We start from the raw sequence: 109,602 nt of genomic DNA on the forward strand, positions 1-109,602 counted from the left end.
CAGCCCAAAATGTCCCAGGTCTCGGAGCGCTGTTTGAGGGTCCGCCTGTGCCAACGGCAGCGCCGTACGGACTGAGTTCATGCAATACCCTTTGTTTCTCCAGTTCCCTGATATTAGGATTCCGTGCTGAAGAGTCGCACAGCGTCCCTGGCGGCCCGCGAACGGTGTCGATGCGCACGGCGCTGCAACCGGGGTGGCACAAGCACGACACGGCGCCGAACTGCATTCAGTTTCACAGCACGCCCGCTGCACTGGAGCATCCCCAACAGCTTTTTAGACAGCAGAAACCGGGTTGATGGGATTGTTTACGATTACTGCTAGAATGGGACACGGACTCAGTCTGTAGCTGAACCCGTGCGTTCGCGGAGCTGGCAATGCTCCAGCAGCGAGCTCGTAGCTGTGTCGATATGCGCCCGCGCCGCGCCCGCACGCCAACCGACGGAAGCCGGTCCCGCACAGTCACCTCGACGCTCGCAGACAGGAAACGCGCAGACAGACCGCTGTTGCCACTTCCACTTGGGCACTCTGCGGCCGCCTTTCTCTTGGCGACAGCACCGCAGGCAAAAGATATAGATGTATCGGCGTGGATGCAGAAAGTATCTGACCATCGCGGTCCTACGAATTGCGTGGCCGCCTGCACTGAACACGAACGCTAGCTCGTTCAGCAACGCGGGAGAGGTGAAGACACACTCATCCGGCCTCCCGAATGCGTCTGCACGGCTGAATTGAAGTACGGTTAGTTTCAAAGGAAGTAACCATGAGTGACCGAGAATTCTGGTGCGAAGTGCGTTCAAGCCGCTTGGCACCACGAATTAGGAATCCATGGATTTGAATTCGAACGTCGCGTACCATGCATTCGGTCAGGGACTAGCTACCACCGAAAAAGGACAGACTCAACGACCGCACTCACCACTCGTATAGGCTTTGTGGGCTGACCCACATAAAGTGCGACGGCACATTGAAAGTCTGGGCCAGCTAGCAGGGTTCCTCTCCGAATTCAGTCCTTGCCGGCACTGTCTCTTCCGAACAAGCCCCAGGTCACTTCCTCGACTCCCTTCGCTGACCGAACAGTGACAACGCGGTATACTGTCAACCTTGGCACTCCACCGGTGGGCCGTGGTACTTTGACGGCCCACCGGTGGAATACCGTCTTCCCCTGACGAAACTCTGGGCGTCGGTGATGTGTAAAGGACTACACGCGCACATCGTATGCCTAGTTCGCCCTTCACTGCCCTCCATAAACGTGGCAGCGACGCGCGGAGGATACGAGGTCTCCACGGGGTGAGTCAGCACCTGGAACATCTTATTGAGCATCTGTGCCGCTGCGTGAAAGAGCGTGTTTGAGCGGGTCGCTGCATGTTGCGGTGGGCCTTCCTTTTTCCTACGGTAGTTGACTACTCCAGCTACTTCGGAACCCACGCCGGCCACCGACAGGGCCGACGCATGGCGTGTCTAGCGCCGCGCAGTACACTTCGTGCCCGATGCTTGCCGCGATGAAACGCTGTGCAATACCTTTGTCCATGAATACAGCAGCTAGACAGCTACGATTAGCGGTGCCACGAAAAACGATTGGGACGGTCTCACGGTACCGCCTGAGGCTGCGAGCCTTCCCCAGGACTCCCAAGCCTGCGTCGTCCACACAGCCGCCCACAACCTACGAGTCTCGACAGGCTGTCGCATCAAACCGTCCTGTTAACGATGAACGTGCCGAGCGCAGGAAAAGCAAGGGAGTTCTTCCGACACAATATATGCTGCCCTCGTCAGTGCAAGTTCGCTTCCCTGTTCATGCGCCGCTGACCAAAACAAGGCTTGAACCGTGTCTGTATTCACCAAACCCGCGTTCGAGCAGCCCAGCTCGCTCAATATACAGCAGACCCCTTCGGTGCATTGGGACGGCACGCCTTGACAAGCACATCAGGTCTGTATAAATACCGCTTTCTTGGTGCAGGAGGCATGTCTGCTTCAGAACAACAGAGGGAAAAACTTACACCAGGCAGAGGTTTTGCATGCCCGGTTGCCTCCTTGCCGGGCCTGCTGCACACAAGACGAGTGAAGCTCTGACGAGCTGGTACCAACTGCCTGCAGCACCCGCTAGGGGTGCAGAAGAGACTTATCTGCATGTCCGAATGGTTGCGCAGGCTTGTTCTTCCAATTTTGCTCCATTAAGGATTTTACTTCATTGTCTATTCGCCGGGAGGCCTACACATCTGCGCGGTAGCTTGCTGTGGCGTCGCATTCTGCACGTCCAAAGGGCCATAGATGGAGTGAAGGTCCAGTGAACAGCGTAGAGTCCGCTCGTGGATTGCGACAGACATGGAGACCAGCGCCATGTTTGCGTGCTCCCCACAGCACCGACGATTTGGGATACAGACGAAGCCAATATGGTTTGTAGCTGTGTAACGTATGTACTATATTCAGATAAATTGTCGCGAAGGCCGAAGACAAGGTGGTGTTGTGTGCAGCCTCTTTGAGGGTAACTCATATCCGCCGAGCAATACGCGAGCGGGAGGAAGGCTCGTATTGCGACTGAGTCACCGCGTACCTTTGTGTGCGTTTTTGCCCGTTGTAGGAGCTCTGGCCGTCGGTGACAGGGAGTACGACGGATGGCAGAAATGGCACGAGGAGGCGGGTGGGAAGTTCCTCTTTTTGTCGTCTCTCTTCTGTTGCACAGCTGCGGAAGTGGCCCTCGTGTGTATATCCTTCCTTCCACCGCTTTAAGTCTGACTTCAGCGCGTTTGACGTCTTTTCCAAGGCCGCAAGAGGATTTCACCGACGACGCGGGTGTTTCCGGTACTGCTGACGATATATCAGACGTGGGCTCGTGCGAGGGAGGGAAGAATGCCACACCACAGTGTTCGCTGTTCCCTGGACAGCTTGTTCTGCCAGATTTCTGTGCGTCACACAGTTCAAACGAGGGGCTCGAAGGGAGACGACGTGATCTTTCACCAAGTAGTGTCATTCCTTCCTCAGACCAAGACACTTTGGATGACCTCTCTCTGAACGCCATCGGGTCGTGGTCGACGACTACGGGTGACTTTCTCTCCAAAAGCTGTAGAAGGTGTGGCGGCAGCAGTGTGAGCAGGCAGGTGAAGATGGCAATCTTCTCAGGGATGAAAGCCATGATTGCTCTTATACGCAAATGGATTGTCGATGCAGCGGTTTTCTTTCGCCAACAACCCGCAAGTGGGGACCCTGTGAACGAACTAGATATTTGACGGGTGCGCGGCAGTCGCGTTATACGGAACTCTAGGGTTCGATGATTTGGACACGTTTTCACGCGAGCAGCAGCGTCCTAGGCGTGTAATGTAGACTGGAATGGCTCCTAAGAATAGGAAGGAGAGGTGTGCCAGACGTAGTGAGTACAGCTTTTTCTTCTGTCTTCCCTGCAGGTCTCCGCCCCATGTGAGTTCTCTGTCATGCTTTAAGTAACCGTGCAGACGAGTCAGCCGTGCAGCCAGAGTAGTCACAAACGAAGGATTGAGGTGCGACTTCACTTCGCTCAATAATCTTCTGCATGGAGAGCGGCACGCCACCGCGGTTCCGTCAGGGTCCACGGATAGGCTTAGGAGAGCGATGCGACGGGGCACCGTATCGCGGGGATACATGCGTTACAGTGTTACCGTACCACGGTGTGTGTATCCGTACACGTAATCCCGTGGAAATCTTTGTACCCATTGCAGGCGGATCTTGCGTGAGTGTGCACTATCCGTATGTTCGTATGCTTCATGGAGAAACTATGGTTAGTGAAAGATGGCGATGTTTCTTACTGTCGAGAAGTCTCGAGCCGCTGTTTCCAGCTAGATTGGGGATGCAGCCGATCCCTGAGCGTAACAAACTCTGAGCGTCCGTGGGCCGTACGGATTTCCAGCATGTGACGAATTCACTCTGTAAATACAGCCGCGACAGAACTAGGTGCCTGTTTAAAGCTGTCAACGTAGGGCGGTCTACCGACTCGGTTGTCCGGGACGCTCGTTCGTCTTGCGGCGCACCCCAGCTGAAAACCGTGTCCATTTTCAAGCCGCATGGCGCCGTACGCGTGCGGTATGTTGACCCTGCGGCAATCTCCACGCGTCAGTGTGCCAGTTCCCGTATCATCCATACTGTGAATAAACAATCTTTATCAAGAGAATTGCCGGAGCGGCACACTAGCGCAGGCGACACAGTCGGTAACACTTGATTCTCACGCTGGGCCGCCGGTGACCGAGTCGGCAAGAACATTCAAACTCTCAAGTTCCAGCCGGTGAATGGGACAGGACGTCGACACAGCGGTCCATGTGTCTTCCGCCCTTCGCGTCTGCGTCCGCTCCCGCGGGAGACTCACTCTTCCCTTGCAGACACGCGACACATGCTAGACTGAAGAGGGGCTCGACCACACCTCGAAAGAAGCACCTACGTGCAGAAGGCAGACCCCCCCTCGCAAAGTTTACCCGACTACGCCCGTAGAACTCGCTCTACGAGGAGTAGACTACCCCAGAAGACGAGAGAGGAGGATGCGAAGGGAACTGGGTGAACCGGACAGGCTGTGCCACACCAGCGGAACCCGGCATGACCGGGCGTGGCGCCGAGCCGGTGATCAACAAGGGCACCTGCGTGTCTCGGCTCTGCATCGGCTGCCCGAGACGCTGGAACCACATTTTGATGGCCTCCGATGTGTTCGTTCCAGCTCCGGGGATCAGAAGAAGCGCCAGAAGAAGAAGCTGAACGACACATACACACACACTGCATCTAGCCCGCTGATTTCGCTGTTTTCACTGACAACCGTATCGCAACGGAGTCATTTCACATTTATATATTATGTATGAAAGAGGGGGGTAGGGGTGGAGCAACGTCATATTGAACTTCGGTCGATACAGCCCGCGAGCGCCAGCCTCCGCAGGATCTCGTGAATCTGTTTAAGGATGTGGCGTGCTATCCCATGCGATCTAGCGTGCGCCGCATACTGACAACTAAGTTGGCTTAGTGAGCTACGAGGGAACGCACAGAGGGCGCCACCGCTATAATTGATGGGAAAGAGACAACGCCAACGACGGAGGACCGGCTGACATTTTCGTCAGAAACGGACAGAAGCACAGCTTGCTCATATGTCAAACAGATGCCGTCCAACCAGTCATTACGGCGTGTACTGAAATACGTCTAAGGCCTCAACAATGGCAAGGACAGCACCCTTCATGAGCTCGCAACGTACACCCGTGCCGAGCTATCATTGGAAGCTGATCAATTCTGCATGCCTCCTGCACACAGTAAACCATGAGTTCAACTGTACCTTCAGGCCGATTTCGAGGAGCGCGAAGAAGGTCACAAGAACGTGCAAGCCTTCGGTGTCACTGGACAGCGCGAGCCAATCGTGGGCGAACCACCTGATAGCTGCACAGCAAAGACACAAAACTAGCAGAGCACAATCTAATAACATTAGCTTGTCCGAGCTCAGTAGCCTCGTCTCGCAAAACCCGAATTCCAGTCCTCGGCCGACAGGAGACGCATTTCATTTCCACGCTGTCCAGGCGAGAGGGGTCGCTTGGACGACTGGCCCTTGAAGCCTTCTGGGCAGCCGAACGAGAAGCGGCTGCAAGCCGCAGGAGCAAGGCAGAGAAGCAAGCAGCTCATGGAGATATATAGGACTGTCGTCGAACGGAGGTACACAGATAGCAAATGGCAGCAGTGGAGCTCCTGAAGGACGGTCTTCGGGTTGTCAGGGTGTTCGCATGACTCTGCTTACGCCAGTAAAGAATGTAGAAGATGTCCTGGACAATGGAAAGGAAGATGAAGGCCACCATAAAGCGCTGCTGGACCTAAAAACGGAGCGCACAGCGGATTTTCAACAAAACATCGAGGAGCACATGATGACGCTACACGCCTGGTCCTCTGCAGTTGAAACAACAGTCGTACATATCCGTCGACCGAACACATATCCAGAACGGAGTTGGTGAGGGTACTTTAGGAAGATATTTATGAGTTACGGACACACCATCAATTTGCATATATCTCGACATGAAAATTGTGTTATCTCTCTGTGCTGAAAGGATCACTCGCACATCCTCAGACTTGCAGGTGGATGGACACCCGTTTCAGCAAACACCGGTTGCTGGACAGCATCCTTGCAGTCGGAGGGTGTCGAGAGGTCCTCAAAAGAAAGACGCCACACTATTGTCTGAGATTCTCCACACAAAACAAGTGAGATAGGATGTGTACGTCTGGATGTCCGGACAACCAGAAGAGATGTTGATAAAGCACCCTACCACCACCACAACGAAAAGAATCATAGAATTCAGTGCTAACATGCAGGAACATAACTAATCCACCCGGAAGAATAGGCAGAGTGAAGATTAGTATGAGAACAGTAAACACGATAGCCCAGATGTATCGAATCCGGATCCTGGCACCAGCCTTGCAACCCATGCAAACGCAACTGCCAAGGAAATTAATTGACCTTCCGATGAAATAAGCTACCCGGTTGTTGATGTTCCATTAACATGTTGAAAAATGCTGCCAGAGCACGAGCAATGTGATGACCGGAATCCTGGAGTCAAACCCGACTTGATGAAGTGTGGTGAGATTGTCGTGCAAAAGGGAATCCTACGCGTACACGCTTGTTGGTATAGCATGGCGTACCTTCCTCTCCTCCGGAACGTAGAAAAAAGTCCACCACAGATAGACAAAGAGAGGGAAGTTGCAGTCTGGCCTGCTCAGCGACGAAAGAGCGCCTAAGGCTGCGATGGTGAGCATGAGGAACTCAGCCACTTCTCGTACGTTCGCCATTTTCCCTCTGGTGTGGATCGAGGCAAGAAAAGCTGGAATCCGCGCGAGGAGCTAGCCCAAACGGTAGCGGTGATGCTCAAGCGAATGGCTGTCTTTCCCCACTGCGGTTGTACGCAGGATGGAGAAGACACAAGTGATGGCGCCCTGGAGAGGCAAGAAACGCATGTGAATCCCTGATTAGACGGTATACCCCTCTGTGGACGACGAGGCCTATCCTGTTTCCTCCTTGAAGCCCGTTCAGTATCATGTCCAATGAGCACTACTAGAGGATGAAGATCGAGATAACCAAAGGAGACACTGGAAAGGGCGTCACAAGACGAAAACGAAACACAGAGAATATGCCACGTCCGTCACGCGCTTGTCAGACGCAGCCAGCACGAAATAGGCACTTCGGGACCTGAGGACCCCCTGCTCAGCAAAACAATTGTGCATCCAGCTCTACAGACTGCCGGCTGATGCGACAGGGTTCAGAGAATCTGACAAGGGATGAGTTAAGAGACACACTCGTCGACCGCGTATGCGCATTGAGTGGGGGTGATAGAGGCCTCGCGGGGAGCTGCCACGGGATGAGCTCACCTTGCAGCAGTAGGAGGCCCTGCTGAGAAAAGCAACACCAGTTGAAGGAAACGTCTGCCTTTCCAGACAATACGCAGATGAAAAAACGTCACGCTTCAGTTTCCATAGGGCATGCAAGAAAGGCTTCAAGACGTGCGACCGGAGCCCTCTTGTTGTCGAGGCACTGCCGCGGAGGACAAGCTACTCGAAAGAGTGCGGACAGAGACGATATACTGGGAATGGGGGCGGAGTCCAAAAACGCATTCTAAAAAAGCCCTCGAAGGTGGTGGAACGGTTGAAGCGTTGATAGTCTAGTTCCTGCTGGAATAATATCCAGCCGCCAGGGCCGCGGGAAAGACGCAGGCGCGTGCCAGCTGCTTGGTCAAGTCGCACAAGACACACTCCTCGCGGCGTTGGCAACGCCTGCTGACCCGCGCACTGCTTGCGTCTTGGCGACAGCGTCGCAGATTAGCACTAAACTGTGCCGGTAACTGCCTCTGTGCAGGATCCCTGAGATAATTTTTCATGGGGATTACACGAAAGTCAGGTAAAGATGCCAACATTTCTGTCGTCCCCCCCTGCGAGAACACGAACCGTCTGGGTTATCGGCATGCTGCCTGCGCAGTGTAGTGTGACAAGTGGAAACTCGATGCGGCAGTCTGTGTGTTCTGAGCCCCCTAGCAACGGCGAAGCCCGTTTATGCTTTGCCCTCTCTAGTTTTCCTTGATGGGACGTCCGCTCTCCTCGAAAACCCCCCCGCTCTATATACTCTGTGTCAATGTGTAACGTGGTCACCCGTGAGATGCTTCAGATGGGACAGCTGCAACACTCAGGGTAGTTGCGAGCAGAACGGTTCCCGCAAAAACCTGGTTCCGATCAGGCATTTGCTCAGATTGCTCTTTCTTTTTTGCTGTGCTTACCTAAACAGTCAGTATGATACGGGTTTCCTCCTTACCGCTGGCTGCTAACTACACTTTGATCCGGTACAACGGAGGTACCGCCATGCCGAGCCGTTTCAGCGGTGAAAACCACGCAAAACGGACAGTCGACGAAGTCGAGGAGAAAAGGATGCACACAGTTCTTCGGTACGAAAGGACTGCCGAGTTATACGGGGAGCCAGGTGCAGGCAATGGCTCACGCTGGTGGCTGAACAGCCCACAAGTTCCTGCATATGCGCTGATAACTAGACTTGTGCAAGAGAGAATGGACGAAAAAAAGGGGGCTGTGATGCTAGAGAATCACGACAATTTGAATGCAAGGACTATCGAGTGAGTACCCTAGAAACGGGCAAGATTGTTGTACACTGTGCAGACCCTGGGAATGCAGGCAAGCTGGTAGGAGAACACTATTTCTTGCAACATTATTTGTAAACAAAGAGTATTTCTAGTGTTGCTGGATGAGTGTTGTTTATCTAAAGATATCACCATCGTATCCGCTTCCCTGTATTTCATGCATCTCGCAGACATCTACCACCCCCACCGCTAGCGGAGCGTCGTACGGGATTCGCGCCAGCACCTGCATGGATTACATGCATCCAGGAAATGTGGAACGGAAAGACTAGTTTATCTAGTCCTTATGCAGTGTTTTCGTAGAGCCCAGTAAACGATTGATTCCCACAGTGCCCGTGGAAAGCCCTACTTCCGAGAGTACCCTTACCCGGCACGGGCGGCTGGTGGTTTATAGAGTGATAGAGAGAAGCGGCCGCTCTCGGCGCTAAACCTCATCACGAAGCGATTTATTTCTTTCCTGGCCAAAAAATTGAAGCGGCGGACGCCGTACAGGCTTCAGCCGCTCTCGCGGCGGCAACATAGCTACCAGCCCCAGTTCGACTGCAACATAATAGGAGTGGAGCAAACATTTCCAGTTCAAACACCAATTGATATTGATAAAACAGATGAGAATGAAGTGCATTAAGAGGTTGCACTTGGTCCTTCATTCAATAACCTCCTCCTCCAACGAGAGCGGCCGCGGTCCTGTCGACTTGCAGGCGACGCCGTGAATGAGCGAGCAGCGCGCCTATAGTTACTGAATCCCATCGTCACCTTGGCTAAGCTCATGCGAAAGCCCAGGTTGATTTTTGAGTGGACAACGCACGGAAATGCGATATTTATCTGAGGGAGAGTTACCTGTTGTAGCAGCCAACCCCAGCGGGACTACCGTGTGTCTAGCTGTTCGCTGTGGTGATGCATGGCTGTGCGCTAGACCGGCTGTCTTAACGGGCGGGGCCCATACCGTTCATCAGCCGGAGATTCTGGAGCGGAAAACGACTTTCTTGGTGAGGCCTGCGTTGAACTACTTCTCGACCATACTCTCGAATGGAATGGACATGAATAAGAAAAGGTTACCTGCAGTTGGACGAAGGACCACTCAAGGTGGTGTCTTGCGTGCCCGGAGTGGCATCTGCGTTGGCGTCGCTCCCGGCTCTGTGCGTGTAAAAGAATAATTTTTTCGTCCACTTGCCTGTATGTATTTTCTTGAACCCTGTCTGATTTATGTAGCTATCATATTGCCAGGCTTGTCCTTTCTGCAGCTCAGCAAGCGGCTTCTCGAATCTGTTTCCCGTCCGACTCTTCGTCCCAGGCTTCGGTCGGGGAGTTGCCCGTGGTCACCACTGGCCGAAGCCCTGTGTTTGTTAGGGAACCATGGGCAGAAATGTTGCTATGCTGCATGTACTTCGGCTGACCTATTAGAGCGAATGAAAAATCTCTTTTCAGGGCAAACGACGTCTGCCTGATTGTATCGGTCTCTTAGACCTACGCCTACAGTAGCCAGCCGCATCGGAATCAGCAGCCGCACGCGACATCACGAGAAAATGGGACAGCTAACTGGGACTCTTCCAGTTTTCCTTTTACTGGGCTTGTTCGGTATCTCTGAAAAACTTTCTCATTCTGCTAGTGGCCTTCAACTGCGGCTCCATTCTTCTGCTCTGTGGCACGACCGAGGGTATCCTCCTGTGGGTTCGGATGCGGAGGAGGCATTGAGCTCGAGTGCGTGGGTCGACCTGTCGTCTGGGGAAAATGAGGACGCGGATAAACAGCAAAGAGGTGGGGCTGCAGGAACTTCAGGAGGAAATGCTCTCGGTGCCGCCCCAGCATCGCCCGCCTCCACTGACGCGCAGGCAGTCAACCCATCCAGCCCTGCGGAGCCAGGTGAATCACCGGTTAATGCCACGAATGATGCAGGAGATGAATCCGCAGACCTATCCTCTGACATCCCGACTCTTCCGGAGAATAGTGACGCTGGAGACGAGTCACTGGGTGACCAAAAAGACAACCCAAGCACTGACGATAATGACACTGTGGCCGTAACTCAAGCCTCGGATGCCAATGCAGAACAAGTAGACACAGATCCTTCTGATGCAGCCCAGCCTTCGCCTGCGGAGGCTGGTGCTTCTTCAGCAGCCCCGACAGCCTCGTCAGAGACAGGTGAATCAGTGGCCGATGGTGGCACGTTAACAGATGCGGAGGAGTCTGTGTCACCTGCGGGCGATGACTTAGCGCCCACAGCGACAGGCGCTGCAGCTGCAGACACATCATTGAGTGAATCTGCCGTCACTTCAGATGCAAACAGTTTGCAGGAAAGCGAGGAGGTGAGTGGATCAGGACAACCAGAGGGCACACCGCTGAACGTCAACCCTGGCGACCCAACGAGCGACATCGGGAATGGAAACAGCATTGGCGATGGCGTCTCAGAAATGGGTTCGGCAACGAGCTCTGATGGACCACAAGAATTTCAAGAGATGGAATCGCCAGATGCAGCGCAGGATCAGGCAGCCGACACTTCACCAAGCGGGACAGAAGCTGCGGGCGTGCCGTTTGAGACGTCAGGACCCGAGGCTCAGCCATCGGGGGGCGCATCGTCAACGCAAGGAGCACCGTTAGCCTTATTGAAGCACGAGGAGGACGTCCCGGTAGTACCTTCCGCGTCTGCAGGCAGCCCTCGATTTCGCCAGTGGACGAGCCAGTTCCTGGGCACAGGGAAGGAGCAGTTCCAGCTGATGCAGAGAACGAACGTCGCGGAGGCAGCGGGAAAAGGGGCTAAGAATCTACGCGCGTCCATGGAAATACTGCATAACACAACGTCTTTCTTCAGCGCGTTGCGCGCTCAACAGCATGCCAGAAAGGCGGCCAGCCCCCAACAACAGGATTCTGGTTCACCGATCCCGAATCAGTTACACGAGTCAGGTGCAGTGCCTCTCTCGGAGCCTGCTTCCCCCCGTCAACAAGAAGGCGCGGTAGAAGATACGGAACCAGAGGCTGGTGTATCTGCGTCCACTGAAACACCGGATAGCTCGGAAGAAGCAGGACTAGAGAATGTATAAGATGCAGTACGTCTACTGTGGGACTGTGCGCTGTAGTGGGACGATCTAGTTCTGGCCCCTTCTACAGTGGTTGGTCGTTCGCGCTCGCAAGCAGAGGCACGCGGATTCTGGCATGCAACCACAGGAAACGACGCAACCGGTTGTGAAAAAGCCATGACTCTCCATAGCGCGAGCTCGGATGATCGTGCAGTTCTAGCTTGCAGACAAGACAGGAGGATGCGCCTGTTTGGTAAAACTCGTCATGCAGCGGTGTCTCAACAGGAATGAGGGAGCATATCCGAGAGGATCGAGACGACTCGAGCTCCACTGCACCTGTTTCTCGCGCATTCGCACCATGCATCTGTTTCCATGTCTGCAGTGCCATCTTCTGGCATTCGTGCGGTCCCTGCTTACAATAAATGGAGCGTGACCCACTGGGGCACCTTCTTGTTTCGTTTCTCTCCCTATCAGTGCTTGACAGCAAAATGTTACGAGACGGAGCAAGCGAAGGCCTTCAGTGACAAGCTCGGCGACCTATGGGGGGAAAGGTGTGCTGCCCCATACGACGCAGTGGCGAGCATTACTGTTTTCGAATTTTCTTTTGTGCCTCTGAAGCATAAATCATTCTGTAAATGATGGAGAACTGGTGTCCACTCATATTGACACAGGCTGCGTATTGTCTCGTTCTGGTCCAGTTGCCGAAGCGCCTCTCATGGCGCTGGAGGACATTCCATTGATATACGTCGCCATCAGTCCCACTTGCTGACGGTATCGCGTACTGTATGTGGGAAAATGCTCAAGAAGTAGATTCAGATTAGTTACCTAGTTATTAGCCGATCTGTCGGATAATATGTAAGATACTGTGGGACATAGCCAGTTTTTTGCTGAGTAGATTTATACTATTTCCACTGTACAGACCCATTCATCCTGTAAGGGAAGGGATTTGCATAATAGGAGGAATACTGCGTGTGCCTGAACCACCACGCTAGCCGGAGACCAAATTTACCAACAGGAGAGGCACTGTCACGGCAAACTCTTCCTTTAAGCTAACATAGGGGGCGTCTTCTACCAGAGCCGAGTGGAGAAGGCATATCCAGCAGCTGAATTGATACGTCAACCACGCATTCGCCTGGCTCATGTCCTTTCATTGGAATGCCCTGCGTGACGGGGGCTGACCGAGCCACGATGATCTCGGGGCTTCCCACTGAGTTGTCAGATGGCAGGATAAAAACGTAAACTAGCGTGCTCATCTAAGCGGTAATCGGTGTTATTGACATGCATCACTTTGAGGACTGCGCCGTGTCACTTGCTTTTGCTAATCCGCTTTTCTCCAGCTGCAGTTCTTGAGCGTGGCTTGTCTCTTCGAACGTGACACCATCCACCGTGCAGAGTGCGCGAGGTTCCTTATTGCGTCATTACAGTAGTACGTTCTCGAGGCTGTCGTGACGAAGTTGACTTGATCTCTGAAAGCACTGTCGGTGGTATACGGGGGAACTCTGTCGACCCAGAGCTATGTATCGCACTGCCGCCCGAGGCTTTCATCAATTTCAACAGACGACATCCGGCACTTCGCTGAAGACGTGCGAACTAACTACCCAGACGGGCAAACGGAGGCGTGTACTGTGTTTCGCATGCGAGGAAGCAGAATACTTGCCCTTACGCAGGAAAAGGCAAAACGCCAAGCCGTGGAGCGCCTTTCCGTAATCACTGACCCGCATGCCATGAGCAGTGCGGCTCTGATCCCTAAATCCACTGCGGCGCGGGTGGTTTTTTGGTAGGCTTGTCTAGTGTGACTTGATTGCGAATAGCTCGTTTCGCTAGTTCTGGGATTTCCAGTTTGCTTCCTTTTTCGGGACCCCTAGTCGGAAGGGTCGCGCGGGCATTCTGGTCGGTTTGGCTGTTATCACGGGTCGATCCTACTGGAAACGTGTTTCTTGGGTGTGCTTGCTAAGCGTGCACGTTTATTCACTGAATGGCGCAGCGGCAGTAGTTCTACCTGCTTGCCCCTCTTAGGTTCGCGAAAAAACTCGATACCACTGAGCAGCTGACCCCCATAAATCTACACGGTGGTACCGCCGAAATGCTTTAGTGTAGTTCCTCTCTGTCACCCCGTCACCACAAGAGAAGAACTGCGTTGTTCAGTTCCCCAAGATCCAAAGCGCCCAATGGTTCTATGTCGTGGTTGTAATGCCAGACGTCCACGGTCTCGCTGTATCTGTGAGGCTTGACCGCGTGCGCCATCACACAGCCAAAATCTAGCGGAGCGCGGAGCCGGTTTTCTACAGTTGAAGCGCTCGTAAAACCGTACTACCACGTTGTCATCTTGTCCTCCCTTTTACACGTACTACGTTTTTGTCAATCGACTGCTCATGTGACAATATCAGCACCCCGAATAGCAGCTCTTCTGGGAACCTTCAGAGCTGTCGACGGGTTTGCCATCCCTATAGACGTGCACGCACGCCGCTGCTCTTGTCCGTGGCAGACATTACACTCCTGATCTGTCTCTCGTACAAAATGAATGTAATCCCCCCACCTACGTTCTCGCCTCCCTCGGAGGAGAAGGAGAACATTCTTGGGCCTCCCGAGGCACTTGCACCTTTGCCGGGCCACGAGACTCATTTGCACCCGAGTCTCGTTGCTGGAGTCCCGGTCGCTTCCTGGAATTTCTTTCGTTTGTTACTGGCGGGAGACAGTCATGCAGCCCGTCGCGGCGTGCAGAGAGTTGCTCTCGAGAATCTGGAGCTCTTCACTCCGCGGTTCAACGTTCCTCTCGCGACGCAGCGCGACCTTGCTCTGAAGCGCCTTAAAAAACTATGCGGCGCTGGACTGTTCTCTGTGGTACGCATACGACTCGTTATCCGCACTTCCTGACATGTGAGGTGGTTCCAGCTACACGAGTCAGAAGGAATTTGCATGGAACTCCCTGCACAGACCGCGCGAGCTACTGTGTGCACGAGAGACTGCACGCGATGCCCGCCTAGACATCCTCATTTTAGCCGGGTGGTACACATATCCAAAACACGAACGTCTCTAGAGCCTGCACTCTGAACTTGTGCGTGTCTCTTTCAGTATGATTTCGATAGAGCCCCCCGCCGTCTCCTGACTATGCACGAATGCTGTGGCATGCTGGATGCTTCGTTGGCTACAAAGTTTACCGTCCAATTCAACCTTTTTGGGGGAACTCTCTTGCGCCTGGGCTCGAAAGAAAATCATGTCCAACGCGAAGTCCTCACCAAGATCGACAGTCTTCAAGAGGTACGGTCGCGGAAGTGTTTCGCCGGTATTGCGTTGAAGCCGCTCCCCGAGGTGGCTTGTATCCTCAAGCGGTTGCCCATAGCACTACGAAGACTGGACAGTAGCCATATTTGTTGAAATGCAGCCCAGGCAAGAACATTTGCATGTAGACCTAAGTCCACAGATGCAAGATTATGCAGTTACTGAGGTCACGGGCCAGTCCTTTCTGGGGCAATCTTGGGCTTTTCTCTCCTAAGCGCCTACGTCATACACACTTCAGTACGCTCGCGGCGCAGGACCATACGTGTGGCGTCTTTTTTGTAGATTGGATGCTTCGCGCTGACGGAACTGGGTTATGGCAACAATGCTGTGTGCCTGGAGACTACCGCTACATATGACCCTAAGAGGGAGGAGTTCCTTATCAACTGTCCAACAACACTGTCACAGAAATACTGGTGAGAAACGGAAGAGTAAAATACGCTTTTGATCTTCATGGGGTGCTGCGGAAGACGGGACAGCCCGGTCTGGTCGACTTCACTCGCCGCACGGCATGGGTGCTATTCAGCAGCGCAGCAGCATTTCCAAACGGGTGCGATCCATCTTTGGCCTACTCCGGTACCTATCCGGTGGCCCGCGTTCTTCCTCGTTGACTCTGCGGGATGGAAGTTTTCTTACTTACCCGCTTAGTAACAGGTGCCACAGCCACGCAAAAGGCACTGTAAGAGCCAGTTAAAAAGTACTTGAACGCATAAGAATAGGTGCGAGTGCATTGACGCATCTGTATGCGTGAATACATAAACATGTTGCTATTGGGCTATCTCACCTATCAGCATTTATATGTAGACACGCATCTCTATATGATATGCTGTATACACGATTACGTGGATGTGGCCCGTTTCTCCAATATGCAGCTATCTACGGGCACATACGTATGCAAGGCGATGTCGCTGGGTTTTCAGGTCTTCGTGTTGCTGTGTTATACTTTCTGAGTAAACAGGATCACCAATGGTGCCCTGCATGCTTCCTGGGCGATCGTCTTCGCACAGCTGATCATTCGAGGGGCCAGTCACGGTGTTCACGCTTTCCTTGTGCGGATCCGGCAGCGATCTGGAATCTTAGGTAATTCGAAACCAGGAACTCAGTGTGATGCGACAAAACTTCAAGATGTTCCCCTATTTCCGCTAGCCCTTCTCTCCACGCCAGTGCACGAGTTCCATTCGGTTTCGGGTTTTTGTCAGCGTGCACGACGATGTGTGCAAATACCGAAACATTTTTTTTTGCGTCCTCTTGCCGTTTGATCTCAGGCAGTGATGGCGAGCTCCGCGTTTGCCCAGGGGTGAAGATAGAAGATATGGGCCACAGGATAGGATGCAACGGTGTTGACAATGCGAAAATTACGTAAGCACTACGCACAGGGAAGTATCAGCCCGTTCAGCACCTTGTATATATATAAATGTGCAGGACAGATATTTGTGTATATACTCGCGCAGCTCGTACTGTGTTTAGTGGCATGTCTAGTTCGGTCGCGGTTGCAACTTCTGAGTGCGAACGCCAATAGACACTTGCGCTCACCTGCGTATAGCCGTCATTCACATAGATTGTTCACTGATGTCAAACGCGTGTTTCTGGGCGTTTCAGCTTCACAAACGTGAGAGTCCCTCGGTCGCATTTGCTCGACAGCATCACGAAGGTCGAGCCGGATGGCAGCTTGTTTTCTGTCGTAGAGGACCCGGATTCCCACTCGCCCGACTTACAGCAATTCTTAAAGAATCACAAACACTCGACGGCAACGGCGGAAAATACCTCGAAAGAAATCAGCTCTGTTTCCAGTTCAGCTGGTGACGCAAGAAAGGCAAACATGACAGACCGGAAACCTCGGCGCGGCATCCGGGAGCATGCGTCGTCACACGAAGAGATGCGGAGCGCCGGCATGGCGGGGACGGGCAGCAGACAACGCGAAATCTCGAGGTCAAAAGGTCACGAGAAGGAAGCGGGAGGGCGAGCGGCGCCGGGGGGGGCAGGAGAGCAGAGGCAAGGGCCAGTCGTGAGCTCCGTATCGACCGCGCGAAACCGCTTTCTTCTCCAAACCGAACAGCTGCTGTCTGGGCGCCTCTGCATCGCCTCCATGATGATGGGTGGGATAAAAATTGTGCTCACCAACACCTTCCACTATTCTTCCTCCCGCCTCTCGACAGGTCCCTCGGGGCTTTCGGACACGCCGATTCTGTCCTTCGCGGTACAGAAGCAGACGCTGGTGCCGCTCCTCGCTCAGGCCCTGGTGCTGATGGCGTGGACTAACGAGGTGAAGGCACTCTACGAACGCTTTTCGAGGATTATTACCCAGACTGCTTCTGTCAGGCAGGCCTTTCTGATGGAGAAAATTGCACTCTTCGCAGCGCGCACGCAGCAGTCGCAGCTCGCGAACGAGGAGGGCCTTCCTGCGGGAAGCGCTGAATCACGCACATCATCGTCGCGCTGGGGGTCGGCGGAGGACCGCGGAACGCGTGCAGAGGAACGGGATGAGAATATACGCAACAGAAACAGACATAAACAAGCACAAAAACCTCAGTTCCCATTCCTCATTGGGTCGATGCCTGTGAGAGGGCTGCTGGAAGCGCACGCGAGCGCACATTTCGAAGTTCTGCTTCACTGCTGCGCGCTCAAGCCGACCGTCGCCTGGTGTGCCGAGCGAATCGCCACCGAAGGCAGAGAAAGATGTGGCGGCGGCGGATTCTTGAGTGCCAACCTCTTTGGAGAATTCATCGGCGCTGCGCATGCAGGGCTCACTGCAGAGGGCGACAATCGCGTGTAGGAACCACAGAGAAACTTTGGGATGAACTTGCAAGAGCAGAAAGGGGATTTCAATAACGGAAGGAGTGGCGGGGAGATTCTTCTGGAAGGAAGACCCTGACGAACATGTAGATGGTGAAGTTGAAGTGAATTTACAGATACTGAACGGTCCCACTGCCCACTGCGCGCATTGGTAGAATTCTACCCCTATGTATGTGTCTGTATGTACGCCTGCGTTCACGTGAATGTAAACCCACACGCGCTGGTGGATTTACATGGGAGCTTACTTTGAACCGCCCCTAGATAGAGATTTCGGCAGCGAGTTCCAAAGGTTGCACGTATCTATGCACGTACGTTGGGTTGGCAAGGACGTGTACACACGCAATTACACACGTGTTCTCAACTCTGTTTGCTTACCCATGACAGCTAGCACCTTCAACTGCATACTCATATGGCTACGTTTGTGCGAATTCCGCATCGAGAAGTATGAGCTGGGCTAGTAGGCACTCTGTCGTCCTCATGCGACGTCTTTGGGAAACGGGTTTCCTGGCTTGCTTATCAGGCTGTACGCGAAAGTGAGCAAGGAGATTTTCACGCGCTCTCTCCAGCACAATTCGCCAGCGTGGCTTCGGGCCTTGACAGAGCCTCTGCCAACTTGGTTCCACTCCGCGTTTGCAGCACGGAGGAGCGCACAACCCTCCTCTGCTGAAGGACAAAGAAACCAATCGGCGCGGTCTCCGTCGTTTTCCCCATTATTTTCCGTGCACCTCGACACGCACTTACCCATCCTTCCGCCGCCGACAGAACCCTCGTTTCCTCCGCCGCTCGAGTGTGGCCCGGGAGGCGGATCGACTTCAGGAAGCAGCAGCTATCCGCCGCCTCTCTACGGCCCCGAGGGGGAGCTTCTAACTCACGTGCACGTCCTGCTTCGCCACAGGATTACTCGAAAGATTCAGAGGCTGAAAGAGCTTCTCCAGAGGAAACAAATGAAGAAAATGTGTCAGCACGGCGCCCCAGGCATGCAAGCGAGAGTCAACGAGAATGACGGACCCGCATCAAAGCGCGGGTCTTGTTCCAGTGCACATACAGCCAAGATGGACTCACGTATGCAGAAGAAAAAAGTCGTTTACGACCTATGGATGGCCGACCTGGACACACACGACCTCATTTACTCGTCCAGTCCCGCATCCATCGCCAAATGCTTCGCTGACTTGGCGGCTTTTGAGGTAAACTGTTAACAGCAAAGCTAAGAACACACGAACACCCCAGATGTATGCGAACCCGGGCTCCTGGAGAACCTCAGTGTCGCCGCCTTCCCTCTTCACACGGAGGGGACGCTCAATATTTCTAATAAAAAATTATTTTTTATATGAAGGAAATACTTTAAATTTTATATGAACTTGTAGTTTATTTACTCTAAATAAATAGAAAGTGCAAGTGCAGAGAAACGACTTATTGCTTGGCTCTACGTCCGTCGTCCGCTTCGTCCTCACATACACTCACAAGTGTGACGCTTCACAAACCAGGCGATACAGTGAAATAAGAATACGTGTTCCACGCTAGATTCGATTTCAGGGAAACGTGGGGCAGCTTTCGTTTGACGCGACACTCTCGATGAGAGAAAATAAGCAGTACAATCGTGTACCGATGAGAGTTTTGTCTGCGCTTTCATCACTATGGGTGTTTCTCGGTTATGGCATGCGACAGGCGTATTTGAGACTTTTGGGGCACATGATGCAGCACGAGCACGAGCTCTGCGCCCAGGCTCTGGAAGCACCGCTGTGCCTTTTCGGCTTGTCGTGTTTGGAGAATGACCTCGGATTCTTCGTGAGTTTTGCCCAACTCTGAAAAAAGCGCATTTATAACGATATGCCTCTTTGGAATCCAGGTCTATAATTGCACATCCGTAGGAACAATACGTACAGATGTCGACTAGTATATATATGTATGTATCAATGTATATACTGCATGATTTCGCTCCGCTTTGTCGGAGCTATCATCCTTGCTCGGAGTGAGTCGGCGTGAGCGCCGAGCTTTGCTAGCCCGTCATGCGCGCTTATGCAAGGCAATTTTGTGAGTTAATAGCAATATCTGGACCACCTGAGAAAACCTGCTGTCGCTATGCGACAGGTCTATTTGGAGAGTGACCCCTGTTTCTCTCTGCGCAAGCAATTTGCCGCGTTCTGCGCTGCTTTGCAATACCCCTAGTGCACTTGGGTGCCTCAGCTTCGAGATCAACACCCTCCTCGCGATTCTGCAGCCATCCTGCCGCGTCGCGTACAATAATTTGAACTTGCGGTTGCATATCTGTGCACGGGAGCATGCTTATGTATATCGCTTTCATGTGTTTTTACGCCGGTATTTCGTGTTTCCGCACCGTGTTCTACTTTTCAGGTGGGTGAAGAGTTCATCAAACCTCAGGAAGTGCCCTTGCTTCACCGTGCCAAAAACGACTGCGTCGAGAGAGTGGCGGAGATCTCCATGGAGCTGATTAGATGCTTTGGCATCCCTGATAAGGTAGCTTTCCAGCAAGAGAGTAGCTTGCCTGCTGGTTATCTGCGCTTCGTACTGCTCCTGGAAACAGTGTCCGTAACGCGTACACCATGCATTTTCCTTCGAGGGAATGGCACATCTGCTGCCGACATGAGCTGTCTGTCTGTAGGCCGTCTGTCTACCTTTATTCCCGCCGACGCGCGGTTGTCTCTCGATATCACCTTTCAGAATTTCCTGTGTTTTTCTCTGAGGAGCCGAAAAATGTAGGGCACTACAGGACGCTTAGATAAGCCGAAAAGACTGCGCTATTGGATGGCGAGCATGCCGACATATCAATGCGCATGTGAACGCTCATGTCTTCTGATGAAGAGCGACCTTGACCTTGCCTGTCATCCTGTTTTCGCAGCTGCTCTTTGCGCCCATTGCCGGAGACTGGGCCGCGTACAACAACATATGCGAACCGAAACACGGAGAGCTCTTGCCCTGGGGTGACAGGCGATAGCTCGTACGTCTGTAATTCTTTATTCATGCCCAACGGAAAATTCCGACTCTATTTCCGCATACGACCGTAGCCAAGGGGACAACTTGTCCCAAGCGTGGAACAGCTGCTGGATTACTACTGGATATTGACTCCAATCGTTGTGTAGAAAATATGCACTTTGCGCCGTTAAGGCGGGTTTTCACAATACCTCCCCCTGGATGTGTCAAGCAACGGGTAGTGTGCACAACTAGAGGACTTCCCGTATCTGTTGACACGCAAAAACGCCTGACAACCCAAACCCTCGCCTCACGCGTGCGGGTCGCCTCCACACGTGCGCGTCTCCCTTAGGGGACTGCGTGCGCATAAAGGTCCTTGTCTCTCTACGAACTCTCACACGCTTGATGGCCTGTAATCGTCTGCATGCTCTTGCGGCTGAGCCTCTCTAGTCTCTCCTTGCCACGAGATACACCCATGCCGAAACAGAGCGCGTTGCTCACCAGCACTGTGAAGCCTTTCTCTTCACGCAATCCGTATCCTTTATTCTGTGGAGCGCCACCGGGCTGAAGCCTAGTATGAAAGCTTCCTCACGCCATTGGAAACGCTGAAAACCCCCCTCTTGGCTGCGCTTTTTCGTGTAGAGCGCGTCACACCTCTCCTGAGGGCGTTTCATCACGTGGAGTTTACCTAGATAGACGCTTGGGCGAGCATCACCGATCAAACACAGACCAGTGTAGCACCATGCCGGCTCTGCGTCGAGCTTTTTTCCAGTCGGTGCTGCATACGTGAGCTTCGAGGCGAGCCATGGTGTTTACACTAGAGGAAAACGCTTCATTTGTGAGCCCGGGGTCAATCGACTGGGCAACAAGGCGGCCCACTCGCATCCGGTCTTTGTCGATAATTGGTACTGACCAGTCTTTTAGTGGAAACAACGGAAGCACGACTCCCTTGTCCTCGCTCCGGGACTAAGCCTGATTTCCGTTGCCAGTGACTGCCGTCGCGTAATTTGCTCCACAGCCCGACCACGCCTGGGCGCGCCGATAATGCGGAACATTGAGCTGCGACTTCGGCAGTGAAGTTCATCACAGACCAAAGGTAAACAATGAACCGAAGGCGTGCGCGAACCGGCACGCTGACCCTCAGGCAATCTTTTACCGACAGACACCGCTCATTTTCCACGAAAGATACAGTTTTGCCGTTCGATGTCTCTCCTTCGTATTGCCTCCGTTATGTTACAGCGGTGCTTAGCAATGCAGCTCGATGCACTTTCTATTCCATATATGAGAGCGCGGAAGGATAATGTGGATAAGCGAAGACAGACGGAAAAATGAAACTGGTGTCTCCGGAAAACTTCGCAAAGAGCGGAGAAAGCCAGATATGCTGGGCCTTGCTGTTTGCGGAGTATAGGCCGAACCAGAATGTCTTGCCATGGCTTTCTATTTCATAGTCAATCGCCCTGTTCGACCTGCGCGCGTTGCGGGCTACGTCCTTGCTCGAGCCTTGAGGGCAACTCTGATCCAGGAAAGTGACCCATCTTCGCGGATAAACCCGATAGGAGGCCCTACAAAGCAAGAAAAAATGATCGTGTCTTGTTTCCGTGCTTTTTTCAATACTTGTTGTCTCTCCAGAACAGTGTCTGCTGACACTCGGGTAGCTACGGAGAGCTAGCTATGCGCCTCTACGAGACACCCTGGGAACCCTGGCCAACGACGGAGTTTGTTTTTTTTTCACGCCCGGAAACACTCAAAATACGTCTGCACCAAGAGTTTTCGCGGTGCCGCCTAGTCGACAAGTGCTAAATTTTTAGCGGAGATCGCCGGTTTTTGGTCGGCTACGCCTGCGGCGACCCGCTGCTTTCTAGACCCCGCGGCAGGCGCGGCGATACTATCTCTGGATGCTACATCAGTAGATCTGTATTCTTCCGCCCGTACGCGCATTTATGTCTGTACAACTGCTTTTTTCGTTATTCGTCACTATGTGTCGTCACCGTCCTATCGTTCACTCTCCTCTCTGGCCCCACCTGGCCTAGTTGGTGGAGCGCAACCCCAGTTTTTCTCCCCGACAGCCATTCCAGTTCGTCCCACCTCCCGTATTCACCTTCGCGACATTCTCCCCAGACCGACGGGCCTCTGCCGCTCCCACGGTCTGTCTTTCCCAGCTGCACTACGGAAACAGCTCCGCCGCTCGCCATCGTGGGACATGTAGGCGTCAGATAGCCTTGTGCGGAGCGCCAGCTAGCGTGCGCCTGGCGATGCGAGGCATGCTTCTCTCTGCGACTTTCAGCACATACACGGAGGGAGAAGCGAGGGACTGCCAGGAGACTACGCCGACCGAGGCGCGAAGAGAGAGCCGGCGAAGAGGAGAAGGCGTGAGACAACGCCGAGAGACCGCTGGGGACGAACAAGAGAGAGAAAACAGGGAGGCAGAGAAGAGGACAGAGGGGAAGGAGCACTCGCAGATCACGGAGGGAGAGGAAGAAACGAGCTTACGCTGAGGGAGAGGGAGAGAGGAAGCCGCATCAGCGCGATCGAGGAAGGGAGGGGCGTGCACGCGGGAAAACCGCGGACGGAAGACGAGGAGGAAGGGACTGAGGCAGGATAATGCCACCTAGTCCGAAAAAATGCAGAGCCTCGATCACAATGGAGTGGTGACAAGTGGAAGACGTTAAGGAAGAAAATGTCCGGGCCCGGATCAAAAAATGACATTCCAGTGGCCGCCGCCTCGAGGGAGATCCCGAGGAGCCAAAGGGACTGCAAGGCGAACAGAAGGGTGTGAGCGAGAGAGAAGATACTCTCAACAAAAAGAATCTCTCTTCCCTAGAAGCAGGCGCCCTTCTCAGCGGCGAGCAGAGCTTCCACAAGCTCGCTTGTGGTGGAGCTCTCCACGACCCTCGCTCCTCTGTGCGCGATCGTCTCCCCTCCCTCGTCACCATTCTCCTCATTTCTGTGTTTTTGACTCTCAGTCTAGCTCTTCCCTCTCGTCTTCTCCGACAGGTACTCTGCCTTCATCCCCGGCGTCTTGGGGCTCTCCTGCAGATACCCATGAGACTTCTTGCTCTTCACCTGACACTCTTCTCTCTGCTCACGCGTCATTCTCGCCAGCTTCTTCGCCGCTCTCACCTCTGCCTGCTCCCTCGACGTGTTCAGCGCAGTTTATACTTGGTGCAGAGGACAAACGTTTCTCTCATTTCCATCGCAGAAAAAAACGGGGACGTCATGCGGCGGCTCGGAACGAGAGGCCTTTATCGGCTTCTTGCTTCGAAATCCAACAGCGGCCTTCTGGCGGTCGTTGCCGCCGCGTCTCAGTTTTCTTTCTTTTGCTGTCAGCATGTCTGTCCCTTTCGCTCTTGGTCTCGTGCCCGATAAGCGGCGAGGCTGTTCGATCCCCGACTGCGGTCTTTCTACAAGGTGCCGCACGCCGCGCCACAGGCAGCCTGTCTGCGCCATCTTCTTCTAGTGAGCCAGATTTCATTGCTTTGCTTTCGCAGGACAGAGAGTCTTTCTTCTCGAGGCTCGGGAGGGAGCACCCAGTCAGGCCCTCTATAGCTTCGCGCTCACAGAGCTCACCGTCTCTCGGCTCACGCGCGTCCCTGTTGACGCATGTTGGGCAAGGCACAGAAGACGCCTCTGCCTTTTCTTCTGAAGAGGCTTCGCCCGCGGCTGCTCCAGGGGGAGCCCAGACTCCGATTTCTTTCGTTTCATTAGCAAGTCCTCTTGGAGGAACCGCAGTCTTTTCCGGAGAGCCTCTGGGACTCACAGGCTCCAGAGGGTTTTCACACTCCTCCCTGAGTGTAGGAGACGTGCGGGCGCCGGCCTCTGCGCACAGGCGGCTTTCAGAGGCCCCCCAGCGACGCGGGAACGCAGCAGACCTGTCTTCTCCGGACCCTGGCGCGGCGAGTAGATCTTACGCCGCGTCGGGCGCGCCTGCACCGCCCCCCCTTCCCGCGGACCGACCGGCGACTTTTATCGAACGAGGCAGTGCCTCGGCCGAGAGGAACGGCGCTGATTCTTCCCAGACTGTGTTTACCAAATCGAGCTTGGAGAAGTTGCCAGACGCTTCGTCCTCGCCTGGGCGCAGGCGCTTTCGAGGCGCTGCGCGAGCAGCCAGGAGCGGCGAGGCAGAACCGATGCCCCAGGGCGCGCCAGCGAGCGCGGTCAACGCGGCGCACGGAGGTTTTCAGACAGAGGGGCCGTGGAGAAACCTTGTCGTGAGGCGAGAGCGCTCAGGCGCTTGGCCAGCGGGAAAGCCAGACGCAGCCCAGCTAGCGGAAAGGAGCGTGCAGGAAGAGGAGGAAGGGGAGGGAGCAAACAGCCTCGTCACTGCAGACGACGAAGCGCCGCGGAGCGAGACGCACGCCACGGAGGAGACGACGTTTCTGCGCAACGTGCTGCCACAGGCATCGCCGTCGTTCTTGGAGGTCGGACGAGGCTCGGATCGTGATGACGAGAGCGACGACGACGAGGAGGAGCACTCGCATAGGCGGCGGGGAGACGACGATGATCGAGCCAGCGACCGCGATCACGACGACGACAGAGACGACGATAGCCACTCGCGGAGAGACAGAGACGACGATCGCCGCTCGCGGAGAGACAGAGACGACGATCGCCACTCGCGGAGAGACAGAGACGACGATCGCCACTCGCGGAGAGACAGAGACGACGATCGCCACTCGCGACGGCATGACCGGTACGAAGACGACGATGACGGCGACCACGGGGACCACGGGAAAGACGACGAAGATCGCAGCCCTCCTCGCGGCCGCCGCGGGGGGCGTCGCCACAGGAGAGACGACGAGGAGAGCGAGGAAGGCCGGGAAGAGCGCCGAGAAAGAGAAGAGGAAAAAAACGAAGAGCGCCGCGAGCGGGAAGACGAGAGCCGAGAGGACCGGGCGGAGCGCGAGGCGGAAAAGCGGGAGAAGAAGCGAGACAGAGAAGAGGAGCGAAAGCATGAAACAACAGAACAAGTGCGAGAGCGGCTCGCCGAAAGTGCAGCCGCACCGGGCAAGAGACTCTTGGGGACCTTGCCAACCCTCATTCCCTTGAAGGGACCCAACTTGGTCCCGGCGTGGGCTTCAAATCCGGCCGCCGGTCAAGCGTAAGCGCTTGACGCCTCGCGTCCGGGGGGGGATGTGGAATTCGAAGACTTTGTCACGCTTCGTTTGGTCTCTCCTCTGTTCATTTTTGTGCTCTCTCGACTGTGGGGCAGAGCCCGCTCTGCAGTGGCCCTGAGAAGCTTCGGTCTGTCACGCGGCGACTGGTGCGCGGCTGTGCTGCCTCCGGGGCGACTCGGCAACGTACAGCGTGTTTCGGACTTTAGCGCCGCGGCAGCCGTCTCAGAGTTGTGACCGTGTACTTTGCAGGCACCCTAGTTTGTTGGCTGGCTCCAGATCGCTTGTCGGCAACTTGCTAAGCTGCAATCGCAGAGCGTCGCATACGAGCCCATGCCCTTACGTGCGTGCGTGTGTGGCTTCGGTTTGTTCTCAGCCAAGCCGCAACGCCCGACGCACAGAAAGCGCCGCAAGCCGCCCTGCAAGAAGGATCTCTAAAGGGCGAACGGAAGCATCAGAAGCACAAAAAAGACGACGATGACGACGATGACGACGACGATGACGACGATGACGATGACGATGATCACAAAGGCAAAAAGGGGGGGAAGGAACATGCAGTCCACAAACACGATCACAACGAAGCTACCGCCTCGGTTGCTGCCGCGAAGAAGGAGCAGGCGCCAGCCACGCCTTCCATCGTGGCCGCCGCGACGCCTGTCGCCACCGCGACGCCTCCTGGTGCGAATATCACCGAGGCGCAAAGACTTCTCATGCTTCAGCAGGCTCCCACCGCAGGGACTCCTGCAGCCGCCCCCGGCGTGGCTCCGGGTGCAGTGCCTGCAGGCGTCGCGGTCCCCCTCGCCGCGGCGCCGGCCGGGCTCCTGGCAGCGGCAGGCCTCTACGGCGCGGCTCCTACTCCGCAGGCTGCAGCGGCGGGCGCTTCTCCGGGTACCCCTGCTTCCCCCGGGACTCCTGCTTCCCCCGGGACTCCTGCTTCCCCCGGGACTCCTGCTTCCCCCGGGACTCCTGCTGCCTCCGGGACTCCTACTGCCTCCGGGACTCCTACTGCCTCCGGGACTCCTGCTGCCTCCGGGACTCCTGCTGCCCCCGGGACTCCTGCTGCCCCGGGACTCCTGCTGCCTCCGGGACTCCTGCTTCCCCCGGGACTCCTGCTGCCTCCGGGACTTCTGCTTCCCCCGGGACTCCTGCTGCCTCCGGGACTTCTGCTGCCTCCGGGACTCCTGCTGCCTCCGGGACTTCTGCTGCCTCCGGGACTCCTGCTGCCTCCGGGACTTCTGCTGCCTCCGGGACTCCTGCGGAAGCCGCCGCTGCCGCCGCGGGAGCAGCCGCCCCAGGCAGCCCAGCTGCGCCTGGGGCTCCGGGGGTCGCGGTGCCCGCCAGTCCCGGGGTAGTGGTCCCACTGGGGACCACTCCTGAGCAAGCGCTTTTGAGCGCAGTAGTCGCCGAAGAGAAGGCTCGAGAACAGCAGGTGGCTGCCGCTGCGGCGGCTCAAGGCGTTGCCGCTGCTGCTGCTGCAGAGGGCGGCAGCAAGCGGGGGTGGAAGGGCTGGAGTTTGGGGCTGTTAATTTTTGTGGTGATTCTCTGTTTTTCGTGTTGCGGCGGGTGCGGGTACATCTGCAATAACAAACTTGGCCGCAGCCTGCGCAGAATGAAGCGGAAGTACAAGGAGGCTCTTCAGAGGCGAAAGCTCTCCGAAATCGAGAAGGAGCGCGCGAAGGGGAAGTCCAGCAGCGGGGAAGAAGGCAGCGGGGAAGAAGGCAGCGGCGACAACGGCAAGAAAAAACACCGCGGAAGCAAAGACAAGTCGTCGTCGGGGGGCGAGCGCAACGACTCGAAGCGAGGCCAGAAGACACTCAAACTCCGAGGAAATCACTAGAGTAGTTGTAGTTGAAGGCTCTCGCGGGGAGCAGCGGAGGCAGGCCTGAGCTCGCTACAAATTGTGAGCCCGTGCGGCCTCTTCCAAGGTGCAGGGAGCCGCGCGGGATGACCCCCAAAACAAAGGCAAGAAGACGCGGGTTCACCGGGAGAGGCAACGGAGATTGGCAAAAAAGTCGCCTTCCGCTGTTATCTCCCATAGAATAGAATACGCTGCCGTCATTGAAGCGTCAAGCCCATGCGTGCCTGCGTGTGGGCATGCATGCGTATGTGTCGGTGTTGCTTCCTATCCACAAGCGCCCCCGAGTTCAGGCTTTTTCAGAGAGTGTTGGAGGCGGCGTAGCCGTTAGCAGGAATGGAACGTGACCTCGAGGACCTCATCCTTGTGGATCAAAGGGAGAGAGAGGCCTCTTCATCTTCCGAGGTTCGCGGAGAGCTGAAGTGATTCTAGCCTGCGCAGTTGTTTTCTTTCGTTGGCTGCTCGCCGCAGCTTCGTGCGCGAGCAGGTTGGTTTCTAAATTATTTTTTCTCCAACATGAAGGAGACCAACCTCGGGCGTTATGGGTTATACGCCTGAACACCGCACAGTCTACGTCTACGGAGCCGTCTGCCGCGTACATCGTTTGTTGCACCGCGCGCGTAAACAGACGTGTTACTATATATTTCTATAAACCTTGAATCTCTGTGTATATGTATATGTGGTTTCCGTGGCTCTGCAAACACTATGCCCGTCTTTCGTGTTTGCAGGGCAGTGCCTTATTGGAGGAAATTACTAGGTTACTCCACGGAAACCAAAGGAATATGCTTTTTTTCTGGCGTAACGATGACGCTATGTCCCACCCCCCCTCGTCTCTGTCATAAAGGGCTGTGGCTTGGCTGCAGGACTCCGTACCGAGGCAGGAGAGCGCCTACAGAGAGTCTACGCGGAGTTTCGATTCTCCACGACATCTCTGCAGAGGAACGCAGTTAATCGACGCAGGAGCTAGCCAGCCTGTCGCGCGCATGTCGGTATTCGTACGCACGTACCGTTAGATCCGCATGCATATGTATATATTTATATATTTACCACATAGTTTATATTCAGAGTCGCACACTGAAGATAGCTAGTCCTCTGATCCCTCCAGACTCGTGGTAAACACGCACTCATCACTGTCACCAAGGCGCGAGCGGTTGGACCGTGAGAGGTGCCTTGTGGTGATGCTGAAGGGCGTGAAGAGACGATTCGGAGAATCTCGTGTTGTCTTCACCTTTACGCTCTACACTAGGATCACCTGCCCCCAAATCCCTCCCCTGTCGCCAAACAGTCTAGTGTAAGGCGCGCGCGTCAAGGCTTCGTTTTTTCCCGAAGTTTCGTCGCCTCTAGCACGCAACAGACGACACCTTCATGTGTTCACGTATAGACCAAGGCACTCGCGCGTTGACAGAGTGCTTCGCCAACAGACTGCTCCATCTCCGGAGATTTCTCGTAAGGGAGATGCCAGGCCGAAGCCTCGGGGACGTTTAGTGCCAGTTCGTTGTGGAGATTGAACGTCTTTTTTCGGAAACGAGGGCAGCTTTGTCGAGGCTGTACGCGTCTGCACGCATGCAGGCCGTTCACGCGTACATGCAGCAGACTCAACAGGACTGAATGCATGCGAGGCCGGCTCGCCAGGAATCGTCGTGAAAAAAAACCAGCACTCTAAAAATGTATCCACTTCCTTTCTCTCGCTTTTCACTCTTCTCCTTTTAATCTTTTTCTGCGCTCGCTGGTTCGCGGCGAACTTCGAGGGTACGTCTCTTAGAGCTTTGTGCGCACCGATCGGCTGCCGCCATCGAAGCCAATTATAATGGAGCGTCGTGCGTGTCTCCTTGGTCTGCAAAGCGGACTTCCAGCGGCTTGTTGATCTGTTAGATGATCTTTCCGCTTTGTCGCCTTTGACTTCTCTAAAAAGATGGAGCCGCTCCGACTGGCTGCCTGTCAGCGGCCGCAGCCTGGCGCAGTGCGCTCTTGGTGCCGGCGGCAGGTGTTCCCGTCTGTTCTCCACGCTGTCTCCGTGCCCTCGTCTCCTGGCGTCCCCTGCTCTTCGCTTCTCGATGCTTCCGCGCGCCGTGCTCTCTCCTTTTCTGCCTCCCCACCTGTTTGTTCTCCGTCGTTTTCTTTCTTTTCTTCCCCCGCACGGCCCTTTCCTTGTCCCTGCGCCTTTTCTCCTCGCGTTTCTCGTGTGAGTCCAGCCCGCGCCGCCTCCTCGTCCGCCTCCCTCCCATATCTCCGCCGTCATCGGGTGGCTGGCGCTTTTGCGTCGAGAACTCCTACGGCTGAGGCGCGAGAACGCAGCCACTCCCCTTCCTCTGTTTTCCCTCTTCGTCGCCGCACGTCGCCTCGCCGCACCACACACAGGTCTGAGGCGCCTGGGCCTCTCTCTTGGTCGTCGCCTCGGGCGCCGAGCCTGGAAGCGGCGTCCTCAGTTTCTCGCTCCTCGTGGAGGCGGGTGTCTCCTGCTCCGTCGCCGTCCGCCTTCTCATCAGTACCGCGGGAGACCGCGGTCGAGTCAGGCGCCGGCAGCTCCACGCGCTTTCCGCGGCTGTTCAGCACGATTCGAGAAGAGGCTTTTGAAGCTGCAGAGGCGAGAGATGAAGCCACGCTCACAGAAAATGGTGCAGAATCGAGAAGCGCGGCCGAACCTGAAGGGCTTGCAGCTGCGCGTGCCGAAGGGTGGCGAGAAGACAACGCGGCACGCGTCGGCGAGCCTCAGGCTCCCCACGCCTCAGAGCGCGCGGCAGGAGAAAACGAAGACGTCATGGCGCGGGCGTGGCATAGCCTGACGCAGGGGAAGGCCCTCGGGGAGGACAAGCTCCTCTTGTGCGCTGCGGAGATCGAGCGGCGGACGAAAAATATCGTTGCCTCCTTCTCAGGCTTTTTTGAGGAAGCGCAGCAGGCTCAGGCGGAGCGAAGAGATGAGCAGGACTCAGGCCGAGAAGACACAGTGGCAGGCCGCCGAGCCAGTCAAGAACTTTCTACAGACGGCGAAGAGAAGGGACGCCACGAAGAAGATTCAAAGAAGAACGAGGAAATCCGGAGATGCATGCAGGTAGGACTGCGCTCAGTCCGCCAGCGCCGGAGCGAGCGTCCCTCGCCGCCGCGCACGGACGCACACGCGCGTGTTCGCTTTCTGAGAAGTTTACGGCCAGGAAGACTGGCCTGAGCATGCACTCTTCACAGGGCGAGATCCGCCGTGTGGAACCACTGCACTGCTGGGTGAAGCAGACCTTCAGAGTCCCATTCAGGCGGGTTGGGGGTGGTCCGCGTTCTCTGTTCTTGTTTGCAGCGGTTTCGGTTCTGTAAAGGGTCCGCTCGACAGCGCGCGGCTCGGGTCTCTTCTCAGCTTCGGAGCGGAGGGCTTTCGCGGCGTCCGCGCGCTGCCGCTGCCTCTCTTCACTTGGAAAAGAAGCTTACGTCTTCTTTGCCGTCGGCTGCACGCGGTAGTTGCCTCTCGCTTCCCTCTATGCTGCTTTCAGGATCTGGCGTCATTCTTTTTTCTGTCGTCGGCGCTCAAGTTGACGTCGCTGAATCTGCGGGAGTGTCTGTACACTGCGGCATCGCTGGCGGCGTCGCTCGCGCGTCTGTCTGCTCCTTCTGCCTCGTCTCCCTCCGCCAGACGCCGCAGAGAGCGAAGGCTCAGCTCCTCTCAGGTCATCTCGCGCGAGACCGAAACACCGTCATCCCTTGCGTCAGGTTTTTCTTCATCTTCCGCTTTGGAGTCGCTGCGTGCGGCTCCGCCTTGTGCGGCCGACTCGCCTTCCCTGTCGCCACCTGAGTCGCGACCGCCCTCGTCTTCCTCCTCCAGTTCATCGTCTGAGCCCACGTCTTCTCCTTCTTCGTCTCGGGTGCCGAGTATCTCTTTGGGGTGGCGGGTGGCGGCTGACGACGCGGCGTTGCTGCTGCGGTGCATCGGCAGCGAAGGCCGCGGCGGGACGCATACGGTTCCATATGTCTCTGCCCTCATTTCGAGGGCTTTGAAGACTCCTACGAGTTGCACAATCGCGCAGAGGAAGTCGTCTGCGTCGCCGCCCTCCTCGTCCGACGCTCTCGCGTCTGCCACATCTGTCGAATCTTCGAGTGCTCTGTCGCCTCTTGCCGGCGCTTCGCTGAGCGAGGCCGGGGCTGAGGGCGAGCAGGGGAGAAGACGCCCGCGCGCTGGTAGGCTATGTCTGCATGTAGAAATCGTTTCCCTCACAGCAGGGCGGAGACTTGCTGCGCCTCGTCCCTCGTGTTTGCAGGCCTCTCGAGCGCAGCGACAGCCCCGACGTGCCGTGTCTGTTGGCGCAGAGAAGACAGAAAAAAGCTCGCATACCTTCTCGGTGAAAACAGCGAACCCAGCGGCGCGCAGGCACCGCGACGTAGCGTTGCGCGTTTACTGCAACCCTAAACGGTCGCTTCGCGAAGCGAGTCCGCCTTGACCGAGTCTGTCGCGCCACGCGTTTCGTGGGTGTTCAGAAATCAATGAGAAAGAGATCTTGGACGCGTTGGTGGAGGCGCTGGTCGGCTGGACCCGCGCCTCGATGATGACTGCGCCCGCTCTCACAAATGCCCTTCAGGGCTACGCGTGGAACGCCGTTCGACGAGGTAAACGGTCTCTGCTCATCCAACCCACTGATGCACAGAACGAGATACATAAACAGATTTATACATATACGTATGCACATGTAATTTCGCGCGCACCCCCCCATATGCATATCAAGACCAATGCATCAACATACACATATATATATATATATATATCTAAATGAATGTGTGCAGCTAGACATGCCGGCCGAGAGGCGTATAAAGGAGAACGGAAACGTGTGATCCGTATACCTGGCACGTAGACAAGAGGCGTATCTTGTGCATTTCTGTAGTTAATTCTTCGCCTCTATGTATGTATGGGGCATCTTCTCGGAAGCCGGTGACTCGTTACATTTTCTGCTTTTTTCTGGGTGCTTGGTTCGGGTGACTCAGGTGCGTGTAGGGTGGAGCCTCACAAGGTTCGCACTTTTCTGCGGCCGCTGGAGCAGGGCGGCTCAGTTTTCTTCTCTCCGCAGCAGCTCTCCGAGGTGCTCGAGGCCTTGCTCCTCCTCAACTGCCGGGCGCTCCCGCGGGTGAGTGCTTCGCCTGCGTTAGAAACCCTAAACCCTTGTCTGCTCCCCTGCACTCGTAGGCCTCTGCTCTCTTCTCGTTATCTGCGTTCCATGTCTCTGCCTGCATGCGCAATCTGGGGCTTTGTCGTATCGAGCTCCTTCGGGTTCCTCGGGGGGGCGTTCACCATTTAAACACAATAATTGCCGTAGCCGTGCTAGAGTGCTGAATCTAGAGTATCTCCCCTTCGATGCGCGCCGGCAAGTCGCAGACCCCCTGACGCCGTGGAAATGGAGATAAAAGCGCGCACTGAGGGCACTCTGCCTCAGAAACGTCTCGCACGGCCCCCGCTGTACGAATACAATAGTCTATAGTAATATCCAGTACGCCCGTCTTCGCGGCGAAATGCCGTTATCCACTTCCATATATATGTATATACATACATATGTATGCGTCTGTGAGCGTTATAGTAGGCCCGCATGTGCGTTCGTCGTGCTTTCCAACGCTGCTTCGTCAGCTGTCGACTTCCTTGCCGCGTGCGCAGGTCAGCGATGTCGTCGAGTCTCTCACGGTTGAGCTGCTTCGGACGAACCAGAGTTCGACGTCGCTGACTGCGGCGCGAGAGGCGGACTCAAGAGCGCGCGGCGGCCTGGCGAAGAGGGGCGTCTTCCTCCCTTCCTGTTCGCTCTCGCCGCAGCAGCTTGTGCTTTGGCTCGTCGTGCTCACAAAGTATCGAGTCGAAAGCGACGTAAGCGAAGAGGAAGTCTCTCTCGTGTTTTTGACCGTGTGAGCGTTGCTTTCCGGCGTCGCTTTTTGTTTTGCTTCTCACGCGTATATGCGGCCTTGCTCGCGCAACTGCGTATGTGCATCCACACACCCTGGCATGGGATCGTCGCCTCTTTGGCCGCCTCTTGTGCGGAGTTTAGCGCCGACAGACTGTCTCTCCCTGCTGCCTTTTCACTGCGTCGCTTGTCTCCCTTTAACTGCCTCTCTTGTTGTCCTTTAACTGCCAATCGTGTTTCTCTTTAGCTGCCTCGTTGTTTTCCTTCAGGAGGCCTTCGAAGTGGTCGCTGAGGTCCTGCAGCAGCCAGACGTAGTTCGGACTCAGTTCTCGCCGGCGCTCATTGCAGGGCTCGCGTACGCGTTTGGAAAGTTTCTCGGTGCTTCGCAGCAGGTTGCGCTCGAGACGCTTGCCGCCGCGGCCAGACAAAAACTCCATCTTTTTTCACTGGGCGACTTGAGTCAGGTGAGTGCACTTTCTGCGGTTTTACCGCGTTCCTTGTTTCGATGACATTAGCAGGCGCCCGCTAACAGGACGGCACGTCTAAGCAGTGAGGGCGAATCTACGTTAAGAAACCACTGGGAAGGGAGACCAACCGGACTGCGATTGGCGCGCCAAGAGCCGCACTAGAAAAACACATATAGGGGCAGATAGGCGGATTAAGTATCTGTGGTTGTCTTGTGTAGACGTAGAAACAGACCGGGAGATAGAAAACTTTTTTTTGCGATGGGGGGGGGGGGGGGGGGGGGAGGGGGACATGTGGTTGCCACTTGTGCGTGGCCCGAGATAGCTCGACCCAGATCTCGACTCTTCTCTGTAGAGTCATCGAGTTGCGCTCGCGTTATTATCGCGCATCGTCCATCTTGTCGAGTATACTCCCCAGGAAAAGGTAGTGTACTTGAACCTAGAATCTTCATTTCAGTAAGCGCAACAGGGCGTCTAGCTTCAGCATCGCGCGCAGTGTTCGCTCCTGCGCGAGGTCAAACCTTTGCGTTGGCGCTTGACGCCCCCCACTTCTGTTTTTTTTTCCTCAGCTCCTGGTGTCGCTCACTCGAGCTGGCATTGTGGAAAGGGTCCTGTTCGCTCGCAGCGCCGTTCTTGTTCGGCGCTCGCTGTCGCTGTCTGCGTCTACGCCTGCATTGCCGTCGGTCGCGCCGCCATCTGGACCGCCGAAGTCCGCGAGAGACTCTCGCGCCGCGACCCCGTGTCTGTCCGGATGTGCGGACGCTTCGCGTAAGTCGGTCTCACGTCGACAGATGCCTTAGCGAAAGCACAGATTTTCGCGGCTCGAAGGGCTGCGACCCGCAGCAAGAGGCCGTGTGAGCAGGAGATGCACTCGAGCGCGTTTGGAAAGCGACACATATGTGTGTCGCAAGGCGCGTATGCGGGTGATGTGGACATATATATGCGCAGGCAGCCGCCTGCATGCATGCATGTCTGTACTGGCTGGATAGGGGGTCGATATTATTCGCCTACTGGCAGAGAGATATGTAGTCCTACGAAGACACCTAAGCATCCTGTAGCCGCGAGACAGGCAGACAGAGAGGCAAGCATCCGAGAGGCGGCGCGCGCAAGTGGCTAGTGCGTTGAGAGCTCCGCAGCGTGTCCCCATCGCTTGCCGTCAACAGACGGGAGCCTGGGATCAGATACGCTTTTGTCGACGCATTGCGTACGCGGCACAAGTCCGGTGTTTTCGGTTTTCATGTGTTTGCGACGTCTTTCCTGCCTCTCCGCATGTTAGCCGAACAGGTCGTCAACCTCTGCGTCATGTTCGCGAGGCAGAAACTCGGCGACGAGCGGCTTTTCAGGAGTCTAGGCGAGCTCATGTTTTCGCAGCCGCCTTCGTGGATGATCTCGACGCTGCTGAACGAAAACCCGTAAGGACAAAACGCTGCGTGTCATCTGAGGGGGTCCCGCGGTCGCGTTCCCGGCTCAAAAGCGACGAGGTCTCCGGCGCTTTCCAGCTTATCTTCTCTCACCTAACCTGCGGCTCGCGACGGCCTCTCGCTACGCAGTAGCACAGAGCTCTGCGTTCAAGGAGTAGCAAACTCAAGCTTCGGGATGCGAATGCGAAGTAAATCAGAGCTTGTGTCTTCTGTTGTCTGTCGTGTGCCGCATCTAACCAACAGCAGGCCGATCGGTTCCCTCGCTCTGTCGTGTGGTGTCGTTCTTGACCCTGATCCCTAAATTCTAATGCGTTGTCGTCACAAAGGGATCTCTGCAGTCAATCTTGGTAGATGGCGCACCTGTTGCTTTAGTGTCTTCCCCTCTTTCCGGCACCTCTTTTTCTAGGGTATAGTTTTTTGGCAAGACGCTTCGGGTTTCGACCGTGAGCGCATGCCGCGAGCCTCTGTGTCGCGCTTGTGTTTTTCCCTGCTTTCTTGTGTCCGTCTGTGCGTGTTCTTTGTTTCTTCCGATGTCTCCTCTGCTTCCACGCTCGAGCGGAATTTCTCCTCTTGCTGCAAGAATCGCGGGGTGTGCGCTTCCGTGTCGCCTTCTGCGCAGAGATGCGCATCTCCCCGAGACGCGTTTGGAGTGCCTGAACGCCGCGGACATCGTTTCGCTCGTTGTGGCCTTCGCGCAAGTTCGCAGCGTCCACAGGGCTCTCTTTGAGGTAAGCTTTGGAAGCTTCTTCGTTCATGATTGCTTGGCAGCCGCCACGAGTCGCAGTCTATGGGCGTTCAGAGCGTGTCCTTTTTTTTTCGATCTCTACGCGTGACAGATGTTGTAGATGACATTTGTCCGCGCTCCCTGCTCTGTCGGGTCTTCCGCTCTTCTGGATTCGTTTTAGAATGCTTGCTTTGTCCCTCCCGAATAGGCCCCAACGAACAACACTGTGGAGTAGTGTGCGGTGGGTGAACTGCAGGCTGCCGATGAGCTGCTGCTGAGTCGAGTTCAACAAGAGAACGGGCTTTCTCCCCTCTTGACGCTTCGATTGCTCCAGGCGCACGCCAAGGTAGGAAAGCAAGTTGGCTCTACGAATGATCCGCGATGCAGAAATGTATAACTCAAATAGAATGAAGTCTTTACCGTATAGTTTCTTGATTAATGGAAAGGAGTCTGGTTAGGAGATACAGACAACCGAGTTCGTGATGACAGCACCGCTGCGTTCTCGCCACCGTGTAGGCAACCTTCGAGTCTGCTGTCTTCCAGGCTTGCAATTGACAAGGCCTTATGTTTGAAACGAACGCGAAACCGAGACTGTTCTACATACCGAAAAATATATTCATGCGCGCGAGTGTCTGCGAGCATGCGTCTGCAGCGTTGTCACAATAACTCGTATGCGTAATCGGAACTATTTTTCTACAAGCTTGAAGAAGGCTTGCCGCAGCCTTCTCTTCCTGCGACGTCGGACCCCTCCGAAGACAAAAGAGGTGGCCATCCACATTCATTTTTTGTCTGGCATGCGGAGGTAGTCTGCGGCTCTGATGCACATCTTAGTTCCTTTTCCTTTTTTTTGATGCCTAGGCTCCCCTCCCTCTTTCCTCAACTTGTTTTCGCTAGATTGCTCGACAGATCCCAGACGTGTCTGCTTCTCGCAGGCCGTGTGCCTTCTGCCAGTCTTTTCCCTCATAGAAGGGGCCGGTCGGCGGACTTGTACCCTTGTTTCCATCTTTACTGGGTGTCGTGTGTCTTGTTTGCAGCTGGGCTACCGGTCGCTCGACCTTCAGCACTGTCTTCTTCTCTCACTGGCGATACACGTCACTGCGTCCTCGACGCGGCTCTCCGTCGCTGAGCTCCTGCAGCTCGTGGAGGCGACCGACGCTCTCGGCCTTACCCTGCCGCCGCGTCTCCGCGAGTCTGTGAACCGTGAGCTGCCCCCGGAGGTAAGCTCACTCGCTGGCGTCACGTATGTGTGCAAACATACGTGGCGAGCGCGGCGAGTCTTCACTGTCCGTCAGTGTATCCGCATATCGATGCACAAGCAGATGAATGTGTATGCGTATACATGTGTTTTCTGAAGCGGCGAGGGGGGCACGCAGCTCTGCGTACGCATATGTGCGTCTAGGCTGAGCTGCGTCGATACCGGTGACAGCGAGCAAATGATTTTTGCATTGGCGTCTCGAACATGCTTGGGCTTTTCTGTGTTGTGCGCAGCTTCGAAACAAAGGTGCAGCATCGGAGGAAGGGGAGTCGGACGACGAAGAGTTCGCAAAGATGTGGCGGGGCATGCGCGTAGGGGACAACGGAAAGCGCAAGAAACGGCAAAAAGCTCGGAAAAGAAAGTGGACGTGGTGACCGCGTACGTGAAGCCAACGTGCTCCGCAGGGACCGTGTTTAGGGCAGCATTTCTCCTCGCGCATGCATACCTTCAGTTGAAATGACGCGGGAGGGTGTTGGCGTGCAGGCATGAAGAGCGAGAGATGTCTCTCTCGTGGCCTACACATACGTATACATGCCGGAGAGCATGAGCGTTGCCTGTTTCGGCGTGAATGCCACGCCCGACCCTAACACGTATACAAATATATATACATATATATTTGTCCATACATTGATACGTATACATCTACCGGATGCATCTGCATGGACATGCCCACTCATCGGAGCAGATCTGGACATCAACTCTTGGGCCCCTTTTATCGATACTTCTCAGTTGGGTTCGCGACTCGCTCGACCTTCCCTTGAGCCGTCACATACGTGTATCACCAAAGTAATCTATGTGAGATAAGCTGCACAGAACAAATTCCGAACAAAAAGGGAACTGCACGTCCTTCTTTCCACTTGAGATAGCTTGTTGGAGCAGGACACACCTTGTGGGTCTCCTACCGTTCGCTGTACGTTTGCCAAATGACAGCGAGACTTGGAAAATGCGTGCGAGTTGCTGTAGAAAATGAAGAGGTGCACGGTCATCAGTCGCTGTCGACGTTTGTTTCAAGGACGACGACTGCAACGGCGCCCTGATGCTGGTCTACCAGCACACCTGAGTCTTCGGTAACCGGTCCCTTCTCGCGTCACACCTATACTTCATGTCACTATAGCGGCTGCGCACTGGTGTGTGCAAAGGTATCAGCACCTTCAATGAATCGAACCCGGTGGTGGTGTTTACGGGACCGAAGGAATGAAGGAAACAACGGCGCTTAGGACGTGCACATGCGCCTGTCGTTTTGCTAGGCAGATTGGTCTCTCGCACTGAGAAGCAGCGGCTGTGGCTCCTGATGCCAGCATCGGGATGCTTGGCGTCTCTTAGAAATCGCTTCCCGCCGAAAAAGGTTCCCTGCCAAACACGAGGGGCAGCCGCCAACAGCTCAGACACATAGCAGAGGTACCCAATCGCATATATAGGTAGATATATATTTACGTGTTTATGCTGTGTAAGGCAACACACATGTACGTAAACGTATAGTATTCCAAGAACTCTTGCTTAAAACTGTTTCGACTTCAGTTCGATAGACATTCCTGCTTTCACCAGCCGGTCTTTGAGGACGACGCCAACTCCCGATGCAGGTGTACATACACCGCAGAGGTCGGTGCATGCGTTGAGCTGAAGGGCGATAGCAAGTCCAGTTTCAACGAGCATTCTGCCCGTTTCTTTGTAACCGGGATCTCCGAGCGACGAGCCAATCGTGACTGTTATAACGGTTTCTTTGTGGTGATGGTGAAGGTGGTTATAGCGCCGGCGCTCGACATCTTCTTCGGCTTCCTCATCGTCCTCCGCGGCTGGTGCGCTGTCGCCTTCCTCCAGCTCGATGTCCTCGTTTTCGTCGGGGGAGGGAACAATGGTTAGCGGACGCACGCGACCGATCACTTTGATCTCAAAGTGCCCTTTGTCAAGAAATTGGCGCGGCGGGCCTTCGCCTGGAAAATCAGGGCAAAACCGGGCAATTTCCCCTCAAAGATGACCCGTCTGCGAACATCGAGTCTACGCCCGTAGTCATACGCATGGTCGTCTCGTGGAAAGACACGAGAGGGGGAGGGACTTTAGTGTTCCTGTTCAGTCAAACACCTATAAACCAAAACTGCATATGCTGAGTTCTTGCAGCCCACATGGTTGCGTTGAAAGTATTCGTTTCCAGCCGGAATGACGGCATCCAGGTAAATAGTGTGGTGGTTTTAGTAGACCCTACCGGAGCAACGCTGTTGGGACAACATCGAGACTCACAACTCGCATGGATGCGCCAGCGTTCACCGCCTACCGCCAGAGCGATAAATATATATGTTGCCTGTGGAGAGCCGAAGGCGCCCATAGGGCAAGGCAAACACACCCTGGTCAGCGTAGCCGTGTGAACTGATATCCATTGGCAGCACGCGCCGCTGCTTCATCGAGCTCTGCAACCAGCTTCTGGCCTCACCGGGTCTGGGAAAGAAGCGGAAAGTTGTCAGGAGCACTCGGGTGAGGGAGAAGGTGACAAGGAACATGAGGACGAAGGTGACAATAGACACAACAGAAGCAGAGATAATATCGTAGCCGAGCGCGACGGACTCGGAGTAGTGGAGGAAGGAGGGGTATGGCCAGCACGGTGAAGACGCAAGCCCTCCGGCGCCAGGCTGCGCAAGTCTGCACGAAGGAGGGGAAGAAGAGGAAGATGAACGAGCGGACGCGGACGCTGATTCAGGAGAGGACCCCGAAGCCTCTGACGTTTTCTCCCTGCCGTCCCTGTCGCGCGCAGGAGGAGCCCCAGCCGGCGCTGGCCGCTGCGAAGAAGACGGACAAGGCGCTGCGGTTGGAGCCGCATCAGACTTGAAGAGATCTTTCGCCGCAGGATAGTCGCCGAAACCGAGAGCGGGCGACACCGGATAGAGACCCTGGAGTACCGTGGAGAAGCTGCAAAGGAGAAACCGAGACAGCACACACATGTGAACACGACGGGCGCCTCTCCTTTGAAGCGTAACGCGAACTACAGAGTCCTTTAATTCGTAGTGGAGATATCGACTGACGCTGAGACGGAGCCACGGCGGCCTTCGTCGAACTACGAACAGGTCTCCGGGCAGCGATAGAACTCGACGGCTCTCGCGTTTTTCGTTTTCCTTTCTGCGTGTAGTTGGTTCCCATTTAAGTCGACTGTGGCCTGGAGGCTTGAGTGCCTTCTTTGCTTTCTGTAGGAGTGTCTCTGCATGGTGGAGTCATCAGACTTCGCAGGATCCATCTCCGATCTGGAGCGGGCATCCTCCCGTACTGCAACAGATCCTGTATTTTCCGCTATGTTGGTTAGAGTTCGTTTCTTGATCACAAGAAGGACAAACACTTCCTGTATTTACAGCAGCAAGGAAGAACGGATTTTCATGCATTGCAGTGCGCGAACCCCGAGTTCGGAAACGCTTCACTCGCTTCTGCCGGAGTTTCTCAGGCGCTTTATTTCAGTTCGGAGTCCTTACCGGACTACGTTTTCGTTAATTGGCGCCATCACATTGTAGGCGCAGTAGCCGAAGTTTTCGTCGTACCTCGCCAGGAAGCTGAGCGGGAAACGAACAAGAGAAGCCTAAAAACACATGGACTTTCAGTCTTCACAGTGGAGCGACAGGCAGGCAGATCCCTTGCCAGTCCCCCAGCAGGTTGGAAATTCATGTTCACATGCCATCATCTTTACATACGTATCTACCTATCTGTCTATCTGTCTATCTCTCAATCAATATCTCTATCTATCTACATATGTATATATGTTTATCTATATGCCTGCACGTATGCATATACAGATGTGTGTGGAGAGCGAAACGGTGCCTACATGCGGCACTTGTTTGGGGTTGCAATATACTCACATCTGGGGCTTGGAGAAGGCTGACAAGTCGAGGTGGGTCGGCGGCGACGGGGTCGCGTACTTGACGAGGAAGAAGGGATCGAAAACTGCTCCCTCCTCGAAGATGTGCCCCAGGCCCATGACTGTGCCGCCGGAGAATCCCCCAAAGCAGTCGGTGACCGCGGTTTTTATCTGTCAAACGACGCAGAGAGAAATGCGAACATCCAACACAACGCGCACGCCCCTTGAGGCCGAAAGAAGGCGGCAGGCATCCGCGAAGCAGCTGGTGCGGCGACTCAAGGAAACGGATAACAGGAGGAGCGCGGGCGGCTGCCCGGAGGAAGAGGCATAAAGAGAGAAACGCAGAGGGGTCTCGATTCGAAATTGCAGGATACCCGCACTGCGCGGAAAATACAGGCCGCTGCAGGGTGAGTGTGGCCAGACGGGCCTCTGTGCTGAAAACTTCTGGGATGGACAAAATCGCCCCCGGAAGCGCTGACAACTACCCCACAACTAAACCAAATCCGCTCTGACTGTGGTTGGATGCTCAAGGTGCGTCAGTGGGCTTCTAGGCGTCATCCTTGCTGTCTTATTGCACTGGGAATCTGCGTAGGCCTCTTTCGCAGCGAGATGCATACACAGCTCTCCACGTACAAAATACGTGAATAAATATATATGAATATGTGTATATATGGAAGCACACGCCCTCATTCCCAAAACACAAACATGCATCCACATTCTTCTGCGTATATCTAAAAATATATATAATGTAAATGCGCAAGAACACTACTACTGTGTGCGGCTGCGATCGCATGCACCAAGCGGCATGTCCTCGTGCACCCGTTACCTCATGGCACGGAATTTTTCTTCGCTTGAGAGCCTCTCGCTGGATAAGGAGCACCGCGAGGTCGCTTGGGAGGGAGTCAACTCCGCAGAAGGAGACGAACTTCAGACCGCGAGCGGCAGCTTCCTGCCCGTACTTGAAGGCCATATCGGCTACGTAGGAAACCTCTGGGCTCCAGCAGGGAGAGGCGACAAGAAACACACTAAGCTCAGCGCAAGTAAGATGCGACGAGATTATGCAGACGTCGCCGCAGCTGCCACGAGACAGGCGTTTTCGGAGCCAGATCCGCGAGAAAGCAGACGCACTAGGGCTGAGGCGCAGCCTGCGCGACTCGCGAGATGCACGAACATCCTTTTTTCTTCGAGTCTCTTGAGAGACAGGCACACCGTAAGGCAACGCGGCATCGTGAGGCTTCGCTCCGCGACCAACAGAGCGGGCAACCACTGGCGGATCGCTGCTCGTCTGTGGAGGCGCAGCTCCGTTTTCAGATTGCTCTCACCTGCCGAGATGTCGCAATAGTGCGTTTTCGCCGCGAGACAAGCTTTCACGAGGGCCTCGCCGCATAATTTGTACGGGCCGCAGGCGCTGAGGACGACGCGCGCCCTCTTGCAGAGTGTCTCCATCTCTTTCTCATTCAAGCTGTCTGCCTCGAGGAGGTCAATGTTCATGCAGTTCTTGCCCAAGCGATCTGCGAGGCTGGAGCGCAGCTTGCGCAGGCGCAGCATCGAACGCCCTGCGAAGGCAAAGCGAACTTCAGGGTGCTCCCTCCGCCGGCTCGCATACGGAAGCGTGAGGGCCTGCGGGAGAACGCAAGCCGCTGAGCTCTCCTCGTCGTCTGCGTCTGTCTCCACGCCGATGTCCTCCTTGGCGCGACCGTCCGAGGGTTGGGCCTCCTGGATGGAGTCTCCCTCTCTGCGCGGTTCCGCATCGTGTACGCCGAGGTCTTTGCTCTCCGTGCCTCGTTCTCCTCTCTCTTTCACAAGTTTCCACTCATCTCTCTCTCCTCGGCTTCCGTTCTGCTTTTCTCTCGATCGATGCCTGTTTTCCTTCTTCAAAACTTCTTGCCCTTCGCGAGGCTCCCTGCTTCCTCCCTTTCTCCGTCCTCCGCCGCTACCGTTTTCTTGTGGCATATCTGACGCCTCCTCGCCCGCTTTTGGTTTGCGACTTGTTCCTCCCTTCGCCTGCTTTCCCTCCTCTTCTCGCTGCTTGGCGCGGCCTGACTCCCCGCTGACGTTCTCTCCCTCGCTCGCCTTCCCCCCCTCTCGCGCTTCGTCTTCCTGCGATTTCGCAGCTTCACGCTGTGGCACGCTGGCGGCCGCGGTTTCTGCGTATGCCTGCGTGTCGATTGTGCGATACTCAACCCTCGTTTCGAGTGTCTGCCCCCTAGCTCCGCTTTCGCCTGTTGTCGTCGCTCTTTTTTCCTCTTCGTCCTTTCTTCGGCTCGCGCCATCTCTCTGCTGTGAGTCGCTCAGTCTTTGTTCCTGCCCGCGTCCGCTTGCCTCTCTCCGTTTTTTGTTTTCTTCGCGGTTTCTGAGCAGCGCAAAATCCGGCTTGTGCTCCCCGGCTGTAATGGCTGGCGAATGCATGGGAGAGACGAGCGACGGCACTGACGCGCGACCTCCGTCGCCCACCCTTTTCGGCTTTTTGCGGGTTTTCTGCGCTCCACAGAACGCAGCTGGCAGCACCGGCTCTTCGCAGGTAAAGTATCGCCGCGCAAGGTACTCCGCCGCAAAGCTGAAAAAAACGCGAAACACCGGGGGGAGCACAGAGGCGAATGAAAAGAAGGTGAGCATAGCATTTCCGCGCCAGTTCTTTGGGGCGACACAGCTTCGACGAAAGGCCTGTTCAAGCTCTCTTCAAGCAAAACGGCTGTATGGAAAAGAATTGATGAGCCACGGTGGGGGAACAGGGCGACAGAGTACCGGGAACTATGAAGTGAGAGCCGGGAACCGACTTTTCGGCCGACACACTCGTCCGCAGCAAGGCTCCGCGCTGAGAGGCGTGCTACTGTGCTATTCACCGCCTCCTAGAGAAACGTGGAAATCGTGCCCAAGGGCTTAGGATACATATACGTCCTTTGCTGCTCAGGCCTCTACCACAGAGTGTACATATATACATATATATATGGCGGGGTAAAGGGGACGGGCGCAAAGCCTTGCAGAGGCTTGACCCTTGTGTATCGGCGCAAGAGCGAAGCAGGGTCTACATTGGACTCGTATGTGTTTCTAGATACCTCGCCCAGAAGAAACTTTGCGTGCAGTTCCTCTGCGTACCGTCCTGCGAAGCCAGTCGCACCCCAGAGAATGATGTGAAACTCCCGGTCGCGGTCGAGGAAGGGTGCAGAAGGCTCCTCGCGCGCGTCGCCCTCTGTGGAGGAGTTTCCCGCCGAAGCCGTCATGGTTTTCCAGCCCTGCGTGTCGCCTTCTTGAGGGCACAAAGAACAACCTCTGGGCTTGGGAACCTCGTCGCCTCTACGACATGTAAATATACATGTACCTATATACATATATTTATATATGTAGAGTCAGATACACATGAGTAGACGGAGTGTGAAACGGGGAGCGAAATACGTAACTGCGACTAGGAAGACGAGACTATGGGTATTGCAGAAAGCACACACACTGACGTTGTAGACAAAAGACAGCCTGCAAGGAGAGGGAGGGCAGCATGCGAGGGAGTGTCGCGGTAGCTTGACTTAGACATCCGAGCTCGCGATCCAGACTTCTTCTGATCACGCATCATATAACAAAGCTTTGGATTCTCTCTCCGCTTTCGGAGGCCAATGAGTTCGACACTCCATCGTGGAAAACAACCAGACAATCGCAAAACGGCATTTCACAGGCACAACACACGCGGGCGAAACAGCGAGCTACCGTTCACGTTGGAAGTAGTCTGCCTAACGGCCACGAGAAGCCAAAAACAGGAGGTCCCAGTTTAATTCAGTCCCAAGAGAAACGAACCGGGTCAGAGCTGTATCCAAAGACCTGTCGTCGTGTAATTCGTTTAGGGACGATGTACCGACTGCGTCGCTTTTGCGGCTGGCCTTGTGCTTGAAGACCCCAGACAGGAAGCGCACACCATAGAAACTTCCTCTCCCTCTCCCGCCCCTGCAGGGGGAAGCGTGCGCTGCCGAAAAAAAAAAGAAAACAGCATCACCGCTCTCCTGTGTTAGCGAAGGCGATAGAGTGCCCTTTTCCAATTGCCGACAGAGAAAGGCAGCTCTTTTTCTCGCCGGAGACGACGACCAACCAAGTGAGTCTGATTGCATTAATACCGGAACAACCAGCACGCCAAACGACGTTCTACTGCGGCCTAGGTGCGACCTGCAAAGCCAAAAACAGGAGGTTCCGAGCGAATTCGGTTCCAAGAGAAACAATCCGGGTCGTGAATGTCCTTCCAGCAGAGAAGATGAAGCAGCGGCGTTCTCAAATGCTTAGTTTTTGTTCTGATCCACACGCGTACAGCAGGCCGGTCACTTGAAGCCATGACAAATTTCGTCCAGATTCACTCAGCATACGATTCTGATATCGCACAGGCGTACGTAGATTTGATTCGTGTCTGCTGAGATGCACGTAGGGAGGCACGTCAGTGCGCATACGGAATCCTTGCATCGCTGCGTACGCGCGAACGAATATATTATCGATGGCGTGTGCAGTGTAGCAAGCGATGCTACTGTTGCACTGCGCTCCCGTTTGATCGTAAGGCCACTGCAGCTCGCGATTTTTCAACGATCTTCTCCGGGGGCTCTGAGACGCACAGCAGCTGCGAATGTGCGCCGCCAGAGAAGCCAATATCGCTGAGAACATGGTGATCCCTTCCAGACTCAGGGCGTCGGCTTGTGTGCGGTAGCACAGCCGTCCGACGCGGATCCGGGGGCTTTTCCGCATCCCACGCTAAGAGCCTCGCCGGCGATGTTAAGCCAGCAAGAAGAGCTGACAAGGAAAGTGAAAATACCTAGCCCCTCCTCCGACTATATATATACATACATCTACATATGTATGTGCATTGCATCAGGCCGCTTCGTTATATAGAGGCCCATGTCTGTCTACGTTTAATACTCCCACGAGGGAATGCATACTGCGCGGGACTTGAGCCTGAAATGTCTAGAAATTATGCTAGAGAAGCTGCGCATATACACTCGTCTCGCTTGCAGCGCCTGAACTGGAAACCCTCCCTTTGCGGCGTATAGAGACAGAGCGAAACGCCTGAGGCGGGCCGACCAGGCCACCTCTCCAAAGCCTTGTCAGGGTGCTCAAATGAAAACGAAGCAGCCATGCATTCGAACTTGCGATCAAATGTTGCACAACAGACAAACTGCGAAAATACAAACACTCCCTCTTCCCCAAAAAACAAAATCCTGAATCGAAGCCACGTTGCGGCTTCACACACTGCGAAGCGCGCCCCTAGGGGCAAAACATCCGAACACAGCGATGCGCCTCTCACGGCGAAAATCACCTTTTGGTACAGATGAAATGAATAAAAACACGCGTGCAAATACACAGATGACAATGTGTAGCGGTACTGCGCCAGGAAAGATAAATACGAGGCTTGCCGACCTCGACGAAGATACCAACAACGGACGATTTACCGGCGGAATCCAGCCCCTTAAACATTGTCTGAGGCGGATAACACGTGCAGACTTGAGCGATTTCGAAACCTCGCATGCGTCACAGACAAAGGTAGCTCTTCTCACAACGAAGACACGCTGCTCCACGCTGAGACAGAGCTTTATACGCGTGACATTTGAACATATGTATGTATTGATACACATATATATATATATGTCGATCCATATGCACAAGTATGTATACACATATACATATCTACTCAACGCACAAAGCCGATCAAAAAATCAGGACAAACTGCACATCTCATGCGTCAACTTCGATACCCGCTTGGTCTGGGACGCTCCAATCGAAAAAGCACCCACGCACACATGTGCACTTTGACATATTGAGAAGACAGGTGCCGATGTTTACATACCACAACGGCTCTGTTAAGACAACTCGCACAGACAGGACGGCACTGATAGCCTCGCGCGTGCGAACGAAACACCACAGGCGATATTCTGCGCCGAGGCACTGCATGTAGCCTCGCGCCGCTTCTTTTTCACCAAGACAGAGGACGCTGACGCCACGATGAAACCCACGTGCTGCGCACGCGCTTGAGAACCTCGTCCTCTGAGCTAAAAAGCGGTCCCTTTCCGCTTTTAGCGTGTAGAGTCTGTTTATAGTTCTCGGGATCTGTAAGGCTCTCCGAGCCTTTTTTCTGCGAGTCGTCTTTAAATCTCTGCATGCATCTTGAGCCTCGTTTCGTCTTAACTCTTCCCCCAACAGGCCCGCAAAGTCCCTCGTCCTCCAACCTGTCCTGCTCCTGCGCCCCCGTTCGCGTAGGACCTTCTCATTTGCTCCGCTTTGGCAGATTGCCTTTTTCGTCTTCTGTGCGTAGGTGGTGGGTGACGGGGGCGGGGCGCTTCGCCGTCCTTTCTGTCACCTCAGAAGCCGTTCCTGCGGTCAGCTGCTGCGTCTAGCGCGGCCGCCACAACGTGCACATCCTCGAGGCGCAGCGACGAGAGCGAAGACCGCGGAGTGTCGCTGCGTTCCCCGGAGAACTGCCCTTTGCTCCCCCCCAAGGGCCCTTCCGAGAAGAACAGCCCTTGGGCCAAGAGATCTGGCGTCCGCGGCGGCGACGGCGCGACCGCGGCAGGCGGCGACTGCGCGACCGCGTCGCTCTCTTCTTCAGCTTCACAAAAGGCGCCCTCTTGGTCATCCGAGGAGGAGCGTCGCGGCGTCGCCGTGCCCCTACTCGCTCCATCGGACGAAGCGGATCCCTGATTGCACGAAGAAAAGCTCTCTTCGCTCTCCCGCTCTCCGTCCTGCGCGTCGTCCCTCGGCTCGCCGGGGAATTGCGAGGCCTCGAACTCCTCGCTCTCCAGCCTCGCTTCCTCGCCGCGCGTCTGCTTCCGGTCGTCGTCGCTCTCGTCGAAGGCATACGGCGGGACCACCAGGTGCTCGTAGCCGCGGTTCCGTCGCCTCGAACCCCACGCGCCGCCCTCGCCGGTCGCCGGCCGGTGGCAGAGAACGCCGATCTTCGCACTCGTGCGCGAGCTGCGGCGGAGCCAACACACCGTGACATACTACAGACACACACCGATCAGGAGGTCCACACCTGCTTTGGAAGGCGAAAAAAGACACAGAAACAACCGCTGCCGCTGCCGAGAGCGCCACGAGGGGGAGGCGCACGACTCAGCAAAGAAACACCACTATATCCACCTGTCTACTTACTTATCTATTTACATCTATATATCTATGTATCTATATCTGTCAACCGACCTTTCTGTCTATACACCTGTCTATCAATATGTAAGGAGAGGAGGGGGACGCACGAAGTGAGACGAATGAACTCGCCTGAGAATCTAGCGAGACAGCGTGGAACTCACTGCGCCGCCTCCTTCATCACACGTGCTACAGATATATATATATATATATATATGTATAAGTAACACACTTGCGTAGATGCCGCGCAACGGAGCACGACAAAAAACTGGTGGGATGGCGTTTAGGAGTAGCGCGAGAGAAAGTGCGTTACCTGAAGGAGCGTAGAGAAGTTGATAAATCGTCGAACCCGTCTTCCTCTTCGTTCACGTCTGCAGTGGTGTCCGCGCCGGCCGCATCTGCTTCCTTTCTTTCAATGTCTGCGGCAGATAGGACTGTGATTCCTGCAGAGGCCCCGAAACAGACAACACCCTCAAAGTCAAGGGCGACACGCGAGCCCCACCTGCCAAAAAAGAAACAGCGCGTATCCCTCTAAAGTTCGCGCAGCAAAAGCAATCGAAAGAAGACGCTCTCTCCCAGCTGCAGACTCAGAGTCACAAGCCGACTAGAAAGCAGAAAGCGAGACAGGCGCAGCCACACGTAGGCGTGCATGAACGCGGACAGAAGAAGAATATGGCCCCGCGGATACGTGCGAAGACAACTAGAGTGATAGAGACACACACCACCGCAGCTCAACCCAGGGGCCTGGCAACTACGCGAGTACATATAGGTACATATATATATATATATGCATGCAGGCAGCAGGATAGAGGGAAGTACTCCGCGGATTAGGCTGTAAAGCCGATATGCTACGCGGGCGAGGAGAGAGAGAGGAAAACACCTGTTTTCTACGGGTCGGTGAGTGAACAACCGCGTCGCTCCTAAAACAAAAAAATCAGACAACCGATCCTACATACGCAAGACTCTGCGCGCGACGCTGTGCCTGGCAGCGGATCCTCAGAGCAAGCGCGCAGCGAACGGCACAGATGCGTTCGTGTGAAGACACAGCCACAGAAGAGGGATCGCCCACTGAGAGCCAGCAAAGGGCCTCACCGACAACGATGGAAAAGCAGCCCCCAGCGAAGAGAAGGAACTCGCGCTGCGACAGATGGACGACGTGGATGAACAGCGCAATCTCTGCCAGGCAGCTGCTCACGATAAGCGTGCTCATAGTCGTCGGGACCTGAGGCGAAGAAAGAGCCGCAATTCCTTGAACTAGTATTATCCATGCTCGTTATATATTACTGAAGAAGCTGCAATAGTTGAACTGGAACTACAACTTTTGCTACTGAAAAGCGATAAGAAGTGAAAGAGGAAGGCACAGAGACCGGGGGGGGGGGGGGGGGGGGGGGGCAACACAACGTAAAGGGAAAGAAAAGAGAGGTGACGTATCGGCACAGGAGACGAAAGGGACCGACAAAAAAGACCATGCAGCGAGAAGCATTGCCATGAAAGGCAAGGAGGTTCGCGGCCTTACCACATAGAGCGCCTCGTAACGCGCGAGGCTGATGTTGAGGAAGAGAAGCTGCCCAACCGCCATGCTGGCGAGCAAGGAAAGCAAGAGAAAGAACTTCGGGTGCATCACGTTGTGCAGCGTCTCTTCGTGCCAGACCTGCACGCCGAACAAAAAAGAAGAGAAAAATCAAGAAAAAGAGACACGGGACGGTGCAGGCGAGAACGACACAAAAACGAGAAAGATACGAGCAACCACACCAGCAAAAGCAAGAGACGGAGCAGCGACGGACAGCTGCAGACGGGGCTCGTCACGCCGAAGTGGAAACGGAGGACAAAAACGGAGGGTTAAACGTTTTGGTGCTTCGAAACAATTTCTTTCAGACCCGCATTCATCCACGCGAATCTTTATAAGTACGAATTTGAAAGAGAAAACCAACGTCGGCTGCACCGAGTTCTCATTCACGTCTCCCTTGAAATTTGAAAGAAGCCGATGCCAACGTCAAGAACTCCTTCGGTGCGGAAGCTCTCTGCCTCTGCGGGCGCCGGCGTGCAGACGAGCTGATCCTCGAAACGGGTTCCCGTCTTCTCACCTTCATCACGTGCTCCATAAGGACGTTTGTGTTTCCTCCGCAGAGTCCACTGACGGCCGCAGTGCAGAGGCGCCTGAGGCCGACTGGAAAGAATAACGGTAAGGACGAAGTGGTCTTTTCCTCGCTTCGTCTCCTCTCTCCGCCTAGCTGCGCTTGCAGACCTGCAAACGCGCCTCCGCTCGATTCTTCCTTCCCGGCTCTCCACTGCGTCGCGCTCTCGGCTGAGACGCGAATCTCCCTCGCTTTGGAACCCACGAGAGTCATCTCGGTGTCTCCAGTGCCCCCCACCGCCCTGTTTCGAGTCATCTCCCTCTCCTCGCGCTTCGAGTCGTCCGGGACCTTGCCGGCGGGCTTTCCGCTCGTCTTCTCGCCGGCCTTCGAGGCGCCCTGCCCTCCGCCGAGGCTCTCCTCGCACTCCGCCTGCCCTGTCTGCCACGAGCTCCTTTCGCGCGCCGCCGCCGCGCACAAGAGGCCCTTATGTTCGCAGTCCTCGTCTCGCCGCGACATGCGGATCTCTCTTTGCTGCTTGGCGCCTGGGCGGCACGCCGAGGGAGAGAAGGACGCGGCGCGTGCAGGAGCCCCGAGCACGGACAGCTCGATTCCCCCGCCTCGCTTGCTGTCTCTTCGGGCTCGGCGCGAAGCAGACCGAGGCGGCGCGCCGCCTTGAGGCAAGTCCCGACCCCAAATCGCCACGTAGATGCAGAAGCCGATTGCCAAGGTCGAAATGCAAAAGTACAACACGCATGTCTTCTGCGAGTAGAGACGCAGGAGGGCTTCCAGCGAAAGCGGGGGAGGCGTCCGCACGCCGAAACACAGCACGAGCAGAAGCCCCACGAGAATCAAGGCGCTGCCCACGTAGTGCTGGGGCGAGACGCGCTCCTGAACAAAAAAAGACAAGACGGAAAACAGCCTGGAACGGGAACAACACAGAACGGGAAAACGCAGAGCGGAAAGGGACGAGTCTGCAGACCAGAACAAAAACAAATTGGACAAGTCATGTGGATTCTTTCCGCCACTGCCGCTGCTGCTACAGTCCGTAGGCTCGTGCGCGTCGCCACCGAGACAGTGGCATTTTTACCTCCAAAAAGAGCCGCGACAAGATGACGTTCCAAAAGATGTGGAGACCTGCGAATGGCGTGACGACTGCGGCGCTCGCGAAGTCGAGGCTAATGATCGACAGAAGGGAGTTGATGACCGTGCCGAGGCAGGTGCCCAGGAGCCACAGCGGGCGACGATACAGAGGGCGCTTGCCTTGGCGGGCGCTGGCGAGCGCCTCTCTGCCTTCTCCTCCGCCAAATGCGTCGCCTCGCCTCGCTTGTGACCGCTCTTTTGCGCTGCCTTCATTGCCCCGGGCTTCGCCTTCTTCCGCATCCAGAGCCTGACTGCGGGCGCCCGCGCGCTGCTCAGTCTCCTGGGGTTCGCCGCCTTCACTGCCTGCAGCGCGTCGCTCCTCCAGAACGAAGGAGAGCCGCACGAGCGCGTCGCCGGCAGCGCCCGACAGCGACGCGACTGCTGCAAAAACCACCCCGAGTTGCCACATCCTGGCGGGCGCGACAGACACTGCGGCGACCTCTCTCTCTCAGCTGCCTCCAGGCAGTCGTGGCGACACGCAGAGGGTACAGACGAGCAGACTGCCGCGGGGAGGAGAAAGACCTGAAAAAACGCCCGCGAGAGGCGGGACTCGGCGCAATGGGAACAGCGCCACGTGTGTGTCAATCTTCGCTAGTGCCTAGAAACTCGCATTTTCTCTCTCGAAACACAATAAACAAGTTGATCGAATTCGTCGCCCTCGAATTCGGAAAACAAATTGCTGCGACGGGACCGCCCGACTGGAAATAGCCTTCATAACGCAGAAATCGGGCCAAGAGGAAACTCTGCGGGCAGTTGGCAGGCCGGATGCCGGCTGTTTCGATTCAGATCGCCTTCTGTTTCCTGCGCCACTCGCAGTATCGGGAAAAAAGGCGCGTGGCTTCCACCCGCAGCAGAGGCACCCAGCCATGCGACAGGGACAAAAATGGCCGATCTGACAGAGGAAACACTGGGCGGCAACGATGGAAAAGGGAGACACGATGAAAGAGCCGGAGAAATGCAGTATCGCACGGAAAAATGAGCAGGAAAGACCTAGCCGTACGAAAAAAATGCTGCTGTCTGCAATCGGACCGCTGCGTACATGTAGAAGCGACGTTCTCCTTGAGTTCGCTTTGGCCAATTCGCGCTGGAAGGAAGCTCCACAACGAAGATGCGAACTCTGCATGCAGCGGAAACTTCTGCCTCCTCTCTAGAACGCGAAGCTCCAGCAGAGCCAGGGCGTCAAGAAGCCCGCGAGCGATCCCGCCAGTCCTTCGCTTTCCTTGGCTCGCATGCTGAAGCTCTTTAACGAGACGCGACGGCCGCTAGCGACGAAGGATAAAAGCCAAACGGCCTTGCGGACACAAAAACAGACGCATGAATCACCTGTCTCGAGTCGTTCTCTCAGAAAACGCGCTCCTCGCCGCGCGGCGCTTCAGCGGCCTCAGTTGGGAATAACGGCACGGACTAAATCGACAAAAGGAGAGTTAAGGAAGCCAGACGTGTTCGGAGGAAGAAGCAGAGAGTGCGGTATTTTCCAAAGCTTCAAGACATGACAAAGGGACAGCTCGTTGCTCTCTTTGTAGTTCGTCGGGCAGGGCATCTGCCCTAGAACCTGAAAGAAAACCGGAAACGGTAGAGCCGGGCGCAGCTGATGCAGCGAAGCGAAGGGGGCGAGAGACAAAGCAAGAAGAAAAGTCAGAAGAACACGATAAGACAGAAAGGACAGAAGAGAAAAAAGCAAAGATGTGCGAAAAGGTGAACGAGTAACAGAAGGGTCACGCGGAAACAGCATGCGCGACTTTGCGCGACACGATGGCGGCGTTTTGCACAGACACAGAAAAATTGGCGGGGTAAACCGGCAGATGAAAAACGCATGCTGTCACACCGAGCGTACACGGGAACATGGGAAAACATAGGCACTGTTCTTCTGAATTAGACGCTCAAAAATGCAAGGCTGTGGCCCGGTTTACTTGGGAAAGACTACCGAGTCTTTTCTTCACCCAAAGTGCAACGCAGTCAACAGCGCGCGGCTTGCGCGGCGCTACGATCCTCTTCCCTCTTTTCGCAGGTCACGGAGCAGAAAACGGGTTTCACAGTTCGCTTGGGAAGCACATATCGTCTGACTTGTCAGTTATAGCGGCGGTGTGCGGATAAGATGGAACCAGTTCCAGAGATGAGGAGTGCGCGACTGCAGAGAACAGGGGAACTCTCAGACACCAGAATCTACTCAAATGGTTCGAGTTCCCATTTGGGAGGCGTTTTTATCCCAGCTCCTTTTATGAAGCACGAAATGCAATGAAAATCACGGAGGAAGTCCGACCAAGCACTTTTTTCAACATGCTGCCCCGTGCTACGCATGAAACACCGAGAGTATGGCTTGCTGCCCTTGCGAATTTGCACCTCTTGCACACTTCCTGTCAGTTCGTGAAATAGAAATCAGTGAATCAGAAGAGCTAGGTTCCGAAGAGGAATGTTTCTCCTTTGTAATTGCCACCTTACACTGGAAACTGAAAATAGAACCAAGACAACGCGGGTTCAGTGATCTATCGTTCTGTGTGCCGTTCCGGCCCTGAAAATCACCCTCTAGCATGGAGTGTAGTGAAATGACGCGGTACAATGGACTATAGTGATTGTTATAAGCCCCTGCTAAGCTGCGCGTCTGGCTAGTCGTCGTGTCTTACATTGCTTCGCTACGCATTCTTCTCTCCACTGTCGTACAACACGAACAATCCGCTTGCGGGCACGCGGCTGAAAAACAGACAGCGAATGTTATGCCCGGGTGATTTTTACTACCGACAGAGTTTAGTCACAAGCGAAAGCTTTTGAGGCAACGAGGCTCGCGTCGGAGGGTTTCCTACCAGGCAGAGAGGCATAGCTTCTGTTGGACGCATTAGCAGGGATGTCAACTGTGTTTCGTCTTGTTGCAGATGTCCTGTTGTTGGGCTAAGGCTATGCTTCAGCAGAAGAAAATCGGCGAGATCGCTGACTCGCGAAACTGGTTGCATCGGTCGAGACGATGGGTAGTCTAGATATATCGGTATTGACTTAAACAGTCTCCACAAACCTGCGTCAGTCCTTGAACAGCCAGGGGCTACAATCGAAACGATTGGAAACAACCGGGGGGGCGCCAAGATGCACCTGCGAATGGTGAACTCACATGTGATGCCAAGGTGACAACATTGTCGTTAGTTAGGTGCGGCGCAAACGGAAACATGGCCGCAAAAGTAACGAAACAAGTCAATACACATCCTTGCATGTGCTTGATGCCATCAAAACAAATTGTCGAAAAACTCCCTACGAAAAAGACACTCTGCGAAGTGTGCTGTCTGTTAGCGTTGCTGGTCATCTCTCTGCTCTCTCCGCGCCGCCAAGACTTCCTCAGCAAAGGCCAAAGGCGCCGGTGTAGACCTGAAAATACGAATCACCACTCCACTTGTTCTTGATAACCCAAGAAAACTCTGAAACCTGAACACACTCGTTGCTTGTACTCCTGCATTATGTACGGTTCGGATCTACGTATGAGCACATGTGCGAGGCACTCCATTCTTGAAGAGCTTGGATGTCATGGCTCTATTCCTCCGCTTCTCTGCGTAAGTGAATATGCCCTTTCGCAACACTGCAACACAGCCCGCGCAGAGCTTAGCGCCTGCTGTGTATTCGGTTGTGTCAAGGCATCGGCTGGAAAGCACACATTCCGCGCGCTCTAACGTCGCATCCACATAGCAACCTACGGCTTTAGGGTGCTTCACGAAAACACACCCAGTCTCAATATTCACCTGCGCTTGCCCACGCTTCCTTTTCAAAGAGAGCCACGGGAGCGCGCGCGGCGCGCTCCCGTGGGAAGCAGGCGAAGCCGCTCTTGGCTTGTCCCGCGGCGCTCAGGAGGCGCTTCTTCTGCCGCGTGTTACCTGCGCGCCGAAGTCTCGTCGAGGCGAATAGAGGAGCCTCGAATGCCAAACGGGGTGGTGAAAAACGCACGAGACACGCCTCGAGACTGCAGCGCCTGGAGGCACATGGGGCACGGGTGGGCGGCCTCGTAGCCGAGGCCTGCCGGGTCCAGCTCCACGATGCACACCGCCGCCCCCTGAGCCGCCTCGGGAGGAACCTGGGAAGACGAAACAGAGAGACACACAGGAAGTCGCGGAAAGGCGAGAGGACGCAGGTGAAAGACGGCAAAAAGGCAGACCTGGAGAAGGTTGTAACAGGACGGAAACAGATGCGAGGCGCGAGCGCGGGGGACCAAAGGGGCGAGAAAAGTTGGAAAGGGCACTGGGGCATGAAGAAAAACTCAGTCGACTCGTGAAAAGGGGAAAACCAAGGGGAAAACAGAGAGACACACGGTGTCCACCTCACCTGAGAGAGACAGTCGACCTCTGCATGGATAACGAGGAAGTCGATTTGTTTCTGTTGCTCCTCCTTCTGGTCGCGTTTCTGTTTAGACGCCTTTCCGTCACTTTCTGTCTCCTTCGCACTCGTCGCGCTCGCGCTGCCCTCCCTCTTGGGCTCGCCCTCTGGCTCCAACGGGTCACTAGGCCTCCGCGGAGCGCCTCGGTCCTCTGACGCAGGCATGCAGTCTGTTCTGCGTGTTTGTCGTTCCGGCGGATTCTCTTCGCCTTCGCCTCTGCTTCCTCTGCGCGATTCGCTCTGTCGGGAGCCCTTCTTCTTTGTCTCGCGGCGCAGCACGAAGTTCCGCCCCCCGCAAAGGACCTTCGACTCAGGTGAGGCGAACGAGACGACACATGAAGGGAATTTTGAAGCCGAGACAGGAGATGCGAGCTGGGCGGAGGGAGAAGGAGATAGTGAAGCACAGGGGTTTGCCGCCGATGCAACTCGAGCCGCAGAAGATGAAAGACCGGAGAAGACGCGGGAAGCTGCGGCTGACAAGGACGAGCAACTCGAAGAACAGCGCGACGCCGCGCCAGAAGCATGCAGCGACGCGGAATCCGAAGCACCAGCTTTGTCCACCGTGCCAGCGCGAAATAGAGCTGCGCCATGCCGATGTTTGTCTCGTGGACACCGCTCGGCCTGATCTGTGGCTTCGACAAATGCTGCGAGCAGCACCCGCAGAGCCTCTCTCTCGTCTTCTGAACTCCGTGGGAGGCCGGTCGCCTCCTGGGCGCCTCCCCCTTGAGTTTCTCTCGCCAGCTCTCGATGTGGAGCCGCCGCTGTCTGGCGCGCGCCTGCGGGCCGGTCTCCACGGCCGGACCGCGGCTCGGCATGCAGGAGACCCGCGGCCTCGAGGCGGCGCACGAAGGTAGGCTGGAGGATCTGTGTGCAGGCGAACCGAGAGACAGAAACACAGAAAACGAGGGGTTTTCAGCATCACGAGCAGGCCAGAGACTGCTGTTTTTACCGATGGTCTCACGCCGAGAGGGAGCTAACAGCGCATATCACTGAGGGAGGCAGAGAAGCATCACAGACACGCAAGGAGGCGCACACCTGGCTGCCGTAGCCGCCGTCCAACGCGGAGAAGACGCTGAACCCAAAGTCTGAACGAACGCACGCTGAAGCGAGACTATGACTCTGCCTACCCCTCGACACCCACTGTAACGTGCCAGTCGGACAAATCTACTCGCATACACGTGTATGTGTGTGCTTCCTCGTATCTGATTTTGCGCCGTTCGCCGCACCTGAAGCCACTTGCTTATTTGGCAGTCGTTTCCGCCTTGCGAGAGCGGGGGGAACTCCAAGAAGCTGGTTTTCGTCTCGAGGAGACTCAGCTGTCTCCGGGCTTCCCCAATGTTCCCAGCCGCGAGGGAGGCGCCCAGCAGAAGCACGTGGGTGTGAGAGTCTCCGAAGAACCCGAGACCGCCAGCAAGAAGCGTGGCCTCTCCGCCGCGTGAAGCGAGTAGACCTGTCCGCTCGTCGCGCGGCCCGTTGCTCACACACAGGGGAAGAGAAATAGGGAAAGGCAGACGCAGCTCCGCCTCCCCCAAAGGCAAGAAACAGCTTGCGCCGGCGTCAGTGGATGGACATGCGCCAGTATCCTTCTTTGATTCAAACGCGTGTTCGCCGTGCGCCTTCTTGCCGGTTTCCGCGGCCTCTCCCCCTTCCACTATCCCGGCTCCGCCGCTGCAAGCAGTTGGCTCCTCTCTCGGTGGTTGCGTGATCTCTTGCCTCATCCCGGTCGTCGCCTCGTACCGAGGTACAAGAGGGATGTCGCACGGGCGCGCCGCGTGTTCCAGCAACTCTTGACACCGCTCGAGTCTCCGTCTTTTCAGCTCCTTGCCAACGTGGCCTGCGCGCGCTTCTGCCGCGTCCTCGAGGAACTCAAAGAGAGGCGCGAGTCGTTCACTCTCTCCTCCCGCCCGCGTTTCGTGTTCTTCGTGCGCTTCCGAAACGCTGCCCTGACGGGGCTCGTTAGCCGGCGAGGGAGACGCAGCCGGCCGAGCCGCATAGCAGTCGCCCTTCCCTCTGCGCGCTCTTGGAGACCGTCCCTCCGCAACTTGCTGAGCGAAAGCAGGAGAGAGTGACGCGTTCTCAGCGATAGCCACGTCCCCTTGCATCAGCACTCTCAGCAACGCGGAGACCAGCTCCCGGCGATTCGCCCGTTCGGTGTCCTTGTCTGAACAGGGCGACCGCGCTTTCTCGTAAACACGTGCGTGTTTTTCGGCCGCCGCGCCAACTGCGGACTGTGACGCCGGTGTAGACGAAGGCGACGTGGAAGCAAGCGAGGAGGTTTCGGCGCGAGTTAACGGGGCATTGTATGAACCATCTTCTCGCTTTTCTTCACCGACGCACTGCCCCTGTTGGACGCCCTCCGACGCCGTCAGCTTCGTTCGCCTCCAGAAAGCGAGCAGATGCTCGTACGCAGGAGAAAGCAGCCATCGGTCTGTGTCGAGGACCTGCGAGAACGTGTCGAAGGCCTCCACAAGGGCAACAAAGAGAGGCATCTGTGCGGCCGCGGGCGCCCCCCTGCCAGCTTCTTGTCCGTCTCCGCGCTCGGTCGCCTGGAAAGTGAGACCAACATCAACTTCGCTCGGAGCGCCCACGTGGTTTGCCTTCTCCGCCGTTCCGAGGTCATCTCCACCACGCTCGCCGGCCAAGGCAAGGCGTCGACTGTCTCCTGAATTTCCCAAGCCTTCGCGGAGAAGGAGCTTGTCTTTTTCAGTCGCCTCTGGGTTTCCTCCCTCTTCCTTCTCGGTTCCTTCCCGCGGCGGCGCCTGAGCGGTGTGTATTCTACCCCTGCGCCGCCCTTCGGCTTCCCCGTCGCGTGGTGCGTCGCCGCGCGTGGCGTCGCTGGAGAGAGAGCGTGCTTCTCCCAGCACTTCCTCCGGGCTTTCGCTGTGGAGAACGGCATCCGTGTGTCTTCGCAGGCGCTCGGCCTGCCGAAGCTCGTGGACTGCATCGACCACCAGAGAGGCGGGAAGGAGGAGGCAGAAGGTCTTCGCCAGCACCGGCAAAGTCGCGTAGAAGGCGCAGGACTGCACGACTCGGTTGAAAAGCTGAGCTGCGGCCTGTCTCCGCCGCTCGGCGAGAGACGCGCACGACTGCAGAGAGCCGTCGGACAGAGGTGGGAACGCCGAGGACGGCGCTGGCGAGGACGCATGCGGAAAGGCTGCGGGGGAGGACGGGGCGGAGGTGCAGGAGCCGTAGTTTGCTGCAATCGTGGACAAGGCAGCGTCATACCGCAGCGCCCGCGACAGGCCCTGCACTCGATTTTTCACTTCAGGATATCGCTGCCAGCTGTCTTCTGCAGAGGGCATCCCGCAGGAAGCATCTTCGTCGCTGCCAGCCTCTCGCTGATCGATCTTACTCCCTGACTCCAAGCCGGAGGCGACCGTCTGTGCGGCAGACCCTGTACCTGTCGGGTTGACGCGCATGTCTTCCGCCGTATATGCCGCGACCTGCCTGCAGTCTCGCGTCCGCGGAAAGCCGCCTCTTTGGTGGAATGGATCGCAGTGGCCTCTGCCGCGCGTTTCTATGAAGCCGCCGACGCGAGGAGACAGGCTGCGCAGAAACGCATGGCTCCGCTCGCAGAGGCGAGTAGTCCTGCTGACAGCGACCCAGGCGCTGTCAACGTGAGGAGCGGCCGCCGCGGTTGAACGGGAAAGCCGGCGAGAGACGGCGCCGGCGGGGCGAGAGAGCGATGGACAGGAAGCCTGGAGGAAGTGCCTAACGCGAGAGAACGGCAGCGGACGATCTGAAGACGGTAGCGCCGAAGAGCAGAGGCTGGAAAAAGTGCGGGAGAGAGAGTCACACGAGGAAGCCCGCGGGGGCGGCAGCCCGGAAAGCGTTCGATAAGGGAGCCAACCCGAGGCACAGGGGCGCCCACCTGGTGAAAGGAAACCGGGAGGCTTCACGGGGCCGGAGCTGCACATAGATCGGTCATTGTGGAGAAAAGATTTTACAATCCCTCCACCGAGGTGAACGGGCGCATGAAGACGCGCCGCGGCGGTCCCGATGCATACGCAGATTCGCCTTTTTCCGCAGACAGCAGGGCAGGGATCCAGGCCCCTCGTCGGTTTCTCCTGTATCGTCCTCCGCAAATATGACGCGCCCCTCAAGCAAGCCCCGGGGTGCTGCTTCTTTGAACGCCAGACGGAGGCGCCCGAACGAATCCGAACAGGGCACCACGTCGGGTCGGGACGAACAGAGTGAAGGTAAAGAAGACAGGCGTGTGCAGCTAGCCAAGGAACAGGTCCAAAGTGAGAAGCCGTAGAGAAGAAAGAACGGAGTTCACGTCGCGACACCGAACCCTGCGTGGGGGGAGATGTATGGCCTCTCCAAAAAGATGGCACGGGAGAAGAGACTCCAGGCGGAGAAACCAAGGAACACGCCGTGGATGGAGCTGCAGACGAAGCACAGGGCGGCGATCGAGAGCGCTTCCAGGAGACAGGCGAAGCAGACGACGCCATGAGGCCCGCCCACAAGCAGCAGAGGCACACAGCCGCGGTTTGCCTAAACGAAATTGGCGCCCGTCTCAACGCGGCAGCGTTCTGGAGCCCAACGCGAGGGGCAAGGAAGTGACGCCTGCTTCCGTGCATAGGCATTCGCAGAAACAGGAAAAATTTCAGCGAAGCTGGGACACAAACGGCACCATGACGGCAACAACGCCGCGAGGTCTGCTGCACACGCAGCTGAGAAGGTTGAACGCGAGCTTCTTTTCCGACTACGCGTTCAACCGCGCCGTTTTTAAGACTAGGGTTCGCAGGGTTCCTCGTGGAAGCGCCTCTCGGCAGCAGAGGACTTGCACATGCGGCCCTGGGAGAAACCAGGCAAGGGTCGCCTGGCAGGTGTGCAGAGCGCCACCTGCTCGAGGTCGCGGAATGGCAGGCCCGAAGGAAAAGTCGTCTTTCGTCGGAGCCGATGGGAGAGACACGACGGGCATAGCTTCGAAACCCTGGGGCCGACCACGGCCGCCAGTCCGTCTCTTCGAGCCTGATGGGGAACCACCACGCAAGAAGCCACTATCTCTCCAATGCAGGGGTGGACAGAAAGTTTTCGATGCGGTGGCGGCCACTTGTCTTGGCCTGGTGGGCAAGGGAGCAACGAAACGGCTCGTCGCCTCCGCGGCTTAGTGCATGCGCAGCTCACGCAGAGTCACCTCGTCCCTGGAAGGGGGTGTTTGTGAACTGCCAGGTGCGCACCTCTCCTTTGGCCTCCTTCGGGAGTGCCATCCGATAAAATTGGAACGATACAGAGAAGATTAGCATGGCCCCTGCGCAAGGATGACACGCACAAATCGAGAAGTGTAACCAATTTTTTTTTTTCTTCGCTTCTCTCGGGGGTTTGGTATGCGAGTATGCCACTTGCTCCTTCTTTTCCTAATCGGAGCAGGGGCCGCTTCGCAGATGGCGAGCAGTGGCGGCGCGATGGCCACGGTCAACCCCCACAAAGCCACGATGAACGACCATTTTTTTTGCGTTTTTTACCCACATACTTGGGGACGCCAAGATTCAGAAGCAGACTCCCACGCCTGTGGTGCTACAGAGTCCGTGACTTGGCAGAGCACCTGAAGTCCCAAGTCACTACACAGGTTATGAACCTTATAGGACGGTAGCGGTAGCTTGGAAGCCGCTCCTTACTGCCGTCAGAAACCGCCCACTTCCTCCAGTCCCCCTTTCCAGCTTCGGGGGCGCCGGAGACAATTTCTGCGCCTTCGCACACAGGTACAAATAATTCGCCTCGCTGCATATCAAGGGGGCGGGGAGCCGTACTACCGCTTACACGCAACAGCAGGGAACCTAACACGCCGAGGAGACGGTTTTTTAGTGAAAAACCGTTGGCGCGCTGCTGTTCGCCAGATCTCGCATTACAGAGGAAACAGCTCTCGATGCCGTATGGCTCCGGAGAGAGTATGGCCCTGAATTATGACTTCGAAACTTTTGCCCGCCTGGCGACGGGGAGTACGGCATCACACCCCATGCAGCTCACCAGTGGTGGCTTGCATGATGTGCGAAGAAAGATCAGCACACGAAGCACAGATAGACACGCTACCATATGCGTGCGCTTCGATAAGCGTCAATAAGCAGCTAAAAGCAGCACCACAGGTGGCAAAGGTCTGGGGCGTCCGACGGGCAACACACTGGCGGGCATGAGTTCATCGAGGAGGATCTCATTTGAATGAGAAGAGAGAATAGCAGGGGACATCCCCATCGCCGCCTGGGTTCTCCCTAAGCTGTTTCTGGCGCTCTAGCAGTGCGTCATGTCTTGCCTCTGACAAAATTGAGGAGGATCTGATTTGAATGAGAAGAGAGAATAGCAGGGGACATCCCCAACGCCCCCTGAGTTCTCCCTAAGCTGTTTCTGGCGCTCTAGCAGTGCGTCATGTCTTTCGTCTGACAAAATTTGGTTCATGCAGGTGGTGTAGGTGTGTTGCCGGTCACAGCACTGCAACATGGAGCTTCCTACCCCGCCCTAGCTTTTCCGCCCTCTGCTGAGGAGGAGTACGACAAGATCGTCGGAGTCTATGGTTATAACGCCATGTGAGAGGGACGATGTACCGCAGCATATTATGTCCAATTTGGAGTCGGCCGGTCCATAACGAATGTAGGCCAGATGCCACGGGGGGTTGAGCCAGACGAAAAACGAGGACAGGATTAGGAGCACACAGGGAACATGGCAAACACATATCCCTGACGCCCGCCTTCTCCTGCACGCAATTACCTGCTGGCCATCCGCAGCTGTTTCGGTGAACGAGGAAGCCACTGAAAGTAGAGATATAACTAACAACTAACTTCACGAGCGGCATGTCGGATCAACAGAACCTGATAACTATGGAGGAATCCCCTTGGCGTCCACCGTGTGTCTGTTACACGCAGGATAAGCGATCTGGGAAAAAGTCGCCGAATCTGAGGACAAATTTAAAGGTTTTCAGGGTCCCGTTCCGTAGAGTAAGGCACCCAGTACTGGCAGGAGGGACATAAATCCACGACGCGCCGCCCTCCAGAGTCCAAAAAGGCTTTCCTTCCTGGGGGCACGAGCCTGCCACTTGCCTTTCCGATGTCATTTTGACATTCGAAAGGGTACCCCCTTCCCGCCCACATACCACATGAAGAGAAGCTGTTTACATGGCTCCAGCCCCAAACTGGTCTAATACAAGTAGCACAAGCCCGTAAGAGACAAGAAGACAGAAAAAGAAGCAAATCTCAGAGAGCCGCCTGCTGCTGACGACGGCTGTTCGCCTGCAACGCTGATCTTGATCGTACACTCCGACATTTCCGCCTCCTTCCCTGCAGCTGACTGAGTTGGCAAGCACTTGTAACACAGTGCTATGGGGGTCGAAGGGAGTCGCTCCACGCTAAAAGTATAGCCCGAATCCGCGGTCTCTAGCTTGGCGGTGGGAAGCACGTCCAGTAGTGATACTTTCTTGTTGCATGACCCATCGTATACGTTCAGTGAACTGTCGGCAGGAGACAGGGAAGGAACAGTTGATCCACATTCGAAGGTGACGCTCTTCGTTTTTCTGTTAATATCGAGCTCCATGGTCTTCTTGTCAGCAGTGCAGGCTGCACACAAACAGAACCGGACCAGTAAAACGCTTTGTCAATCACATGTCCGCGTAGGAGATATCGCCTGACAACCACTTGGCGTCACACACATGCGATCGACGCTCGGTGCCGCACGTCGCTTCCTCCTTCCCCGTCCGATACGCCAAACCAGAGGAGCGCGCTCTTCCAGCCGTGGGTTCCAGTGCAGACAATTGATATGTTTTTGTTCCAGTAGCTGCCTCCTATAAATGTGTGCAACCTGGTGACGTGCGAGTCATTTTCAGTGCGCTTCGCCTTACACCGCGTGTGTGCCAAGTATAGCTCACCATTTGAGCACAAGGATATGCGTTGCCCTGATCTCAATGACAATATTCTCACACACTTGTGAATCTCATGCAGGAGTGGAACTCTTACCAGTAGCACTTGGTCCCCCGGGAACTGTAACAGTGACAAGACACGAGGTGCTGCTCAGGCTGTCGCTTGGGGTGCTGGCGGGGGGTCCGTTCTGTTGGTTTCCCGTGGACTCCGTAGGCAGCGATGCCCTCGGCGGCGTCTGCGGCTGCGCTAAGTCATTCTTATGGTCCGGCACCCCATTCAGGTGACCCTCTCTACCACCCAGCTGGCCGGCTGTTGCACCAGCCTGAGGAGGCGAACCACTATGTTGGTCTTCCAGGTGATCCTTTTCACCTTCAGCCACGTTACCAGGCTGTTTGGTGCTCGGCACACTCTGTGCAGGAGAACTTGGCGCAGGGCGAGGCACAGACGGACTGGCGGCTTTAGTCTCTTTACCGGACAACTCGGCCGCGGCCTTGTTTTCCCCTTTTGGAGCGCCCCCTCCCTCCTGGTTTTCCTTGCCATTCGTAGGATGTTCTTTACCTTGGAGATTCAAATTGGATCCACGCTCTCCTGCACCTTCCTCATCGCCACTCAACCTTCTAGACGTTGCCTGCTTCGCCGGAGACTCAGTGGTGCCACAGGCGAAATAGATGGTTCGCGGTGTTTCGGCAAACTGTTTGATCGTAAGTGTGGCTGTAACCGGAGCACCAGGCTTCTTCTCCTTATCTGACGCCTGGACGGTGAGCTGCGACCCTGCACCGAAGACATCTGCCAGTTTTTCTGTGTCCTTTAGGTCCCCTTTACTGAAGAATGTGGTGACCACGGCGTCACCAGCTGGCCAGACATACGGCACGGCTTGTTCGCAGACAAATATGACCTCTTTCGTCTGTGGGTTTACGGCAACCGAGATAGCAGTGCTCGCTGCACTACAGGTATGGGAGCTGCCTGTACCAGTCGCACCAGACACAAAGAGTGTTGGTACCAGGTGCACGGCGACAATGAAAATCAAGGTGGACAACATCACGGAATTAGGAAAGGGGGATCCGCCACGCGTTTCTTAGCGCCTGGTGTCGACGATAAACTCCACTTTTTTTACGGAAAACATGCATGCACACACAATGAATGGACTCTATTCTGACGGCACTATTGGCACTGTGGGTCGCTAAACTGGAGAATTTATCAGAGGATGCCACTCGAAGCAGGTGAAGGTGGCGCCTCCTGGACGGATCCGAGCCCACAGCGACTGAGTGTTGACGTGCCAGGGCCCGAAGGAGTCCCTTTCGCTGCGTTGTTGCACAGCAGCCTGGACGGCAACAACGCAAGGACGCACAACCAATGAGGTATTGAGGAGAATCCACAAGCTAAACTAGTTCGCATTCCGCGTCCGCGCGACAGACTGCCATGGTGTGTGCTGTTCTCAACCATACTGGACGAAGCACGCGCAATGACGAGACGCGCAGATCCGCTTCCTCTCGCCACTCTGGATGTGGCACCGCAGCACAGCCAAATCGCCAGTGTAAGCTAGCCGAGCCGAAGGGACCGCGCTCACCCCACTCTCCGCGGTTACAGACATCCCTATTCAGCTTTCCCTCGTCGCTTCCAGAGCGTTTTCTATCAAGGGGACTGCCGGAAAGCCGTCTCTTCACGTGAACCCGGTGCCGAGGTGACTTCGGAAGAGTTCCCGTGCCGTGGAGAAGGAACCGGTTACACTCACGGGGTCTACCGAGTGAGACAAACTAGTTGCAGAAGCAAGGAAAATGTCTGGTAATCTGCTACCTGAGCTAAAACTGCAGCTCTTGCGGACGAGGTTGCTCTCGGAGGCCAGGCCTCGGCGAAAACTCTTGGATCGATGCTGCGTGCAGATTTAGCACGCGTTAAACGCAGCTGCACACTTCTACAGTGATCGTGACAGTGCGCGAGGTAACTGGATACGAACCGATCGGATTAGCGCGGGGCGACGCCTGCTGTCAGGGGCAAGGGAGAGAACAAATAGATCCAACACAAGGGCACAGCTATCTTCGACTAATTACGCGTTGGAGCGATGATGAGAACCTCCACCCGTGCCCCAGACTCTCGAGACGCGACCTCACCACACACGCTGAGGATTGGGCTACCTATCGCATGATTGCCGGGAATGGCTTTTTCCGATAGCGTGTCTGACTGCGCTGTGTGAGCTAGGCGCGTGGGAGACCATCAGCTGCATTCTCCGACCTCCGCCCTTTCATGGAAGTGCCGCGGGGGGGGCCGGAGGGCGGGGTCAGAACGTCAGTGTAGCTGAGCGCCGCGACAAAAAGTCGCTGCCGCCTTCAACGCCGTGCAGTACAGGTTCCGTGCCGAGAGATGCAAACACTCAAGAGTGCATTGTGGAAAACGATGAGGATATTTCATCCGCAGGCGGTGGCCAGCGGGGGCCCCGAAGTCGCGCGTTGGCCAGTGCTCGAGCAACAAACAAGATGTCTTAACGGTGCGCACCACTTTCAGTGATCCGTATCACGTTCCTGATTAAATACAAAGACCCTTGGATCGGCTACAGACGTCTCCTGACACCTGCTAAACAGATCAGGATGTTTCCGTCGCAGCTGGGCTTCATCCTTGAACGGCGCAGTGACATCATTTTTCGAAAGCGGAAGGGATGATGTTTCCTCGCCGCGCCCTCAACCGCAGGCGGTGCTGCCCCAATTCACAGAACATACCATTGCGTAGATGCACACGCTAGCTGGGCGATTTACCGCAGTCACTGCGATATTGATATCGTTGAGGCACAACCAGGCAGACAGGCGTTCGGGATACGCACGAGCCAGCCAGACAGGATAGAGTTTCAAAAGAAAACGACACTCCCAATCACGAGAAGGGACCCTACCGCGAGAACTGGTTGCAGGTGCGTCAGTCCCGCTAAAGAGGACAGACCGGCTGCAACCTTGATCTTGACTGTGCATGACTCGTCGGCGCCACCTCTCTCCTTCTCCGGGCTAGTGGAGCACTTGTAGCACAGCGTGGTAGGAGCCGAAGGCAGCTCCACCACACTAAAAGTATAGCCTGATCCCGCAGGCTCCAGCTTGGCAGTTGGAAGTGCTTCCGCCAACTTGACTGGCTTCGCACATGACTCATCAAATATATTTCCTGAGCTCGTTTCAGGCGAGAGGGAAGGAATGGTCGAGTCGCACGAGAACGTGGTACTCTTGGCTTCACTGGTAATGTCGACCTCCATGCTTTTCTTTGCCAGGGTGCACGCTGCACGCACAGATTTCATCAAGAGAGCATGCTGCAGAGCCAGATGTCTGAACGTATACGGACGGCACTTGAAATTGACTAGGCGAGGTTTCCTGAAGATGCTGGTACACTATCTGTACTGCTTTGTGAGTGTGGCGTATGGGCGCCTCTCTAGAATTCCAACAAAGCTAACTGGGCGTAAGCTCCAGCCTCGTGAGAACAACAAGAAGCAGTAGAACCTACTCGAACTCTGTGTTTTCATGAATCGGTTCCTTTTTTTGTAGCCGACGAGCAGCCACAAGACTCCCACACCAACCAGCGGCCGATCAGGAACGTCACGCCAAAGACATTCATCACCGCGCTGGTGTCTTATCCCATAACGGGAAAACAGAGATCTCCGGAATGAGCGACCCGAGAAACCAAGCGAACGTACTTGGGGCACTTGGGTCGGCCGGGACGGTGACTGTGACAAGACATATGTCCTTATTCGACTGCGAAGGGTTTCCCGCGCTCGCCTGCATGGCTTTAACTTCACGGTTTTCAGGGCTGGCCGCTTTAGTGCCCGAGCTGAACGCAGAGGATTCGCGCCCAGCAACAGCAACCGGCATGTCTCGTCGATCGCGTCGCCCTGGAGTTGCCTCTTCCTCGACAGCACCCGGTGCCCTGTCGCTCCTTCCTCCAGAAATATCCACAGTTGCCTCCCCGGGTTGTTGGATGTTCTTATATTCAGTTGCCCCGCAAGCGAAATAAATGATCTGCTGCATGGTAGGAAGGGCTCCGATGGAGAGAGTCGCTGTCACCGGAGAGGCCTCATTTGCCTTGGTGATCTTTTGGACCGTGAGCTTGGAGTCGACTCCGAAAAGGTCCTCCAGACCAGATGTTTCCTTGAGGTCCCTGCCCCTGAAGTAAAGGAGAACATCATTCTCATCCTTCTTCGGCCACACGTGTGGCACTGCCTTGTCACAGACAAACTGGGCCTTCTTTTTACCCGCGTCAACGGTAATCGCTACGCTTTTCTCGGCCGCATCACAAGTGCCCAGATCTGGTGTCGCTACTTGGACCTGAGTTGTTTGAACCCCATTGACGGTACACGCCATCAAGGCGGTTACCGCAACCGGAAAAGCAAACACCTTCCAGCGCAGGAGTGATGCGTTCTTCAGCGCAGCCATCGTGGCGGAGTCTTTCGCCGGGTTATGTCACGGGCAGCAGTACGCGACTGGGGCGCCTTACGAATATATCTGAGACATACAGTAGACTGGGAAACATGGATCAGCAGGGGACCTTCGCGACATAGATGTACGGGAGAACTAGATGGCCGGTCTTTCTGACAGGCTGCTGAGATGGCGAATAAAAGAAGTACCCATTGCACTGAGCACCTCGAGTTTGGATATTTCTGTGACATAACGAATGGATGCGTCCCGGTTTCCCAACTGAAGTATATTCCTCGGATACGGCAGCAATAGTCTTCCTTCGATGCCCCCAACCCCCCCAACCCCCTCCAACCCCCCAGATGCAGGCTGTCGGATTTGCGCGAGTCTGCTAGCCACTTGTGGAGTGAGGACCGAAGCCGCGACGAACGAAGCCAGGCGGCTGCTCGCCGACAGCGTTCAGTGTTTCGTACACGCCACTGCCGGGAGCCCGCTGAAATTTTCACTGGGTTCTCGGAGTGTATGGGGTGCTCCGAATCGCCTCCGCTTCCAGATACAGAGCGAATACACGGGCTTCGGTAGAACGCCGTTGTACAAGTCACAACCCACCACTGGCTGCGGAAGTGGACGGGCAGTGAAGGCGCGCAGGAGGGAGAGACACCGACCACGTGCTCGCCCTTCAGAGTGTGCGCGCCACCACGCGTGAAATGGCATATGCCACGCTGAGTCCACGAAAAAAAAAACATTAAAACCAAGATTCTAGTGGCGCGGGAGCGTGCGATGAGGAATTTCTTTTGATGGACGCATGTGCATGTAAGACCTGCAGCCACCAGGAAGCATTTGGATGTAGGCTGACCCGCCGCGCCTGTACGCCCTCGCAGCAGCAGGCCTTTTCAAGACAAGAACCTGATAACATGCGGGTCGGCTCACACTGACGATCCCCGCAAAAGATCCTGACAAACGAGTTCTCCGATAAATCTTTGCTGCGAATGTTGCTTAGAGGTCCAAGTGTCCCAGTGTACTGTATGTCTCAGATTTACTCGTGTGCCCCCCTGCCCCCCCCCCCCCCCCCCCCCCCCCCCCGCACCGTGGTGAACACGTCTTTACTAAAAAAACTGTTGGACACTAGGAGGCCCGCTTGCGCGTTTGTTACTCTACCTGGGCTTTCCGTACCAGTGAGACGCCTCTGCCACATACTGTTGCGAAACATATCCCATTCATAACCCACCGCCACGATGACCAAGCAGAAGCGCCCGCCATTCTCGTGCTGGAAGGCACTTGCCCTTCCGGTTACGCTAACCGCGCTGCTGGCATGTACTGTCAACGGGGTTCAAACAAAGCAGATCCAAGGAGCTCCCGCAGTTACGAACACTTGTGATTCAACCACGTCAGAGGGAGGCATAGCCATTTCGGTTGACGCAGGAACTAAGAAGGCGGAATTCGTCTGTGGCAAGACGGTGCCGCATGTCTGGCCGCAGAAGCAGGACGGCAGCCATGTACGCGTTTATTTCACGGGAAGTGACCTCCAGAAAACATCGGCTCTGGAGGACCTTTTCGGGGTCGAGTCCAAGCTCACGGTCCAGAAGGACCTAGAGACGATAACTAAGACAACCCCCAAAGCCGTTGCCACCCTGTTAATCGGAGCCCTCCCTGCCGTGCAGAGCACCATTTATTTCGCGTGCGGCGCGAATCAATATACGGGCGAGGAGCAAAACACGCGCCAAAGAGGTGCCTTGGCGAGAGGAGTCGGTGTCGGGTCAGCTGAAGGGAAATCACCGCAGGCAGCAGATGCCGGTAGTAATGAGGCCAAGCACAAGATCAATGCCGCCGGTGTCGACGGGAAAGACCTTCCGCAAGCATCGAGTACCGGCACATGCCTCGTCACAGTGACCGTTCCCTCGGATCCAAATGCCCCCAGTAAGTTCGAGTGGCGTCTGTGCTCGCTCACGCGGGAGCTTTCCCACAGCGCGGGGATACATGTCTTGAATGGCCACGTCTCGTGATGGGAATCGTACGGAGGCCCATCCGTGTTACAAAGACATCAGTACATGAAGGCGTGGATTTCTTTGAGTTTCTCCTGCATCATGGTGTTCTCACGAGGCCGGAGCTTACGCCCAGTTAGCTTTGTTGGAATTCTAGAGAGGCGCCCATACGCCACACTCACAAAGCAGTACAGATAGTGTACCAGCATCTTCAGGAAACCTCGCCTAGTCAACTTCAAGTGCCGTCCGTATACGTTCAGACATCTGGCTCTGCAGCATGCTCTCTTGATGAAATCTGTGCGTGCAGCGTGCACCCTGGCAAAGAAAAGCATGGAGGTCGACATTACCAGTGAAGCCAAGAGTACCACGTTCTCGTGCGACTCGACCATTCCTTCCCTCTCGCCTGAAACGAGCTCAGGAAATATATTTGATGAGTCATGTGCGAAGCCAGTCAAGTTGGCGGAAGCACTTCCAACTGCCAAGCTGGAGCCTGCGGGATCAGGCTATACTTTTAGTGTGGTGGAGCTGCCTTCGGCTCCTACCACGCTGTGCTACAAGTGCTCCACTAGCCCGGAGAAGGAGAGAGGTGGCGCCGACGAGTCATGCACAGTCAAGATCAAGGTTGCAGCCGGTCTGTCCTCTTTAGCGGGACTGACGCACCTGCAACCAGTTCTCGCGGTAGGGTCCCTTCTCGTGATTGGGAGTGTCGTTTTCTTTTAAAACTCTATCCTGTCTGGCTGGCTCGTGCGTATCCCGAACGCCTGTCTGCCTGGTTGTGCCTCAACGATATCAATATCGCAGTGACTGCGGTAAATCGCCCAGCTAGCGTGTGCATCTACGCAATGGTATGTTCTGTGAATTGGGGCAGCACCGCCTGCGGTTGAGGGCGCGGCGAGGAAACATCATCCCTTCCGCTTTCGAAAAATGATGTCACTGCGCCGTTCAAGGATGAAGCCCAGCTGCGACGGAAACATCCTGATCTGTTTAGCAGGTGTCAGGAGACGTCTGTAGCCGATCCAAGGGTCTTTGTATTTAATCAGGAACGTGATACGGATCACTGAAAGTGGTGCGCACCGTTAAGACATCTTGTTTGTTGCTCGAGCACTGGCCAACGCGCGACTTCGGGGCCCCCGCTGGCCACCGCCTGCGGATGAAATATCCTCATCGTTTTCCACAATGCACTCTTGAGTGTTTGCATCTCTCGGCACGGAACCTGTACTGCACGGCGTTGAAGGCGGCAGCGACTTTTTGTCGCGGCGCTCAGCTACACTGACGTTCTGACCCCGCCCTCCGGCCCCCCCGGCGGCACTTCCATGAAAGGGCGGAGGTCGGAGAATGCAGCTGATGGTCTCCCACGCGCCTAGCTCACACAGCGCAGTCAGACACGCTATCGGAAAAAGCCATTCCCGGCAATCATGCGATAGGTAGCCCAATCCTCAGCGTGTGTGGTGAGGTCGCGTCTCGAGAGTCTGGGGCACGGGTGGAGGTTCTCATCATCGCTCCAACGCGTAATTAGTTGAAGATAGCTGTGCCCTTGTGTTGGATCTATTTGTTCTCTCCCTTGCCCCTGACAGCAGGCGTCGCCCCGCGCTAATCCGATCGGTTCGTATCCAGTTACCTCGCGCACTGTCACGATCACTGTAGAAGTGTGCAGCTGCGTTTAACGCGTGCTAAATCTGCACGCAGCATCGATCCAAGAGTTTTCGCCGAGGCCTGGCCTCCGAGAGCAACCTCGTCCGCAAGAGCTGCAGTTTTAGCTCAGGTAGCAGATTACCAGACATTTTCCCCGCCTCTCCGACTAGTATACAGCAACCGCCTTCAGCTGCTCCGTGAAAACATGATTGCAACGAGACAGTCATATCTGCAGCCACTATCTGAAAAGATGCTGGAAACGGTTTTACGGGTGTGTGGCATCTGTAATATACCGCGTATACTCCCACTTCACGAGAGAATACTTGGAACTACAGAGCCGTGGTACACGAGATTATAAGCTTGGTTTTTCATGAGCGCACACACGCCGTGCAACTCTCCAGTGCTCGTTTGAGCGGTATGTGAGGAACTAGTGAAACAGGAGGTGCAAAGGAACGCTTGCACATGTGTATGCTTCAATATAATCATGATCAGCATACTTCGGCAGCTTCGTCGACAATGTGGGGTATCCAAAGATGAACCACGTGAAGGACCAATCGGACACCTCATGGACGGGGAGCCGATACGGGGAAGAGATTGCAAAGCCGGAGATGCATCCAGCGCCATTGCTGGTTCTAGTGTTTGACTATGAGTCATGCCCCTCTGCCTGGTCCGGGCGGGAAAAACGGTTCAGGCAGGTGGCGGTGTAGGTGTGATGCAGTGCGATGTTTGTCGTAAAGGGTACTTTGATCGGGATGATATTCGCTTTGAAAGGCTCCGATGGAGCGTCACACGGCGCTTACAGCCCTGTTCCACGCGCCGCTTTGCTAGGATCCACAAAAACAAACTCTGAAGAGCACTGAATCGGCTCTCCCACAGCCGTTGGGGAGCGGGTGGCACGTAGGACCGCGACAGACGGAAAAAATCATCCTTAGCAAGGAGAATGGGACACAGAACACGAAGGGCACCATAGCGTTTCAGTTCGCGCGTCGGTGTCAAAAACCCAGACACATCCCCACCGCGCATGAGGCGACTGTTGCGGGGTTGCGCAAAAAACGAAAAAACTCGAGTCGCAACAACCTTATCCCTCGCGCAATTACGTGCGAGCCACCAACAGATGCTTCGTGAACGAGGAAGCCCCAGATCCAAGTGACACTTTACTTCACAAACGGTGCTCCGGATCAGCATCACCCGATGGTTCCGGAGAAACCCTCTAGGTATTTAGCGTGTATCCGCTACACGCAGGCTGAGCGATCTTGCGAAACTTCCGTGGGTCTGGCAGCAGTAAGAAGGTTTTCCAGGGTTCCGCCCACTACTGTAAAGCCAGCCGATGCCCGCTGCTCCCCCAGGAGGGGCCTCAAATCACGAAGCGCCGGTCACCAGCATTCGGAAGAATGAGGTGTTCCTACGGGCATGACCTGCCACGTGCCTCTCTGCTGTCAATTAAATCCTCAAAGCGAGCTCCTACCCGGTCACATTTTATGCAAACAGGAGCTGCTTCCATGGTTCCAGCACCGAATCTGCTGGCTAGAAGCGGAGCGTGCTCACGATGGACGCTAAAACAAGAGGAGCAAATCGAAGCGAACCGGCTGCTGCTTCCGACGGCTCTCTGCCTGCAACACTGATCCTGATCGTACACTCCGGCGCTCCCGCCTCCTTCCCCGGATTTGGCAAGCACTTGTAACACACCGCTGTAGGGGTGGCAGGGAGTCCCTCCACGCTGAATGCGTAGCCCGAATCGGTGGATTCCAGCTTGGCAGTCGAGAGGACTTTTTCCAGTAGCATTTCATTCTTGCATGACCCATCGTACACATTCAGTGAACTGTTGGCAGGCGAGAGGGAAGGAATTGTTGATCCGCACTTGAAGGTGACGACTTTTGTTTTGCTGCTTATATCAAGCTCCATGGTCTTCTTCTCAGCAATGCAAGCTGCACACACACCGACCGGCACCACAAAAACACTTTTATGATGGCATATACGCCCTTGGGGGTCACTTGATGAGTACGTAGCCATACCGACAGATGTTCCATCCTCATTTCGGCCGTCACTTTCCGATATGTCAGGGCGACACAAAGCTCCAGCCGTACGCCGCTCCAGCCGTGCATTTCACGGTAGTACTCATGACACATATGCTCTAAAACCTTGCTATAGGTGAATGTCCACAGCCTAGTGACAAGCAGCTTACTTCCAGTGTGCTTTAATCTATGTGGGTTGCGCTGCGCGCACATCACGCACTGCACTTTTGTGTCACCGTTCTACTTGGGTTCGACAGCCAAACACTCAAATGCTCCCTGAGGTACATGACGAACGCATATGACACTTACTGACGCCATTTGGCTCCGCGGGAACTGTAACTGCGACAAGGCAGGACGTTTTCCCTAGCTCGTCATTTGGCCCAGCAGAGGACGATCCGCTCGACCCCTGGGAGCTCGAAGGCGGCGGTACGGCAGGCAGAACATGCGGTGGGATCTGCTCGCCATTCTGCTCCAGATTTTCATCGCGGTGCTCGACGCTAGTAGTGCTGTCTAGCTGGTGAGGTGCTGCACCAGCTTGATGAGCCCAATCGCTTTGCTCCCCTTTCGGATGCCCATCAGGCGTGCCAGAAGGACGCCTGGCGCTCGTCACACTGCTTTCAGGGGTACTTCGCGCAGGCGAGGGTCCAGATAACCTGACAACTGCTCTGCCTTTACCGGACGACTCGGCCGCGGCCTTGTTTTCCCCTTTTGGAGCGCCCCCTCCCTCCTGGTTTTCCTTGCCATTCGTAGGATGTTCTTTACCTTGGAGATTCAAATTGGATCCACGCTCTCCTGCACCTTCCTCATCGCCACTCAACCTTCTAGACGTTGCCTGCTTCGCCGGAGACTCAGTGGTGCCACAGGCGAAATAGATGGTTCGCGGTGTTTCGGCAAACTGTTTGATCGTAAGTGTGGCTGTAACCGGAGCACCAGGCTTCTTCTCCTTATCTGACGCCTGGACGGTGAGCTGCGACCCTGCACCGAAGACATCTGCCAGTTTTTCTGTGTCCTTTAGGTCCCCTTTACTGAAGAATGTGGTGACCACGGCGTCACCAGCTGGCCAGACATACGGCACGGCTTGTTCGCAGACAAATATGACCTCTTTCGTCTGTGGTTTTACGGCAACCGAGATAGCAGTGCTCGCTGCACTACAGGTATGGGAGCTGCCTGTACCAGTCGCACCAGACACAAAGAGTGTTGGTACCAGGTGCACGGCGACAATGAAAATCAAGGTGGACAACATCACGGAATTAGGAAAGGGGGATCCGCCACGCGTTTCTTAGCGCCTGGTGTCGACGATAAACTCCACTTTTTTTACGGAAAACATGCATGCACACACAATGACTGGACTCTATTCTGACGGCACTATTGGCACTGTGGGTCGCTAAACTGGAGAATTTATTAGAGGATGCCACTCGAAGCAGGTGAAGGTGGCGCCTCCTGGACGGATCCGAGCCCACAGCGACTGAGTGTTGACGTGCCCCAGGGGCCGAAGGAGTCCCTTTCGCTGCGTTGTTGCACAGCAGCCTGGACGGCAACAACGCAAGGACGCACAACCAATGAGGTATTGAGGAGAATCCACAAGCTAAACTAGTTCTCAATCTAAAATACTGAATGCTTCATGAACGTTTAGCCTGTGTAAGTCCCGTCACGCGGGTCGCGCACTGCGCACACTCTGGACGACGAGAACAGCCTGCGACGGCAGTTGCTCCCTCGTGGAGACTTCGTTTGCCGTCCAGTTCGGCAGCCAGTAGCGTGGTGGTTGGGGGCTTGTAAAACAGCTTTTACCGAAGCGCCCGGAATAGCACTGTATCACAAAGCAGAGGTGATCTGGCTCACACCACATTCTTCGAGCTACCAGAGGGCATTCCAATGGGCTCGAGACAATGCCGTTTAAGATTCGTTGAGCAGCCGCCTGCTTTCTTGGCGCGGTTATCGCTCCACACTTCTCAAAGGACCAGCAGACCCGCGCGAATGTCACAACCAGGGGGGTTGGGGGGCTGGGGGGTGGGGGGGAAGCTTGAAAAAAGCTGCTGTGGTGTGTAGACGAGGAATCCAGTTCAGTTGAAAAAAACATCCACACGCGTGGTGCACCACGGAGTTTTTTAAACGAGACGCGCTCACATTAATAGTGCTTCTCGTATACGTCCTCGTAGCAGCAGTTCGGTCAAGGCAAGAAGCTGTAAACGCGCGGGGTGGCTTGCATTACCGATCCCAGCAGAATATACTGGGTAACGATTTCTACGATAACCATTGTCACGCAAATCTCTTAGAGGTACAAGTGTTCCACTGTACTGCATGCTCAAAATTACTGGTGAAGCGCGCAGACTGTTGCCCGTGACATCTCGGCGCAAGACACCGGTACGATGGCTGTCCAGAAGGCAGCATCATTCTTACGGTGGAAGGCGTTTGCTCTTCCAGTCGCTGTAGCCGCGTTGATGGCGTGTTCCGCCACTGGGCTTCAAGCAGAGGAGGTCCAGGGAGCTCCCGCAGCTCCGATAACTTGTGATTCAACCGAGCCCCACAAAGGGGTAGGCATTTCGGTTGACGCAGGAACTAAGAAGGCGGAATTCGTCTGTGGCAAGACGGTGCCGCATGTCTGGCCGCAGAAGCAGGATGACAGCGATGTACGCTTTTATTTCACGAGCGGTGACCTCAAGGAAACATCGCCTCTGGAGGAGCTTTTCGGGGTCGAGTCCAAGCTCACGGTCAAGAAAGGACCCGGGGCGAGGGTCGTCGGCGACTCTACTGCGACAGCGACCCTGTCAGTCGGTGCCCTCCCTACTGTGCAGCACACCATTTATTTCGCTTGCGGGAAGACTGGATATACGGAATCCCCGCAGTCCTTGCCGTCCGGGGATGATGGTCGAAGAGGGCGCGGCACGGCACAGCCTGGTGTCGACGCAGAGGCAAATCAAAGGCGGCGCGACGGAGAAGAGAAGCCGGTTGCTGTTGCTGCGCTCGTTTTGTCTGGCTCGAGCTCGGGGACTGCAGCGGCTCACCGTGCAAACAGCGGAGTCGATGCCGCAGAGACCTACGTGTTAGGCTCTTCCTTGCAATCGACTAAGGCCACGTGCCTGGTCACAGTGACCGTCCCTGCGGACCCAAATGCCCCCAGTAAGTCGAATGGTGTTTCGGCTCGCTCAGTCCGGAGATGTTTATTCCCGTTACGAGATCCAACAAACAGCATGGTGGCTCATGTTTTTGGCGTGACGCTCCTGGTTTGCCACTGCTTGGCGTGGAAGTTGCGTGGTTGCCTGTCGCGCAGAGCAGGAATTATTTCGCGAAGGCGTAGGGTTCTCTGTGTTTCGATTGCCTCCTGTTGTGGTGACGAATGTGAAGCATACGCCGAATTTTTTTGCCGGCACTCTCGCGAGGCGCCCATACACCAGACACACAAACCGGCACAGGTGGGGTACCAACACCTTGAAGAAGCCTCGCCTGGTTACCTTCAAGTGTATTTGTATATATACTGACACCTGACTGTGTGCGGGGCGATCTCTTGATGTATATGTGCATGCAGCGTGCACCCTGGCAAAGAAAAGCATGGAGGTCGACATTACCAGTGAAGCCAAGAGTACCACGTTCTCGTGCGACTCGACCATTCCTTCCCTCTCGCCTGAAACGAGCTCAGGAAATATATTTGATGAGTCATGTGCGAAGCCAGTCAAGTTGGCGGAAGCACTTCCAACTGCCAAGCTGGAGCCTGCGGGATCAGGCTATACTTTTAGTGTGGTGGAGCTGCCTTCGGCTCCTACCACGCTGTGCTACAAGTGCTCCACTAGCCCGGAGAAGGAGAGAGATGGTGCCGACGAGTCATGCACAGTCAAGATCAAGGTTGCAGCCGGTCTGTCCTCTTTAGCGGGACTGACGCACCTGCAACCAGTTCTCGCTGCGGGGTCCCTTCTCGTGATTGGGAGTGCCGTTTTCTTTTGAAACTCTATCCTGTCTGGCTGGCATGTGCGTACGGCGTCGCGCCTGTCTGTCTAGCCGTGCCTCGCGATGATAATCAACTGAGAGTGCCTGCAGAGCGGATCGTGGAGCGAGCGTGTGCGTGGCTATTCGCTACTGTCTTTGAGTAGGAACAGCCACTATTGTTGTTCGTTGGGCCGTGAAGAACTGTAAAGAATGCCATTCCTTTTGCTTTCGAGGTGTCACTGCGTCTTTCCAAGTTGAAGCTGCTCGGCACCGACAATATCTTCCCGATCTGCTCAGCGGGTGCCGGGAGGCGTCTGTACCCGATTCAACCGCTCTTTTATTTAATGGCTGATAAAGATCAAAGGTGGTGCACGGCCTCATGAGGTCTAGTTTGTTCCTAGAACCCTGCCTAGCGTGCGACTCGGGGGCCGTCGCCCGTCACACCCTGTGTGTAAAATATACCCCTTGTTCGAAACTCAAGCTCACGGCGCGTATCTCTTCTCGTGACCCACTCTGCGTGCTTGCATCTCACTCCAGAGAGGCTGTACTACATGGCGTGGAGGCAACAGTAACCTAGCGGCGTGTTTTTCTCGTTCAGCCGCACTTTTCAATCTGCCGCCCCCCAACCCACCCCCCGCCCCCGACGTTTCCACGGAAGCGCGGAGGTTGGAGAAAGCGCCTGGTGGGGTCGCACGCAAAGGGCGTACATAATGCGGTCAGACACACTGTAGCAAAGAGCTGTTACAAGCGCTAGTTAGACCGGGCTTTCGGCTCGAATGGAGTTAGATCGCTGCCCGAAAGGCTGACGCTCGGAAAGAGGCAGGCCGTTCTCACTTATCGTGCGTCCCAATGAGTCTCCAGCCACCACAGTTGTGCCTAACTATTGCAGGTTCTTGTTCTCTCGTCTGCTCCTCCCCGCAAGCGTCGTCCTACGGCTACTTGGTGGTTTCGAATCAGTTGCCGCACGATCTGTCGGCCTCCTGGAAGAAGTGGGCACGAGCACACACACGTGCGGAATCCCGCGCAGCATGGTCCCAGGAGTTCCCGTGGGGAAGTGTCCCTTCATAGCAGCTTCATCTGCCGGAGCCGTAGTTCAGCACTAGACGGCAGCTCACCGCTCTTCTCCCCGCCTATGGGTATCTAAGCGCACCCGTATAATAATAATTCACCGTGCAGGTGTGGCCAGTCGCTTTTCCGCGGCGCCTGAACACTTCCAGTGGCATCCACGTGCGCGGCTGAAAGTGGACGGTGTTCTGGCGCTCCGCTTGCTTGGAGCCCTCTGGATGCACGAAACGCTGAAAAGATTTGTGTGTCCGGGGGGAGTGGGGGAAGGGGGGAGCGCTGTCCTCTCGACCCGGCTCGCGCGCGCGCGGAGTGGGCTGCGTTCCGACACCGCCTCGGGAGTGGCAGCCGGAAGCGGGTGTGTGAGTAGTGTCCATTGGCGGCCGTCATGCCGCTACTGCCGAACCACGGATACGCACACACTAAAGGAGAACGCCTCTCAAACGGAGCTGAATGCGACCATTTTCGTCAGCGGATTAACCCCAGTACCACACTGGTTGCGCGCGATGAGCGCTCTAGTCTCGCCGTCTAGGCTGCTGTGCAACAGTGCAGCGAAACTGAGTTCCGTTGGCCCCTGGCGCAGCAACGCTGAGTGGCAGTGCGTCCGGATGTCCAGAAGGATCCTTCTGGGATGCCATTGTGTGATAACTTTTTCATTATAGCGGGTCACAACCTCACCATCGGTGTCAGAGCCAAGGTCAATATTGTTTTGTGCATCAGTACGCGAGCTGTTTGTCGTGGACACTAGGAGTTGAACGTGCGGCGGGTCTTTCGAGGAAGTCCTGAACTCCATGATGTTGTCCGCCTTCTTTTTCGCCCTAACGTTGCACCTGTGGCCAGCACTCTTTGTGCTTGGTGCAGGAAATTCCAATACCTGCAGTGAAGTGAACACTGCCATTGCTGTCACCGTAGACCCACAGACGAAAGGGACCACATTTATGTGCGGCAAAGCCGTGTCGCATATCTGGCCGGCTGGTGACACCGAGGTCGCCACGTACTTCGGTGGAGACGACCTGAAGGCTCCAGTGAAGCTTGCAGAGACTTTCGGTGAAGGGTCGCGGCTCTCCGTCCAGAAGTCGGAAGAGGGACGAGACTCTGGCAGTCCCGTCACTGCCACGCTCAAGCTCGAACGCCTCCCCGAAACACAACAAAGCATCTATTTCGCCTGTGGCGCCAAGGACTATGCTGCGGGGCAGGCAAGTGGTAGGAGGCTGACTGCTGATGACGAGGCGACAGAAGAAACCGAGGCCAATAGGGCTCTCAGAGGTAAAGAACCCTTTCGGAAGGACGAGGTGAACAAGAGGGAAGAGAGCGCTTTACGTGGTGAGCACGCATCCAGCTCGCCAGCGGCAGTGCCTGTAGCCGGGAGTCCGCCTGGACCGCATTCCGTACCCATTGCGGCTGAAGGCAGTTTAGGGCACACCGGTGATTTAGGAGGCAAAGCTGGTAACCAAAGCCTGAGGGAGGGTGGGGTGGTTATCGGAGAAGATTCAGCACTAGGCAAGCCGGATATCCAGGGGACCGATGAAGAGAAACGGAAGGATGCCACGGAACACAACAGCGAACAAACTCAGCCGCTCATGGGACCTCTGGTACCGCAGCCTCCACCCCCTCACGAAGCCAATCCCGGTGATTCTGTCCCTGGCAAGCGAACTGTAAACCTGAAGAACACCACCTGCCTTGTCGCAGTTACAGTTCCTGCGGAAGCCAGCGCCTCCAGTAAGTGTCGTATGCGCTCGCACACGTCCCTCAGGGGGCACTTGGAGCGTTTTACCTTTATGACTAGGTCGAGCAGTTACATGAAAAAGCAAGCCCCATGTGCGCGTAGCACCCACCAAAGGCTAAAGAAAACTGGAGATGATCTGTTTGTCACTAGGCTGGACACATTCAGCTGTAGCAAGGTTTTATGGCACGTGTGTCATGTCCTACAGTGAAATGCCCAGGTGGAGCAGGGTTTCGCTTGAGCTTTGCGTCGCCATCGGAAACAAGGCACCGACAGGATACACTGAGCATGACGCTCTTGTAGGTGCGATTAAGAACGCACCAAGGGACCCTACATGGGCGGACATGTGACCAAACGCGTCTTTTAGAGGCGACGTTCTGTTTATATGCAGCTTGCACCGCTTCGAAGAAGAATATGGAGCTCGATATCAACAGCCAAACAATGGACGTCAACTTCCAATGCGGATCAACTGTTCCTTCCCTCTCTCCTGCAAACACTGCGGAGACTGTGTACGATGAATCATGCAAGAAGGAAGTGTCACTTGGAAAAGTCCTCCCTAGTGCGAAGCTGGAGCACGTGGACTCGGGCTACAAATTCAGTGTTGAAAGACTGCCTCCGACCCTTACTACACTCTGCTACAAGTGCTCGCCAAAGTCGCCAAATACAGTGAAGGAGGTGGAAGTGCCTGAGTGTACGGTCAAGATCAACGTCGTAGGCGGAGAGTCGTCAACGGCGGCAGGTGGCTCTCTGCGACTTGCTACCTTTTTTGTTTGTCTGTCTATCGCGGGCATGCTCTACTTGTTCTAGAAACTCTTGTTCTGGAGCCTCGGATACAGGTCCTGCTAGTGTGAAATGTGCCCGGGTAGGAGAAGCGCTTCGATTGTCAAAGTGGCGTCGAAGCGACTCACGGCAAGGCTACAGGCTCAAGAATTTGAGCCTTCCTGAATAGTGGCGACAGGTGCAGAGTGGCGGCCCTCCTTGTGAGCCCATCGAGTAGAGGTGGTTTTACCGGAAGGGGCGGAACCTTGACCAACTTTCCATCTGTCCCCATACCTGGGGGGGTATGGCGAGATCGCTCGCCCTGTGTGTGACAGACACGCGGTGCCTGCCAATGGGGTTCCCGTTTCCCCAGGCTCGTCAGTTTCTGTCGATCCCGAGTGCGGCTCTCAAACTGAGGTATCAGGCAGATCTGTCTTTGGTGGCTTCGTCGGTTACGAAACAGCTGCAGACGGCTAGCAGGTAATTGCGCGAGGGACAAGGCGGGTGTGGTACGAGGTGGTTCCTTGCGCAGCCCGCACCAATCAGCCCATATGCGGTGGGCGTGCTTGAAGGGGTTGGACACGCCCGTGTCATGTGGTGTATGTTATTGGATCGGCCGGGTCAGACGATTCGTCGCTGCGCAGAACCTCGGGGAGGTCGTGCGGTGACCGTGCGAACGAAGCGCCGACGGGTGCATAGGTTTACACACATGACAAGATGAACTGCAGCGACTGTATAGCTTTACGAACCCCCTCTCTCTCCTCGTTGGTCTCCGCGGGGCACAGTGCGCCGGCGTTCCCGTGTTTCGTCCCTCGTTACCCGCCAACAGAGCTCCCCCGCACACGTGTTTCCGTCCAGCGTTACAGAGGATGCGGGCACTGCAGGTGAAAAGCGACGGGTGCATTTGTCGGCGAAAGGGGTTTCGCCGGCCCCAAGGCGGTAGGTAGTACCGCCTCTCACTTGGAGAGACTCGTCTTTCTGTAGAGCAGCGGCAGCTGCCTATGGAGGCGAGAATTGGACCGCTCTCGATGCATGACGTCCTCCATGTGTTCTGTGTCCCATTATACTTGTTTAATATGATTTGGTTTCCGTTTGTCGCAGTCCCACATGCCCCCGACCCCCCGCCCCCTCCCCCCCCCCGCGACATCTGTGGGAGACCTAACTCCATGCTTTCCAGAATTTGCTGTGGTGGTCGCCAGGCGGCGCTTGGAACAAGGCTGTCAACATTGTGTGACGCCCCATATGAGCCTTTGAAGACAAAAACGAACTAGGAAGTGGCCTCCTCGTTGACAACCATAGCGCTGCATTTTATCCCCCGCACCAAGAGGAGTAGCATGACGCACAGTTGCATCAGTAGAGATAGCAAGAGAAGTCACAGGGCGCTGGATCTGTCCACGGGTTTGCTCTCTTCTCTAGATCGGCTCCCTGCCTTCTAGGCGTCTGTTTGACCCTCTACATAGTCGCCAATGGATTCAGAGACCTTCGCCGGTGAATGTGCCCAATTATGGTGCTCATGCAGACTTATTGAAGCATACACATGTATCAGCGTTCCCTTACAGTCCGTGTTCTACCTGTTACTCACACGCCACTCAAGCGATCACTGGGAAATTACGCGACGTTCGTGACTGCACTCGCGATGAAACACGAAGCTAATAATCTCCTCGTGAGGCACGGTTCTCTAGTCTCCCAAGTCTCCTATAATGGGTATATGCGCATCGAATTGCAGGTGCCACAGGAAAGAAGAGCTAGTGTCAACATGTCTGTAAGGCGTAAGTACGGTTGTGACTGCACGGTAGGGGAGTAGAGGAAAGAGCGTTAGCCAGCTACTTTCAAGTAGCTGCATCGAGGGCTGTCCGGTGGAGGCGTACCGTAACAGTTGGTGTCTCTACCACTCTTTATAGAGCAATTCTGTCTTCTGCACCACCAGCATTCCATAGATCGTTCGGCGAAGTAATGTTTCTGGGAGCCGTCGGATTAGGCATAGACTTTCAACAGCTGTTTTGCAGGCATTGAACGGCGCCGCTCTTGAAGTCGCGGAGCCCTGTGTCTTGTAAAGCGCCTAGGGTTTCCGCCAAATCCAGAATGCAGCGGAGCCCAGAGACATGTCGGACTCCATGGTTATATCATGTTAAGCTTTCTTATCCCCAAAGAATCAGCTAATGAATAGGAGGCAGCGCACTGCGGTGAATAATGTTTCCCCGACTACGAGGGGTGAAGACGTGGGCCCCCTCTTCAGCCCACACCCGACCGCGGCGGTGATATCTCCGCTGACTACGCCGTGAGCAAAACATGCGCCCAATGTGCAGCCACAGTAGACAGCACCATCATAGCGCGCATCATTCCACATGCTTGGACGCCGTTACTCTGCATGGTTTCCTTTGGTGGCAAATTGGTGCCTAATTCTCTACAAAACGAATCCAAGGTGCGGCAACGCCATCGAGTTAGGGCGCACTGGGCGGTTTCCCGTTCCTGGTCCTGTGCTACCTCTTCCCATTGAGACTGTTAGATTCCTCTCCTCGTGCCCTTTTTTTCCGGATCTGAGGCGGTTGTGCATTTGTGCTCTTTCAGAGCAGATTCCTCAGTTCATGCCCTTCTTCCAGCAAGAAGACAATGGCTACCCGTGTCTTGCTCGCGAGCTGGCGGGCGGCTGCCGCTCTAGCAGTTGCCATCGCCGTGTTCACGTCACGGACAGTTCGAGGGGGGACCTCGAGGAAGAATCAACCTCGAAAAGCACCTGCAACGAAGCAAACACTGCTGTAGCTGTTCGAGTCGACCCGGAAACGAAACAGGCTCGGTTCGTCTGCGCTCCCCCGACGCTTCACCTATGGCCGCCAGTGGACAGCGACGGCGCGGGTTCCACATACTTCAAAGATGACAACCTGAACGAGAGAGGGGACTTGGCAGCATCGTTCGGTGAGGGCTCCAGGCTCCTCAAGCACAGTACCAGAAACGGAAGTCCCTCCGAGCCAACCGTCCCGATAACTGCCACACTGACGATTGGAACACTTCCAGAGACTCTGCAGGTCATCTACTTCGCTTGTGGCGCAGATGCAGGTAGCCTAGGGGAGTCATCCGAAGAAGGTTTGAGTTCAGGAAGCCCCAGCGGTAGTGGGGGGAGTGCTGGAGGACCAGGAAGCGCAGGAGCAGCTCTGGCGGGCGGCGGACAGGGATCGAGCCACTCAGGTGGTGACGGACACCCTGGGGGGAATAACGCCGACGAAGGAGGTAAAGACAGTCTCGAAAAAAACACGAAAAAGGATGGCGGAAGCAGTTTGAATGTGTCTGATCCAGAGAAGTCAGGTGAGCCTCAACTAGGAGCACACGGCTCGATCGGAGCACAAGGACCTCACCCTGCTGGTGTGCCTGGAGTGCCGGCTGGCGCCGTGGGGGGTGTTGTGGGGGGGAGCACCACACAGGAAACGGAAGCAGAACTGAGAAAGGACGACGTAAAAAGGAGCCCTACATCGATGCTGCGGGCAGTTCCTCGACCATCGAGCCCCAGCCGCTGTGTCGTCACAGTGACGGTTCCGGCGAATGCCAGCGCAAGCAGTAAGTCGACTTTCTGCGTTTTCTAGACGTATAATGCCGTAGACGTTACTGAAAGGCCTACAGATCTAAAAACATTTGTCACGACCACAAATGAAAAGCTAACTGTCCAAGTGCACAGTTAAGCGTGTGGTGCGAAGTGTGCCGGCTATCCACAGGTCACCAATGCAATACGTAGTCCTCGCTCCATGATCAAGCGTTTCAAGCAGTAGTATGCCGCTCAGCTTAGTGCATGCTGCCGCCTACAGTGGCAGATGCTGATGAAGATATACACTCGGTCCTTCGGTAGCTACCGAGGATAATTTGGTTACAAAGAGACTGAGGGAAGATCCAAGCTGCTGGGAACGTGTCAATTACACTGTGTTATGCTCCGACGATGCGCCACTCCGGCAAGTTAATGCATAGTCTGCCGGAGTGTGGCTACTCGTTTCTATCTCTCTGTGAATTCATGCAGCTTGCACTACGGAGAAGAGGACAATGGAGCTCGATGTCAACGACCAAACTAAGAGCGTCGACTTCAAGTGCGACACAAATATCTCTTCGCTCTCTCCTCCAAACAGCGCGACGACTGTGTACGATGGATCATGCGAGAAGGAGCTGTCACTAGAAAAAGTGCTTCCGACTGCCAAGGTGGAATCCACGGATTCCGGCTACACATTCAGGGTGGACCAGCTGCCACCGACCTCGACCACAGTCTGCTACAAGTGCTCTGCGAGTGCAGCACAGACAGAGAAGGCCTCAGGCTGTGCTGTGCATATCAAAGTGGCAGGAGCTGCTTCCTCGTCGGCGGTGGCCAGTAGCTCCGTCTTGTATCCCGTGCTTGTGTCGTGCTTTTGTTTATTCGGTCTCGCTTTCTTGTAGTTTTTTCGTTGACGCTACTCATCGCTTTCATGCCTTCTGCCTGAGGACGGTGTAGTGCGTCGCAGATTATTCAGTAGAGTTCCGAACAGGCTCGTCTGGCGATTTCCACCGAGGCGAATGCCGGAGCATGTGACCACATCACTGAGTAAACAAATGCATAAATCGAGGGGGTTGGGAGTATGAGTTTCGCTTACCTCAAACATAACATCAACGGCATGATGACGGAGAAGAGGACCTCTGCTTCCCGACGGAAAACTTGTCAGCATCCGTGTGGTTCCATCGATATGTAGTGAGTTCCTCATGCAGCCTCACGACTGTCTGACCTCCGCCTCAACCCTAATGCGCGTGACTGCAGTCAGTTTTTGTCCTCCAACTGGGCGCCGGCGAAGGCTCCAGAACTGCAGAACGTAGGAAATGCAGAATATCCCGCTCCCCGGCGCTTGAGGCTATTTGCTCCCAAACAGCCCCTCTGTTTGCCGATTCACAACCGCCCTTTCTGAATGGCTTCAACCACAGCCGCATGGAATGTCTACCTCTGGCAACCGTGGTTTGGCCAGCGCCGGCACTCTCTACGGGCGAAGCAGATACTGCGCAATGCGTTGATTCGTTTGGCACCATTTCCAGCTGAAGAACACCAGGTTTCACTTACACTGCTTCCGTTTCGCCCCGGTATATTGAGCGTTCAGAGGAGATCCGCTGCGGGTTTGGCTAGCCCCCAACTGCTCATGAGACCGTCCGTTTTGCTCTGAGGATCGCTGCACCGGGCGACAGGTCCCCGTGCAAGTCGCGAGCGGTGTGTCTTGCGCGGGATCGATGCGTGCATGCGAGGTATCAAAGAGCCACATTTGTGTCGAGTCATGTGCTCAACAGTATCACCAGAACCGTTATCGATACGCGAGTGCAATGTCCTCTTCAGTGCATGTGCCTGTCAATGCCCCCCGAAACAAGCGACAGCTTCGACTGCCTCTTCGGCCTCCTCGGACGCGTCCACGCTGGGATCTCGGGATCAATCATCGATCGCCCGCTCCGCGTCGGCACAAGCTTATCTTTGATCGCCGCAGTAATCAGCAGCTGTGTAAGAAGGGAATTTGAGCACCACTGTCTTTCTTCGGTCACAAATATACTCTAGACTGTAGGCATCCATGGCGACACCGGATGTCACAACCGCGTACTGTAGGAGGATGGCAGTTCTCGTTTTTGCCATCGCCCTACTAATATGCCCCACGGTCCATGAGGCCGCGAAGGACCCAGCAGGAGCAGCCACAAACGTTTGCAGTTCGGCAGATTCTTCAATATCTATCCAGGTCGACCCCAAAACGAAACAAGCGGAGTTTGTCTGTGAGAAACCGACAACATATGTGTGGCCGCAAGAGCGTGACGGTGTTGTAGGCGAGTACTTTATGGATCAGGCTGTCAGCGCTCCAACCGGACTGGTTGGAGATTTTGGTGAGGGTTCACAGCTTGAGGTGCAAAAGAAAGGTGAAGAATCCGTGCCACCGACACCCGTAACCGCGCGCCTAACAGTCGCAATGCTTCCTGACTTGCAGCGGACTATCTACTTCGCTTGCAGCACCAAAGCATATCAGGCAGGGCAGTCAGAAGGCCTGCCACCGAATACTGATGACTTGCATAGTGAGCAGGAGAACTCGAACAGTGAAGGCTCCCACAAGCCAGGCGGTGTTGTAGGACTCGGCGGAGAGGGACAGGGCCCTGACCACATTCCCGATCACGAAACAGAGGAGACCGGAGATCGAGGAGAGACTGAGGAGGCGCTGAAGCCAGTAACGCCTTCTTCTCCCAGCAATGGAGGAGTTGGTGCAGCAGACGCCCCTAGGCATTCAGAAAACGACGCAGGTGGACTGGAAGAAGTGGTGAAAAAAAATACAGTGGTTACCGGCGTGTCTCCGCAGAGCCCTGGTGCAAGCGAGGCGCCGTCGCTCGGCTCAGGCACCCCACCCTCGGCCCCGGAGGCTCACAGTGCAGGCGGAGTGGGTCTAGAAATCACACGGCCGGACCAAGCAGATCAAAACGCAGTGGTCCAAAAAGACCAAGGCGAGGACACGCCGAAGGAGGCACGGGAAGGCTCAAGACTTCGGCGCCTGGCGGGACGATCAGACAACACGAAATGCATTGTCGCAGTGACAGTCCCCGCGGACCCAAGTGCACTCAGTAAGTCCGACATCTGCTCGATTGCAACAGACGCGGGACAGGGAGGCTCAGACCTGCACATTTGCTGGCTGTAACGACCTCTCCCTGAAACGGGCCATTGGTATCTGATGGCTGCCGGCGTAATGCGAGACATTTCCACCTGTGGGAGTCGCCATCCATCTGCCACGTCTGGATATGGGATATCCGTGAAACTCACATCACATTACGAAAGAACGTCTTTCCAGCAGGTGCCGAGCGTAATTGCTCAGCTGGCGGTGTCTATGAAAACTGTTGATTCTCCGTGTGCCCGTCTCTTCGATCGAATTTTTGTACCCGCTGAGTGGCCACGGCACAAATTGTTTTTCGTGTGTTCGTCTTGCCTGCCCACAGCTTGCACTACAGAGAAGAGGACAATGGAGCTCGATGTCAACGACCAAACTAAGAGCGTCGACTTCAAGTGCGACACAAATATCTCTTCGCTCTCTCCTCCAAACAGCGCGACGACTGTGTACGATGGATCATGCGAGAAGGAGCTGTCACTAGAAAAAGTGCTTCCGACTGCCAAGGTGGAATCCACGGATTCCGGCTACACATTCAGGGTGGACCAGCTGCCACCGACCTCGACCACAGTCTGCTACAAGTGTTCGGCCCCTTCGGAGCATGCAGAAAGGACAGAGGGTGCGGCGGCGTGCACCATCAAGATAAGGATTGCCAACGCCTTCTCCAGTGGTGCTGCCACAAAGGAGTCATGGCCAGCCCTTGCGTTGGGTGCCACGCTCATTGGCTTCGGCGTATACACCGTCGCGTAGACCACAGTATGGTCGACAGGTCGGAGGTGTGGTTTCTATATGGTCAATCACTGAATTGGCATTACTCAAAATAGCTTATCACTACGGAATGATGCCAAACTCCGTCATTTTTAGGAGGAGCCGCGCCACCTTGTGGTACAAGGATCTTTATCCAGCAATGAATGGCAGCACAAATATATATCGACGCAAAGTCTTCGAATGGTTACAGCGTACATGGATTTCCACGCTCATGCTTTATAAAAAGCCGTTCATCTGACGTGCACTTTAAGTGGTAGTGTGCCAGGTGCCACGGGTCCGGTGGTACCGCGTTTGCAAGTTATCAAGTGTATTCTGAACAGGTCATGAGAAGCCTGTCAAGCTGTTTCGAAAAAGAGGGTATACCTCGAGAAACTATCTGTCCGAGTGAGGATGCCCAGCCCAATTCCAGTGAAGCCGCACAACGCTCACATCAGAAATTTCATGTGGAGGTCTTAATCAGTACTGGGTGAAGATCGGGCGAGAGCCGTCCACTACAGGTGGTCTTTTGGGAAAAGGTGTCATTGTGATTTGTCACTGGTCCGCCTCCAGCAACTAGCAATTCTCGAACCTCTGTCTGACAGTCTTATCCAACGCAGCAACTGAAGACGTTTCCATCAAATCCCGCGCAGTGTTCTCGAGACAACGGCCACCTGCACATGCAGCCAACCCAGCAGCCGTGTGAGAGTTTTCGTGACGTTCTGTACTGTCTCCGCTGACTTCAGCGTCATCCACGGCGGGCTGGCTGAACAACTGGTGACTTACGGGTAATTTGGCTGTTCTTCAGAGCCCATATGTGGGGCTCGCTTCGCAGTTGCGGACGCATCTCCGCTTGGCTCGCTCCACAGTGGACGAATGACCAACCCTGTTCAGACTATCTCAGATGATTTTAGTTCCCTTCGCCCTTTGAATCATGTGGTTCTCCTGGCTCGAAGCATGGGTCCTGGTATGGTCTCAAACAATGCCTGGTAAGACACGCCATGCACGTGTTCACTTTCCAAGGCAGGATGTGGCGAAGTTAGCAAGCATAAAAGAAGGCGCACCTGTTTATATCTGAGCCAAACGCTGGCACGACGTTCGGCAACTGCCGCGATACGTTAATACTCGACCAGAGATAGCTTATCTACAACGGAGCTGTAAGAGGTCGGTCGCCAACCTCCACTGATGAACGGTCGTGGGCCTTCTCTCTTGGAGTGCGGTTGACTCTCAGCGCCGCACAAGCACCCATTTAACGGAGAAGCGCTGTTTGCAGATTGACGTAACGTTCACTACACTGGAGAGACGGGTGCTGAAAAGGACCCGGCGCTCGTTGATCGAAAACAACATCTCCGGCCGAGGTTTCTTCGTGACTGTACTTCTTCTCCCACCAGCGTTTTCTTACCCTCCCGGCTTCCAAGCTGCCTTCTAGGGAGGCACAGCCCGGCGTTTTTTTTTCTTTTCAGGACTACAACGTGCTATTCGTGGAATTTCTTTGAACGCATATCCGTTCTTGTGCATGCGCCTACCGTAAAACAACGCACATACTGAAGTAGAGGCTACCAAAGTTGCACAGTATCCCCGTATCCCCTGTCCCCTGTTTTATTGCTCGTGTCTAGCGGCCTGATATCAGCCCAGTAGGGATTGTTTTTGTTTTTTTCTGTCTGCCGACCTCTCTGGGCACAGTAGGCACTCATTAAATGGACTGACGGTACCGAAACCAGATGGTACATCATTAGCGGGGGGCGGTCGTGTGATCGCGTTTAGCATGGCCTGATCGTGCCATGCTGGAGGGATGGGAAGTTCTTGACTGTACTATGGCAGAAATGAGTAAAGAGTCAGGCGCGTGGACTTGCGAAAATTTCGATCTTTTTTGGTCCAGCAGCAGTTTTGTCGTATTTACCACCCCGAATCGATTACTATTCGAGGCCTTGAGCGCCGCCTTTTTCGGCGTCGCCCCCCACTATCGCCGGACAAAGCAGCGTGAGATCAATTTTGCGTCACGGTTCCGCGTCCCTGGAAACGTAATGCGTCTTGCTGTTTTCAAGTGGTTGGCAGTTCATTTCCATCCCAACGCCCCCTGGTCAAAGCCAACACGTACAAGCAGGTCGCTGCCATGGGGAACAAGCACTCCATTACCTCGCTGGTCTTCGACATGAAGATCAAGGCTAGAGAACTGGTCGGTGATGAGACAGTCTTCATAATTTTTCTTTTGCGCCTACAATAGCAGCTGAAAGACCCGTTAGCAACCACTAGGAGTAGCCTTTTACTGTCAAGAAGAGATATCGCACGACTATATCGAGCGATTCCTTTATGGCTGAGCCACTAGAGTTTCCAGAAACTCAGCTTAGCTGAATTCGTCCCGTATTTCAAGTATGCGTGTGCCTCAACACGTGCATTTATTGCGTGTATACATGCATGAAGGCGAGCGTAGCAATTCCACTTGTTTGGAGCATTCTACACCAGATAGCAAGCAAACAAATGTGGCACCGCGCGCTACCGTTTGCAGTGTCCGTGGCCACAGTGAATCAACGAGTTATTTCCTCGGGTTTACTGATAACGAAAGAGGAAAACGCTAGGGAAAAATCGAGAAGTTCAACCAAAAAAGCAACTTAAGATGAGCCTCAATCGACGATATCATGCGGGAGGCGGGACCAATATAAATCTCCATGTTCGGGCTTGTGTGTGACCGGTGTGTTTACGTAGCCCGAAGTTTTCCGGGAGCGCTTTGCGTTCTACACCTCGAGGCACATATATGGTGTTTCTCTCAGCAGATAGGTCCGGGTGGCCCGAAACCGAGCATGGGCGTTTCTGCCATCGAGATTCTGACACAGGAAAAGGCGTGTTATCCTCCTTCCTGTTACGTGTATTCTTGACCAGAAACGCCAGAGTGAAAGATGCTATCGCGAGAGCGAGGGTGAGAAGGGGAAAATCAAGGTCGCGTTGCAGAAGAACAATACGGAGGGCGCTAGGTGAGACCACCGATCCGGTTACGTCGAAGATGGGCCTTTACTGGGCTTAGAAAAAGGGGGTTTCCTCCATTCAATCCTGCAGCACGTATCCGCTTTCAGTCACTTGCTTCTGTAACGTACATAGATGTCTGACGGTGCTCAACGGGTATTACATTAATCGGTGTATACCATTTTCACACTGGTTTCTTTTGCTATGGGATGCGAGTGAATATTTGTGGAAATAAACTAACGTACGAACTGCTGTCCATATATGAGTGTACTACTATAACATATTTATGACATGTTCAAAGTGTGCATGATTATCGTGATCAGATGGGTCATATGCAAGGCCCCAAACGCAGCTGCCCGCGGAGTGGATGGAGCCCGTTCACATATAACTACATCACCGACATACACGAGGACAGATTCACATTTCGTGTTACAGCCTGTAGATCAAACGCATCTGTGTTGTTATCCTTGATATCTGCACCAGAATTTTTGCACAGAACTTTATTCGCAAACAGCAGGAAGGGCTGCACTGCCTGCAGCTCTCCTCGAAGCTCGATGCGGTCGCTTCTCGGCTTGACGCAGCCCACCGTTCTCAACAGGTCAGCTGTCACATATACCGAGGACTAGTGCCCGGGCTGGTGCGTTGCTTTAGATGTTTTCGATGAGCGCATTGGAACCAGAGGGCTCAATTAACACGCACGTGGGATGTGAAGTCAACGCATAATTTGCAAACCTGGTTCTGCATCGGGGTCTCATGCGTCTCCTCAGATGAGTAAGCAAATGCGATCAGCAGCATACGGGTTGTCCCACGCGTTGAGAACCTTGGACGGCGGAACCTCCCTGAGGCAAATGGAAGAGTTTGCGAAGCTCTTCGATGACTTGGTAAGGTGTCTTCCAGAGCTGATTCGTAAAGAGGCCGTGCATCCCCTCGTGGGGATGTGTTGTGAAACGTGCACCAAAGTAAAAGCTCGGAGCTCTCGACGACGCTACCCCTACCGCGACCTTCACCACAAGTGGGCCTCTCATGCTGAACGGTCACTTGTCGTGCTCCTTTTTGTGTGTGGGACATCGTCATGCGCTGTGCAGGACGTTCGGAGCGACTCCGTCTCCACCCTCCTTGACGCGTCAACATCCACGTCAATTCCACTGGAACAAGTCGATGATGTGCTGAAGCACGTTGCGCAAACTTCCAATATGCCGATGGGGTCTGGTACGTCACATATTTCTGTTTGCGTGTTGTTGAGTGCTGTACAGACCCAGTGGCGGGCACCTCGTGTGCCTGCTATAGCTGAAGTCTTGCACTTGGCACACACCACTGAAGAACGCAAGCCTGGATGATGTGACTCTGATACGGTTTCCATACAGTTTTATGCATGCCTTGGTTTTGACACGCACCAGTCACAAGCCTATATATATGTATTTCTAGCTGTATTCGGTGTGCGCAGTGACTGTGCAGATAAACAGAGGTCACGCCTGATACGGGTACTGAAAATTTAGCATCGCGTGACTTGACTCTGAGACGAGTGTTAACTTAGGTGCGTGCAGGAAACACGATCTGTGAGCTCTTTCCTCTTTTCAGCATCCATATATTTGTGTTTCGGCTGTACGGGGGTAAACTAGTCCCAGACAGCCTGTTAAGCGACATACTCCCGGCGTGGCGGGAGGGGGGGAAGGGCTTTTAACCGCTACTGCTGGGACTGTATATTACGGTAGTACTATCAAGCCTTTTCTTCCAAATAGATTTAATGGAAAACCTAAAATTCGCATGTTTGATTGACATTTAGCCGCTAATATACAATCATCCAAGATATATTTATCTATCTCAGGTCTATAGTTCTTTAGTTACTTACATGCCTACAGGCTCTATAATGCTAAGCAAATCTAATGGTATGTTATGCAAGATCTTTACAGAACCATTCACTATTTTATATCTACACTTTGTAGAAACCATGTGGATTCGATTTGAGTCATACAGTTCTGGATCGCAGATTCTTTGTACAGAGACGATAGCTACTTATAATGTGATAATAACGATACATGGTCTCTCAATAACTAGCTGAGTGCTTGTACGATAATTATACCAGTGCAGTACCAATTAAGGCATGTAGCATTTCCTATGCTCCTTAACATCACAGCTATGTCAAATTATCGCACCCAGATAACTCCATACCAGTGAACCGGTCTGTAACTCCGCTTCATATCGTACCTGAGTGGTACTTTTTAGCATATTATGCGGTGTTAAAAGTAATCCCATCCAAAACCGGTGGTTTGTTAGTATTTATGTTCTCTCTCATAAACCTACCTCTTTTACCTGAAATTCAGGCTTTGAATACCCGGCACGCTTGGCTTCTATTTGCCACCCGTTTTCCCGTATCACGGAATCTTGTAGCTGTCAGGCATGCTCCAAATTTTCTGCTCCAGGATATGTCGTATCATCCCGGTGTCGCGCACCTTGTTTGCAACCATTTGTCCCAACCGCTCGTTGTTTTGTGCCTTGCCCCGGAAACGATTCATGAAGAGGAATTCTCCCGGACTAGCACCTCTCTCTCGCTCCGAGTAATACAGGGAGGCGACCTTGCCGCTCCTTCACAGCCCGTCTGGCAGAGGCACATCTGTCAGGAAGAGCCCCTCGACAAAAAGCTTGCTGCCTCTGTTTACACAAGGCAGCTGGTAGCTGCGAGCTGGCCTTCCGCTCCACCTGGAGCAGAGGAATCCGCCACCAGGACAGAACAGCCCACCTGTCCACTTGCTGAGCCCACCGTTGTGACGGCCCACAGTATAACTCTCGGCGATTCAGGGCATGTACCCGTAAGTATGAGAGGACTCGGTCTTTTCAGCTCCCTGCACAGAGGCTAGGTGCGCTGTTGCAGTCGGGCAGCGAAGCAACGCTGCCTCAAGCCATCTGGTGTAGAGCAGGGTGAGACATCAGGAGTGTTAGCAGATGAGGCAAAAGCTCGAGCATGCTTCAGGACAGCAGCTGCTCAATCGACCGGGCACTTCCAGCGACCGAGGAACACCGGGAAGTCAGGTGTGTTCACTGCCTTTGCACTGCCTACATCAAGTTTTGGGCAGCATGTCCGACAGAAGGAGTCACCACTTTCTGAGTTCTCCAGATCGGCCTCGCGAGTGTGGACTCACCAAACGTTTAGAGAGTGCGAATCATCTTGTCTGCAAGGGGAGGAGTGGCACAAGACTTCTAGTGCACGTGATGCCACCCCTTGCCAACACTGAAAACCGCGTTATTCCACGTGTGCCAACAGGTCTGGGGTGGCAGTCGATCGCCGCCATCTCATCATCCTCAGCTGTAGATAGGGCAACAACGGGGCGTCTCGGCGGCTTCGTGGCCGTGCGCCTTTCTACCGGCGTGTTCCAGTTCGGCGCCCTGAAGCGCTATGCACTTCTTCATGCTCTGGTATGTGTTTCAAGCTCGACAAACTCTGTCGACATCGTGATGCACGTTTGCTTAGCCGGATTAGGAACGTTGTCAACGCGCCTACCGTACGTGGGCCATGTGCTATTTTCAGTAGTTTCCCATCATGTGAATACTGGCACCAGAGACTCCTTAATGATTTGGTACCGTTTCTTTTGCAAACGTGGCCGCAGTCGCGGATTTCTGGGTCACAACAGAAATCTGCCTACGGTTTCGGGCGGCGAGTACTCCAACTGCAGCCAGACTGAACATGGCTCAGGGGGCGTTACAAATGGCAGTACCGGGAGAGTGAGATGGCACTGCCTAAGGTGAATGTCGCCCTCCAGACCACAGATCAGCTCACGACACGCTCGACATGTTGTCATGCCCCACTAGAGATATGAACAGCAGCATCTTCTGGCGAATATGCAGGACAAACACACGCGTGCGCTGGGCCGCTTGTGATCAGATACATAATTTTCCTGATCTTTCTAGAGCATCACCAGCCCCCGTTCTATGCTTGTGAGAAACGCTTCTAATACCAAATGATATAGCCATGTGTCCTGTGTGTCGCCGTAAGGCTGGGCGTTGTCGAGGGAGAACTGCCTCATCTCTAACCGTAAGCCTTTTTCTGAGCTTCGCCACAAAGATTCTAACAGCCACTACCGGGGAGGTCACCTCCGGACGGTGACAACCCGTGCCCCCACCACGAGACTACTCCCTGGCACTCCTGCCCGAAATATTGCTCGTGCCCGCTAGACATGCAGAACTACGGAGACCCATGAGCACATAAACACTAGAACACCAGACAACGATGAGGACCATCCACACGTAGTACCGACTACTTTACACTCTGCTCGCAGTTCTGCTCGCCGCCCGCTTCAACCATAGCCTATACCTACTTCCCTCCCCGCTCCGCTCCTTCGTTGCTTCCTCAAAGCTTCTTTCAAAGTCAGCGACGGAGCGCCTGAGCTTTCTGCATGTCCTTTCAGGTTCATCGCCACCGCGCGCTTTCCTCCGCGATGCGCAAGAATACCTTATGCATGAGCAGTCATGCAATGCCGTGTCTCCCGGTTTTGCGCTTGTACGGCTTTTCGCAGTGAAGACGGAGGGGAGGGGAGGTGGGCCGTCGAATCACGGAGGAGGGGAAGAAAAAGGGTGTCTGTCCCTAAGAATTCTCGCGTATCTCCAGATTTTTTTCACGTTATGTCCACTGGTTTTCTCGGGAACGACCTCTTCTTCGTCCACTATCTCCCCTCTCATCGACTTTTTGCCGTATTCGTCAAGGTTGAGGAGCGATCCCTTCGCTGGTTTCCGCTCTCGCCTGGCTGTTTTACCTGCTTCTCGCTGTTCAGATTCGGTTTTGTCTTGTACCGAATCCCTACCCAGGCAGCTTGCGCCTCGAAAATCTTTGTACGCACACAGTTCAGGGTGCGCTCGTCTGCTTTCCTCCTCTAGGCATGCTTTCTGTTGCTTGTGACGGGCATGTCGTTTTTCCGCTGATAAAGATGAGCTAGTCAGCCTCCCCGTCACACCGGGGGCATGTCAGCTCTGCTGCGGAACTATGTGAAAGAGCCTCCACGAGAGGACTCACAGAGATTGTGAAACAAACTGCTTTGCAAGAATTCAGTTTACGTTATTTGGTGAAGCCAGCGCTGCCAGACACGCGAGTGCCTTGGCGCACATCCCTGCGTCGGCGCCAAGTGTCTTGGTATACACATCCCACATTGCCCGCGAGAAGCCAGGCTTCTTCTTGTCGGCAATACGGATGTCATGTATAAGCGCGCGATGCTTCCCATCTGAGTGGAATGCAAGACAGGTGATCTACTCTTTGCTTTGGTCTCCGTCTGCCCTCTGTCATCCGTGACGACACCTGTCTGGCGTCCATATGCCGTCAGACAACGCGGAGACTGCTTCTGGCGGTCTTCGTATGCTATCATAATTTCCCTGACTGAGAGAAATTCTGAGACGAGAAAATAGTTAAAATAAGGCACTCATCTGTCTCTCCTGCACCTGCTGAACTTCACTCACGGCCTTTTTTCTTCAAGACGCCGTCGCGCCGACCCCTCTCTCTTTGATCCAGTGCCCACTCGTTACGAGTAACGTGTGCCCGTGGATGGATTCATCCGGATGCTACAGTCCGCCACCCACCTCCGTCTCCCACAACACAGTGCATTCAGAGGCCTGTCGTTCGCATCCTTAACGCGGACGCTCAATTACGACCGGCTTGACCAGTGAACCATTGCAACGTTGGACCGCTTGATCAGGCGGAGGTATCTTGTTCTTTCTTTCTCCGCTTCTTTCCGATAGCAGAACATTTCCCCACCTCCCAGTGGCTCTTTTTTCTTCTCAACGTTTCGTCATTTTGCTTTTTTCCTTCACACGCTGCAGAGGCCACAGCCGGGGTGGCTGCCCGCACCACTAACGAGCATTCTCGCCCCAGAAGGCGGCCGCCGAGGAGATCTTCTCCTCGCTGTAGAGTGTCTCCTTGAAAAGATTACACACATCCAGAGGCTGAGGAGGCTCGTTTGATATTTCTGTGTCTTGTGTACGTCGTCGGCCGGACGTCGAGGCCACTTTTTTCCAAGCTGAAGTTTCTTCCAGCAACCGATTCGATTTCGCGAAGCATTTCGAACGCGTTTACTCTCAAGATAGTTTTCCTTTCATTTTCGAATATGTCGAACTCTCTGGGATCGTTTCTTCTGGCAGGGCTGATGCAGCCTCTTCTCGGCACCATCCAGAACTGGACGTCGAAGAAGCGCAAGGAGCGAGAAGATGAATTCGACGACAGCACCGGAGGCGTCTGCGGGCTTCGCCCTGCGGCGGGGGGTGCATCCGGAGGGCGAGGCCTGCGGCGAGCGGCGGTTTCCAGGGTTCCCTCAGGCTGCTTGCTGCGGCAAGGCGGCAGAATCATTCCGTTGGACAGTGCCCCTGAAGGAGGCAGCGGCCGAGCCAACCTTGCGGGCCTATCGGCGGCGTCCAGGTCGGGCGCGCCCGCCGCCAAGAGACGCCGAGGCTCCGCCGGAAAAAGACTGAAAGCATCAAGTGGAGGCCTTCAGACCAGCGAGGGACCTGAGAACTCCGCGGAGACGGCGCTTGGCCTCCCCGCCAACGGACAAGAGCGGCAGGACGCCGAGGCGAAGACGAAACGCGGCAAGGCACCAAAGAGGAAGCTGAAGAAAGGACCACAGAAAGATGCGATTTCCGAGTTGACAGGAAGCGAGAATCGAATGGTGCCGGAACAGGAAGCTTTACATGAGCGGGCTCTGCAGGCTTCCGAAAGAGCGCTTCTCTGCGCAGAAAATGGCCCCCGCGCTGCCCTCTCCGTCTCTGCCTCGAGACTCGCTGGGTCGTCCGTGCCCGCCGACGTGGGGGGATCGAGTCACGTAAGAAGCGCTTCGACGGATGGCTTCTTGAGGGAGGCACCGGGAGAGGCAGCTGCGAGAAACGGGTCGGCAGTCTCCTCGGCGCCTCCTCTCCTCCCCAGTGGACCCACGCTCCAAAAATACGGGCGGCCAGGGAGTTTCGCGACCGCAGCATTCCCGTCTGTTCTTTCCGCGTCCTCGGCGTTGTCGGCTCCCAGTTCTTCGTTCCTTCTCACACGTACCACCAGCGATGCTGGAGAGAGAGAAAGAGACCTCAGGCGACCCCAACCCGCATCCCTTCCTTCGTCTCTCGATTCGCAGGTGAACCAGCGCGACGATCTTCCAGGATCCGCCTCTCTGCGTCTCCTTGCTCAGCCAATCGATAAGCCAGTTCCGCGAAGCGACATTAGCGCCGCAGACGGCGGCCTTCGCTTTGCAGGCGACCGAGGAGAGGGTGCAGCCCCTAATTTCCAAATAGGGAGAGAAGCGGACGAGAAGGGCAGCAACTCGCAGCTCTCGCGATTCCTGCGGCCGCTGTCGTCACTGAGCGCCGCGTCGTCTTCCACCGCCGCGTCCGCCAAGACCTGTGGGACTAGCCGAAGCGCTTCCTCAGCCTGCGAGTCCTTCTCGTGCGCGCCCGACGCCGGGGCCCAAGAGATTGTCTCTTCTTCGATGCCAAGCACCGGCCTTCGGGAGGACGGAGTGAAGCTGACGAAGAACGTCTGGGGCTTGTTTGGTGAGGGCGCGCGATTACATGGCGAGGAGACTGTCGACTCCTGCTGCGCTGGACACCAGCTGAGCGCGCAGAACAGAGACTTAGCTTGCGATGTGAGCCGCGGAGGCGAGGACAAGGAGAATCAAGCCCTGCAAGACGACGACGGCTGTGGCGAGTCACGGGAGAGGACTGAGGTGTTTGGCCATCGCGTTCTCCGTCCTCTCCGAAGCAAAAACCTTCACGAAAACTACGACGCGCTGATCGACATTGTCGCCTTCGCCAAACGCAGGTCCGTCGCGTGCAGGGTTTGCAAGGTTTCCTGGGCGGTGTTGTCTAGGCGAGATTGCAAAAGAACAGGAGACCTGCCTTCTTTCTGTGGCCCTGGGTGTCTCACTCCGCTGGGTTCTCCATAGAGGCCGGGGAAGGGGGAAAGGTGCGCGATCTCTATCGTTCTTCTTTTTCGTGCTTCCGTGTTCTATAGTTCGCAACTTTCGTCCATAATCCTCGTTTAGTTGTAAAATTGCACACTCCTAGTTTTTTTTCTCTTTAGCCTGTTTGAATTCGCCTCCCTGCTGCAGTGTGTTTGCCTTCAATTCTCTTTCCAGTTCTTGTGCTTTCGGCGACCTGCGCGCGTGCGTGCAGGTGCGAGAGGGAGACGATGGAGCTGCTTCGCAAGGACGTGCAGATTCTGTACTATGCGCGAGGCCTGCACCATCCGTCCCACGTGAAGACGTTTCAGAGGCAGCACGACCACGCGCAGGGCTCGGTCGCGCCTGCAGTCCCGCCGTCGGCTTCGGCAAGCTCGTCGTCTCTTCCGTCAGTCACTGCGGCGCTGGCGGCAGGAGCGCATCCGCACAGCTGTCCCTCGTGGGCCACGCGCGAGGAACTGCGCGCCGCTGTGAGGCGGCAAGACGAGTTGAATCCCTTCACGGTGTTTGGCGAGGCACCCCCCGAGTTGGTGTTGTCGGAGATTTACGACCAGCGCCACTACACGCACGTCTCCGCCCAGACGCGCGCCTCCCATCCGGTGATTTCTCGGCTCGCCGCGACGCACAGTTCCGGCGACGCGACCCGGGCCCAAGACGACGAAGAAGAACGGCAGCACGATCTGCAGAAGCGGCAGCTGCAGGACTCGCTGAGGGAGCGGACCGCGCGGCGAGAAATCACGCCGGAGGAAGCCAAGCGGCTGTGGATGGAGGCTATGGAGGAGTTCCAGCGCAAGAGAGCCGAACGGGGAGCTGGGCGAGGCAGGGACGCGGTGTCTCAGGCCATTCAACAGGAGCTGGTGAAGTACGGCTTCGCTCGCCAACTCGACGTCAGCGTCTTCCGCGAGAGGCTGCTGCCCGCGCTCGAGGCCTGGTGGAAGGGACAGTGCGACGTCGAGCTGGACTGGAGACACGACCCGCTTACCAGCGAAGAGTGCGTCTGGTACGCCGAAGCGATGCAGGCGCTGACCGACGCCACTGAAGTTATGACCGTCAAGCAGCTCTGCTTCTGCCCGACGCCGCCGCCGTACAAGCCCTGGTCGTGGACCGACAGCCGCTTTCGTCTCAGGCAGAAAACCGAGGCTCGCAAGCGCGAACGCGCCCTGCGGCAGCGAAGGCGCTCGGAAGAGGATCGCCAGGGGCAAGTCGAACGCGAAGCCGCACTGGCAGCGCAGGATCCCTGGAAGGTGGCGCAAACTCCGCCCGCCTCGGGGTTCTGCCAGGGAGCAGACGGCAGAGGCTGCATGAGCGCCAGGAAGCGGTCGCGAGCTCGTGGGAGATGCGCAGGCGAAGGCATCGCGCGACAGAAGAGCAGCGAGGCAAAGGGCGTCCAAGAAGGCGCGGCGGGCAGCGCGTTTCTGCTCACGTACGGCCCTGGCGACGAAGGCCGCACGCTGAGTCACGCAGCGCTAGGGAGAGAAGAGAGGCTCGGTCTCGCCGGAGGAGGCGCGAGAGGCGACAATGACGCCAGCTACGACCCTCTCTCCGAGGGCTCGCCGATCACACCTCAGATACGCCGAGGCGTCGGCGGACAGCTTGTGGTGATCACACGCCGCGCCGGCCTCTCTCAGGAGCACGCCTCCCGGGGGACAGGTGCTGAGGGTCCTTCAGGAGCTTGCGATGTGACAGGCGACCGCGAATCGAAGCGCCTGAAGCCCAGCACTGCAGGCGGCACTACGCCGGCTTCTTTTTTTCCAACTAAAGTGCCGAGCTCTTTCGCACCCGCGGTTTCCTCGGCGTCCTCCACTTCCGGAACCTCGACCTGGCACTTTTCTTCCGCCTTTCTGGGAGCGAAGAGCCAGGGGCTCATGGACTCCCGAGATGCCGGCGTTGCCAATTCTGCCTCCGCGGCGTGGGCAGCGGCGAAGCACCGCGGTGCGCGCGCCTACCACTGCAATACTCCGCCGAAGAAGACGGGAATGCGTTCGGCTTTGGAGAGACGCGCGGCGGCGACGGCCGCAGCCGCGGCGGCGGCAGTGACGAGCTGGACGGGAAGTCGGCCTCATATGTCTCCGGACACCGCGATCAGGATGTCTCCTGGCTTTTTTTCGAACAAAACGCTTCCAGCCACGCAGTGGTGGCCGCGGAGTCAGGCTTTCAAAGGCTCCCAGCTGTTCTCGCCGTTTTCCACCGCAGTGAACGGCGGCAAAGACGCGAAAGCGCCGTCAGCCTTTCCCGGGCTCTCTCAGGAGGCTCGAGCGCTTGGACAGAAGTTGCCAGCAGCGACTGGATCAGGGTCCCGCGCCGGACTGGCGTCCGCTGCCGCGCGGCCAGCTGAAGGCCTGTGGACAAGAATGGAACAGGCTGCGGCGCGGCAAGCGGGAAAGAGTGTCTACTGCCGCCCTTTGGCTGCCGCTCCAAAAGCTCGTCTCTCGATCGGCCGCGTGTACGGGGTCAGGCACGACTTGGGTCGGGCTCCGTACTCATATTGGTCTGCATTTGCAGACTCACGGAATGCCCTTCGCGCCACCGGCACGTTGGCAGGAGAGGGCGCAGAAGCTGCGGGTCCCATGCGAAGGCGGTCCAAAGGCCGCGCCGAGGGGGGGCAGACGAACGAAGGCAGCTGTGGCCGCCTGTGACTTAGAAAGACAGTGGTGTCGGGCGTTTTGCTGCTTGATCTTATGAGGGAGTCTCCATAGGCAGCGCCCGAGGTCTCGTGCACACATGCCTCAGGGGTGCAGACGGGCGACAGATGCAGTTCCGGAACTAGGTAGTCTTTCACATATATGGCTGCTCGCGGTAGTAGCACTCGGAGCAGGATATGCAACTCGTAGGGTTTTCCCTTGTGGACGCCTGTGCTTCGTCCCACGTGGAGACCAAACACTTTTCCTACTCACGCTAACGCGTTCCACACGTGTGTGCCGGTCACCGACTCTTGCATTCATGCATGACACTCTCTTACAAGATGTGTAACGAATTCCATAATGTATTCAGACCGGGACCTGACAGACGCGGAGCAGCAACGCACGGCATCACATTTGCGCAGTGAACTGTTTCTCGCCAGCGCTGCAGTGCGTATGTGACACTCCATGCAAACATGTATTTTAGTCGCGGTCGAATTAGTCTTTGCCAGCATGCTGCACCCGAAAGAGACCGGTGCATTCACTCTCTAGCTTCCCTCTGTTTACACCAAACTAGGAACTGCCTTGCTAAATAAATTGCTAAGCAAGATTACTGATTCCTCGCACGGCATCCTAGTGTGAGACGCGTTCACGACTTGCTGCTGTGGCATGCCTTCACAACGAAGTCAGTAGTGTGCACCGCAGCCGCGCTTGAGATCGCCAACCACCACGAAAACGTTTAGCTAGTAATCGCTTTCTCAGGAGATCAAGTCAAATCCAGATATGCTCGGAAGGGAAGCTTTGGCTGAGCAACTTACTGCTTTGCCGAGTCCGACGGGTTGCACAGAGGCAGGGGCCACGATGCTGAAGCTGACTGTTGCCGACCAGTTTCTCTGGACACAGTTGATGTTGTCGCACTCATCAGACGTTTCCTCATGTGGGCAATATATACATATAGTCATGCTTACACTTGGGGCACACTGAGAAGATGGCAAAGGAAAAAAGTTTGTCTTCTGTCGATTTTGATACGGTTGAGAAGAGACGGAGTCAGTTCAGGCATGCTTCGCTCCAAGCGTGGAGCTCCTAGTCGCCATAACCTTAGAATTCGCGACTAAGACGTTGCATCTCTGCAAAATTCCTTTGTCGCCAGATTGCACGCCTCGATTGGTGACTACAAAAGGAAGGCAATGCCAAGAACGAGCAGGAACCCGGGGACGGCAAGTCTGGATGGAGGAGTACCCCCGGCGCCAGATACAGAACCATCAACCTTGATCCTCACAGCGCACCATGCTCCATCTTGCGCGTTCTCAGGCTTGCCAGAAGTCGCTGAACACTTGTAGCACACCGTTGGAGGGGTCGAAGGCAATTCCTCCACGCGGAAGGTGTAGGCCGAAGCGACGATTTCCACCTTGGCAGACGGAAGTTTTGCTGGCAGCTCCACTAGGCCTGTGCACGACTCGTCATACGCAGTCTGTGAAGCCTTCGTCGGGGAAAAGAACGGGATATCCGTGTCGCACTTGAAGGTTAATTTGCTTGTTTCGGCAGTTATATCCAACTCCAAGTTCTTCTTCGTACTCGTGCACGTTGTCCGCAGTTGGAACAAACAGGGAGAAATGCCACACTTCATCGTTTATTTCGATCACGACAGGACCTGTGTACGTCTGTCCACAGAACGTTGAAACTAGGACCCGCCTTGTGACATTGATGTAGGTTCACTTTCCGCTGATGTTGTGAAGAAGCCGCTGACGGGTGGATATGTAGGAAATAGCTGACGCGATAATTGTGTCTACTCGTGCGTTGCACCCGGGGAGTGACAGGCAAGAAAAGGAAGTCTCAGTAAGCCACCGCGCACAGATGGCGCTTGGAAGTGCTGACTCCGTCGCTGACGTAGTCTCTCCACGCTCAAGCTTCAGTAAAACAAAACAAAGAACGCAAACGGGCTGCGGCAGCTCCTCTGAAGAGCCTTGGCCATAGCATGCCAAAAGGGGAAAGCTACGGACTGGGGTACTCATTGATTGCAGCTGGATCATCAGGAACTGTGGCCGTGACGAGACAGGCAGGTGTCGTGAAGAGGGAAGCCTCGTCCGGCTCCACTTCGTTACCGTACTCATGTGCTGCGACGCGCACTACCTCGCGTCAGAATGAGCGTGCTTCCAGCTTCAGCGCCTCTAGTGTTCCCACTTCCCCGTGTTCGGGCGGTTCGTCGTGCTCAAGCGGTGGCAGACTCGGATGCTGGGGCCCATCTGCTCCGGAGGTCGGATCCGGGGCGCCGGGGACCCTCTGCTTGGGACACCGGGCTGCGTCTCTCCTTCGTTGCCCCACTCTGACCTGTTTTCTGCGTCATCAACAGCCTGCGCTGGTTCCACGTCGTTCGGCTGTCTATCCAAGACTGGCGACCCACCTCAGACGGATTAGGTGTCAGCCCGACAGCCTTTTCCTGTGCACGGACCAACTTGTCCTTCGCCCCAGATGGGGATTTGAGTTGGGTGAAAAGCCCACCAAACTGTAGCACATAAATATCCTCAGCTGAGCCAAGACTTGCTTGGTCGTCTTCGACTCCACTCAGCCTCTCAGGATGCGCATCCTCTCGGTGATACGCATCCTGGCCGCACGCGGAATACACCGTCTGCTGCGTGTCAGGAAGTCTCGATATCGTTAGTTTCGCAAGCACAGGGGTTTCACGGGCACTCGTTTCTGACAGTGTACCTTGGACTTGCACCACCAATCCTGCTCCAAATGCCTTTTCCAGGTCCGCTGTCTCCGTCGGCGCGAGGGTTCTTTTTTCGAAGAAATTGCGTCCCGCAATGCCAGTTACTTCTGGGCGGACATGCGGAGTTGACGGGTCACAGATGAACGCTGCCTGTCGTGTTTGAGGATCCACCGTGACAAATATGCCTTCTCCAGTGCCGGCAAACTGCACGTGATCGCTTCGACATCTTCATGCAGCGCCCCTGTGGCAAGTACAATTTCTGACACAAGCATGGAAACGACGAAGGCACAGGCCATCGCCCTTCTAGGGTAGCCGGCAACAACCGTCTTCATTGGCGTCGGAGTCTTTGGTCCAGACGGCATCTTGGAAACAGGAAAACTACAAGTGCGTCAACGCAAGAAAGAAGTGCTTTCTACGTTTGTCTCCACGCTCGCTCGGACACCGCGACCCCTGGATCGGGCTGAGAGCACGCGCTCTGCGGAAAAAAAGGCGCTTTCACGAGACAAGCGTATCTCACCACCAATCGGCGGGCTGCCACCCTGCCGACCTCAGTATCCGATCTGGCGTGGCGCTGCAGTGTCAGAAGGGGGCCCCATGGAGGACGATATCCCGCCGTCTACAGATGCAGCCGGTCGCCTTCCACATGGCAATACTGCTGCGGAAGTCCCAGTTCGTCGTTGCTTTCCTTCTCAAGTGCGTCACGAACCCAACCATCGGTCGACTGGAAACTGCGTTCGCCTCCCGCTGCAGGGATAACTCAAGTGTTCAAGTAGCCGAGGTATTCCAGTCAACCAGTCCTGGGTTGAACGGCCGGCAACGCGCAACGGCGCCACAAACCTGGCGATCCGCGCCAACCCCGCACTAAGGCTCCGAAAGCTCATGAGCACAGAACATACGATGAGCTACTGACACAAACGCTCAAAAAGTACATGAACCCATATTCCGTACCAGACTCGGACGCGAACCGGAGAGTGTAAAGGATATGTGCTTGGGCGGTCCAATCGAAACGCAGCTGAACGCTCTGGAACGCCGCCGTGTCAGCCGCGAGGGCGATGAGACGATGAGGACGCTTAAGATGATCATGGTATTTCTTGACGTCCCGGTTAGACAAGGTGAAAATCCCGCGTGCATGGTTGGACTCGGTGTTGGTGGAAACGTTCATGGCTCTTTTTGCTCTGTCATCAAGAGGCCTAGGCACACGGTGCATTCCACGTGAATGGAATGGGGGGAAGAGTTACCAGAAGGATGCACCTGTGGCACTGTGGCGACCCCCTTGTCTTTTTCAGCCAAATTCGTTCTTCATATCGAGATATAAATGACGGAAAAAAACTATTCCATGGCTATTTGGCCCCACTTCCCTGGCCCTCGTTGTCCTTTGCGGCCGGCGAGGGTCTTCGCCAAGTGTCGGCTCCACACGATGGGGTGCGTGCAACGGTTGGGGAGTTGCTTGGATCTTTGCGGTGTCCGCTGGCCTGGTGTCCCGGCTTTTTATTCCGCAGAAGTCTCTCAGAGTATGAACTTGACATGCCGAGGTGCATCGCTCACCCACCGACGGATGCACCTCATTCCGGAAGGCATATCCACTCCTGCTGTATCTGTGGCATTTACTCGAGCGCGGGAGTGAGCGTACTCTACAACCCGGATTCCTAGTTTATCTTCGCATGGTGCAGTCGTGCCAGGTGCACAAGGGGAGTTGGGCCCGTATACTGAAGCGGCCAGAAAATGTTCATCGCTATCAAGTCAACTGCGGCGGGAAGACGGCTGGCTGGCGATCCAGCAATGTCTGCACTTCTAGCACACGCATACCCGAACGGGGAAGTGTCTAGGGAAATGGGTTTCTGCGCGAAATAGCGGAGCTACAGGATGACCACCGCTTGCGCCGCCCAACCCTGGCATTCACGTGAATAAAAACTTGCATCCACAGCTCCTCGACAGGAGAGAATGCGTGCTGCGGTCCCTGTCAGATCATGGCCCAAGGGACGCTGAACAACGAGAGACAATATGCGACATTTCAACCCCCCAAAGCCTGCCGTTACTAAGTATACTGAAAACCGGTCCCCTGCTAAACGTTGGATCCCGAAGATAACTCTGACTACAATATGTAGAACTTCCAGTTTTTAGTTGAATGTCACCATCGATGTGAGCTGCTGTGTAGCGCTGGATGCCGTGTAACATTCAGCAGAAGACAGGTTCACTACGATGCTCTTATCCAGGTGCACACAACAACACATTCATACAAAAGGGGCTCGCACAAATGAGAGGCTTCGCTCCCTGGAATAAAGGACCGCTAATGCTGTTCTGTAACGCCGTGCTACCTGATAGCAGCCCTCTCAGGTGTGTTGCCAGACACCCCTAATAAAACAGGTGCAGCCTCTACAAGGGAGACGTTCGACGAAGCGCCCCAAATCACTCTATGGGAGAACTCCGGCACTCCATCCCAGGGGATCGCGAAAAAAAATTGATGGGGACGTGAAATGCAAGGTTTCAGTGATTCAAAAAAGGAGGACACAACAAGTATTCATTGGGCCTTTAAGGACACCTGAGAGTTGAGCGTGTGAACATTGACCCAAACGAGCAAGGATTCGAGGGCACGAAACGCAGAGCTCTCACGGCATTAGAAAGCTGAGCAAGGGCCATCTAGGACTCTCGCCGTGCCAGCCTCTCCTTACGAATTACCCAAAACGACATTCACGTTTCAGATACATCGTTCAGACGAATATTGGTTCACACGTATTTCACGTCCCGACCGTGGAGTCAGCTGCGAAAATAAAGTTCAGTTGACATACGGCTGACTGTTCTAGTCCTGCTGTCGACGCTGTTTTGTGGTCGTCGCCTGAACGGGTTTGGCATAGCGAGGGTCAGAATAGACGTTCTACGAGTGGGGAGGACAGAGTACACGTGCACAAAGAAGCGTTGCCGTGTCAAGGGATCCATCAAATGTATTGTAAGGGCAGGGTAAGGCGACTCAACTCGGAGAAGGGGTTCGATCTTCAATGCATGGTGACCGGAGTACGTGGTCATCGCCCGAGACGTCCGTGCAACCGACGGAAGCCCACCTGCTCCGTCATTCTCTCGGCATTTGTCCCCATTCTCGGTGCCTTCTGCATCACTAGCTGCTGATTCTGAAGCATGAAAAGCAGGCACGATGAAGGTGAAAAGACACATGGTTGCGACTGACGTGGTCCACTCCTTTTGAGGCAGCAACCGTTAACCTGCGGCTGTCACGCGCAGCGGCCTTGCGCGGACACCGGTAGCGAGTTCAAGGGTTCGCAAGCGTGCGGAGACATTAAGCCATTGCGAGAATTCACTGGAATGTTCATCGCCCTGACTGAATAAGAAACTACAGAAAAAACATGTTACCATATTGGTGCCGGTACATGGCTCCGAAAGGAGACGGGACGCATGATCGATTTCCTTGACCATCGGTAGTCCCTACTTCACCCCGGGGGAGAAGTCATTAACGGAGGGAGGCTAAGCCCTGTCGTGTCGCAGAAACACAAGCGATTGGGGGCAGACAGCGATCTTCAGAAGTTGACGGAAGGCGTGCTTGCAGAACTGCTCTTACTACAGGAAATCATCGACCCGCCACAGTGGCTTGACCGCTCATACCAAGCCGTACGCGGCAACCCCCAGGCGCATGCCAGCAGCGCATTCCGCGCCGGCCGCGCCGGTTCCGTCCTCCTTCCTGGATGATGCCAGGTTGCAAGAGGATCGACGGCCCCTCTTTTCGAACCCGCACTCCTCCCTCCACGCGCTTCCACAGGTCACGCACGTGCGTCCATTGGTTGCACGCTAGTTTTCTACGTTCGTGGACTCTTAACTTACCGACTTATTCGCGGGCACGGTTGCACAGGTAGGCAGACAAATAACTGAAGCGTAGTTCCGTTTTCCCTGTCAAGAGTCGAGAGCGCGGATGCGTGTTGCGGCTGCCAGCAGACCGGCTGCTCCTGAATGTGCCGGTGGTGGCTGACGCCGCGTGCATCGGGCAAGTCGAAGCCTTTAGCCGCTCGAGGGGCTACAGCAAGTGACGGAACCGCACCGGTGATATTCCGTCGCTAACTGACAGTTTGTGCCCAGAAGAACAAACTGTCAGCACTGGAAGACACGCACAATGGAGGTTAGCGACAAGGGCTCACAGCGTAGTCGCGCGCCAAACACCGGTCGCTCGCCGAGCTTGTGCCAGTGATTTCTTTTTGCTTTCTCTGTCGGCTCCCCCACGTCTTCTCTGTACGAGCTTGCCTGTTTCTGTGGTTAACCTGTTCAGAAGTGCTGGAGGCAGTTTTCCCGCCGGCAGACATGCTGGTCAGATTCTGTAGGGCCACACCTCGCCAGACGCACACTTGGTTATCGTACGAAAGTGCGGTGGATGGAAAAAGCAAAACGGCACCAACTGATGCGAAAATCTTCACCTTTCCCAGACGATGGGATAACCGGACTTCATGGGGCTTGCGCGGAACGGGCTGCAGGAATCCGTCAGCGCTGCTTCGTCTGTGCCGTTTTCGCTCTGTAGCAGCTTCCAACGGCAACCACCAACACCTGAGCACAGGCTTCGGGGGGATCAAGTCCCAACACACGCGAGTGAGCAGCCTTGAATATGCCTGTGATTAACGGCATCCGAAACGCTGCAGCATCAACGCAGCGGGAAAAGGAACATGTGAGAGCGCGGCTCATCAGTCCCAGTTCTGTAGATTATGTAGCTGCCATGTGAGTGACCTGCGGATCATGATTACACTGGCCGCTACACACGCGTACCATCTATCGACTTCCGCCGGCATCGACAGATCCCTGCTGACATGAATCGGTTGGTGCCAACAGCACGAGCGTCGAGGGAAACCCGCATATTCTTTTCTTCAGCTGCTGGACTGTGTAGTTACCTTTCCCCCCGTATAACTCTTGAGCTGACGCGTATTTCTCGGTACATTCTGGTTGCTTGCCCTACCGCCAAATTAAAGACTTCC

At 55.4% G+C, this 109,602-nt stretch overlaps 19 protein-coding genes across 19 annotated transcripts; 10 read left to right on the forward strand and 9 right to left on the reverse strand.

Annotated features, from left to right (window-relative positions):
- Positions 1–4,451: 4,451 nt before the first annotated feature.
- BESB_079130 (uncharacterized protein) lies at positions 4,452–6,756 on the reverse strand (the record flags this gene model as incomplete). The annotated part of the gene is made up of 4 exons (XM_029366275.1): positions 4,452–4,697; positions 5,264–5,364; positions 5,717–5,789; positions 6,610–6,756. The coding sequence occupies 4 exons, from the start codon at positions 6,754–6,756 to the stop codon at positions 4,452–4,454; spliced, it is 567 nt and encodes a 188-aa protein (XP_029217706.1).
- Positions 6,757–10,123: 3,367 nt separating this feature from the next.
- On the forward strand, positions 10,124–11,632 carry BESB_079140 (rhoptry protein ROP10; the record flags this gene model as incomplete). Its single annotated transcript, XM_029366276.1, has 1 exon — positions 10,124–11,632. One exon carries the CDS (start codon positions 10,124–10,126, stop codon positions 11,630–11,632), a length of 1,509 nt encoding a protein of 502 aa, XP_029217707.1.
- A 2,493-nt stretch (positions 11,633–14,125) lies between these two features.
- BESB_079150 (uncharacterized protein) lies at positions 14,126–27,550 on the forward strand (the record flags this gene model as incomplete). Its single annotated transcript, XM_029366277.1, has 15 exons — positions 14,126–14,449; positions 14,681–14,866; positions 15,170–15,300; positions 15,843–15,964; positions 16,150–16,243; positions 16,484–17,653; positions 18,198–18,861; positions 19,343–19,462; positions 20,030–20,152; positions 20,535–20,616; positions 21,378–21,510; positions 23,317–23,599; positions 24,094–25,700; positions 26,090–26,391; positions 26,433–27,550. 15 exons carry the CDS (start codon positions 14,126–14,128, stop codon positions 27,548–27,550), a joined length of 6,459 nt encoding a protein of 2,152 aa, XP_029217708.1.
- A 1,930-nt stretch (positions 27,551–29,480) lies between these two features.
- Positions 29,481–37,661, forward strand: BESB_079160 (uncharacterized protein; the record flags this gene model as incomplete). Its single annotated transcript, XM_029366278.1, has 12 exons — positions 29,481–30,617; positions 31,045–31,726; positions 32,024–32,152; positions 32,525–32,664; positions 33,186–33,389; positions 33,693–33,887; positions 34,457–34,655; positions 35,164–35,299; positions 35,928–36,036; positions 36,289–36,378; positions 37,067–37,249; positions 37,521–37,661. The coding sequence occupies 12 exons, from the start codon at positions 29,481–29,483 to the stop codon at positions 37,659–37,661; spliced, it is 3,345 nt and encodes a 1,114-aa protein (XP_029217709.1).
- Positions 37,662–38,784: 1,123 nt separating this feature from the next.
- On the reverse strand, positions 38,785–44,337 carry BESB_079170 (uncharacterized protein; the record flags this gene model as incomplete). The annotated part of the gene is made up of 7 exons (XM_029366279.1): positions 38,785–39,218; positions 39,713–40,185; positions 40,737–40,814; positions 41,118–41,287; positions 41,943–42,106; positions 42,439–43,673; positions 44,213–44,337. The coding sequence occupies 7 exons, from the start codon at positions 44,335–44,337 to the stop codon at positions 38,785–38,787; spliced, it is 2,679 nt and encodes an 892-aa protein (XP_029217710.1).
- Positions 44,338–47,433: 3,096 nt separating this feature from the next.
- BESB_079180 (uncharacterized protein) lies at positions 47,434–51,838 on the reverse strand (the record flags this gene model as incomplete). The annotated part of the gene is made up of 6 exons (XM_029366280.1): positions 47,434–48,046; positions 48,528–48,657; positions 49,307–49,436; positions 49,731–49,865; positions 50,299–51,177; positions 51,377–51,838. The coding sequence occupies 6 exons, from the start codon at positions 51,836–51,838 to the stop codon at positions 47,434–47,436; spliced, it is 2,349 nt and encodes a 782-aa protein (XP_029217711.1).
- Positions 51,839–54,698: 2,860 nt separating this feature from the next.
- Positions 54,699–59,192, reverse strand: BESB_079190 (uncharacterized protein; the record flags this gene model as incomplete). Its single annotated transcript, XM_029366281.1, has 4 exons — positions 54,699–54,777; positions 55,278–55,474; positions 55,723–56,637; positions 57,000–59,192. The coding sequence occupies 4 exons, from the start codon at positions 59,190–59,192 to the stop codon at positions 54,699–54,701; spliced, it is 3,384 nt and encodes a 1,127-aa protein (XP_029217712.1).
- Positions 59,193–62,904: 3,712 nt separating this feature from the next.
- BESB_079200 (SAG-related sequence) lies at positions 62,905–64,659 on the reverse strand (the record flags this gene model as incomplete). The annotated part of the gene is made up of 2 exons (XM_029366282.1): positions 62,905–63,320; positions 63,717–64,659. 2 exons carry the CDS (start codon positions 64,657–64,659, stop codon positions 62,905–62,907), a joined length of 1,359 nt encoding a protein of 452 aa, XP_029217713.1.
- A 1,797-nt stretch (positions 64,660–66,456) lies between these two features.
- BESB_079210 (SAG-related sequence SRS53F) lies at positions 66,457–68,017 on the reverse strand (the record flags this gene model as incomplete). The annotated part of the gene is made up of 2 exons (XM_029366283.1): positions 66,457–66,869; positions 67,282–68,017. The coding sequence occupies 2 exons, from the start codon at positions 68,015–68,017 to the stop codon at positions 66,457–66,459; spliced, it is 1,149 nt and encodes a 382-aa protein (XP_029217714.1).
- A 1,214-nt stretch (positions 68,018–69,231) lies between these two features.
- On the forward strand, positions 69,232–70,698 carry BESB_079220 (SAG-related sequence; the record flags this gene model as incomplete). The annotated part of the gene is made up of 2 exons (XM_029366284.1): positions 69,232–69,913; positions 70,286–70,698. The coding sequence occupies 2 exons, from the start codon at positions 69,232–69,234 to the stop codon at positions 70,696–70,698; spliced, it is 1,095 nt and encodes a 364-aa protein (XP_029217715.1).
- A 2,436-nt stretch (positions 70,699–73,134) lies between these two features.
- BESB_079230 (uncharacterized protein) lies at positions 73,135–74,865 on the reverse strand (the record flags this gene model as incomplete). Its single annotated transcript, XM_029366285.1, has 2 exons — positions 73,135–73,535; positions 73,932–74,865. The coding sequence occupies 2 exons, from the start codon at positions 74,863–74,865 to the stop codon at positions 73,135–73,137; spliced, it is 1,335 nt and encodes a 444-aa protein (XP_029217716.1).
- Positions 74,866–75,988: 1,123 nt separating this feature from the next.
- On the forward strand, positions 75,989–77,558 carry BESB_079240 (SAG-related sequence SRS53B; the record flags this gene model as incomplete). The annotated part of the gene is made up of 2 exons (XM_029366286.1): positions 75,989–76,739; positions 77,146–77,558. 2 exons carry the CDS (start codon positions 75,989–75,991, stop codon positions 77,556–77,558), a joined length of 1,164 nt encoding a protein of 387 aa, XP_029217717.1.
- Positions 77,559–79,393: 1,835 nt separating this feature from the next.
- BESB_079250 (uncharacterized protein) lies at positions 79,394–81,132 on the forward strand (the record flags this gene model as incomplete). The annotated part of the gene is made up of 2 exons (XM_029366287.1): positions 79,394–80,321; positions 80,717–81,132. The coding sequence occupies 2 exons, from the start codon at positions 79,394–79,396 to the stop codon at positions 81,130–81,132; spliced, it is 1,344 nt and encodes a 447-aa protein (XP_029217718.1).
- A 2,537-nt stretch (positions 81,133–83,669) lies between these two features.
- Positions 83,670–85,491, forward strand: BESB_079260 (SAG-related sequence; the record flags this gene model as incomplete). Its single annotated transcript, XM_029366288.1, has 2 exons — positions 83,670–84,384; positions 85,085–85,491. The coding sequence occupies 2 exons, from the start codon at positions 83,670–83,672 to the stop codon at positions 85,489–85,491; spliced, it is 1,122 nt and encodes a 373-aa protein (XP_029217719.1).
- Positions 85,492–86,633: 1,142 nt separating this feature from the next.
- On the forward strand, positions 86,634–88,448 carry BESB_079270 (uncharacterized protein; the record flags this gene model as incomplete). The annotated part of the gene is made up of 2 exons (XM_029366289.1): positions 86,634–87,660; positions 88,030–88,448. The coding sequence occupies 2 exons, from the start codon at positions 86,634–86,636 to the stop codon at positions 88,446–88,448; spliced, it is 1,446 nt and encodes a 481-aa protein (XP_029217720.1).
- Positions 88,449–90,555: 2,107 nt separating this feature from the next.
- BESB_079280 (SNF7 family protein) lies at positions 90,556–93,419 on the forward strand (the record flags this gene model as incomplete). Its single annotated transcript, XM_029366290.1, has 6 exons — positions 90,556–90,618; positions 91,320–91,411; positions 91,884–91,998; positions 92,168–92,281; positions 92,486–92,609; positions 93,388–93,419. 6 exons carry the CDS (start codon positions 90,556–90,558, stop codon positions 93,417–93,419), a joined length of 540 nt encoding a protein of 179 aa, XP_029217721.1.
- Positions 93,420–97,483: 4,064 nt separating this feature from the next.
- On the forward strand, positions 97,484–101,952 carry BESB_079290 (uncharacterized protein; the record flags this gene model as incomplete). Its single annotated transcript, XM_029366291.1, has 2 exons — positions 97,484–99,177; positions 99,531–101,952. 2 exons carry the CDS (start codon positions 97,484–97,486, stop codon positions 101,950–101,952), a joined length of 4,116 nt encoding a protein of 1,371 aa, XP_029217722.1.
- A 1,153-nt stretch (positions 101,953–103,105) lies between these two features.
- On the reverse strand, positions 103,106–103,561 carry BESB_079300 (SAG-related sequence SRS52C; the record flags this gene model as incomplete). Its single annotated transcript, XM_029366292.1, has 1 exon — positions 103,106–103,561. One exon carries the CDS (start codon positions 103,559–103,561, stop codon positions 103,106–103,108), a length of 456 nt encoding a protein of 151 aa, XP_029217723.1.
- A 1,184-nt stretch (positions 103,562–104,745) lies between these two features.
- Positions 104,746–105,006, reverse strand: BESB_079310 (uncharacterized protein; the record flags this gene model as incomplete). The annotated part of the gene is made up of 1 exon (XM_029366293.1): positions 104,746–105,006. One exon carries the CDS (start codon positions 105,004–105,006, stop codon positions 104,746–104,748), a length of 261 nt encoding a protein of 86 aa, XP_029217724.1.
- Positions 105,007–109,602: the final 4,596 nt, after the last annotated feature.

The sequence above is a fragment of the Besnoitia besnoiti genome, chromosome VII, assembly GCF_002563875.1.
Source record: "Besnoitia besnoiti strain Bb-Ger1 chromosome VII, whole genome shotgun sequence".
In the NCBI taxonomy this organism is placed as follows: Eukaryota; Apicomplexa; class Conoidasida; order Eucoccidiorida; family Sarcocystidae; genus Besnoitia; species Besnoitia besnoiti.